General features: G+C 41.9%; 1 protein-coding gene across 1 annotated transcript; it reads right to left on the reverse strand.

The window, feature by feature from the left end:
- Positions 1-1,234: 1,234 nt before the first annotated feature.
- ERGIC1 (endoplasmic reticulum-golgi intermediate compartment 1) lies at positions 1,235-118,145 on the reverse strand. Its single transcript, XM_070739402.1, has 10 exons — positions 117,966-118,145; positions 88,689-88,750; positions 73,565-73,637; positions 33,810-33,904; positions 27,315-27,439; positions 21,396-21,500; positions 16,768-16,828; positions 13,772-13,872; positions 11,605-11,727; positions 1,235-3,621 (listed from the first exon to the last, which is right to left on the reverse strand). Exons 1-10 carry the CDS (start codon positions 117,983-117,985, stop codon positions 3,514-3,516), a joined length of 873 nt encoding a protein of 290 aa, XP_070595503.1. The 5' UTR covers positions 117,986-118,145; the 3' UTR covers positions 1,235-3,513.
- Positions 118,146-137,770: the final 19,625 nt, after the last annotated feature.

Below are 137,770 nucleotides of genomic sequence, written 5' to 3' on the forward strand. Positions count from 1 at the left end.
GCTCACTTCCCAGTTTAGGAGCGAGAAAAATTTGAGCTGGATCCAAGAAGCCCAGAGTGGATTAAAGGAACTGTACAAATAATGTATGATCTGAGTCCTCGGAGAGGGGTGGCATACAAATATAATAATAATAATAATAATAATAATAATAATAATAATAATAATAATAATAATAATAATAATAATAATAATAATAATAATAATAATAGCCACACACCAGACATCCTGATTGTGGAGGGAAAAAAAGTATGGATCATCGACATCGTAACCCCAGGAGAAGCAGCTAGAGAAATTAGTGAAATACGAAGATCTAAAAATCGAGCTGCAACGACTCTGGCATAAGCCAGTGAAAGTGGTGCCAGTGGTACTTGGCACGCTGGGCGCAGTGCCAAAAGATCTCAGCGGACATTTGAAAACCATCAGAATTGAAAAAATCTCCATCTGTCAATTGCAAAAGGCCGCTTTACTGGGATCAGCAAACATAATTTGCCGCAGTCCTAGGTGCTTGGGAAGCGCCTGACTGGTGATAAAATACGAAATCCAGCATAGTGATCTCGCTTGCTGTGTTGTATTGACATAATAATAATAATAATAATAATAATAATAATAATAATAATAATAATAATAATTATTATTATTATTATTATTATTATTATTAAAAAAAAGAAAAGAATGATCACTACTCCATAATACAGACTTGGCATGAGCTCTTGCCAAATTCCTAGGAAGAGCTCACTTGCATTTTCATACAGATTTTAACCAAGAACGAATTAAAACGTAGATGGTTGAGAGACTTTAATCACAATTATGAATGTTCATTGATAGTTCCCCCGACTATGCAATGGCATCAGTAGCAGGCTGCTATTGGTAGGGATGAGGATGCTGCGCGTGCACCTTAAGAACATAAGAAGAGCCAGGATGAATCAGGCCAAAGCCCATCAAGTCCAGCATTCTGTGTCACACAGTGGCCCACCAATTGTACATGGGGATCTTGAGCAGAAAGAGAAGGCAAGACCCTCCCTTTCCCCTGACCCCCAACAAATGATACTCAAGGGAATCCTGCCTGCCTCAAGGCAGCACCTTCTGTTGTCCTGCGTGCATGCACGCACATCCAAGCATGTTTTGGCTTCTGCGCATATGCAGGAAGTAAAATCTCGTGCATTTCTACAAGTCTATCCCAGTAAACTAATGGGATTTACTTCCCTCAAAAGAATCACAGAACAATAGAAAAAGGTTTTCTGGCCCAAAGCAGTTTAATCACAACATATTGATTTGACACTTTCAAACTTTAAAAGGTCACCCTTAAAAAAACCACACATTATTCTGACAGCAAATATTGACTGTTTCCAAACTGTATTATCAGTCATCTTAATGTTTCTTTTTAAAGCTACAGAAAAATTAGAGAACACATCATTTGTATCCATCTTAGGTGATATAAAATGTACAAAGCATTCCCAAATTATGAGTCATACTGTATATCAAAAGAGTTGTAGTTGTGAAAATTGGTGGGTTCTATTGAAAGCCCCTATAAATCAATGCCAACACCATATAAAAAAGTATTAACTTGCATGATATTTGCCTTATCACTTTGTACCCAGATTCACCTGCAGAATGGAATAAACAATTATTTTATACTCAGAACAGATACAAAAGAAAATGTTCACACACAAAATGTGTTTCCTTTTATACAGTGTGGTACCTAGCTCTTAAGAATCATCAAAGTAGGTGCTTGCCTTTAAAGCTGCCAGTTTGGCAAATGCTTGGAAATTAACATTTGTCCAATGTGTTGATATCCTGAAGATAAAGACAACTTACTATATTTCCAATATTTATGAAAGACACCCCTCTTTTTTAACATGATACTCTTCTACCCAATTGAAGTATTGACCAAGTACAGTGACACCTCTACCTAAGAACACCGCTACTTAAGAACTTTTCTAGATAAGAACTGGCTGTTCAAGATTTTTTTGCCTCTTCTTGAGAACCATTTTCTTCTTAAGAACCCGAGCCCAGAAAAAATTCCCAGGAAATTTGAGAGCAGTACGAAGGCCTGGCCAGTTTCCTGCCATTTCCCCTTTAATCCCGGCCATCTCAGGCTTTTCTGGACCACCAGAGGAGCCTTTAGGTGGCACTTAAGGAGGCTTTGGCAGTCCAGAGCGAATGAAACATTTTCCTTTCTCTGGTCGCTTGGAGAGGGAATAAACCTCCTTCTCCTCCCACTCAAATTCCGAGCTTTTATTTCTTTCTAATGGGTTTGCACACATTATTTGCTTTTACATTGATTCCTATGGAACAAATTGCTTCTACCTACAAACTTTTTTACTTAAGAACCTGGTCACCGAACAAATTAATTTTTTAAGTAGAGGTACCACTGTATTGTCTTCATTGCTTTTCTTTTAAATTAAAATTGTTGACCTAGACAGCTGAATGATCTGTATCGTTCAAAAAATCTCATTTACAAATGAGTTTTATTTATACTCCGAATTGTTCCTATTTCTTTAGGCCACTTTCATCAATCAAACGATCAAGTAACAATATTTTAACCTTCGAAAAGAATAAAAGAATTACTGTCATCTTTCGGCTGACAGTGCTAGAGAATCAAATCCCAGGAAGATTAAACCTTTTAAAATGGTCTCCCAGGAAGAGTTTCTCAGCTGCCGAAAAGATAATAAGATCACAGGTTCTTGGTTTCTATTCATCTGGAAAACATATAATGCAAAAAAGTCAATAGACTATTACTGTTCAGTAATAACAGTACAGCTAGTCCTCGAGTTACAATCGTATGGAGCCTGGTCATCGCAATCGTAAATTGTGAGTCATAAAACAAACAATGTGGTCATAAAGCGGCCACTCTGGTCATCAAGAGGACACCACTGGCCATTAAGTAAACCAATAGTTCACTATCAATGTGTTTTTGCCAAAAATTGAAAGTAACTTCCAGATTTTGGGCAAGTCATCATAAATGCACTCATGTGATGCCGGAAATGCGGCCATGTCACCAAGTTTAGTCAGGTGACTGCAGGGGGGGACCCCATCACTGGAACTCTGAATATGGGTCATACGTACTTCCATGGTAGGTCTGTTGTAACTTCAAGCAGTTGCTAAATGACTAGCTATAAATCAAGGCCTGCTTATACTGTATGATTGTTCAGTTCTATAATTATGAGATTAAAATTTGAGTTACATAACTAAAATCTTGCCCTGAAGTCACCTTTTGAGATTTGAAAACATAATTATACCAATGAGATCTGTCAGATCAAATTGTAAAACATAAATGACAATAAAACCCCTCCCCCTCAAAGATTGAATAAGAATGGTCCATATAAAACCACGTTCCCTTGCAAACGATGCTAATCTTCAAAGACTATGATTGGCTATTCGGGAGGTTTATTTATTTCTGCTTATGTTTCCAGCGGCTTGTAGTGTCAACTGAAATGATACGAAGAAAAATTGATAGCTGTGGGCTCTTTCTTCTACGCTCCTTCTCACAACGTTAGGCTGAAGATTGCTTCGTTACTGCATCTTTCCTAGTTGGATCTTTTTCCAGGCTTCAGAGGCTGTAAAAATGCAGGAGTCAAGAATCCCAGCCACAGTAAATGTTCCACCAATGATGGCACAAATCTGAAATGGGTAAAGAAGGAAACATTAAGTACTGTTTGCCTCACACTTCCTTCCCCACAACCCTCAGAAAGACCTCAGGCATACAGCTGCTTGGTTTTTCTTAAGTTACTTTTTAGTGAAATGTGGATGCTGTCAAAGTCCCTAGTGAAAACAATGTCCTCAAAAGGGGCTAAGTGCAACCCAGCCGTGTGGGGTCACTCACGAACGCGAATCCTAGAAAGAAAGCTTGGACACATTGTCTTTCTCTGGGTGAAGTGACATGGTGTAGAGCCATGTACCCCTTTATATTTGGGAACTTAAGGAAATGGGGGATAATTACATATACATGTCAAATGATACATCCAATAGCATAACTTCAAACGTATCTTTTGAGTTCTTCCTTTTCCCATAGATATCAAGAAACAATTTCCTAGAAAACTCTTCCTAAGAGCAGATGTTCCTCACACCTAATTTCTCTGAAGTCTTCTGCCCTATCTCACTAATCTTCCTTAATCACCCTGTCCCGCCTGTTGTATGCTTCAGGCAATGTAAATCCCCCCCCTTTGATCCTGTCCAGAGTGGTGACAACTTTGTTTATTGTTTATTTGAGCCCTTTTGTTTCCCTGTTGTAATTACCAGGAATGCAGATTAGGCAGGTTAGTGCCCTTCCTGTCCTGGGTTATAGAATTAGGGTAAGCAGAGTATTTTTATGCTAGAGGTCCAGATATGTAATTATAATACAATCCTATTCTAACATTTATGCTATACTGCAACAGTGAAACATGCTAGATGCAGTTAATGTAAGTTTAATCAATGAACTGAATAAAATTTTCGACCCACCTGAATATGTTAAGATGTAAATATTTCAAGAAATCAATAAAAAAATATGTACACACACAAAAAAATGCAACCTTTTCTTAAATACAGCATAAAACACCTTAGTGTTGTAGTTTGTTTTTCTGAATTCTTTAGATCTTAGTAAACATTCCCCTTAAAAAAAATCACCAACGTGTGCTTTTCAACCCCATGTTTACCTTTCATGTTGTTCTTCCTGATTACATTAGAACCACATTAGGTTGAGATCATGTTATTTTAGTGCCCAGTGTAATACAATATAGCATTAAGGATCTTCCCAGCTAATCGCTCCATTCATGCAGAAAACTACACTGGGGTGATATTTGCTGCCCATTCTGCTTTCTTCCACTCCTTTCCTCCCGCCATTGTGGCTGCTCCTAGTTACGGCTGTCTAGTGCTGTTCAGGTTCTTTTGAGTAGCATTCTTTAATCACTGCTTTAGGAGTACAGTATATCTAGTGGTGGGATTCAATTTTTTTTTTACTACTGGTTCTGTGGGCGTGGCTTGGTGGTAGTGGGTCATGTGACTGAGTAGGTGTGGCCAACTCGATGTCACTCATGCAAAGGCAGAGCAGCACTTTGCTGTGAATGACTTAAAATTGGCCATGCCCACTTAGTCACATGACTGATGCTGCAGAGACAGAGTGATTTCCTATGTACCTCCCCCCCCTGCCATTTGGGCTGACAAAAAAAAGCCTTCTTGCAACCCGGGCTGTAAAATGCATGTCTGGGGCGGAGGAGCAGTCCTCCTTAACAAGCTGTTGCTGCAAGGGTGGGTTTTGTTTTGGGGTGTTTTGGGTTTTTTTTCAGATGCACAATTTTTTAAGGAACAATTTCTGTGCCACCAAATCTTACTCTACCTCATTGTTGCAGTGCTGTTCGTTGCTGCTGGGGGGCTGCCCAAGTAAAGAGCCACACCAATCAGGGCAACTGTGAGGAGCAGGAGCAGAAGCCAAGGTGTTCACTGCCAACTTCGCTCTCTCTCGCTCCTGTGCATTCTTTCCCGTTCCGGTTCGGTGCTCCCAGTGTGCACAAGGAATATGAAGGGAGGCAGACACCGTGCGGATCCATTTTAAAAGTCAGAGAACTTTGCTCAAGACTTCTCGTGTATTCAGGGGCAACACTACTCCCAATGATAAGTTTGGGAGTGATCTAACAAAATGACTTCTAGCTCTTCAAGATCGACTTCAAGAGCACTCCCAACACTTTACCCTTAGATTATCTACAGTTGACCTATCCAGATTCCTAAGAGGTCAGTAAGGGGCGAGTACAAGTGCACTAGAGTGCCTTCCGTCCCCTGTCCTACTGCTCTCCTATATCTCCTATACCTTTCTTCTATTCCCATATCTCTTCTTCTATTCTTTCATTGATATGTTTTATTTCTATATCTTCTCTTCTATTCTTTCCTAGATATATTTTACTATGAGTATCTCGTCTATAACCTTCATCATGTATTTTACTATGTGTATATAGATATATACCCACTAAAACCCTCATTGTGTATTGGGCAAAATAAATAAATAAATAAAAAATAAAAGAAGCCAAGAGACAAAGTAGCGGGGCAACAGTGCATGGGCAAGTCCCTCCGGCACACAGAGATGTCGCGTGTCCTTCTACAGTCCCCTCCCGGATGACAGCCAAGACTTCAGCACCTTCTCTTTTCCCCAGAAGCGCAGGGTCTCTCCTGCCTTGGCTTCTCCTCCTTCTCTGGCATACACAGAGTGAACAGGCACACATCTCATGCCCATGCTCTGTCTCCTCACAGAAGGTCCCAACACTGTGAGATGTGTGCATTGTTCTGTGTGTATGCCCAAGAAGGAGAGGAAGCCAAGATTGAATTTTCCTGCCTCCCTTCACAACAGAGCTGCTCGAAAGGCAGCTCATACGGCTTCTCCCTTTAAGCTCCCCCCCCGCTCACCCCCCATATCGAAATACCTTAAAGAGACAGGCTGCAGCGGCTGCCTTCTGAAAAAGAGGCCTGAAGTCCCGTCACCCAACACCGCCGCCCTGTTCTTCACGCTGGCCATGCGTGACCCCATTGTCTGCCAGTGCTGCTCGTGGCCTGCTGTGCTGGAGGTACTTACCAATGCACCGTCTGCTTGGAGAAGGTCCCAGAGCCATGATGTGTGTTTGCTGTGTGTGAGAAGGAGGAAAAGACTTGGGCAAAAATTTCTGCCTCCCTTTCCAGCAGAACTGATTGGAAGGCAGCTACCACAGCCTGTCCATTTAAGTTACTTTGGAGGGGGGGGGGGAGACCATAAAGGGACAGGCCACAGGAGCTGCCTCCTGAGTAACTCCACTGTGAAGGGAGGCAGGAAAGTTCAGCCTTGGCTTTTCTTCTGGCATACACACAGAACAAACACGCACATATCTCATGTCACCGGGACCTTCTGCGAGGAGACATAGAGTTGTCAAGTCCCTCTGGCACAGCAGGCCGTTCTCCTGGTCAGGTCAATGGGTTGCAGAGGCAGAGGATGAGGGAGCAGCATGCGGCCCGAGGCTCTTGGGAAGGCCTGAGCCAGGGGCTGGTGCATCCCCTGACCTGAAGTTGGGCGCAAGAGGCAGTATGTGGGTGGAAACCCTGGGGAAGGCCTGAGCTAGGGATGGTACATCTCCTGACCTGAGGCAGAGGGTTAGTAGGCAGCATACAGACAGAGGCCCTTGGGAAGGCCTGAGCCAGGGGCTAGCGCAACCTCTGAGCCCTGATCTGAGGTGCAGGGCGAGTGGGTAGGCGGCAGATGGGTGGAAGGTGAGCAGTGTGGTCGGGCGGTAGGAAAAGCAAGTAGAATGCTTGGCTGCATAGCTAGAGGTATAACAAGCAGGAAGAGGGAGATTATGATCCCGCTATATAGAGTTCTGGTGAGACCACATTTGGAATACTGTGTTCAGTTCTGGAGACCTCACCTACAAAAAGATATTGACAAAATTGAACGGGTCCAAAGATGGGCTACAAGAATGGTGGAAGGTTTCAAGCATAAAACATATCAGGAAAGACTTAATGAACTCAATCTGTATAGTCTGGAGGACAGAATGAAAAGGGGGGACATGATCGAAACATTTAAATAGGTAAAAGGGTTAAATAAGGTTCAGGAGGGAAGTGTTTTTAATAGGAAAGTGAACACAAGAACAAGGGGACACAATCTGAAGTTAGTTGGGGGAAAGATCAAAAGCAACATGAGAAAATATTATTTTACTGAAAGAGTAGTAGATGCTTGGAACAAACTTCCAGCAGACGTGGTTGGTAAATCCACAGAAACTGAATTTAAACATGCCTGGGATAAACATATATTCATCCTAAGATAAAAATACAGTGTTCCCTCGATTTCCGCGAGGGATGCGTTCTGAGACCGCCCGCGAAAGTCGAATTTCCGCGAAGTAGAGATGCGGAAGTAAATATACCATTTTTGGCTATGGACAGTATCACAAGCCATCCCTTAACACTTTAAACTCCTAAATTACCATTTCCCTTTCCCTTAACAACCATTTAGTCACCATTATTACTGGTATTCACCATTGAATAATGATCCTGATATTTATAAACATAATTATTTATTAACAATAATTATTTTTTTTTGTTATTTATTTGCAAAAATTATTAGTTTGGTGATGACGTATGACGTTATCGGATGGAAAAAACCATGGTATAGGAAAAAACCGCGAAGTATTTTTTAATTAATATTTTTTGAAAAACCGTGGTATAGGCTATTCGCGAAGTTCGAACCCGCGAAAATCGAGGGAACACTGTACAGGAAATAGTTTAAGGGCAGACTAGATGGACTATGAGGTCTTTTTCTGCCTTCAGTCTTCTATGTTTGTATGTAAGAGCCAGGTCTGAAAATTGGCTGAGCCTTACTGTGTCTTACTGTGTCCACCCCGAGGTGGCAGCCTAGGATGGCCTGGAAGTCAACTTGGCTTGATCGGGGCTTGTTGCAAGTTCATTCATATAGGGAAATCAAGGCCATGGCGGAAGGCAGGGAGCAAAGGCAGGCGAAGGCAGGCAGCAATGGTAGGCAAGCAGGTGAGATGAGGAGTGACCAGTCAGGACACCATGACCAGGCAGGTGCAGGGATGGCCAGAAATGCTACCGGTTCACCTGAACAGGTCAGAACTGGCTGAATCCCACCACTGAGTATACCTGAACAAACTCAGTGTGCCTCACTCTGATATACATGTGTGGGATTCCTGCGATGCAAGGCAATAATCGAATGGAATTTACTTCTGGATAGATGTTATAGCAGCCTTCTTCCAACTGGATGCCCTCCAGATACGTTGGTCTCAATCCCATTAAGTGGCTTGGAATTATGCTAATTGTAGCCATCAGGACACTATGTTAAGAAGGATGTTTTATCTCTTTGGGCTACATTTGATAAATTTGATAAACATTCTCATTCTTGTACACAGGACTTGTAAAACTGAGATTAAAGAATAATTATTCAATTGTGAAGGGAAGTAGGAATAAGGTTGCAGCTAAGGTTATAAATAAACTACAACAAAGTTTATTTAGGGATCATTCAAAGGAATAATTCCACTGAAAAACGTGACTTATGACCATTTTTCACACGAGTGTTGCAACATTTCCATGGCCGTGTGATCAAAATTCACTCATGTTTATGACTCATGTTTATGAAGTTTGACGTGTCACTGTAATCTTCTAACAAGCAAAGTCAATAGGGAAGCCAGGTTCACTTAGCAACCATGTTACTAACTTAACAACTGATTTGCTTAGCAACTGTGGCAAAAAAGGTTATAAAATGGGGCAAAACTCACTTAATACATGTCTCACTTAGCAATATAAATTCTGAGCTTATTCATGATTACAACTTCATCAACAGTGTTTGTTTGTTTGTTTGTTTACTTACTTACTTACTTACTTACTTACTTACTTACTTACTTATTAGATTTGTATGCCGCCCCTCTCCGAAGACTCGGGGCGGCTAACAACAATATAAAAAGACAATGTAAACAAATATAATATTAAAAATAATCTTAAAAACCCCAATTTAAAGAACCACTCATACATACAAGCATACCATGTATAAATTCTATAAGCCTAGGGGGAAGGGAAATTTCAACAGAAGCAGTGGGGGAGGAATTGCTCTGGGTGTATTTTTTTCATTCAGATATTTGTGTCCAGTGAGCTCAGTGAGATGGAAATATGTTTCCGTTAAAAAAAGAAATATGTCAATGCATTTTTCAAAACACAACTTAAATTCTGGGAAACAAAAAAAAACACAGAAAGAAATAGAAGAAACTGCTCTCTTTACATTTTTTTCTTTTTGCAACGTAAAATGTTTTTCCCCAACTAATCCTCTAAATTCATTTACCCCGCCTTCTACCAAAATGAATGCACAGTTACTTTTTAGGGAACATAACAGCAGAATGAGTTAGGTAATTTCAACCAACACAAATCAGCTGACACAAGACGTTTTAAACCACAAGATGGTAGAGGAGAAATTCCTGATGCATCAAAGCAGGAAAGTATGACTTCACTTATCTAAACATAGGAAAATATAATTCCACTTCTATTTTTTTTTTTTTTTAAATGAAACACCCTTACACAGAGCGAATTCTCTGAACGGGTAGAAAAAACTGGATTTCTTAGTATAGCCACCATTTCATTTCAATAATTAAAGAGCTAGGACATTTATTACATGAAATTACACTACGTCATGATTATACAACAATCAATAAACATGATTAGGCCAAAAGAATATTCTGAATTGTGTGCAGACCTTAGTCACAAAAATATAAATAATGATCCAGTTCCTCTTCTGTTGAGCCAATCAATAATTTTTGCCTGGGCCAAAAGGCTATAGCCCTCTCTACAATCATGACAACTCCAATTCAACTCCAGGTCGATCATGATGCAGTAGTGGGACAGCAAAAATGATGGTGGACTGGAGAATAATTCTGCTAGGTTTGAAATGCCTGAGATACTTTGCCCTATGAGTCTCCTTTAGATTTTGTCCTAGCATAGAGGTTTTTATTTAAACATAACAGAAATGGAAGAATAGTATTTACAAGAAAAAAATCTAGTAATGATAGAAAAATGTATTTATGTATTGGACAAATGAATTTTAAAAAAAGGCTGCTATCACTAAAGCACATATGAACAGGCATTGTCCCTTCGATAAAGAACTTTAAGCCTAAAGCTAGAACATGATTGTTTGTTGACTTCATACTTGATTACCATTAAAAAACAAGCCAAGATGTGAGGAGTTCAACTGGATCCTGGTGCCAAAGAAGCAGATTCAGAAATGGAAGAATGTTAAAATAGGCAATCCTCTATTATCATATAGAACAGATCAGAAGCCTGGACAAATAACAAGGCTCATGATAAGGGATTGATAAAGAGCACTAAAATAAAAAGGCAATCGGCATTCAAAGATCCCACAAATTACAACAAAGAAAGGATTGAAAACACAAATTTAAATTTATTTTTTTGTTTTATACTGAATGATTTATCGGAATAATGTGTAATATGTGGTCCTTCAGATGCCGCCTAATTCCACAAAGTCATGATTTCCTAATGAATAAACTGCATTTCTCTCTACTACTGTATAGTAGTATAATGAGATATAATAAAGAAAAAGAACATTTCACTATAGTACATACAACCAAAATGGAGCCTGCCAATTATGGTTATATGTCATGATGGTCACAAATTGACTTGGTCACACGACCACTCAAATTTTATGACCATTTTTGTAGCCATTGTTAAGAAAACACAATATCTGTAAAACAAACTCTAAAAAGCCTCTCCCTTTTTTGATTCTGTAATATTATAGTTCTAGTGTTGTATTTTGAGAGCAAGATTACAATGTGTGATGAAAATAAAATCTTTGTATACTAGAGTTGATATTTGGGAATATTATCTGTAGCAGTACAAGTTTTAGAATGTTTTATAAAATGCTACATTAAATGCTACTACATTAAAATTAAATTTAAAAATCCACAATTTAACCTCCCTCCTCACTTAATGTCTCAGCCTTTAGGCTAAAGAATCCAATACATTCCCATTGTCCTATCTGAACAATTTTCTGTTTTCTGGATGCATCTAGGATCAGCAATGCAGCTCTTTTCTGACTTAAATCTAGCATATACGCTCAGATTATGAATAAGCAATAACAAGAGGGTAACAGTAACTTACCGTCGTAATAAATCTGTACAAAGGCTGTCGCCTTTCTGTGTACTTCACTGTAATAGGGCTCAAATCATATCGAAACCAAATGGCTGGAATAATGCGTCCTGTGTGGCTATATGCTACATATTCCTGAAAAAGGATTCATGGCAGAGAATAAATATACCTATAAATATATATATAACAGACACCTAAGAATTCTGCATACATCTACTCACTTTCCCTGAGATACTGATAGTCTTTGAGATGTTTATTGGAATCCAAGTTAACTTTAAAAAGTACATCCTTCAAAATCAAATTGGGCTTAAACTAGTAATGATTTTTTAAAGATACTGATTTCACTCCACATATGACTACATCTTGATCTAACTCAGTTACAGATAGTACATAATTAGTACCTCTTTATGCAGTAAAGTAGCAGTTACAACTTTCTGGGCTATGTGAGGGAAAATTCACATTTTGAGATCCTGTAATTTTAATTCCTGAAGTTCAAAAGGTTAGAATGGCAAAATTTCCCCAAACCGGTGAGTAACTGAAGTGTATATTAAAAAGATCTTGAGAAACAATGAAAGGAATAGGAGTAATTATTTTAAAAATCTAGAACGTAGCATTATGAAGTCAGGTCGTAGGAAATCTGTGCAAAAGTAAATTCTTTCATATGAGATTAGCAAGGTTGAAGTGAATTACAGTGAACCCTCGATCATCGCGAGGGTTCCGTTCCAGGACCCCACGCGATGATCGATTTTTAGCGAAGTAGCGGTGCGGAAATAAAAACACCATCTGCGCTTGCGCAGATGGTGTTTTTGCTTCTACTGCCGCCCGCCCTTCGCCCGCCCACCCCGTTGCTCGCGCAACGGCTTCCCTGGGTGCCCGCGCGCTTGGGAACATCCCAGCTTTGCTCCCCAGCTGGGAAGCGGATCTAGGGAGTCCCCACCGCGCGTGCGTTGCTGGGGAAAGCGCGCGCGCTTGGGAACATCCCAGCTTCGCTCCCAGCTGGGGAGCGGATCTAGGGAGTCCCCACCGCGCGCGCGTTGCTGGGGAAAGCGCGCGCGCTTGGGAACATCCCAGCTTCGCTCCCCAGCTGGGAGCGAAGCTGGGATGTTCCCAAGCGCGCGCGCTTTCCCCAGCAACGCGCGCGCGGTGGGGACTCCCTAGATCCGCTCCCCAGCTGGGAGCGAAGCTGGGATGTTCCCAAGCGCGCACGCTTTCCCCAGCAACGCGCGCGCGGTGGGGACTCCCTAGATCCGCTCCCCAGCTGGGAGCGAAGCTGGGATGTTCCCAAGCGCGCGCGCTTTCCCCAGCAACGCGCGCGCGGTGGGGACTCCCTAGATCCGCTTCCCAGCTGGGGAGCGGAGCTAGGCTGCCCCAAGCTCGCGCGCGCCGCCCGCCCGCCCACGCTGTTGCCGGCTCCGCTTCCCAGCTGGGAAGCGGAGCTAGGGTGCCCCAAGCTCTCGCTCCAGCCCACCGCCGCTGGGGTCTTACGGGGCAAGAGGGGGAAGACCCAGGGAAGCCTCTGCCCGGCGGGGAAACTCCACCATCTACGCATGCGTGGAAGGGCACGCATGCGCAGATGGTGGAGTTTACTTCCGGGTTGCAAACTAGCGAAATAGCCCTTTCGCGATCCTTGAGGACGCGAAACTCGAGGGTTCACTGTACATCCATTTTTAAACATTAGGGTTTTTTAAAGGAAGCAAATGCCCTGGATAGAGAAAATTATACATAAGGCTCTATCATAAGGATCTATCTCAAAATCCATTAATTCGGCCATGCTTCAAATATATTAGACAGTTACTCACAAAGCAGGAAGCAATGATTGGCCCATCAATTTATAGCCTATGTCAGTTTATCAAGTATTCATACATCTATCCCTTTTCCATGTTAATCTGCAAATAATATTTTCATTGCCACAGAGTTGAAAATATATATTTGAATATTCATATCTAAGTACTTCATATGATTGGATATGTTTTTGAGCTGAATTTCTCATTCCTATCAGTTTGACTGCATTGAAATTCATACAGGTTAAATGTACTTCAACTTTACTTTTTATTTTCTTTTTTTCTAGACTTCCAGAAGAGGGTGCTATATGTACTGTAAATGCACATTGAAAGAGCAACAATGACACAAGACTGGAAAATAGCATTAAATTAAGCCTTTTAGAAAGAGATGTCTTTACCTTATTGGCTACAGTATATTGGTATGAGTATCGCTGTTTGCCGCTCATGTCTTCATACACAGTAGGAACAATCTTCAGTATATAATCATGAGAAGCAAGGGCTGTGTAAACAGAATATACAGTGGTACCTCATGATACGAACCCCTCACCATACGAACAACCCAAGATACGAACCCGGGTTTCAGAAATTTTTTGCCTCTTCTTACGAACTTTTTCTGTCTTACGAACCCGCCACCGCCACCACCGAGAAGCCCCGCCGCCCGGCTGACACCTTTTGAAACAGCCGGGGGGCTTCTCAGCGTCCTCCTGAACCCGAACGCCAAACCCGAACTTCCGGGTTCGGCGTTCGGGAGGCTGCCGAGAAGCCTCCTGGCTGTTTCAAAAGGTGACAGCCGGGCGGCAGGGCTTCTCGGCGGCCACCCGAACCCAAACTTTTGCCGAACTTCCGGGTTTGGCATTGGGAGAACGCTGAGAAGCGCCCGGCTGTTTCAAAAGGTGGCAGTCGGGCGGCGGCGGTTTTTTGCAGGGTTTTTTCCCGTTGCACGGATTAATTCATTTTACATTGTTTTCTATGGGAAACAATGTTTCGTCTTACGAACTTTTCGCCTTACGAACCTCCCCCGGGAACCTATTAGGTTCGTAAGATGAGGTATTACTGTACCTCTTTTTAAGAAATCAAAAAATAGAGAGACTCTTCTGGTGTACAGATTTCAAAATACAACTCTTGAACCTGGCTTAATCTGTTCAGAATTATATTAATTTATAACTGAAAATAATACACAATTGTCCTATTTTTTCTCAATGTACAAGAATATATCTAATTCTTTTTGTTGTTGTTGTTGGATTGCCAGATACTCTACCAATCTCAGTAAAACGTGAAAAATCTAATTTGACTAAATGTTGAAAGATTATTCTGGTTTGCAATGCTCAATCATACATTAGAAAACTTTCAATACCAACTTAACTTATCCAATGAATTTGAGGGTATAATTTTACATATGTTCAGTCTTACCCACTTGAAATTCAAATAACTTTTTTTTTTAAAAACAGCATTACATTTATGTCATAGAGCAGGGGTCCCCAAACATGGCCACTTGAATACTTGTGGACTTCAATTCCCAGAATTCTCCAGCCAGCTATGCTGGCTGGAGAATTCTGGGAGTTGAAGTCCACAAGTCTTCAAGTGGCCATGTTTGAGGACCTCTGTCATAGAGCATATTACTGCCAATGAAAGGTCATCATATTTAAAGTTGAAGAAATCATCTGTTTGAAAGGAAGCTAGATAGAAACATGAGGTTTTGAAACATAATCTCACAGCAAAGATAGAAATTCTGTAGGACAGGAAATAGTCTTTTCAGTATAGCTAAATGGAATTACTATAGTTTCAAACTACAGTTACCTTAAAGTAGTCTAATTTATTACCTCCTATAAGTAAATACAGAGGGAGGAATGCCAAGCAGAAAGACGTTGGCTAGGACTAGACTTATTTCCTGATATATCATATTTTTCAGAGTATAAGATGCACCTAGATTTTAGAGGTGGAAGTATTCTGAACCAAATGGTGTAATAATATATTATTTAACAAAATACCAGTGTAGCAGAATATTTTTTACAACCACGTACACTTTTTACAAACTTCAAGCTTGACAGCTTTAAGACTTGTGGACTTCAATTCCCAGAATTCCTGCTCCAGTCATACTAGCTTAGGAATGGGAGTTGAACTCCATAAACCTTAAACTTGCCAAGTTTGAATACCCTTGCACACATAACCCCTAACCCAGGGGTCTTCAAACTCATCAGCTTTAAAACTAGTGGACTTCAACTCCCAGAATTCCTGCTCCAGTCATGCTAGTTCAGGAATGGGAGTTGAAGTCCACAAGCCTTAAACTTCCCAGCTTTAAGACTAGTGGACTTCAAATCCCAGAATTCTTCCTCCAGTCATGCTAGATGGGGTAATTAGAAAGTGTGGGGAAAGGATCTGTGAAGCCTGCAGGGAGCTCCTGGGTGTTGCGGGATGGCAAAAATGCCTCAATTTTTGTTAACAGAAAAGGGCAATTTTTCACCCATTTTTTCACAATAATGGAGGCATTTTTGTCTTTCCCACATCCCCAGGAGCTCCCTGCAGGCTTCCCAAACCCTTTTCCCACCTCATTTTTGCCAAAAAAAAAAAAAAAAGGGGGGGGGGGAATGGTCTGTTTTTTTGCAAAAATGGGGCTGATTTTCCCATTCCCCAGCACCCAAGAGGTCTCTGCAGGCGGGGCACTGGGCTACAGGACAACAAAAATGGCTGCATTCAGTGTATAAGATGCACTGACATTTCCACCCTCTTTTGGGGGTGGGTAGGAGGTGTATCTTATACTCCAAAAATATGGTACATGATTATTAAAACTTTGCATCCCTGCCCTGGCTCCTTATCTTTGTTTCTTTCCTTCCAACACATATTTACATACATGGAAGTTTTGCACGGGGAGATCTATGAAAGACTGACTACATCTTTTCTGATTAACTAATTTTATTAAAAGACTTAAGCTTTTGTGAACTGCAGCTAATCTATGAAGGTCAATTCCAATAAGTCTTCTGAAGTTGCTCTTAGAGACAAGTTTATAATATCTTCTTCGGGTATCAGACATGTCTAATAAACCACAATAATCAACAAATCTCTGGCTGCAGAAGCCATCAACAATATAGAACATCAAGAGATCAATTTTTCCCAACCTGGTACACTTCTGATGTACCTATATATAATTCCTAGCATGGCCAATGACTAAGGCCAGCTGAGAATTATGTACTGAATTCAAATGTACCTGAAGACTACCACACTAAGGAAGTGTTTGTTTATAATTGATCTCTTTTATAGCCTGGGATATCAAATCTGTTCATGCCAAATTTATTTCATTGCTTAAGACCACCAATGATACAATCGGATTAGCTTTTGTAACCTTTTCCCATTATGAATGCTAATACAAAATAAATTGAACACCACAAATTGTACATACGATTTGAACTGAGTTTGTTTGTTCCCTCCAGTGCATTGAATGCTCCATGAATGTTGGGGACCTGACGAGAGAAACACCACAAAATATGTACTTTGCACTAAATATGCGATTTTTTGTTCTCCAAAGAGTAATAAAATCATCCTTAAACAGAGATATGAAGAAAAGGAAACACAAGGGAAGAAACCTCTTCAATTTTGATACAGTTTTCTATTGATGTCATCATTAATACTTGTGAACAATTTTTTTGAATTTCCAGAGGCTTTGTAAACAAAGTATGTTAAAGCAACTGAAGCATCCCAACGTATCTTTAATACTTGGCATATACAGTGTTCCCTCGATTTTCGTGGGTTCAAACTTCGCGGAACGTCTATACCACGGTTTTTCAAAAATATTAATTAAAAAATACTTTGCGGTTTTTTCCCCTATACCACGTTTTTTCCCACCCGATGACATCATATGTCATTGCCAAACTTTTGTCTGCCTTTAAAAAACATTTTTTTAATAAACTTTAATAAATAAACATGGTGAGTAATAATCTAAATGGTTCCTAAGGGAATGGGAAATTGTAATTTAGGGGTTTAAAGTGTTAAGGGAAGGCTTGGGATACTGTTCATAGCCAAAAATAGTGTACAGTATTTACTTCCGCATCTCTACTTCGCGGAGATTCGACTTTCGCGGGTGGTCTCGGAACGCATCCCCCGCGAAAATCGAGGGAACACTGTATTACCTAATGTTATAAAGTTAAATTCTGAGCATACAAAGATAAGTCAAGTATCAAAGAATTTCATCAAACTTTAATAAGATTTTTTTAATGAAAATGTTGAAATATCAACTTTGATTAATTAAGGTTTCTAAGTCCTGTGCTTTACAAAAGCAACAACTGATACAAGGGTAACACTTATAAAAGGATGGTGCAGCTGGTTTTCTAAAGGGGCATTCAAATTATTAACACTCTAAAAGATTTGCCCTGCACCAAGTGGCACAACATCTACCGAAAGATTACGCAGAAACATGACCGCAACTGTTTTTGACAGAACTTCATTCATGGATGTGAACATCAGAACAGCTCATTGAGAAGCAACATTTTAAAAAAAAAAAACAGAGCCAATGCCAAGTGATGAGCTCAGCGAATCCATTACACTACAAAGACAAAACACGTTCATGATCTGGCCTGAAATATAAAACCAGTGAGGATATAAATTTATTTTCAAGTTTGAGGATATCGATTTTAAGGCAGTTTTTTCTTTTCAAGACTAACAATCTGAAGACATTGCAAGAACCCCAACTAGCAATCAGAATGAAAGTCCTCACAACACATGGACAGATTCAACTGCAGTTCCATTGGAAAACTGTGAGCATCTTAGATCACACTATATCAAAAAATGCTAGGGAATTTCTGGAAGATTTGTATTCAGACAAATGAATCATCAATAGACACATAGAGCTAAACCATATGTACACACCATTCAAACAATAAAACCATATGTACACACCAGCCAATAAAAATCCAAGAAAGGAATGAAAAGACTAGTACAATACTCTCTGGCAGCCAACCAGAGATTGATAACGACAAATAAAAAGAAAACAATAACCTAATCAAGAAACTAAAAGGATAAAAACCCACCGACAGGGCAAGCTCTTGTATAAAAATGGAGCAAGCCCCACACTCACTAGCAATGATGAATGTTACCTAATCAGGTAATGGAGCATCTGCAACCAAAAAACATCAATTAGGAGAGCACAAAGGACTTCATTGTTGAACTCTGGGCAACATACATTATCTTCTATTCATATTGATCTATGTTGCATCAGTGTGATTGCAACACTTGCAATACTGTGTCCAGTTCCACAATATGGAAATGATGTTGAGGAACTGGAAAACATGCAGAGAAGAACAACAAAGGTGGTAAGATGCTTAAAGGCTAGATCTGTGTTTCTCAACCTTGGCGGTTTGAAGATGTGTGGACTTCAACTCCCAGAATTCCCCAGCCAGCATTGCTGGCTGGGGAATTCTGGGAGTTGAAGTCCACACATCTTCAAACCGCCAAGGTTGAGAAACACTGGGCTAGATACTACAAAGAACAACTAAAGGGATTGGGTGGTGTGCTTAATCTAAAGAAGTGAAGGGTAGAGGAAGACATGATAGCAGTTTTCCAACACGAGGGGATGTCACCAAGATTGACTCTCTATAGCACCTGACAGTAAGATAAGAAACAAGGGATGGAAAAATTATATATAGATATCCAAATTTGAAGTACAGTAAGAAGAAACTTCCTGATTATGAGAGGCACTAAGCCAGTGTTGGTGAACCTCTTTTGGCTTGAGGCAAATAAAATACATCTTCATATGATGGCGGCTAACAAAGAACAGAACAATATAAAATGGAGAATCTGAGGAGGACGGATGTGATGCATAAATGACGTGGCAGGATTTTACATCATAATAGGAGGAGCTAATAAAACACACACACAGTTAACTATTTAATTACTGAATGACTCTGAATGTCTGTAAATGTCTCTGGGACTGTCAATACTCAGCGTGATAGTGTGCACGCGTGCGATAGTGTGTACGTGTGTACCCACACCCATAATGCAATGCCCTCTCCCCATACATGCACACAACCCTCAAACTGCCCCACACACATGCTTACAACCTACAGCACTACCCACACACACATGTGCGCAGGCCTCACTGAAGGCCCTAGACTTCTGGTAGGCCCATTGGTTCAGGGGGCTTTCCTGAAGCGTGGGGAGAGTGAAAACGGCTGAAAAGAAAGCAGAAAATCAGCTGACTAGCGCTCTGGAACTAACATAGAGCAGCGCCTCGTGTGCCCTCAGATATGGCTCCATGTGCTACCTTTAGCACTCGTGCCATAGGTTAGCCATTACTGCACTAAGCAGTGGCACAACCTTAACTCCTCTATCAAGGGTCCCCAAACTTGGCAACTTTAAGACTTGTGGACTTCAACTCCCAGATTTCTCCAGCCAACTATGCTGGCTGGAGAATTCTGGGAGTTGAAGTCCACAAGTCTTAAAGTTGCCAAGTTTGAGGACCTCTGTCCTAAACTCATAGATGTTTCATCACTGGATATTTTCAAGAAAAGATCAGACAGACATTTTGTCTGAAATAATCTGAAACAGGGGAGTAAAGTAGAAAATCTCCATGATAAAACGTATCAGGAAAAACTTAATGAACTCAATCTGTATAGTCTGGAGAACAGAAGGAAAAGGGGGGACATGATCGAAACATTTAAATATGTTAAAGGGTTAAATAAGGTCCAGGAGGGAAGTGCTTTTAATAGGAAAGTGAACACAAGAACAAGGGGACACAATCTGAAGTTAGTTGGGGGAAAGATCAAAAACAACATGAGAAAATATTATTTTACTGAAAGAGTAGTAGATCCTTAGAACAAACTTCCAGCAGACGTGGTAGATAAATCCACAGTAACTGAATTTAAACATGCCTGGGATAAACATATATCCATCCTAAGATAAAATACAGAAAATAGTATAAGGGCAGACTAGATGGACCATGAGGTCTTTTTCTGCCGTCAGTTTTCTATGTTTCTATCCCTAGCAGTTTTGCTTTATATTGCATTTTTACCATGTTTACCTCTCTTTCTGGACTTATCCTGATACTAAGATCCCCAATCCCAAACCTTTGTGTTACAGATTGTGCAATGTTTCCCTACCCGTCATTCTCTAGCTATGTTAGGAATGGAACTCCCAAAACCTCTGGAGTTGTACTCCCAACAGATCTAGAAGATGCTAGGTTGTGTGAGGCTGAGAAAGAGCACAATATACTACAGTTAGATACGCCAGTAAGTGCATACCAAATTTAAAAAAATACTAAATACTCTTTTTATCTTGTAAGACACCCATCATTCATAGAGAAGACAAAGCTTTAACAAGCTCCCAAATCTACTATTAGTTACAGCAAAGAAGACAAACTATTTAAAACTATTCTTGAAACTATGTGTGAGATCAAACACAGTATCTGTCCGAATATACTGTACACACACACACAAGAAAATATAATGCGCTACCATAATACAATTAAGCAAAGAATTCCCCAAAGTAAACAATTCCTAAGGGACAAGAAGAATAGGAATCAATAACAAAGTAAATAATTCCAAACTGGAGTTTTTGTAGCTGAAAGAATAAATCTGACTTGGTATTAGCAAAGGCTATTTTAAACAGGTTGCAAAATAACATTCAGAAAGCACCTTGTTACATAAAATTATGTTTTGCTCATGGCATGAAGTAGCTTAGTTTTCATTTCCACCCAATCTTTCTTTTTCAATTGTAAGCATAGATCACATAATTGCATCAGATATTCCAAGCAGTTGTTTCTAGCAAACAAAGGAGACATGCACAGATGAGCTCATTCTTACTGGCTGCGTTGCACAAGTTGGCAACTCCTTGCCATTTACAAACAAATGGATTTCCATCTGTGTAGTATGCATGCGTTGATAAGCACCCTTCCCATTGCTTGAAATAAATTGACCATACATAGGCTTTTTTCCTGATGCATTCACCTGTCACAATAGAAATGCCTTGCATTTTGCTAGATACAATTGTTTAACAAGGTGCACAACCTTCTTGAGAGCTGTAGCTCTGACAACTCACCTGCAGCTTGTCACCAAAGGAGAGTTTGTAGATGACATGTGTCATATCAGGATTTTGAGGCTGTGCAGTGGCACTATGTGTGGAGATATGAAAATTCCCCGGAACCTAAAAGAAAGCAAAGCTCAGTTTCTGTTGTGCATAAAACCATCAGCAACCAATGTTTGATGTATAACCTGAAAACATTTATAATCAGGGATGGGCTGCTACAGGCTCACCCAGGTTCACCCAGGTTCGGGAGAAACCACAGCTAACATTATGGCCAGCTCGGCAAACCACCAAATCCCAGCCGTCTGGCCCCACCACCCTTCCCCTCCCAGGAGTCTCCACGCAACCCGTTTTGGATGTGAGAATAAGTGCAGTGCCCACGCGGAGAGTCAGGGAGGGGGAAAAACAGGCCTTCCAGAAGGAAGTCTGGAAATGGGTAATTTCTGGCTTCTAGAATTTGGGGGAGGCAGTTTTCACCCTCCTATAGACTTTAGGAAAGTCTCCAGAGCCTAGGGAAAGCAAAACATCCCTCTGTGGTGCAGGAGACCCACTAGGCCAGTGATGGAGAGCTTTTTTCCCTCCAGTGCTGAAAGAGTGTGTGGGCATGCTATCGCGCATGCACGAGTGCCCACACCCACAATTCAATGCCTGAGAAGGGTGAAAACAGCTTCCGCTGCCCCCTGGAGGCCCTCTGGAGGCTGGAAATGGCTGTTGCCCAACTTTTGGTTGGCCCAATAGGCTTGTGTTTCACCTTCTCCAGGTTCCAAAGGCTTCCCTGGAACTGGGGGAGAGTAGAAACGCCTTCCACCATCCTCTTGGAGGCTCTCTGGAAGCCAAAAACGCCCTTCCAGAGCCTCTGTGAGGGCCAAAAATCAACTGGCCGGCACACACATGCATGTTGGAGCTGAGCTAGGGCAATGGCTCGTGTGCCAGCAGATATGGCTCCACGGGCCACCTGTGGCCCCCGTGCCACAGGTTCGCCATCACTGCACTAGGCCATGCCCACCGTGGCCATGCCCACCCAGCAACCGGACAGAGAACCAATTAGTGAAATTTTTGAAGCCCACCCTTGCTTTTGATCCCTGGAAGATGCAATATCAGCAATGACTGGAAATGTTTGAAATGCTTATGCAATTAAATTTAATAATTTAATTTAAAAGGAAAAAAATCTCAACAATACAATGGATTCTTTTCGGGTTTCGCAACTAGTCAACAAAGAAACTAGCTAATATGAAAAACATGGTAAAAAAATAATAATGCTCTATCAAGGAAAATACTTACACGGCAAAATGAGCAACACTGATGGCACACCATTTTTAGGCATATTCTAACAGGAGGGGCAAACAGGAGGCATGAGTTGGCTGTACATCTTTATTCTTCCAACAACATGCTCCAGGCTCCTTTTTCTACCACCCCGTGGAGTCACAGGTGGCCTTATAAGGCTGGATAATCTAATGCCACTCCACCCACCCCACAAAGCAGGTCTGATTTTCCATTGCTGCTAGTAAGTGAAACTGGGGCTCTCCTACTCCCATCCTGAGAGCTGAAGATCCTCGCTCTTTAACATCAGGATGCTTCTTCCCATCAGGGTGTCATTCTTCATTAGCTAAGAGGTCCTTGGAATAGAAGGTAGCATTGTACTATTTTAGGTTTAGAGCTCTTTGCCTTGTGGTGACTCATAAGCCAGAAGATAAATGTTTTGATGAGAAAAGGGAAAAAGCAACATGCAGACTTGTTATGCTCTTCAGAAAGTCAGAATCAACTCTAAAGCACTTTAAAACCCTACATTAATTTTACTCCTATCATTGATGAACCAAAAATTGAATCTATCAATATAGCATTATTTCTTCTTTCTGTCATATCCTTTACCTTAGTAAATACTACTGTGTTCCCCCAAAATAAGTACCAGGGCTTATTTTGGGGGGATGTCTTACTTACCTTAGGACCATCATAGTCAGGCTTCTCATGCCCTGACATCTGTTGCACCACTGACTGACGTCTTCTGCGGCCACTTGCAGCCACTCACAGCCAAATGCCACATCACTCAGTATGCCGGTGCCCCTCCTCAAGGCAGCAGGCTGCATGGTGTGTTGTGCCATTCTGTACGCAAACAGTGGCACTGGCGCAATGATCCATGCGGCCTCCTGCGGTAAGTGGTGACACTGGTGCAACACACCTCGCGGCATCTTGCCATGAGTGGCGGCACTGGCACAATGTACCATGCCGCCTCCTGCTGTGAATTTGATTTTTACGCATCTGCCTCGTCCCACGTCATACAACCAGAAAGTGTGCGTGGCTTAACTATACCTTATTTTGGGGGTGGCGCAGGCATGAAAATCAGGCTAGGGCTTCTTTTCAGGGCAGGTCGTATTTTTGGGAAACATGGTATATCCAATTTTCTTTCCTATATTCATTTAGAACTTGGGGCTCTACATTTAGTCAAAATAAAATTCCAGTTTAATTGATGAAAGATGTGTCCTGCAATTAATGATTATTATTATTATTATTTTTATTTATTAGACTTGTATGTCGCCCCTCTCTGAGGACCTGGATACATGACACTTTCTAAAGTATTTGTTTTAATGCAAACATGTATAAAACTTCAAGTAGTATCAAAATTCTTAGAAAAAATATTTTCTCTTTTCAGACAGAACAAAGAATATTTCTCCAATGATGTCTGGCTGCATACATATTTATGACAACAAAAAATTGCAAGCTTCTTTCTTCTAAATTATTGATTTATATGCAGAGAGGGGTGGCATACAAATCTAAATAATAATAATAATAATAATAATAATAATAATAATAATAATAATAATAATATATAAATAGGTAACAGTAACAGTTACCAACTGTGAATTGGTAATAGTTTGTTAGTCTTAAAGATAATAGCTAATTATGAAATCATATTATTATTATTATTATTATTATTATTATTATTATTATTATTATTATTGGCGTATAGAATTATTACAGTAGTCAGGAGACTACCAAGCTATTGAAGATTTGTAGTTTGGCTGCCTGTTTCCCAGATCTGTTAGATACACACGTGTGTTTCCTACAGTGTGCTACAGGAGCGCAAAGTAGCTTTGCTCTAGAAAGACAAGTTGCTCTGCAACATCATCCAAACCCCCTCCCTCCACTAGAGCTACTTTGCAAAGAGGTGCCACAATGTGGAAGGTTCAAAACAGGCAGGAATCTGATTGCCTGCACAGAACACCAACTCGTCTCCCCACTGAACCTATGGTATTTATCTATTTGCATAGAACATGCTGTCAAGCTACAAGCTAAGGTAAGTCTACAAGCTAAGGTAAGTTCTCTCCACCATGCAGAGCTAGGGATTAAACTGCTGGAGTAGAGACCATCTCCAGTTTCATTAAACCATTGAGCCACCAGTCTTTCATTATGAAATTATGTGACTGTATTACAGGACCAAAAGTTGGAAGGAACCATTTAGAACATCAGATCTAACTCTGCTTAACTCAGAAATCCAAATTAAAGCATTCCAGTCTAACTCTTGCTTGAATACACCCAGTGAAAGGAATCCCAACTTATCTAAGAAATTGGTTGTACCATCAAATTGCCCTTGGTATTAGATAGTCCTTTTCTAAATTAGTTTTTGATTAAATTTATTATAACATAAAACAAAAATAGAGACATATATAAAAAGGGAATAGGGGAAGGAAAAGAAGGGGAGGAGTAAGATGTAAATAAAAACAAGGCAGTGACTTCCAACTTTTTTCAGTGCAATAGATTACAAAATAAAATTAAAACCTCAATTTTATCACCAAGACCTAAAATCACAGTTTCATTTTTTTTTCTTTTTACAGCATGAAGTCCAGAAGCAGTTTCCAAATCTCAGTCCCACTCACCCCTAAAATTCATTTGGAGTTTGCTTTCCTGTAACTGGCATTCATGATTAATAGATCATGACTTTTTTTCCCTGTAATTTTTTTCAGATGTTTGAAATTCATCTTTTACTACTTTATTTTTCCTCAGTCTTCTCGTTTCATTTTAAACATTGGTAATTCCTCCCATTAATCTTCACCGAAACTTATTTTTTAGTTCCCAAATGAACTATATTACCCTCTTCTGATCTTGTTCAGTTTGTCTGTATCTTGCAATGCCTAGACTTTAGATTGGATGGATACTGAAAGTGGGATCCAACTAATGCCCAATAAACTGGAACTACTACTGTCGGTGATTCTGGAAAGTATATTTCAAAATGGAATACATAAATGAAAAGTGACTGTTCAAGATCAGCATGGAAATGAATGGTGTTCATTAACAAGTTATTTCAAAATAGTTAGGATGGGGTATTTTCTGGCTAAACGCTCCCTCCAACTGTTGCTTGAAACAGCAGAATGGAAAATGTACTTAACTGAAGATTGCTTCATTTTGTGGCAATGTGTTGCGATCTGCCAGCGGCCTGCAGAGCTGGCAGCAGACAGAGTCGGACAGCGGGGAGGGTGGGGAGGAATATGGGCCAGGCCGGGAGTCTGGAGAAGGCTCGGTGCCAGAGGCAGGGATCCAGCCCAAGCCATCTGGGAGGTCTGTGCTGACCCCAGAGGAGTGATGGCGAACCTTTATTCTCTCAGGTGCCGAAAGCGTGTGCGCACACACTATTGCGCCTGCACAAGTGCCCACACCTATAATTCAAAGCCTGGGGAGGGCGAAAATTGCCTCCGCTACTTCTCCCGGAGGCCAGAAACAACTCCCGGAATCCCTCTAGAAGTCAAAAATTCCCTCCCAGAGCCTCTGTGAGCCAAAAATCAGCTGGCCAGTGTGTTGGAGCTGAGCCAGGGCAATGGCTTACGTGCTGGCAGATATGGTCCCACATGCCACCTGTGGCACCCATGCCATAGGTTCGCCATCACTGCCCCAGAGCCTCCAGAGGCTGACATGAGTGAGGCAGAAGAACAGGGGGAGCCTGTTCTCAAGGCGTGCATGCGCAGAGCTGCCAGAAGGCAAGAATAGTTACAGAGGAGAAGGACTACTCAGGAGTGAGGCTTGGACATAATTGGCCTCTTCCACAGGCTATAAAAGTGGAGCAAACAGAAGTGCTCGTTGCAGGAAGCAACTCTGTTCAACTCATTTCATTTCAGTTCTGACTCTGTGTTTCTGTTTGACCTTGCAAAGCTCCTTGGTAATTGGTCTTTGGCAGTGTCTCAAGAAAGATAAAGGTTCATGTGCTAACTTACCTTTTTTCCAAAAGACTATTGTTGGACTTATTAATATTGTTTGGGACTTATTACGACTGGGAATGAACATAAATCACAGCCTTTCAAATAAAAGAGATTTTGGGGATGCCCTTTGTGCTGTTTTATTTATCAGGAAGCCAAGGTCAGAACACGACATTCCATAAAAAAGAGACATAAAATCAATTTTCTTAACAAGATTCTGATTTCCAGGAACCAAAGCTATATGAAAACTGTTGACCAGGACACTGATTCTGATATCATCAGTTAATTCTGTAATACCGTCTTACCAGAAGTGGCTTCCTCCCAGTTCAAACCAGTTCTTTAGAACCTGAAGTAACTTGGTGGCCTGGGTCGCTGGAACCGGCAGTGACCCAGGTCCACCACGCCCCCAAACTGGCTTTCTTGGTGGTGCCATCTTGGTTTTTAGCACTGCACACGCAGCACATCATTGAGCAAACAGACAGTGAAGAAAACCGGAACCCACCCCTGCTTCTTACTCTTATTACAAGTAAGAAAAGTTGCACATACCTATGCTACTAAGGGGAAAACGTAATGCCAAACCTATTTTTTCTTCATAAACGTCACATTTTATACCTCATTCCTTTACAATTAAACATCAGTGTTTCTTCCTCAGTAGTATATGACCTAAATCCCAGTTCTTGCTGCACACTTAATGCTCTAGACAAACAAGAAGTTTCTTTTCAAAACATTTCAACATTTCAGTTTTACTTGCCTTGTTGATGCTGAAATGACCCTCAAATCTGCACCCATCGCCATTATTCAGAGGAATTTTCATTGAGTTATCAATGTGGCCAACTTCATGTCTTCCCATTTCATCTTGAATATCTAATCCAATCACTACAGGTGGAAGACCAAAGTTAAAAAGTGGAAGAGAGAATGTATTATAAATTAAAACATAAAGACATAACTGTATTTCCCATTTTTATATGAAAGTGAAACTAGATGGAAAAATAATCATGTTTAATGTCCCCCCCCTAGTTTTATGAATTCATAGAATTTAGTATTCTGTTAAATAGTACAACAAGTATTCAGTGAGTCAATGCTAGAATGCAAGCACACACTCTCCTTTAGCAAACTACCGACAAGCTTCCAGTATTTAAGATGGTTCAATAGTGCTCCCCAAAAAATCTGATCAGTTAACCTGTACACAGAGAGATGAATAAATGAAATATAGCTTTTGTTTTCCTCAAAGCCTTTCTAATATATATATATTTATTGTTTGTAATCATTTTTAAAAATATTTTTGTTGTGCTTTTGGTTCTTTCATTGTATTCTTTTTAGTTTTTAACTTTGTCTTGTATATGAGATGAGCAGTTACATACATTTATCAAATAAATAAAGTATAACAATTATTATATTGTCCTGCTAGTACATTATGGGAGGAAAAGACAAGTAAAACATGGCTGTTCAGAGAACGAGTTAATAGAAAATGCTATATGTCAACTTTGCCATTGGAAAATAATCTTAATTTCAAGTTTAGGGACACCTAAGATATACACCTGGCTATCTTGACTGAAACTTCTTCTGTAGCTTGCCATATTTCAGTAGCTATTCCATCAATTCCTGTAGCCTTCTAATCTGGTTGAACTATATTAGAGGTTCTTGAAAGTAGTTATCTTCCAAGGAATCTTGGATGTTGACATCTCTACTGTATAGTGTTTTGGTATACTGTACTCCTTCCATTTTCCTTTGATCTCCTTTGAATTGGTTACATTACCAGACCAATTTGATTTGATTTGGTTACATTACCATACCAATCTTTACCATACCAATTTGAGATTGAAATCTTCTGGATAAAGAGATTTTTTTTAAAAAAAACTTTCCACCGATTTTTACCAATGTCTTTACCGATGTTGTTGTAATACATCTTCTTGTCTCTTCTAAGAGCTCTCTAGTTAAGTTCCATTCTGAGGTTTTTGTGTTTCTTGACTTTGGCTTCTCTTCGCCTCTTGGCCATTTCCATGGTTTCTTTTGACATCCAGTTTGCTTTCTTTGCTTTTGGCAGTCTCCTTTCATATTCATCTTTGACAACTTCTTTTCAGTTCATTCCATAATTCCTGCGGTTCTCTATCAATGAAGTTCAGGACTTCAACATAATTCTTAATGTTCTCTTTGAAAAATACTGAATATATGTTCAAGAACATATCATGGAAATTGACTTCTTCTTTACGTAGCTTAAGTTGGAGCTTTTACATGAGCATTTTATGATCTGTTCCATATTCAACACCTGGCTATATCCTTGATACTATAACTGAGCTCCTCCATCTTCTTTTAATAATAATATAGTCAGTGTTCCCTCTAATTTTTTTTGGGGGGGGGCGGGCGGAAAAGTATAGTGTCTGAGCGGCAGTCCCTTTGGGACTGGGCGGCATGGAAATAATAAATAAATAAACAAACAAACGTTTTGCCTCAGAGAATTTCAAAATAAAATACTGTACTGTGTGTCTATAACAGTGAGCTCATAATAGGGCAACTCTATCAATATCAAAATGCCACTTAAATAGTTGAGCTAGTTTCAAACCAGATTTTGATTTTCTTTCTCTCTTCCTTACTCCCATTCTTTTTCTTTCTCTTTTCCTTCCTCTCTTTTCTATCTGTTTCTCTCTCTTCCTCTCTTCCTCTCTCTCTCCTTCCCTCTCACTCTTTCCCTCTTGGCTTCTGGGCAGGTTTGGAAAACTCTGAGTTGATGATGTTTTTAAGTGAGCAATTGCTCACTGCTCAGCTTAGAGCAGCGTTTCCCAACCGGTGTGCCGCGGCACACTAGTGTGCCGTGAGACATGACCAGGTGTGCCGCCAAGCTCCAGCTGGGCGGGGCGCTGCCGGTACTTCCGTCCTGGGGCTCCCGCTCGCAGCTGTCCCCCGGCTCCTGCTCGATGCCGCGGTTTTCGGCACTCTCCTGCTGGGCCCCAAAGAAGGAAGGCAGGAAGAAGGAGAGCTCCATTCTTCGCGCCTTTTTCCCGCCTTCCTTCTTTGGGGCCCAGCAGGAGAGCGCCGAAAACCGCGGCATCGAGTAGGAGCCGGGGGACAGCTGCGAGCAGGAGCCCCAGGACGGAAGTACCGGCAGCGCCCCGCCCAGCTGGAGCTTCTCTGGCGTCGACGGCAAGTGTCCTTTGTGGCCCGGCGGGAGGGCACTGGTGATGGGAGGAGGGTGGCCGCAGCGGCCGCAGGCATTCGCGGGGAGATGGCGGCGGCAAGAGGGAGCTCCAGGCGGCGGCGAGAGGGAGCGCTCTCTCTCTCTCTCTCAGCTGACTGCAAGCGGGAGCCCTGACGGTGGCGGTTGGACATGCTGCTGGACGTCGTACATGCTGGCGCTGCGGGCCTGGCATATACGGTGTCCAGCAGCACGTCCAGCTGCCGCCGTCAGGGCTCCCGCTTGCAGTCAGCTGAGAGAGAGAGAGAAAGAGAGACATATACGAGAGGCAGAGAGAGAGAGAAAGAGAGACATAACAAGAGAGGCAGAGAAAGAGAGACAGAGCAAGAACGAGAGACAGCAAGAGAGGCAGAGAAAGAGAGACATAGCAAGAGAGGCAGAGAGAGAGAAAAAAAGAGAGACATAGCAAGAGAAAAAGAGAGACTTAGCAAGAGAGGCACAGAGAGAGAGAGAAAGAGAAAGAAAGAGAGACATAGCAAGAGAGACAGAGAGAGAGAAAGAGAGAGAAAGAAAGAGAGATAGCAAGAGAGGCAAAGAGAAAGAAAGAGACATATAGCAAGACAGTGAAAGAGAGAGAGAGCAAGAGAGAGAGAAAAAAGCAAGAAAGAGATAGCAAGAGAGACAGAGAGAGAGAGAGAGAAAGGGAGAGAGAAAGACATAGAGGAAGGGAAGGAGGGAGAGAGAAAGAGAGCAAAAAAGAGAGGAAGAAAGAAAGAGGGATGGAGAGAGAGAAAGAAGGGAAGGAAGGAAAAGAGAGAAAGAGGGAGAAATAGAGCGAAAGGGAGGAAGAGAGAGGGGTTTTTTGTCCAAACTTTTCTTTAGCGCCCCCCCCCCCTTCAGTGTTCCCCAGGATTTTGAAAATATGAATAATGTGCCGCGGCTCAAAAAAGGTTGGGAAACACTGGCTTAGAGGGAACTATGAATATAGTCATGCTCCATTTGTTGATGTCCACACAGTATACAGAGACATTGATTTGGCTGTTTAAAGACAGTGTTAGGTACGAAGGAATCCTTGAAGTGACAGAAATTGGTAAGTTGGTCTTCATCTTCATTTTGGTTTCCTAAGCCATACCATTCAACTACATTGTCCTATTTCCTGTTTCCAATTTTGGCATTCCAGTCTCCAATCACAAGCAGCATCTTCTGTCAATTTCAAATGGAACCTGATCACAAAGGTCATTCCTCTTCTTCTGTCTCGCTGATTGGAGCATAAACTTGAATGCAAGGATTGTCTATGAAATCTAGTTAGTATTATTCATGTCACTGATTGCATTGTAATCACGTTCTGTTCCTGCTGTACTCATTCTAACTACAGTATAAAAGCAACACTTTGTTCATTGTTTTTCATGGCCAAAGTAATAAACAGTGTGAACTTTAGTATCCAGTCTCAGTCCCTCTCAATTTATTGATGTCTAAGTCAATGTGTAGTTGTTTTAGTTCATATTTCACTGTGTTGAGATTTCCTGTGTGCATGTTTCTTATGTTCCATGTCCCTATTGTGATTCTAACTTTTAAGCTTCTTTTTCTGAACAGCAACATCAGCAACTAGTTGCAAAGACTTTACTTTAGCCATGTCATGAATGCATTTATAACATGGCCGGGGTACTCTGCAAGATTCTCAACTCTTCCTCAGTAGCATAATCAGTGCCATTATATAGCACAAAGTGTTCAATTATCCTATCCACATGGTTCTCTTACAGAAGTGGCCATTGCCTTCCCCTGGGTAGTATAAATTGATTCCTTCACCATTGTCCCTAAAATAATCAACCGCTGTGAGAGATGGTGTTCACAAAAGGGGAGCTGATATGAGGGATTTCATTGAAGCAGCAATTTCCCAGGAAGGAGGAAGCTCATTCCAGAAATGAGGAGAAGGAGAAGGCAGCACAGCCAGAAACTGGATAGGCGACAGAGGAAGAGAGTAAGGATAGCCATTCCCTAAAATCTCCTACAGTATATCCATTAGGATGAGAGCAGGAAGGGTTTAGTCTGGCAAGATTCTGTCTGTCGCATGTAAGCAAATAAGGAACTCTGTCTGAGTTGCTCTACATCGTTCTTGGGCTTATCTGCCTCCGGAAATTTCTTATATAGCTGCTGCTATACAGGTAGCTGTATAGGTACCTGCTTGCTTTATCTGAATACTTTCATGCCTCTTTCCCATTACACTAAAAAAATATGTTGTGACTCTTCTGGGATGCTCTCTGTCAGAGGAAGCAGCAAATGAACCAATGGACTGGATTCAAAAAAAGGCAATTTTAAAAAAGCACATCTCAGAACATACATCACAGTATAGCTTGTCCCTCCTATAATTTTAAATCCATTAACATCTGAAAATGATTGCCGTGTCTTACTCAGTGACTTCAAAAACAGCTGAAATTTAAAAAATAACTTATCCCCAAGAGATTTATAGGAAAAATGTGTATTACTTGTGACGATTCCCAGAAGCTGTGATACTTTAATGCCTACTATAAAAGATGCTTGCTTTCCCTTTCTATTTCCCTAAGATCCATAGTGACTAATTGCCTTCCAAAAATTTAAGATGGAAGGGGGGGGGCAGTCAACAAGCACAGCAGTTGCCGTTAGATCAATTCACTTCATAGAAACATAGAAACATAGAAGTCTGACGGCAGAAAAAGACCCCATGGTCCATCTAGTCTGCCCTTATACTATTTTCTGTATTTTATCTTAGGATGGATATATGTTTATCCCAGGCATGTTTAAATTCAGTTACTGTGGATTTATCTACCACGTCTGCTGGAAGTTTGTTCCAAGGATCTACTACTCTTTCAGTAAAATAATATTTTCTCATGTTGCTTTTGATCTTTCCCCCAACTAACCTCAGATTGTGTCCCCTTGTTCTTGTGTTCACTTTCCTATTAAAAACACTTCCCTCCTGGACCTTATTTAACCCTTTAATATATTTAAATGTTTCGATCATGTCCCCCCTTTTCCTTCTGTCCTCCAGACTATACAGATTGAGTTCATTAAGTCTTTCCTGATACGTTTTATACTTAAGACCTTCCACCATTCTTGTAGCCCGTCTTTGGACCCGTTCAATTTTGTCAATATCTTTTTGTAGGTGAGGTCTCCAGAACTGAACACAGTATTCCAAATGTGGTCTCACCAGCATTCTATATAGCGGGATCATAATCTCCCTCTTCCTGCTTGTTATACCTCTAGCTATGCAGCCAAGCATCCTACTTGCTTTCCCTACTGCCTGACTGCACTGTTCACCCATTTTGAGACTGTCAGAAATCACTACGCCTAAATCCTTTTCTTTTGAAGTATTTGCTAACACAGAACTGCCAATACAATAGTCAGATTGAGGATTCCTTTTCCCCAAGTGCATTATTTTACATTTGGAAACATTAAACTGCAGTTTCCATTGCTTTGACCATTTATCTAGTAAAGCTAAATCATTTACCATATTGCCGACGCCTCCAGGAATATCAACCCTATTGCACACTTTAGAGTCATCGGCAAATAGGCAAACCTTCCCTACCAGACCTTCCCCTATGTCACTCACAAACATATTAAAAAGAATAGGACCCAGAACAGACCCTTGTGGCACACCGCTTGTAACCTGACTCTGCTCACTGGACTTTGTGTGCTTCTCTCACAACTGAACAGAAAAATCCAGTGACGTGTGAACTGGTGGTAGAAATTCTACATAAAAAATCCGTACCCTCACATCATTTTTAAAAATAGTTACAACAGCCGTTTTGAAACTATTGTTTTTCATAAAAGGTCTTTGCCTAGTACTGAAAGCATGAGATTATATGCCAAATTAGCTCCTCATGTCCTTTTTAAGAAAAGAGTGGTCAGTAAATATTTCTCTTTCCTGTCATTTGTTACCGGGATAAGTACACTATTATCTAACTAAATATTTGGCAACACCAGAAAAGTCATTCAGAAAACAAGAATGTAATTCTACCTACAAAAGTATTTTTTCTTCCAAGAAAAGAACAAGTATTACTCATAGGAATCTGAATGTGAAATATGAAACTAACATAGTTCTGCAATCGCAACTGTAATCTTAGCTGAATAAGGAAAACTCACATTCACAGTGCAGGCTTGGCAAACTGATGTTCAAATTTACTTCTATTTTGCCCCCACTGTCTTTGTCTGGATCGTCCACATAGAGTTCATTCACACTGCAGGGGAGAAGAAAATAGGTGGTGTCATCTTTAGAAGATATTAAAACAAGCCTTTATTTGAATGAAATGTGCCAAGGACATTTGTACTGAAAGAGAAATAAACTTTACTGGAGGACTGAGCTATACAGGTTAAGAAAAATAATTACACCACTCATCAAAATACGCATGCTGTCTCTCTAGAACAGTGTTTCCCAGCCTTAGCAACTTGAACATATTTGGACTTCAACTCCCAGAATTCCCCAGCCAGCATTTGCTGGCTGGGGAATTCTGGGAGTTGAAGTCCAATTATCTTCAAGTTACCAAGGTTGGGAAACACTGCTCTAGAATACGTGCAGAATGCTGCTCTAGAATACGTGCAGAACAACTGATCTAAAATGAGGATCCAGATTGTTGGGGGCGATATGCTGACTCTGTAAACTGCTTAGTGAGGGTGGTAAAGCAATGTGAAGCGGTATATAGGTCTATGTACTATTTATGTGATTGCGCTATTAAATAATATGAAAGTTCCTAATGGCACAAATAAAGGTAGGTTATAATCAGTTAAATAGTACGTACAGTGTGTATCTTCTCAATTAAAAAATAAAATACACCCACAATGAATAGAAATCAGATTCAAGCTTAGACCTGTTAATAATTGGGCAAATTCAGGGGTGGGTTCCTCCCATTCGGACTGATTCGGCCGAACTGGTAGCGACCCACTGGTGATGTCATGATGATGTCACAGATCTGATTCGGTCCATGGGCGCTGCCATCTTCTTTTTTTTAAATTCTTCTGAGCATGTGCAGAAGCTGAGTTTTTGGCACTGTGAATGTGGTCACCATCTTGTTTTTGCCCCGCCCCCTGATTTTTTGTGCATGGGCATGAGGAGTACCCATGCAGCCCAGGAGGAAACAAACCGATAGCAAGGTAAGTTAGAACCCATCCCTTGGCAAGTTGATACTCTTTTTTGGCTCCCAATTAACAGAATTATGTTCAAAATAGCAGTTTTTACATTATATATTTCTTCTCAGGCAGGTTTCAGCTTCATTCATGTAGGCTAAATAAGTCCATTGTAAATAGATCTCCATTATTCAATTTTACAAATAGAAGATATTATTTAAAAGTTGAGATGTGGCACAATTGTTTTTTTCAAAGCAGCTTCATTTCAGTGTTTCTCAACCTCCCAAACTTTAAGACGTGTGGACTTCAACTCCTAGAATTTCTTAGCCAGCAAGCTAACTAAAATTCTTTTTATGTTCCTGAAGTTGAGAAAGACTATTCTATGCCTGATGTATGTGAATAGAATGGAGTAAAGAGATAACATGGTCCTGCCTTCCTCAAAATTATTGCGATTTCCAGTTATGTTCAGGCAGCATGGCTTTAGTATGAACCTTACTGTCTGGGAACTGTGGGGCAGGAAGTGGGAACAGTGGAGTCAACCTATTCCCTTATGTTCATGTTCTCATGCATGTTACATCATTAATGTTTGTTCTCATCATTTCAACGATTAAGTAATATGCAGATGTTTCTTAGGGAAAAAATAGGCCAAGATATGCAAGTGTTCTAGGATTAAGTAATATGCAAATATTTCCTTAGCAAAAAGTAGGCCACAGATATGCAAAGTTTCTAATTAATGAACCATATTTCTTAATTTTTTATTTTAAAATAAAAAAATACTTTAACAATAGCAATGGCTTAAGATGATATGCCCCTCACATAATCCTATAAATGACTAATAATATGGGTCGGCCAGGATGCCTCCTTTCTCCTTGCCGACCTAGAAGCCCTCCTGCTGGGCGCAGCATCCTGCCCCCCTTACTAAGGGGGATGGCGCTGGTGTTGGGATGTTGCAGTCCAAAAGGGTGGGGGAGGGAGGGGAGACAAGCTCCAGTCCCTCACTTCAACCAGGAAAAGGGTGGTGTTTGAAGGGTAGTCAGGCAGGACTTATTTCAGGATCAATCCTAAAGGAATGAGAAGCTTTGGAGTCCTCCAGAGCTCTTCATCACTCGTGGAATGGCAGAGAAAGTTTAGTGAAGTAGCAGAAATGACCATGAAACGAGGGATTCCTACCAAATTCATACCTCCCCCACCATGCGTGGGATGAGTCTGCATTGGTTGCCAATCAATTTCCGGTCACAATTCAAAGTGTTGGTTATGACCTATAAAGCCCTTCATGGCATTGGACCAGAATACCTCCGGGTCCGCCGGTTCTGCCACACAAATCCCAGCGACCAGTTAGGTCCCACAGAGTTGGCCTTCTCCGGGTCCTGTCGACAAAACAATGTTGTCTGGCGGGACCCAGGGGAAGAGCCTTCTCTGTGGCGGCCCCGGCCCTCTGGAATCAACTCCCCCCGGAGATTAGGATTGCCCCCACCCTCCTTGCCTTTCGCAAACTCCTTAACATCCACCTCTGCCGTCAGGCATGGGGAAATTGATTCCCCCGGGCCGTTTCCGTTTTATGTATGATTTGTATGGGATGTATGACTATTTTTATATTAAGGGTTTAAAATTGTTTTTTAATCATTGGATTTGTACTGTGTTTTGTTGTTGTGAGCCGCCCCAAGTCTTCGGAGAGAGGTGGAATATAAATCTAATAAATAATAATACTAATACTAATACAAATAGTAATAATAATACTACTAATAATAATATTGCAGCAGCTGAGTATGTGATCGATTGTTTCATCTGTAAAGAAACAAATGAAATAATCGATCACATACTCAGCTGCTGCAAAATGATCGCACAGACTGACTACAAGCATAGACACAATGCTGTGGCACAGATGATCCACTGGAACTTGTGCCAGAACTACCATTTACCAGTGGCAAAGAATTGGTGGGATCATAAGCCCGAAAAAGTGGTCAAAAATGAGCAAGCAAAACTACTGTGGGACTTCCGACTTCAGACTGACCGAATTCTGAATCATAACACACCAGACATCCTGATTGTGGAGAAAAAGAAAGTATGGATCATCGACATCGCAATCCCAGGAGACAGCAGAATTGAGGAAAAGCAGCTAGAGAAATTAGTGAAATACAAAGATCTAAAAATCGAGCTGCAACGACTGTGGCATAAGCCAGTGAAAGTGGTCCCAGTGGTACTTGGCATGCTGGGCGCAGTGCCAAAGGATCTCAGCGGACATTTGAAAACCATCGGAATTGACAAAATCTCCATCTGTCAATTGCAAAAGGCTGCTTTACTGGGATCAGCAAACATAATTCACCGCTACATCACGCAGTCCCAGGTGCTTGGGAAGCGCCCGACTGGTGATGAAATACGAAATCCATCATTGTGATCTCGTTTGCTGTGTTGTATTGACATAATAATAATAATAATAATAATAATAATAATAATAATAATAATAATAATAATGAGCGTTGGGTGAGGGGCACACACATGTGCAGATGTGGGTGCACATTGCATTATGAGTGTCAGCACATGCATGTGTAGTCACGCATGCACTCACATACGTTTGGCACACAACGCCACCACTGCCCTATACCATTTTAGAAACTCCACCTGTGAATTGGTTTAATGTGCTGTTTCACACAGCACATTAAACCAATTCACAGGTGGAGTTTCTGTAAGTATAGTTGCTTACACGCAATAAAAGGAAAAATCTATAGATATTGTTTGACTTGTTTAAAAAGAATAACAGGACATGCTCATGACGTATAAAGCAGAGTTGCAAATAATGTTGCTTAGCATAAAGGATAACTAAACAACCAATCATAAATTTCAGTTCTCATCCAATTCATTTTAGCCACATCTCTTTCCCAGCAACCAATTCCTGAGCTCATTCTGCAACAACTTGCTTTCCCTTCAGGTTTTTTTTCCCCACTTAACTATTTTGCAGTTTCCTTTCTTTTCAGATTTTTGGAAGAAAGTTCTATAGCATGATTTTTCAACATAATCAAGAAAATATTTTACTGGAGCAAGGGGGCAAAAAGTGAACCACATGAAAACAAGAATACAAATGGAACAGAAAAGGCTTCTAGAGTTGTTAACCTGATCCTACGTAGCTTCTGCTCCGGCAATCTCACACTACTCACAAGAGCCTACAAAATTTTTGCCAGACCCATCCTTGAATACAGCTCATCTGTCTGGAACCCATACCACATCTCGGACATCAACACCCTCGAAAATGTCCAAAGATATTTCACCAGAAGAGCCCTTCACTCCTCCACTCGAAACAGAATTCCCTATGAAAATAGACTAAGAATCCTGGGTCTAGAAAACTTAGAACTACGACACCTAAAACTCAATTTAAGTATTGCCCACACGATCATATGCTGCAACGTCCTACCGGTCAATGACTACTTCAGCTTCAACTGCAACAACGCAAGAGCACGCAACAGATTCAAACTTAATATTAACTGCTCCAAACTTGACTATAAAAAATATGACTTTAACAATCGAGTTGTCGAAGCGTGGAATTCATTACCGGACTCAATAGTGTCAACCCCTAACCCCCAACACTTCTCCCTTAGAGTATGCACGATTGACCTCTCCAGATTCCTAAGAGGTCAGTAAGGGGCATGTATAAGTGTACTAGAGTGCCTTTTGTCCCCTGTCCAATTGTCTTTCCTTTATCTCATATATCATATATATTTTCTTCCTTTCATATATCTTCTCCTCTATATTTACATATTATCTTTATATATATTACTTCATGTCTATTCTCTTCCATATGTATTGTGTATTGGACAAATGAATAAATTAAAAAATAAATAAATAAATAAATAAATAAAAAGAATGCGGGTTCTATGTTCAGAAAAACATGTTTTGTTCAGATGCTAAGTTTATATGGATAGTGTTTAGGTTTTGGATGGCACTTTCCAAATGGGGGACACGTTATAAGCTATTCCTGAAAGACAATAAAGTGTCAGGTCAGCAAGTTCAGAATAGCTGCATTTCAAGACAATGTGCCACACTCCATTTATTGCTTAGCAATCCTTCCTTAAAATTGATCCATAAGGCAGATGGTAAGCATTAATCAATCCTTTGTTGAGATGATTCATAAATATGATGCAGAAGGGAGGAACGTGTCTATTCATGGGTGATCTGGTTTCATGTCCCTTTGTTGCAGCTGCCAAAAGACAGAGCTAAGCTTTTCATAGTGTTTATCACCGGTTGATTACTTAGTTACTTGGGATTAAGTAATATAATCCTTCAGGTTCCCAGGAATGAGCTCAGCCAAGGGAAGCGCAATTCCTTATGAGAGTGCACCTATCCTTTAGCACCTTAGTGCTTCCCGAGGCATGCCAGCTTATGAGGCTGCCTGTTTCACAAGAAGGACTCTCTACACTTCTCCCCATCTCCTCCAGGATATATGAGACATACCTATCTTGTCAGTTGCAATCTGCGAAGCAAATTAAGCTATCAAAGGCAGTCTAGCTTTGCAGGTTTTATACTAACACTACCTTGCATTTTGCATTTAATTCAAAAATTTGCATTAAAACACCCTTGCTGTCCTCTTCAGGAAAAAACAAACAAGATCATATGCTGCAACGTCCTACAGGTCAATGATTACTTCAGCTTCAACCACAACAACATAAGAGCACGCAACAGATTCAAACTTAATATTAACCGCTCCAAACTTGACTGTAAAAAATATGACTTTAACAATCGAGTTGTAGAAGCGTGGAACTCATTACCAGACTCAATAGTGTCAACCCCTAACCCCCAACACTTCTCCCTTAGACTCTCCACGATTGACCTCTCCAGATTCCTAAGAGGTCAGTAAGGGGCGTACATAAGTGCACTGATGTGCCTTTCGTTCCCTGTCCAATTGTCTCTCCTTTATCTCATATATCATATATACTTTCTTCCTTTCATATATCTTCTCCTCTATTTTTACATATTATCTTTATATATATTACTTCATGTTTATTCTCTTCCATATGTATTGTGTATTGGACAAATGAATAAATAAAAAATAAATAAATAAAATTGGTTTTTGTAGAAGATACTTTTAAAAGTATGCATAATACATAATTTTATATAGGTTTTATTTATAGTTCTTTGCTTACACAGGTACTCCTGCAAGCACAAAATTTATATTGGTAAGTGAGAAATTGGTTAAGTGAATCAAAATTTGATGTTGGTAAGTGAGGAATTCATTACATGAATTTAATCACTATAGTTGTTAAATTAGTAACACAGTTGTTAAGTTAGGGCTGTCAAACTCATAACCTGCGGGCTGGATGCATCACACTCTGGCCACGCCCATGCCAAGTTTAGCAAATTATGACACATCATGTGACAACGCTGTGACGATGCGAGTTTGACACCCCTGTGTTAAGTGAATCTGGTTTCCCCATTATGTTGCTTATCGGAAGGTTGTATGACCCTTCTACTATCATAAATGTGAGTCAGTTATCAAGGATCAGAATGTAAATCACATGGCCATGGGGATGTTGCAATGGTCATAAATGTGAAAAAGTCATAAATCACTTTTCTTAGTGCCATTGTAATTTTGAACGGTCATAGAAACATAGAAGACTGACGGCAGAAAAAGACCTCATGATCCATCTAGTCTGCCCTTATACTATTTTTTTGTATTTTATCTTAGGATGGATATATGTTTATCCCAGGCATGTTTAAATTCAGTTACTGTAGATTTACCAACCACGTCTGCTGGAAGTTTGTTCCAAGGATCTACTACTCTTTCAGTAAAATAATATTTTCTCACGTTGCTTATGATCTTTCCCCCAACTATCTTCAGATTGTGTCCCTTTGTTCTTGTTTCACTTTCCTATTAAAAACACTTCCCTCCTGAACCTTATTTACCCTTTGACATATTTAAATGTTTCGATCATGTCCCCCCTTTTCCTTCTGTCCTCCAGACTATACAGATTGAGTTCAATAAGTCTTTCCTGATACGTTTTATGCTTAAGACCTTCCACCATTCTTGTAGCCTGTGTTTGGACCCGTTCAATTTTATCAACATCTTTTTGTAGGTGAGGTCTCCAGAACTGAACACAGTATTCCAAATGTGGTCTCACCAGTGCTCTATATAAGGGTATCACAATCTCCCTCTTCCTGCTTGTTATACTTCAAGCTATGCAGCCAAGCATCCTACTTGCTTTTCCATAAGATCATAAGTGATCTGTTATAAGTTGAAAACTACCTATATATACTTTTTATTGCTTTACTATTCTTTTTTTTTAGAAGAGATAATATTATGCTCGAGAGGGATCTTGAGTTCCTCCCACAGAACCTCTAAACTTACCGCTCCAGCACCTTCGCTTTCTATCTCCATCTCATTTGTTGCTGTAAGTATACCATTTGCCCCCACCCAAAAGAATTAACTGGTGGCCTTGGGAAACAATTGTTCTTTCTTTCTTTCTTTCTTTCTTTCTTTCTTTCTTTCTTTCTTTCTTTCTTTCTTTCTTTCTTTCTTTATTAGATTTGTATGCCGCCCCTCTCCAAAGACTTGGGGCGGCTAACAACAATAAAGAAAACAATGTAACAAATCTAATATTAAAAATAATCTAAAAAACCCCAATTTAAGAGACCAATCATACAAACAAGCATACCATGTATAAATTCTATAAGCTTAGGGGGAAGGGAAAAAATTTCAATTCCCCCATGCCTGACGACAGAGGTGGGTTTTAAGGAGCTTGCGAAAAGCAAGGAGGGTGGGGGCAACTCTGATATCCGGGGACAGCTGCTTCCAAAGGGTCGGGGCCGCCACAGAGAAGGCTCTTCTCTTGGGTCCCGCCAAATGACATTGTTTAGTTGACGGGACCAGGAGAAGGCCAACTCTGTGGGACCTAACCGGTCGCTGTGATTCATGAAAAAACTTCGTTCCAATTTTACCTAATTATATCATAATTTGTCACCCTTCCTCTTTCTCAAACGGCATTGACAAAGTGCCGCAATAGATGGGTTGGACTTCCATGGCTGGTATGTCAAACCCCGGGGTTTGCCTTAGTAGGGGGTTGGGGAAGGTCCTGGTGGTGAAGTTCAGTGGCTACCGCTAAGCTCCGGAAAAGTTCTGTTGGAGAGCAAATCAGCTATGTGCCTGGTGGCAATCAGCACAACACAACTGAGATGCCCAATGCTCAGCCCAGAATGCCCAACGACCAGCTGTGTCATCACACAGAGCCAGGAAAGCACTTTCCAGGCAAGGCCTGAGCTGGTGAAGAGTATGGCTTGCCTACATAACCACGCTGGAAGGCGACTGTTCCCAGCGTTGACGTTAATTCCAGATTGCATCTGTTTCATGACCAGTGCTTTTCGGAGCTCATTTATGTGCCTGATTCCAGCTTATTAAACCTAGTTATTACCCGCTGGCATTGTTACTGCTGGGGTAGATCTGGAGCTTGGACAATTTAAGAGGAAGTCAGCACTCCTTTTTTTTTTTGTTTCCCCAAGTCTTTCCCTGCTGCTTTCAGTTGGAAGGTAGGCAATCTAGAGGAGGGAATGGCTGAAGGGACAATTCCAACAGCTCAAGTGCCAGCGGGAGAGACACTGGCTGCTAAATCACAGGCTGCAGAGGTGATACCGGAGCAAGGCACAGAGCCTGGGGTGCCAGGCATGTGTCCAAAGGAGTCTGAGGGGCAAAGAAGTGCACAGTTGACAATGTAGGGACAGCCAGTCACAGATGTAGTCCACGATCAGAGGGGGAAGTAGCGGCTCTGTTTGTCTATGACTGTTGGGACTGGACCTCGGCCACCGCAACCCCTAGTTATTCTGGAATCCAGGCAAATGTTTGGCATGGAAGGCGGTTGACAGACTGTGAGGAAGGGGAGTATTCAACCGCTCCAGGTAGCCACAAGATGGAGATATGGAGGGGACAGTTTGGAAAGGGCAGCTTCCGGGATGCCCCTACCTTGCAACCATGGGACCTGCTGGGAGAGGCCACCTCACAGCCAGCACAGCTACAGGAACCAAAGCTGAGCACTGCATTTACCTGGTTCCAGTTGGCCATTCCAAAGCTATAACTGGATACTGCCCCAAACATATTGCGTGAAGCTTCAACAAGGGCCCTGGACCAGGGGCTGTTGCCTGGAAAGACAGGCTGCGGGGACAGGGCACCATCATTTTGGGTCCCAAAACAAGCAGGACCACTCCATGGTCATCAGGCCCCTTTGACGGCACCTGGAGTCCTGGCCCAATGCAAACAGACCAGGGCCCACTCGATCTGGGATGGCCGGCTGCCTATTGGCCTTACCCAATGACCATGGAACCACTTTCCCTGAGGCTGCCTTTGATGGGGATCCAGATCATCTGGCTGTTTTTAAACCAGGTGATCAGCCACATGGATTGCTACAGCCGTCCGTACCCATCACAGTGGATGATGGTTAATGCAGTGATGGTGATATTGGAGGGGAGACAGCTAACTAGGTAATGAGCATGTCGGAGAACTGGCAGACATTGGCCTTTTCCTGGAGACACTACAGGCCCGATTCGAAGACCTAACCTGAATCCACCGGGTGGAGGGGGAGCCACTGGCACTACAACAGAGGGGTTGGCCAGTAAGGACTATGTCCAGGACTTCTGTCAGGCTGTTAGTAAGGTGAGGGGGTAGCATGAGCAGCTGTTGGTCTATCATTTTAAGGCAGGCCTGGACAGGGGTCTACACCAGGCCTGTGCCTATCGGGGCCTCCCTCATCAGTTAGCTACCTGGTACCAAGTGACCTTCGGGCTTGACTTTGAGCTATGGGGGTGTCGCTCCAAGGTGGAGTTCAGTGCTGGACCATGAAGGAATGCAAAGCATCCCTTCATGGCCAGCTGGGCAGGGCCTCTCCTTGCAGGGGGTCTGTGGGATGGGACAGCCCAACTAATAGTGAACTGTTTCCAGTGTGGCCAGCTGGGTCATTGCGTGGCAAAGTGTCCAGCCTCAAAGCCACAGACTAAGGCAGAGTCCCCAAGGGTGAGCGCAGTGAAGAGGACACCTCTGAAGACCCAAGAGGTTCAGAGTGGCAAACCAAACGGGGGGGGGGGGCACTAGCACCACCAGAGGTGGCCAAGAGAACACCAGCAGAAGGCAAGTACCAGATGGCTGCCTATAACAGCAATTACGATGGGGAAGGGAATTTGATGATGAGCTCACCTGTCCGGCCCTTCCTCATTCCTCTGACCATTACCGCCCCACAGTTGGGGTGAGAGGGTAGATATAAGGTGCCGATAGATTCAGGGTGTACCCGCTGCCTGATAAGCCGAGCAGTAGCTAACAACCTCATGGTATGGATCAAGAAAATGGTTAACCCCGCTCAGTTTGAGCAGGTTGATGGGTCCCTGTTGGGGGGAATGCCAGCCATACATTTCACAGAGCCGGTGCAGCTTGACATAGCCCAGCATTGGAAAATGATTCAGTTTATGGTCATGCTTACAATGACGAAATCCATAATCCTAGGGTTAGCATGGTTAGACAACAATATGATGGGAAGGCAGATTAGGCAAACCCACTGCGCATTAAGCCATTCAAGGGGGAAAAGAATAGGTCAGGAGGGTCCACTCCAACCATCCAAAGTCCACCCCAGGCCTCTTTCCCTTGAGTCTATATGGATTTGGCAGAAGTGCTTAGCGAGGCCCAGTGTGAGGTGCTGCCCCCCAACTGCCGACCGATTGTCCCGTTGACATCCTAGCTGTGACATAACTACCAAAGCCCAAGATGTACTCAAAGGAGATAAAGGAACTTAGGAAGTACATTGATAAAAAACTACCTCCGGGGTTCATTCAGCCCACTCATTCAAGGATTGCAGCTCCTCCTGTTCAAAGAGAAGGACAGGACTATGCAATTATGTGTGAACTTCAGGGGCATTAATGGTATGTGTGTGTTGAAAACATGTACCCTCTGTCCCTGATGGAGATGTTGGCCCACTTGGCCAAGGGGAGGATATTTAACAAATTGGACCTGAGGGAGGCAAACTATCAGGTGAGGATCTGCAAGGCGGATGAATGGGAGACCGCCTTCAATGCTCCCTGGGGAGTTACTAATTCAGTGTAATGCACTGTGGGGCCTGCAGGGGGCTCCTGCAGTGTTTGGGCAGTTGATCAATGAGATGTTATAATCAGGGGGTGCTCATATACCTCGATTACATCACCAAACCATGGCAGAAAACACCCAGTTGCTCTGTGGGTCTTGGAATAGCTACTGGCTGCTAACTTATACGTGAAGTTCTCGAAATGCGAGTTCTACCAAACTCAGCTGGATTACATGGGATATTGTGTGTCCAGAACTGGAGTGGAGATTGACCTAGTCAAGGTCCAGGCTGTCTTGGGGTGGCAAGCACCAAGAACATGGCAACAGCTGTAAATTTTGTTGGGCTTCATGAATTTTTATCAGACTTTCATTCCCACATTTGCCAAGGTGGCTTTGCCTTTGACAGATCTCCTGAGGACTAAACACACAGTGTTGGAGTCCCAACCAGGCCAGCCACTGCACTGGATGATGGAGTGCCAATAAGGATTCAAAGCCCTCAAGGAATTATTTGCCAGAGAACTTGTACTAAAACACCCAAATCCTGAACAAGCTTTTGTAGTTCAAGCAGATGCCAGCGTTGTAGCAGTAGCTACTGTCCTATTACAAGCATGTTACAACCATATGCATATCCCTCCTGTAATCTCTCGGAAATGGAACATAGGTGGGCCATATGGGAGAAAGAAGCCTTTGTGGTCCTGTGGGCCCTGGTTACCTGGCATCACCTCTTGGAGGGCAGTAAATTACCGTTCGAGTCCTTCCAGATTCCATTGCAATTATCGCCCAAACAACTATGGTGGGCGCAGTACTTTCACCGCTTCTTGTTCACATTAAAGTACATTCTGGCCAGGAGGAATTTTCTAGCAGATGTATTGTCACAGATACCTCAATATGATAGCTGCCGAGAGGTTATCAGATAAGCTATCATTCCACCCTCCCCGCAGACACAATCTGCTGCGTTTAAAATGGTTTAAAATTGTTTTTAGGGGTTTTACTATCACATTGTAGGTTTTATTTTCTGATTGTGAGCAGCCTAGAGTCCCTAGGGAGTCAGGTGGTGTACAAATTCAAACTACAGTGATCCCTCTATTATCGCGAGGGTTCCGTTCCAAGACCCCTCGCGATAATCGATTTTTCGCGATGTAGGGTTGCGGAAGTAAAAACACCATCTGCGCATGCGCGCCCTTTTTTCTATGGCCGCGCATGCGTAGATGGTGGAGTTTGTGTTCCCCACCGCCCACGCAAAGGGGAAACCCGATTCGGCTCCTCGCTGCTGCTGCGCTACCGAGCAGATCAGCTGCTGGGCGGCCGAAGGAACCTTCCCTGGGTCTTCCCGGCCGCCCACGCACAGGGGAAACCCCGGCTCCTCGCTGATGCCCGCCGCTTGCCCGCCCGCCAGCAAGAGGGGGAAGACCCAGGAAAGGTTCCTTCGGCCGCCCAGCAGCTGATCTGCTCAGCGCAGCAGCAGCGAGCAGACGAAGATCGGGGTTTCCCAGCCGCCCACGCAAAGGGGAAACCCCGGCTCCTCGCTGATGCCCCCGCTCACCCGCCCGCCGCCCGCCAGCAAGAGGGGGAGAGATAGAGAAAGAGAGAGAAGGAAAGAAAGAGATGAGAGAGGGAGGAAGAGAGTGTGAGAGATGAAGAAGCAAGATAGAGAAAGAGAGAGAAAGAAAGATGAGAAAGGAAGGAAGAGAGTGACGTCATCGGGTGGAAAAATCGCGATATAGCGTTTCGCGAAGATCGAGATCGCGAAACTCGAGGGATCACTGTAACTAACTAACTAACTAACTAACTAACTAACTAACTAACTAACTAACTAACTAACTAAACTTCCTACATAGAATAAACTGGACTCTTCCTTCTGATTTCCTTTATTTTCCCCTCTTTACGTGTCCCTGAAGTTTGTATGTTTATGTAATAGAAGGGGAGGGAGGGAGTGGAGGAGAGGGAGGGAGAGGGAGGGAAATATACATGACATCATTGCAGAAATGCAATTTATATCTGGTCCCAGACATTAACAAGCAAGTACTATAAATAATATCTTTTTGTTGTCATTGTGGTTAAGCGCTGCCGCCGCCGCCTCCAACCTGTTTGTTAGTATCTCAACTTCTTAGTACTTGCTCTCGTGATTCTTTGCTCACTAACAGTTTACCATAAGGAAATAGCTTCTGAAACAATCAAGATGTATCTTTAGAAAAGGATACAGTATTGCTTAGCTATTTTGAGATTTAAGATTCACTCAACGTCTTTGTCACTTCCTCTTTGACCAGTCCCAAGAATGTTCAAAGCATACTGGCCTACTATGGAAGGAACTGAAGACCTCAAATCAATATAAAATAAAATGGAGAATAGAGACGTCAACATTCACTTGAGTCAGCCACTATAATTGGCACTATGGCACTCAGTCTTCTGTTTCCTGTTAACCCACACACAAACATGATGAGGATGAACAGTCTAACCTTACCACTTAACAATTTTGCAACACCTTTCATTATAGTATCTCAAAAGTGTTGAGCAAGCATTAATTAAGCTGAGGAAGTAGACAGCTAAACATGATTCTCAACTTAAAGCGTAGCATAATGAGGAATACAAGCCAAGATTATTCGTCAAATGTTTGCCAGTCACAGTACTAAAAAAACCAAACCAGAGACAAATAAAGTACGGTAGTTAGTCAAACAATTAATTCACACTTCCCTTATTAGAACTGTTAACATTTGTGCTAAGCCAATGCTTTTCAAATAATTTTCTAGAGATTTTTGAGATTCTTCAAAATCTTTTCAGATTTTTAACTTTGAATATTAGAGCTGGTGGAAAGTTCTCTATAAAAAAAAATTGCCCACCAGTACTTGTCTTTTTCTATAAAAGGTACAGGGGGGAAAAGAGACCTTGTCAATATAGCCATGGTCCAAACATGAGGATAAATTCCCAGAATTTATTAGTCATTGTAGAGAAAAGCTGAAGAGTTGAAATCCATATATTTGAAGACTTCCAGGTTGGAATTTCCCAGTGTATCACATATTCCAGATACACATTTCATTCGTACAGCAATAGAATGCATATGCTCATTTCATACTACCAAAATAAATTGTGGCCTCCAAAATTACACCTCCAAATGCCTTGTGTCATATAAAAGTGAATGGCAGGCATACACATTTTCTCAGTCACCAAAAAAGGGAGTTAGTGGGAAAGAGTTACAACCAATTCACCTAGGTAGGAGGAAGAGGAAGATACATGATACACCATGGCAATTCTTGTAATTGTAGGTCCTGTAATTAGCATGTGTCAGAGGGGCTATAGCCCAAGAGCCATGTTTCAGCTAAAGATCGGAACTCAGGAATACCAAGTCAAAAAACTTTCCAGTTCTCATGGGCCAGTCCAATCCGGGAATCAGAAAAGCATCCAGAGACAGCAGAATAGCAGGTGGCATAAGCACATTTGTGCAATGTGGTTGAACCTCCAAAGAGATCAGGCAGCAGGCAACATTAGCCATTTTTGGATGGCCAGAGCAGCTCTACGTCATGACATCAACCTTAAATCTAAATTCCAAAATTATCACAGAGATCAAGAAGAGAAACTTAGCTGCACTCCATAGAAAGGACACACAAGCCTGATCTCTCTTCACTCCATGGCTAGAATCATAGTGAGAGAACTAAGGTGCATCAGATTTGTTGATAGGTTAGGTCCCACATAGTGGGTCTTCTCCAGGTCCTGTCAACTAAACAATGTTGCTTGGCGGGACCCAGGGGAAGAGCCTTCTCTGTGGCGGCCCCGGCCCTCTGGAACCAACTCCCCCCAGAGATTAGAATTGCTCCCACCCTCCTTGCCTTTCGTAAGCTTCTTAAAACCCACCTCTGCCGCCAGGCATGGGGAACTGAGATACTCTTTCCCTCTAGGCCTTTACAATTTTATGCATTGTATGTTTGGTTTTACAATAAGAGTTTTTAACTGTTTTAATATTCGATTGTTATATGCTGTTTTACTACTGTTGTTAGCCACCCTGAGTCTACAGAGAGGGGCGGCATACAAATCCAATAAAAAATAAATAAATAAAAAAGATGAGCCCCAATAAGGCAAAGAAGACAAGAAACGTTTTATCATGTCAAGTGTGCCAGTTCAGGGCCCTAGAAGTGAAAATCTTGTTGGGTCTGGTCTATCCACCTGGAACATAGAAGCTCCATTTTATTCCCATTCCCCCAGTTGAATAAGGCACTTTCCAGAGCTAAATTATTTGTAGCCCTCACTTGCCAACTATGAAATAGACTAGCAATTCTATCACTAAATGACATGATCATAAAGTGAAATGTTCACATAACTGCACTCGACTGGCATTGCCAATTCTGGCTATGATCATGAAGCAGATCACTAGCGGCCATTAAGCTTGACCATGGCTTGACTTCCCTATCGACAGTGCTTGGCTGAAAGTCAGCTGTGAAGGTCGCAATTGTCAATTATGTGACCAGGGGATGTTGCAGCCATCATAGATGCATGCCAGTTGCCAAAGGCCTGAATTGTGATCATGTGACTGCAAGGATGTTACAATCCAAGGACCAGCGGTAAATATTCTTTTTCAGAATTTCAAACCTTGGCTAAACAAGCCATCAGTAATGGAAGCAAGTAAATTAGTAAACCAGCTCGTTCCAGAATAAGTGGAAAGAGAGGAGAACAATTGACCCTTATTTCCAGAAACTCATTAAATGAATTCTATTCTTTTCCATTGTCTTCCTAATCTTGCCACCCTTCACATATATGAGAGAAAGGAAAAACAAGAAGAAGGAAAGAACTGAAGATTGAAACAATCAAACATCATGAAGAAACACGTCAATAGGAAGGGGCGGGAAAACAGTTCCATAGCATCAGAGATGGACTAAAGGAGATTGGCTCAGGGTCTTCAGCTTTCAAGGTGAAATCCAAAGCAGCTGAATCCTCGCATCCTATAAAGCAGTGTTTCCCAACCTTGGCAACTTGAAAATATCTGGACTTCAATTCCCAGAATTCCCCAGCCAGCATTTGCTGGCTGGGGAATTCTGGGAGTTGAAGTCCAAATATCTTCAAGTTGCCAAGGTTGGGAAACACTGCTATAAAGGAAATAAAGAGAAGAGGGGCCTCATAGAGTTCAAATCTTTTTTCATATTATGATTTTGTGCAAACCAGTTCCAGTGTTCACATCTGTGTTCACACTTATGAGTAATTATACTTAATAAATCAGCCAGAATACTTGCTACTTTCCAGTAACTACGTACTAGTTTGCAGTTTTCTTGGCAAGGTTTTTCAAAAGTGGTTTTCACTTTTCTCCTTCGTAGGGCTGAAAAAGAGTGACTGGCCCAAGGTCACCCACCTGGCTTTGTGCTTAAGGCATGAATAGAAGTCGTGGTCTCCTGGTTTCAGCTTGGCGCCAAACTGGCTCAATATTTATTGTGTTAAGAGATTAAAACTGAGAATATTTATTATATTTATTTGAACTGTTGCACCTCCTGAAGGAATCTCAGGGATCCAAAGAGGTCCTCAAAACACACTTTAATAACTGCTGATATAATATAAAATTTATACTATAAATGCTTCTAAGGAATCACAAGGTTCTCCGCAGTTGCAAACCTTAGAATGTCATTCCAGATTTCTCACTGAGATAGTAACAAATGTGTGGATCAAAATAGTCCATGCAGGAAATCCTCTTTACTGACGAACAACCTGTATTCCATCCAAGGACGTCATAGAATAAGGCCTGATTTGTAAATCAGTTGTCCCAGAAGACCGAAGGGAGGAGTTTACACATCAAATGGAATGCAGAAGAGACAGAATGCTGAACAAGTCCAGGAAACAGCACCACTCAGAAGAAGTAGTTGCACCTGTCTTCTCTGCATTTGACCAAACTTTGGTGATACAGATAATATGACCCCCCTTCCTTGACTTTAGCAGTCAAGCAGTCAAATCAAGCATTAAGTGACAGCAATATTAACTGAAACAAGGATATACCGGTGGCCCTCAGGTTAAAACCACAAGTGAGCCCAAAGTTTATGTTGTTAAGTGGAAAATTTGAGTTTTTGCTCTTTTTTACAACTTTTCTTGCCACATTTATTAAATGAATCACTGCAATTGTTAAATTAGTTATACCGTTGTTATGTGAATCTGGTTTCCCCATTGACTTTGCTTGTCAGAAGATTGCCAAAGGTGATTAAATGACCCTGCAGCTCTCATAAATGTTAAACAGCTGTCAAGCGTCCAAATATAAATCACGTGACCTTGGGGCTATGGTCATAAGTGTGAAAAATGGCCATAAGTGATTTTTTTTCCAGTGCTGCCATGTTGCCCCCAAAATAAGTCCGGATCTTATTTTCTTTTGACTCCTAAAATAAGCCACTTTGCCTTATTTTTGGGGAAGTCTTACTTTTTTTGAGATGCAGGAGGTGGCGAGTGTGATCACGGCAGCATGAGGCTCGACATATAGCCGCAAGCAGCAGGACAGCAGCTGCGGCAATGAGATGAATCTCATGGCGGTGCTGCTGTTCACGTGGACAACGCAACAACAAGCCTTGCAGGATCCTGCTCCAAGAGGCTGTGCTGGCATGAAGAATCTCACTAAGACTCACTCCTGGCAGAGTTTGGAGGAAAGAAAGAAAGATACAGTATCTGCTGCTTCTGCTGCTTTCCTTGCCTGCAGCCAAAAGTTCGCAAAAGGCAGGAAAGTAAAATGCCAAACTCAACCCGTACCCACGCCTCATGTATGGACCGTCCCCAACAAGTGCTGGGACTGGGTTAGAAATCCCCCTTTGTGGCCTCTGCCTGCTTCCACTTCGTCTTCGGTAGGCGGTGGGTGCACAGCAGACTCAGGTGCAGCGGGCAGGCAGGCAGGTGGATGGAGCTGCGTGGTTCTCTCAAGTTGCGGGGATTTGGTCAGCATTTGCTGCACGAATCCCAGCGACCAATTAGGTCCCACAGAATTGGCCTTCTCCAGGTCCCGTCGACAAAACAATACCGTCTAGCGGGACCCAGGGGAAGAGCCTTCTCTGTGGCGGCCCCAGCCCTCTGGAATCAACTCCCCCCAGAGATTAGGACCGCCCCCACCCACCTTGCCTTTCGAAAACTCCTAAAAACCCACCTCTGCCGCCAGGCATGGAGGAATTGATATATCCTTAGCTGTCCTGACTTTATGCATGGTGTGTTTGGGTTGCATGATTGTTTTTCATAGGGGTTTTAAAAACTGCTTTAACATTGGATTTGTATATGATGTTTTACTTGTTGTGAGCCGCTCCGAGTCCTCGGAGAGGGGCGGCATACAAATCTAATAAATTATTATTATTATTATTATTATTATTATTATTAATTATTATTTGCATGGCTGAGATGCCTGCAGGATCCCTGGCTTCTGAGGCAGGTGAGGCCCAAAGGGGAGGCACTTCAAGGGAGTCCATTTCTCACATTGGCCATACAGGTGTCACCCACATAAAGGTCAGGTCTTGGGGCATCCTCCTGAGAAGGTGCCCAGCTGGAGGTGGGGAAGGGTCAGCCTCCTTACTCCGTTGCCTGCCGTCCGCTGTTTTCAGCAAGTGTGTTTGTGCGTGTGCGTGAGAGAGAGAGAGAGCGAGAGAGAAAGAGAGACAGCAGAGAGGATACCCTTTCAAACTGTGTTACCTGCAATTCTTGTTACTCCCCTCCAATATTTCTCTCTCTCTCTCTTTCTCATATTCTGTCTCACACACATACACATCTTTGCTTCTATCGTAACGCCTGCCCTTTTCTCAAGCAGCACCCCAATCCAGGGTGGGGATGGTTCCAACAGTCCACATTACTATCTGCCCCAGTGTAGCAGGAGCCTAAGCAACACCCGCGGCGCGCAAACCCTGGTCACCGCTTGTTCCATAGCCACTAGGTGAGGTGAGGAACAGAGGGGTCCTTGGCTGCAAGTTTGCCTAGCGTTGTGGGCAGGGTTAGGGCAAGCAAGAGTGCACTAGAAATATCTCCATGCACCTGGAGAGACAGAATTCCTGGCCCTTGCTCAATCAGCTAATCAGCAGGCTGCGATTAAAGGGCCCAGCAGCTTTAAGTTGACCACGGAAGAGAAGGGCTGCCTCCTGTACTGGCCACGGTCTCCCCCCCCCCTTCATTAGGGCTTATTTTGGGGATTGATGAAAATGGTGGCTCATATTTAGACCCACCCCCAAAAAATCAGTGTTGGCCTTATTTTCGGGATAGATCATTATTTTGGGGAAAACATGGTAATAGTAACTTCGATCAGTCAGTAAGCTAATGATTGTAAGTTAAGGACAGCTATTAGATATGGAGATATCAGAACATTATTCTCTGTATTTTTTCCAACATGTTATCCATTTTATTCATGATTTCAAAGGAAAACGGGACAAAACCCGTTTTTGAATCTTAGACCAGTAAACAAATACGTGGCGCATCTTTCTTACACATTAGCTTTCTTTTGTGCACAAACCACGGATAAAATTATTATCTCTCCAGATTCACACCAATATTTATTACGATAAAAAGCAAGAAAAACCCTAGATTCTATAAACTGGTATATACATTTAGAAAGTGCAAAGGGAAGTTATGGCTGCAGCAAAGAACAAAGTTCAAATGAAATATAATGTGAACTATTCTGAACATGCTATAAATTCTAGCTTGGGGATTGGCAATGTGTGGCTCTAGAGCCACATGCAGCTCTTTGAGCCATCTCCTACAGCTCCCTTCAGATGATCTCATTACTGGGTGGCCTCTCCCCCTCACTCCTCGCCTGCCCTGAGAACAGAAGGGGACTGAGATGGATGGAGCCTTGGTCCGTATTCCAGAGCGAGAGCGAAGTGCCCCTCTACTTGCCTCTTTTTCTCGGGGCAGAGAAAGTTGTGCATCTCCCCATATTCCTCCCACTGCCTCCATGGCTGTTTGCTGCTTTTGCACTTAAACTTAGCATGGAGAAAAGTCTACCAACAAAGGCCGGAAAAAGAGGCAAGTAGAGGGGCACTTCGCTCCCACTCTGGAATACGGAGCGAGTCTCCATCCACCGCCATCACCCTTCTCCTTTCAGGGCAGGCAAGGATGGAGGGGGAAAGCCAGCAGACAGGGAGCAATAGCAGGGGGACAAAAGAGCTTTATTTATCTGGGAACTTGAAATACTGTAACTCTTTAACTTTAAATCTGGTAAAAAGCACCCAAAGAAGAAGAAAGAATAACATCAACAAACCCTCCCCCAAACTTGCCGGTTTTCAGAAATGGTTTAAAAGATCTTATTATTATTCTTAATATGAGACTTGTGTGCCGCCCCTCTCCGAGGACCCGGAACAGCTCACAACATGAAATACAAACAATATGCATACAAATCTAATAGTTAAAACAGTAAGCTAAAATCCCATTATTTAAAAAACAGTCCATCTACTCAATCACATCCACACATAACATTTAACGGTCAGAGAAGAAGGGGGCATGATCTAGCTGCCCCATGCCTGGTGACATAGATGGGTCTTAAGGGTCTTGCGAAAGGCGAGGAGGGTGGGGGCACTGCGAATCTCCGTAGGGAGTTGATTCCATAGGGCTGGGGCCACCACAGAGAAGGCTCTTCCCCTAGGCCCAGCCAGACGACATTGTCTGGTCGATGGGACCCAGAGAAGGCCAACTCGGTGGGACCTTATCGGCCGCTGGGATTTGTGCGGCAGAAGGCAGTCTCGTATGTAATCTGGTCCAATGCCATGTAGGGCTTTATAGGTCATCACCAACACTTTGAATTGTGTCCGGAAACCAATCGGCAGCCAAAGAGAATTTGCACACATGCACACACACACACATACACATGAGAGAGAGGGAGAAAGAGAGCAAAAGAAAGAGAAATGAGAAATATGAGAGAGAGGTAGAGAGAAAGAGAGAAGAGAGACAGAGAGGGCTGCCTTTTCTTGCTGTAATTGGTCAGCAAGAGAGAAAGAGAAAGTCAGCTGAGAGCCATAAAACCTAAGTAGGCATGGCTGGGGGTGTGCGTTTGTGACTCGGTGGGAATGAGTGACATTGAGTTGACCATGTCCACCCAGGTTTTGTGGCTACTGGTGTTTTATTTCCTGTGACAAACTGGACCAAATGGCACTTAGAGTGTTTTAAGGTTGCAGACCCCTGTTCTAGCTGAACAAAGTAGGAAAATTTGCCCCAAAATGAATTATTTTTACAGGTATTTTTTCCTTGTCCTTCATTTTCTACAATTCTGACAATAATAATAACATATATTTTTTTAACAGGATATATGTGCCAAATATTACATTTTGAATAAGGATTACTTCAACTCTTCAATCTTCATTGAACTGAATTTTACTCAACTTTATTGAGCTGAACTCTTCAAGCATTATTGTATCAAATAATTTGCTGAATGAAAATACTTAAATATGTTCTACTATCATTTATCTCAACTTCTTCAATACAGTGGAACCCCGACATAAGAGTTGCTCTACTTAAGAGCAACTCGAGATAAGAGCTGGGAGGGGAGAGATATTTTTGTTCTACTTACAAGCCCAAATTCGAGATACAAGCGCCAAGGAGCTGTCTCCTGAAGCCAAACGCTAACTTCCGCGTTCGGCTTCAGGAGACAGCTGCGAAGCGGCGCGCGTGTTTTAAAAGGTTGCAGCCGGCCTGGGGGGCTCGGGGGGGGGGGTGCTTGCACTTTCTTTCTTGCTCTTTTTCTTTCTCTCTTTTACCTTCCCTTCCTCTATTTCTTCTTTTCTTTCTCCTTCCCACCTTCTTCCCTCCCTCCCTCCCTTCACTCATTCCTCTCTTACTCTCCCCTTTCATAAGTTTCCTTGCTTCCTTCCTCTGTTCCTGTCCCTTCCCTCTTTCCTTCCTTCCTTCCCACCCTCCGTCCATTCATTCACCCATTCCTCTCTTGATCGCTTAAAGCCGGTCCCTGGTGCAAAAAGGGTTGGGGACCTCTGTCCTACAGGATTGGGTGGCAGAGAAGTTGAACATATGTAAATTTAAAAGTTTAAGAAAGTTTACAAGTTAAGTGAAAGAAACTTCATTATTCATTTATATGTACATGTACATTTCTTCATTAAAAACATGTCTTTCTGCATAATTTAGACTAACTTTGTGAGTTTTTTGAGGGCTGGAACCAATTAAAATTATTTACATTAATTCCTATGGGGAAAAGTCGTTCGAGATAAGAGCTGCTCGACTTAAGAGCCCAGGTCCGGAACGAATTAAACTCGTATCTCGAGGTACCACTGTATAGTAAACACAATACAACTTGCTACTACATAACTTGCAGCTGTAAGATTTTCTTGATAATAATTAAAAAATGCATTATTTGGGCAATATTTCCCAACTCTGTAAAAATATCCACATCCTTGCTATATTATTTATGGCATCAGTTGGACTAATTAGTTCATTCCTCCTCGATTGGAGAATATGTGGGAAAGTTCAACATCATTTCTACAGAGTAATATTAATTAGGTCAAAAGGTGGATGATTATATCACCAGTCAAATCATTATAATAATAGCAGCCACCAGTTACAAATCTGGGTTACCTATGAAAGAGATTATTTGATTTATGATGTATCAGCAAGATGAGGTAGAGAAGGCCGTTAAAAATCACAATGAATGTTGTCTGAGGTGCATCAACCTACCACTAATCCTGCCCAGGAAATACCAAAGGCTTAACTTGTGACTTAATTTTCCAAACCACTTGAGTCATTCACTTAGTGGAATAGGGTACCTGTTTGTGACTGTCAATCTTAAAGAAATCCAAATATGGAACACTGACCTCATTTCCTTTATTTGTTCTTAGAGTCAGAGCTCTCTTCCTTGCCTTTTTTTACACATTTAAAAAAACCCGGTCCTCTGAAGGATAATGGTGCCAGCTTTCTAAAATTTTAATCGGTTTTCATATTCTTATTTCTTATTTTCAGCAAAAGGAGAACTGATTGGGTCATTTCATTTTGCAAAAAAAAGGGGGGGATTGAAAGCATAACGTTATTTTGTTTTATCCCAAAAGTACCGCAAAGAAAGGAATTACAGAAATCTTATACTTAGATTTCACTTAATCTCTCAGTCTAAATATCAATAAAATAATGTGGCTTAATAATAATAATTAATAATAATTTATTAGATTTGTACGCCACCCCTCTCCGTAGACTCAGAGCAGCTTCCTTGGGGAATATGCAATAAGTTAACCCAGTAACACCTCAACTGCCCAAGAATGGATTTCAAATGTTCTACATTCATTCAGCCTTAAAAAGATATGCTGGGAATAATAAAGAAGGAAGCTTCAAGGATCAAGCAAACTTCTTCGGCACTGTATGTCAGGGAATGTATGTCTGTCATTTGGAGAAGGTTCCATTTATATTTCTGTAAATCAGTGGTTTTCAACCTGGGGGTCGTTTCAAACGATCGTTTCACAGGAGTCACCTAAGACCATGGGAAAAGACAAACTTCCCATGGTGTTAGGAACTAAATCTTCTATTCTGGCGCCTTGGAACATATTTTTACAATCTGGCCAATCAGGCGTTTACAATGGGAGTGTCCCTTTGACCTTCCTGCCAATCAGCTTAAAGCTCTTTTGGGAGAATTGGCGTGAGACTTATGGTGGGAGGGGGCGTCTATATTAAGCTATATTAGGGGGTCGTAGTATGTGGTATGTACGCTGAGAGCATATGCACCAAGACAAATTCCTTGTGTGTCCAATCACACTTGGCCAATAAAATTCTATTCTATTCTATTCTAGTATTAGAAAGGTTGAGAACCACTGCTGTAAATGTTAACATTCTGGCTGGGGGACATTCAAACATCAAATACAGAACAGGAAATTAGATCAACCAATCAGCATTCAGGGCACGCACTCCCCCCCCTCCAACACACAGTTGGGATTCAGGAGGTAAATGTATCTGCCCATCCACAACTATCTGCAATTTACGCTTATCAACCCCTTCACATATAGGTATGCAGTGAAGCATATGTGTAGTGGTGAATCACTCTAAATGAAGCTTCAGCCCCATGTCATTTATTGGCTATGTCCTCCAACATCCAAGATCGTACTCCTGAACATTGACCAAATATATTTTCCCATTTTAAAACAAAATAACCTTACAAATGACATGTTAAGTCAGGGATCTCCAACCCCAGGTCCATGGACCAGCACTGGTCCACGGCATGCCAGAAACTGGACCGTGCAAAAAAGCGAACCCTATCAACAGGATGCAGGGAGCACATGAAACCACGCCCCCTACAGGCTGAGGAAGAAACTCTCTCCACAGAACCGGTCTCTTGTGCCCAAAAGTTTAGGGGCCATTGATCTAAGTGATACGCTTAGTACCACTTCTCTTTTAGCTTTCAGTAGCCATTAGAAAAATAATAATCAACCTAAGAAAGCCTCTGCTTACGAACTTTTCTAGATAAAAACCGGGTGTTCAAGATTTTTTGGCCTCTTCTCAAGAACCATTTTTCACTTACAAACCTGAGCCTCCAAAACTGTAACAGGAAAAGGCAGGGAGAAGCCTCTGTGGGGCCTCTCTAGGAATCTCCTGGGAGGAAACAGGGCCAGAAAAGGCGAGGAGAAGCCTCTGTGGGGCCTCTCTAGGAATCTCCTGGGAGGAAAAAGGGCCAGAAAAGGCAGGGAGAAGCCTCTGTGGGGCCTCTCTAGGAATCTCCTGGGAGGAAACAGGGCCAGAAAAGGCAGGGAGAAGCCTCTGTGGGGCCTCTCGAGGAATCTCCTGGGAGGAAACAGGGCCAGAAAAGGCGAGGAGAAGCCTCTGTGGGGCCTCTCAAGGAATCTCCTGGGAGGAAACAGGGCCAGAAAAGGCAGGAAGAATCCTCTGTGGGGCCTCTCGAGGAATCTCCTGGGAGGAAACAGGGCTGAAAAAGATGGGGAGAAGCCTCTATGGGGCCTCTCTAGGAATCTCCTGGGAGGAAACAGGACCTCCACCCTCCCTGTGGTTTCCCCAATCGCATGCATTGTTTGCTTTTACATTGATTCTTATGGGAAAAATTGCTTCTTCTTACAAACTTTTCTACTTAAGAACCTGGTCACGAAACGAATTAAGTTCGTAAGTAGAGGTACCACTGTAGTAATAAAGTACCACTTCTGGCTAAAGTGTCTCCTTGTGACAGAGAGAATCTGGGACATTGTCATACAGGACACCTAGCGCCCTTGAGCTACTGCCGTGAACTGTTATGTGTCTTGTTATGCTCCCCAGCCATCAACTTATTGGTTCGTCAGCAGAATATTGCAAAGCATTACATCCCAGGCAAAAGTAAAATCTACTTACTTTGCCTACCGGTTCAAAAGCACAAGCTTTGCGCACACTTCCGAACTGGTCAAGCATGCTTTTTCCCCCTCGCGCATGCACAAAAGGTTTTGCACATGCACAGAGGATTAAAAAAAGAAAATGGCGATGGCCGAGTGGAACCCCTTACTACTGCGACTACCACTTCTACGAACCACTTGTGGCCGCCACTACCAGTAAGCCAGAACCGGGCCAAACCAGTAGCATTTCACCCAATACGAGGGATGAGCAGTCTACCGTATTCAAAAAATACATGTTCTGCAATCAGCGGATTGACTCAATCAGACAGAAAATGTAAGGAGAAACATAATCGTTTTGAAAAAAATACTTGTCCAAATTTCCTGACATCCAACTTTTCAGACAGATGCAAAGTTAACCAAACAAGAATCTGATGATAATTTAATGGCTTATAAAGTGTCTATTTAGAGGCTTCTGATGCTCCCATTTACTTAGGGAAACCTGCATCAGAAGTGTGATGCTTCCTCAGGTGTTATTGTTAAGGAAGAAATTGCTGATTAAGAGATAAAGAACTGTTGTGTTTTCATCAGGCCTTGGACAATACACTTACAGGAAGTTTTACATCAGGAAATGCTTCCTCTAGCCTTACCAAATGTAGAGCCAGACTACGTATGATAATAATTACATAGCTCCACCCTTAACTATAAAGCAGTGTTATTTTATATTTCATTTGTAAAAAAAAAAAAGATTGTGGAATAGCTTAGTGCCAACTAAAATCATTGCTTGGAGATAGGGAGGCTTCCTCCCCCCCCTCTCCTGCCACACACACATCTGTAATTTGTGTTTTTTGTTTTTTTTAAAGTATGAAGCATGATATATTTTTCCTATCAATGCAAATAGGAATCAGGGATCCAGCATTGAGAGCAGGACTAAAATATTATCAACATAATATCTTTTTTGAAATGCCATATTATATTATATTATATTATATTATATTATATTATATTATATTTATTTATTTATTTATTTATTTATTTATATTTATTTATTTATTGATTGATTGATTGATTGATTGATTGATTGATTGATTTGATTTGATTTGATTTGATTTGTATGCTTGTTGTAAGCCGCCCTGAGTCCCTAGAAGGGCGGCCTATAAATTCGATAAATAACTAAATAATGTGGCACATTGTCCTAAATGTATTTGAGGACATCAAAATATGTGTTCCTCACCCAGAGAAAATACTAGAGCTCTCTTGAAAGAGGAGCACTGAAAAGTCTGAAGTTAAGCTCTGTCAGATACAAGATATAAGAATTACCGTATTTTAGAAAAATCTGAAAAAAAGAACAGCAATCTCCAAAATATCAAAACAAATGTAGATAAATCTGAAAGAAGAAAAAGTCTTTGAAGCTGCCTCTATTTATTTCAGCCAACCTCAAATCCCAACAGAAGCAGGATCTCTCAGTGACTTGATGCTACAGTCTATTCATTCAAATGTTTTTTAGAAGGGAAAGTCACCCATGCTTAATACCCAAGGATGTGTCATGGGTAACATGGTGAGTTAATCATGATCTAGGCCGGATGCCACTGAGTAATTCATAACCCAGGCTTGATTTGTCCCTCTTAAGTGTCACTAATTAAAGCTGATTTTTGCTTTGTAGAAAGAGAACTTGAAGGAGGAAGTTCATTTGCTACTGACTGGAGAGATTATCTCTATGGTTTTATCCTATCAAACAGTTTCAAATAATTTATTTCAATATGAACATCACAGGAAACAGCCTTTGTTTTGTTTACTTATTTATTCATTTGAGGAGTGCAGCTGAATTCAAAGCTTAAGAGGAACATTCAGTGACAAACCAATTCAAAATATTGCCATATATCCAAAGCAATTAAGATTATAGCAACAATGTGGAACCAGCTCCCCCAGAGATTCGTACTGTCCCCACCCTCCCCACCTATGGCAAGAGCTTAAAGACCCACCTGTGCGGACAGGCCTGGGCCCATTAGACATTAGCCCCCTGCTGATGAATGGAATCTATGTTTGATTGTTTGGATGAGAGTGCTTGGTTTTTAAGGAATTAGGTTTTAGATTAATTTAATTTTAAATTTGGATTTTGGATGTTTTTTTATTGTTCTTTTACATGTTGTAAGCTGTCCTGAGTCTTCAGAGAGAGGCAGCATATAAATCCAAATAATAAACAAACAAACAAACATACAAATAAAATCTTCTATGAACAATATAGAACTACCTTTGAAAAGTGTTCGGAAACTTCAGATCGTGCAGAATGCAGCTGCGAGAGCAATCATGGGCTTCCCAAGGTATGCCCATGTTACACCAACACTCCGCAGTCTGCATTGGTTGCCAATCACTTTCCAGTCACAATTCAAAATGTTGGTTATGACCTATAAAGCCCTTCATGGCACCGGACCAGAATATCTTTGGGACCACCTTCTGCCGCATGAATCCCAGCGACCAGTTAGGTCCCACAGAGTTGGCCTTCTCCGGGTCCCATCGACTAAACAATGTCATTTGGCTGTGGTGGCCCCAACTCTCTGGAACCAGCTCCCCCCGGAGATTAGAACTGCCCCCCACCCTCCTTGCCTTTCGTAAACTCCTTAAAACCCACCTCTGCCGTCAGGCATGGGGGAATTGAGACATCTCCCCCGGGCCTATACAGTTTATGTATGGTATGTTTGTGCGTATGTCTGCTTTAATAATGGGGTTTTAATGTTTTTAAATTATTAGATTTGTCATGAATTGTTTTATTGTTGTTGTGAACCGCCCCGAGTCTATGGAGAGGGGGGGCATACAAATCTAATAAATAATAATAATAATAATAATAGTACATCTCTAATTGGGTAATCAGGTAATGTGCTTACAACTATTAGGGCTTTACACATAAAGTGTATGGGGGGGGTGTCTGAATATGAACATTATTTTTAGCACTAGATCACTACAAGTAGCTGGAATGAAAAATGTACATTTATATTTTGCTGAAAATTCATTTTTGTCATAATGAAGGGATATGCATATCCTATTCCAATTTTTCCTGATCTAGCAATATTTTTCTCCTAGTTTTTGCAAAATCAAATAATTCCAAACTATTCCCTGATATTTTGCCATTATAGGCTTTCTTAATTATCCAAATTTAGCCACACCAAATTAATAATACAGCAAAATAGTTGTCTTTGCCAAAAGGACATATCTTTGAAATGTTGAAATACAACATCTTCTTAATTTATTCTCTCTCAAAAGAAAAACAAATGCTATTTTATATTTAACTTTATCCCTTGAGTTCAGAAGGCGTAATTTTATTCCCTGAGTGTCTCACTCAGTTTTAAAAATAACAGCGAATTTCCTACGTTGCTATATTTGTTAGTCTATGGTGGCAAAAAAAAAAATCTGGAGTCTGATATCACCTTTTCCAATTGCAAAGAGTGGCTACATTGATGAAGATTTATATTGAGATGAAGTGTGGAGAAAAAAAGGGAAGGTAGAATTCTAAGATTGCATGCCAATAAGGAATCTGCTGATTAGTGAACTCACTATTTCAAGAATTCTGAATTTGATCAGATAGGTGACGTACTACCCTCATTATATAGTCAAAATGGCATAATACTGTTCCTTTTTCATTAGATTTTCAATGATGCCAAGCAAAAATATTAAATACAACATTTAATAACGGCAACAAGAATAACTATAGCTCAATTCTGGAAAAATGAAGCTATGCCAAATGAACGAAACTTAATAAAAAAAATGTTGGACTGTGCCGAATCAGATAAGCTTACAATGGAGCTAAAAGAACAAGACAATTCAAAATATTATAAAATTTGGAATGATTTTTACATATGGTTGAACAAAAAAAGAACCAATATTAGTGCTGCATAACAACAAAATAGTATGAACACAAAGTACTAAAGAATTAAACATAATCTGCTCTGTAGTTTAGTTAATGACATATATGTTTTCAAATTATAAAACAAGAACAAACAATTAGAAAATACACGACAAGGATCAAACCATTGGTTAAAATACCGCATAAATTAAAACAAGGAGGTTGTCAAATGAGCCAGTCCCAGGAGGGGTGAGAAGACATGTTACATTCAAGACTTACCCCATTCGCGTCTTTTAATTTTGTGTCTGTATTGAGCTTAATGTAATGTAAGTTGCTATTGTATATTTGTTTAATTGTTTATATGTAAATAAAAATCATTTTAAAAAAATATAGTCAAAATGGCCAGGAGTGGCCAAAACAGGGCGGGATTGAAGAAACCCTTGAAGAGGGGCCTACCCAGAGTTCCGGCTCTAGATCTGAAAAATCATCCTTCCCCTGCAGTTTGCCCTCCGAAAGGAAACTTGGCTAACATTGTAAGAATCTGAGGCGTAGTCCCCGATATATAGGATAATCCCAGCTAGCCCTGACTTACCCCTATACACCTCCAAAGGTGCTGAATCCACCAGGGGTATTTGCTGTAACTCCTCTGCAATATTTTTCCAGATGGCTATTGAAAGCCAAACTTTCCAAAGGGAGGGATATCCTGTTCCTACGTTCCCTCATGTCAGAGCCCCGCCACAGTAGGGGTAAAGTTAGCCAAAGGAAGGGCACGACTACAGCATCCTGAAGCAGCAGGATTCTGCAGAGGAATGGCCGAGGGAATTTCCTCTGACCAAGACGTGGGCAGTGCCCCCTGGGAGATAGACTCCCCTTCTGCAATTGGTGCAGGTCAAGGGGTAAGAAGCAGTGGAGGATGGTCCGGGCAGTGCCCAGAAAAACGTAGCTGGCCAGGAAGCTCCTCAGCCACCAGCTTGTCGCGGGGAGGAGGAAAATTATTAAGATCTGTTAGGACCTTAACTCCGCGGAGTCGATGGATAGAAGCCTTAATCATTTATTCAAACAAGATATATTTATTTTAAAAACAGAAATAAACAAATAAAAGACTGTCTTGAGGGACAGCAAACATATACGTCTTACATCATGGAGATTTAGGAGGAGAAGGAGAAAGAAGAAGGAGGAAGTGAAGTGAGATTGGCAGGATATTGCATCATAAGAGGAGGATCCAATAAGGCACACATTAGTTAGCTCTTTCATTACTAAATGTCTCTGAGGGGCTGTCAATATACAGCATAGCTGTAGGTCGTGACAATGCTCCGCAGAAATGTGCCTCCCAGAGGGCCCCTCGGCCCTGGTGAACTCCTTCTCTAGAGTCTTCTGGCACTTGAGAGGCACCTTCTGTTCTGCTCTGGAAGGCTTTCAGAGGTCAGGAGCCTTCAGTTTCTCTATGGCCACCAGACTGGCCGACCTAGCCTTAGCTGGGGCTCCAACAGCCCTATCAGAGGCAGTAGGGAACCAAGACTCCCTGTGATGGGATGCAGATGCTGCTTCCCTGTCTATCCTGCACAGGAGTAGGAAAGAGAAGAAAAATGTTTAGGCAGCCCTGAAGTTTGGTTCTGATTAAAGTTTAGTTAGGAAAAGGATGGGCCAATAAAAATGGCAGCCAGGGCCCAATCCCGCAGACCTAAAGTAATCAAATGTCAAACAGACAGGGTGCAAACCTGCACGCACATTGGTCAGGCCACTGGGACTAGGCAGGCTTATATAAATCACTGCTACCACTACAGAGACAGGAGTATGGCCACCAGCACAGTCAGGGACCCCTGCTAGAATCAAGGAGAGTCAAAAATTGTGACAGCCAAAAAAAGTCCTGCCAGGTGAAATTCATGAATCCATGAAATTCCACACTGTACTCTCATATGCTCTTCACTTTGGTGCAAACTGGTGTGGCCATTGGTACGGAAGCTACAATGTCTGTCTGTCTGTCTGTCTGTCTGAATGACTGACTGACTAAAATGTCTCTTTATTTATCTCTTCTTCCCTCTGTGTGTGTATGTGCTTGTGTGTGAAATAGGAATTGTTTTAAGTATAAAATGTAATTAGCTTATATATGTTAAGCTTAGAACATTACAAATTAAATTACAGTAGTCCCTCGCTCTATCGCGCTTCACCTGCCGCGGCTTCACTTCATCGCGGGTTTTGAAGTCAGCTTCATTTGAATGATTTTGCCATACAAACAAGCGCTAGAATCCCCCAGCGGGACTCCCAAATGATGAGCGGGGCAGGGACTGAGCTCCGGCGGAGGCCCGTCCCCTCGTTCAATCCCCCTCACCAGTGCCGAAAGGAAAAAAAAGAAAGGAACGCGACGCGGCGGGGATTTCCAGACTGGGCTCGAGGGCGGAAGAGGAAGTGCTCGAGGGCGGAAGAGAGAGAGAGAAAAAAAGAAACAGCCGGGGCAGCTCACCAGGGACTTTACAGCCAGGGCAAGGCAAAAAACACAACATTTGGCCGAACTGCTGCAAAGAACAGAGTAAGTAGTAGTGGGGGGGGGAAGGTTAGCCGGCCGTTGCTCGCCTCCAGGCATCCGGAGCTGGTGGGAAGGAGGATAAATTCCCCATCGCGGATTTCACCTGTCGCGGCAAGGTCTGGAACGTAACTCCCGCGATAGGTGAGGGACTACTTACACTATCATTAAATACTTTAATTTTAACTTTAACATTAAATTACTTTTCCCAATTATATAATGTAATGCTCAAATTAACAGGCAAGCATGTGAGGAATTTACAAATGTTTCTCTTACTTTCATTACTGTCTGTTAAAAGAGGTCCTTTCCTTTCTTATGCATAACTCAAAACTGGGCACTGTCATTTATGATCTTGCTGTTTAACTCTTTATAGGTGGTTTGAAATCATGTGGTAGGTATCTTATTTTGCCTTATGGAACCACAGCATCTATCCAAAGAGGTTGATTTGACTCCTCATTTTCCATCTCCAACGTACATCCAAATTTACTACTCACTGATCATCAATGTAGAAAGGAAAAGGCTCTCACTAGGTTATTGCAGCATTTGTAATTAAATCCTATTATTTCATTTTCATGTAAAGTCAACCTCAAGTTTTACGTCAACATATCTACATTGCAATATGGAGGTGATTTCCCGTTGCCTTCTTCTGAGAGATTTTTCCAATCTTCCAGTCAAGTCCACAGACCAAAATGTTTCTTGGTGAACTTAATCCAAGCCCTTTATCAAGCGCAACACAATTGTGTACTGCCACCAGCAATGGACATTATTTCAGCTATGTAGCCTTAGAATCTGCCCTTGGAAGAAGTTCAGCAGTTGTATTGATTTTAAAAGGAAATGGGGAATGTTTGGGCAACCCTAAACAGCCCATTAACTATTTAAAAGCTTGTGGACGAGTTATCTTGTGATTTTTCCTTCCAGACCCTTTGCCTTTTCTCTGATAAGCTTGAGTCTCTCTCTCTCTTTTTTTCACTCTGACATTTTTTGCATTGAAGAGTACAATCATTTTAAACAAAAAATAAATACATGAACAGAAGAACACCAACCAGGCACAGGAAAAATACTTACAAATTTGCAATAGGTCAATATAAAAAGTACAGTGTAAATCTGCTTGTTCCTAAATTCTGCCAGACTCTACCAGCACAATTTAACTACTATCTCTAGAAATTAGCTAACAACAGAATCTTCAAGTCCTCAACATAGTTAGCTCAAAGCTGTGTTTGTAAATATTGTAAAGGTCAATTACTACAGAATATCAGAAACTGTTTGTGCATGTGTGCACATGGATATGCAAATGTGCATGTGTAAAAAGAGAATACAAACCATGTTTCCAGGGTTTTAAAAGTATTTATCAAATTTATATAGTCATGAGAGGGAAGAGGTCACAATTGAATCAAAGCATTAGCCACCCTCTCAAGGTGAGGTTTATCTGGCCCAATCACAATAATAACCCCCCCCCCCCCCCCCCGATTTTTTCCCAAACAGGAATCTGGAGAACGTGAACTTGTCTACTCCGAGACTCTTTGCTTCCCACTTTGTCATTCCAAGTTCTTCCACTCCCTATGAAAACCTATTAAATTCCGGGATGTTGTCTAGCTTGTTCAGCCCTATTTGTGCAAAGCAGCTGTTATCTTGCTCTGCTACACCTTCAAGAACAGCAAGGGAAGCTCCAGTGCATCAGTCCTTTCTGCATGGTGGGTTTTATAGGAATTCTTCCTTGCCCTTAGAAGTATTTGGGCTAATTGAATACTGGAAGGCTAAAATGGGAATTATCTGTTTGTTCATTGAAAGAAGGCAGTCAGGGAGGCTGCACAGGAGGCTGCAAAGGGATGTTTTGCATTCAGGATGAAGGCAGACAAGACTCAATATTTAGGGGCATGCTTTCAGAAACACACATATACAAGTAGAAACACACATACAGTGTTCCCTCGATTTTCGCGGGTTCAAACTTCGTGAATAGCCTATACCACGGTTTTTAAAAAAATATTAATTAAAAAATACTTCACGGGTTTTTTTCTCTACCACGGTTTTTCCCGACCGATGTCGTCATACGCCATCGCCAAACTAATAATCTTTGCAAATAAATAACAAAAAAATATTTATAAACATAATTAAATAATTATGTTTATAAAGATTAGGATCACTAAGTGTCTTATTCAATGGTGAGTACCAGTAATAATGGTGAGTAAATGGTTGTTAAGGGAATGGGAAATGGTAATTTAGGGGTTTAAAGTGTTAAGGGAAGGCTTGTGATACTGTCCATAGCCAAAAATGGTGTATTTACTTCTGCATCTCTGCTTCGTGGAAATTTGACTTTCGCGGGTGGTCTTGGAATGCATCCCCCGCGAAAATTGAGGGAACACTGTATACTGTAAAACACATATGCAAGTATATTCACATATAAGGGTACATTACGACTAGAATGGAGCCCAAAATTTATGTTGCTAAGTGAGAAATTTGCTAGGTGAGTTGTGCCCCATTTTACAACTGTTCTTGCCACATTTTGTCAAGTGAATCATTGCAGTTGTTAAATTAGTAACACCGTTGTTATGTGAATTTGGCTTTCCTGTTGACTTTGCTTGCCAGAAGGTCATCAAGTGGGATTGGATGACTCTGGGGCACTGCGACCGTCATAAATGTGAGCCAATTGTTAAGCATCAAAATGTATATCACATGACCATGAGGATGCTGCAACAGTCATAAGTATGAAAAATGATAATGAGTCGCTTTTTTCAGTGCTGTTGCCATTTTGAATAGTCATTGAATGAACTTTCGTAAGTTGAGACTACCTGTATTATGTGTAAGCAGCCCTTCTTTCCATGCAAAACCTTACCACAAGAAAAGAAAATTACAGTGGTACCTCATGATACGAACCCCTCGTCATACGAACTTTTCAAGATACGAACCCAGGGTTCGGAATTTTTTTGCCTCTTCTTATGAACTTTTTTCACCTTACGAACCTGCCGCCGGCCGCTGGGATGCCCCACCTCCAGACTTGAGTTCCTCCCGTTTTTTCCCATCCTGTCCTGCCCCATTCTCCCCTCTGGATCTCCATGGGTTTCCTCCATTTTTCTCCATTCTGTCCTGCCCCATTCTCCCCTCTGGATCTCCATGGGTTTCCTCCGTTTTTCTCCAGTCTTTCTTGCCCCATTCTCCCCTCTGGATCTCCATGGGTTTCCTCCATTTTTCTCCAGTCTTTCCTGCCCCATTCTCCCCTCTGGATCTCCATGGGTTTCCTCCGTTTTTCTCCAGTCTTTCCTGCCCCATTCTCCCCTCTGGATCTCCATGGGTTTCCTCCGTTTTTCTCCACTCTGTCCTGCCCCATTCTCCCCTCTGGATCTCCATGGGTTTCCTCCGTTTTTCTCCACTCTTTCCCGCCACATTCTCCCCTCTGGATCTCCATGGGTTTCCTCCGTTTTTCTCCACTCTTTCCTGCCCCATTCTCCCCTCTGGATCTCCATGGGTTTCCTCCGTTTTTCTCCAGTCTTTCCTGCCCCATTCTCCCCTCTGGATCTCCATGGGTTTCCTCCGTTTTTCTCCACTCTTTCCTGCCCCATTCTCCCCTCTGGATCTCCATGGGTTTCCTCCGTTTTTCTCCACTCTTTCCTGCCACATTCTCCCCTCTGGATCTCCATGGGTTTCCTCCGTTTTTCTGCACTCTTTCCTCCCCCTTCTCCCCTCTGGATCTCCATGGGTTTCCTCCGTTTTTCTCCAGTCTTTCCTGCCCCATTCTCCCCTCTGGATCTCCATGGGTTTCCTCCGTTTTTCTCCACTCTGTCCTGCCCCATTCTCCCCTCTGGATCTCCATGGGTTTCCTCCGTTTTTCTCCAGTCTTTCCTGCCCCATTCTCCCCTCTGGATCTCCATGGGTTTCCTCCGTTTTTCTCCACTCTGTCCTGCCCCATTCTCCCCTCTGGATCTCCATGGGTTTCCTCCGTTTTTCTCCACTCTTTCCCGCCACATTCTCCCCTCTGGATCTCCATGGGTTTCCTCCGTTTTTCTCCACTCTTTCCTGCCCCATTCTCCCCTCTGGATCTCCATGGGTTTCCTCCGTTTTTCTCCAGTCTTTCCTGCCCCATTCTCCCCTCTGGATCTCCATGGGTTTCCTCCGTTTTTCTCCAGTCTTTCCTGCCCCATTCTCCCCTCTGGATCTCCATGGGTTTCCTCCGTTTTTCTCCACTCTTTCCTGCCACATTCTCCCCTCTGGATCTCCATGGGTTTCCTCCGTTTTTCTGCACTCTTTCCTCCCCCTTCTCCCCTCTGGATCTCCATGGGTTTCCTCCGTTTTTCTCCAGTCTTTCCTGCCCCATTCTCCCCTCTGGATCTCCATGGGTTTCCTCCGTTTTTCTCCACTCTGTCCTGCCCCATTCTCCCCTCTGGATCTCCATGGGTTTCCTCCGTTTTTCTCCACTCTTTCCCGCCACATTCTCCCCTCTGGATCTCCATGGGTTTCCTCCGTTTTTCTCCACTCTTTCCTGCCCCATTCTCCCCTCTGGATCTCCATGGGTTTCCTCCGTTTTTCTCCAGTCTTTCCTGCCCCATTCTCCCCTCTGGATCTCCATGGGTTTCCTCCGTTTTTCTCCAGTCTTTCCTGCCCCATTCTCCCCTCTGGATCTCCATGGGTTTCCTCCGTTTTTCTCCAGTCTTTCCTGCCCCATTCTCCCCTCTGGATCTCCATGGGTTTCCTCCGTTTTTCTCCACTCTTTCCTGCCACATTCTCCCCTCTGGATCTCCATGGGTTTCCTCCGTTTTTCTGCACTCTTTCCTCCCCCTTCTCCCCTCTGGATCTCCATGGGTTTCCTCCGTTTTTCTCCAGTCTTTCCTGCCCCATTCTCCCCTCTGGATCTCCATGGGTTTCCTCCGTTTTTCTCCACTCTGTCCTGCCCCATTCTCCCCTCTGGATCTCCATGGGTTTCCTCCGTTTTTCTCCACTCTTTCCCGCCACATTCTCCCCTCTGGATCTCCATGGGTTTCCTCCGTTTTTCTCCACTCTTTCCTGCCCCATTCTCCCCTCTGGATCTCCATGGGTTTCCTCCGTTTTTCTCCAGTCTTTCCTGCCCCATTCTCCCCTCTGGATCTCCATGGGTTTCCTCCGTTTTTCTCCACTCTTTCCTGCCACATTCTCCCCTCTGGATCTCCATGGGTTTCCTCCGTTTTTCTGCACTTTTTCCTCCCCCTTCTCCCCTCTGGATCTCCATGGGTTTCCTCCATTTTTCTCCACTCTTTCCTGCCACATTCTCCCCTCTGGATCTCCATGGGTTTCCTCCGTTTTTCTCCACTCTTTCCTGCCACATTCTCCCCTCTGGATCTCCATGGGTTTCCTCCGTTTTTCTCCACTCTTTCCTGCCACATTCTCCCCTCTGGATCTCCATGGGTTTCCTCCGTTTTTCTCCACTCTTTCCTGCCCCATTCTCCCCTCTGGATCTCCATGGGTTTCCTCCGTTTTTCTCCAGTCTTTCCTGCCCCATTCTCCCCTCTGGATCTCCATGGGTTTCCTCCGTTTTTCTCCACTCTTTCCTGCCACATTCTCCCCTCTGGATCTCCATGGGTTTCCTCCATTTTTCTGCACTCTTTCCTCCCCCTTCTCCCCTCTGGATCTCCATGGGTTTCCTCCATTTTTCTCCACTCTTTCCTGCCACATTCTCCCCTCTGGATCTCCATGGGTTTCCTCCGTTTTTCTGCACTCTTTCCTGCCCCATTCTCCCCTCTGGATCTCCATGGGTTTCCTCCGTTTTTCTGCACTCTTTCCTGCCCCATTCTCCCCTCTGGATCTCCATGGGTTTCCTCCGTTTTTCTGCACTCTTTCCTCCCCCTTCTCCCCTCTGGATCTCCATGGGTTTCCTCCGTTTTTCTCCACTCTTTCCTGCCACATTCTCCCCTCTGGATCTCCATGGGTTTCCTCCGTTTTTCTCCACTCTTTCCTGCCACATTCTCCCCTCTGGATCTCCATGGGTTTCCTCCGTTTTTCTCCACTCTTTCCTGCCACATTCTCCCCTCTGGATCTCCATGGGTTTCCTCCGTTTTTCTGCACTCTTTCCTCCCCCTTCTCCCCTCTGGATCTCCATGGGTTTCCTCCGTTTTTCTCCACTCTTTCCTGCCACATTCTCCCCTCTGGATCTCCATGGGTTTCCTCTGTTTTTCTCCACTCTTTCCTGCCACATTCTCCCCTCTGGATCTCCATGGGTTTCCTCCGTTTTTCTCCACTCTTTCCTGCCACATTCTCCCCTCTGGATCTCCATGGGTTTCCTCCGTTTTTCTGCACTCTTTCCTCCCCCTTCTCCCCTCTGGATCTCCATGGGTTTCCTCCGTTTTTCTCCACTCTTTCCTGCCACATTCTCCCCTCTGGATCTCCATGGGTTTCCTCCGTTTTTCTCCACTCTTTCCTGCCCCATTCTCCCCTCTGGATCTCCATGGGTTTCCTCCGTTTTTCTGCACTCTTTCCTGCCCCATTCTCCCCTCTGGATCTCCATGGGTTTCCTCCGTTTTTCTGCACTCTTTCCTGCCCCATTCTCCCCTCTGGATCTCCATGGGTTTCCTCCGTTTTTCTGCACTCTTTCCTCCCCCTTCTCCCCTCTGGATCTCCATGGGTTTCCTCCGTTTTTCTCCACTCTTTCCTGCCACATTCTCCCCTCTGGATCTCCATGGGTTTCCTCCGTTTTTCTCCACTCTTTCCTGCCACATTCTCCCCTCTGGATCTCCATGGGTTTCCTCCATTTTTCTCCACTCTTTCCTGCCACATTCTCCCCTCTGGATCTCCATGGGTTTCCTCCGTTTTTCTGCACTCTTTCCTCCCCCTTCTCCCCTCTGGATCTCCATGGGTTTCCTCCGTTTTTCTCCACTCTTTCCTGCCACATTCTCCCCTCTGGATCTCCATGGGTTTCCTCTGTTTTTCTCCACTCTTTCCTGCCACATTCTCCCCTCTGGATCTCCATGGGTTTCCTCCGTTTTTCTCCACTCTTTCCTGCCACATTCTCCCCTCTGGATCTCCATGGGTTTCCTCCGTTTTTCTGCACTCTTTCCTCCCCCTTCTCCCCTCTGGATCTCCATGGGTTTCCTCCATTTTTCTCCACTCTTTCCTGCCACATTCTCCCCTCTGGATCTCCATGGGTTTCCTCCGTTTTTCTGCACTCTTTCCTGCCCCATTCTCCCCTCTGGATCTCCATGGGTTTCCTCCGTTTTTCTGCACTCTTTCCTGCCCCATTCTCCCCTCTGGATCTCCATGGGTTTCCTCCGTTTTTCTGCACTCTTTCCTCCCCCTTCTCCCCTCTGGATCTCCATGGGTTTCCTCCGTTTTTCTCCACTCTTTCCTGCCCCATTCTCCCCTCTGGATCTCCATGGGTTTCCTCCGTTTTTCTGCACTCTTTCCTCCCCCTTCTCCCCTCTGGATCTCCATGGGTTTCCTCCGTTTTTCTCCACTCTTTCCTGCCACATTCTCCCCTCTGGATCTCCATGGGTTTCCTCCGTTTTTCTCCACTCTTTCCTGCCCCATTCTCCCCTCTGGATCTCCATGGGTTTCCTCCGTTTTTCTCCACTCTTTCCTGCCCCATTCTCCCCTCTGGATCTCCATGGGTTTCCTCCGTTTTTCTCCACTCTTTCCTGCCACATTCTCCCCTCTGGATCTCCATGGGTTTCCTCCGTTTTTCTGCACTCTTTCCTGCCCCATTCTCCCCTCTGGATCTCCATGGGTTTCCTCCGTTTTTCTGCACTCTTTCCTGCCCCATTCTCCCCTCTGGATCTCCATGGGTTTCCTCCGTTTTTCTGCACTCTTTCCTGCCCAATTCTCCCCTCTGGATCTCCATGGGTTTCCTCCGTTTTTCTCTACTCTTTCCTGCCACATTCTCCCCTCTGGATCTCCATGGGTTTCCTCCGTTTTTCTGCACTCTTTCCTGCCCAATTCTCCCCTCTGGATCTCCATGGGTTTCCCTCCCCCCACTCCGTTCGCCTCAGCTTCGTCTGCCGGCAGCTTTTTTTTTAAAAGCCTTAATGTTTTGGATTTTCCTAATCGGCTTGCACGCATTATTGGCTTTTCCATTGATTCCTATGGGAAACATTGTTTCATCTTACAAACTTTTCACCTTACGAACCTCGTCCTGGAACCAATTATGTTCGTAAGATGAGGTATTACTGTATATACTTTTTGAAAATGAGAGGTACCAAGAAAAAAATGCTTTCTACTTACATTTCAGTGGCTATGAATCCAGTAAGCTCAGACAGGAATAGAAACAATATGAAGAAACAGCAGCACACAGAGACTGGAAAAGAAATGGATAAATAAAAGTTAAAATTCATTCCTCCCTCAAAAATTTGAAAGTCTGCTCCCAACCAGCTTGATTCCATAATGGCAATGTTATCACTCAGTTGCCTGGATGCTACTGGAGACTTTCCTTAAAAATATATCCTGATTCTTCTAGCCTAAATCTCAATTTGCCTTCTGAGTTTAAATATTGTTTTGCTGTATGGAAATGCTTCCACAAACTCCAATATATGGTATATAAAAAATTAAATTAAAGTTCTTTCACACCTCCTAGACTTAGAGAGCCCCAAAGGTTGATAAAAACATCTTGTTCTTCAAGTATAATTAGGTATTAAAAGCAATGAATCAGGGGTCTAAATTTGGCTGCATGGAAAACATATTGTCAGGTAATTTAGAACTATATTCTGACACCCAAATAAAAATGAATAAAAAGACTTTTTTAAAAAAACATTGTAGTATAAACATTGGTTTAAAATAGTATGTTATATAAACCATCTGAAAATGGATTATTATCCGGATAATAAAAGCCAGATGCTTAATCCATGAAATCAGCACTAAGAAATATTAACTCTAAGATGTTCTTATTTAACTATTCCTCTTTCTTCATCTTGGATATTTTTAACATAAAGCAAGATATATTCCATGTTTATTACTAATCACCCTGTATATTGTAAAGGTTGAAATAAAACAGAAAACATGATTCCTAAGTGAGAAGAGAGCTAACGCCAAGTTCAATTACTACTAGTATTCTCTGTCTACTGCAATTTATTTATGTATGTATGTATGTATGTATGTATGTATGTATGTATGTATGTATGTATTTATTTAGTCCAATACATAATGAGTGTTTTAGTGGGTATATATCTATATACACATAATAAAATACATGATGAATGTTATAGAGGAGATACTCATAGTAAAATATATCTAAGAAATAATAGAAAAGAAGATAAAGTAATAGAACATACCAATGAAAGAATAGAAGAAGAGATATAGGAATAGAAGAAAGGTATAGGAGATATAGGAGAGCAATAGGACAGGGGCCGGAAGATAGGTCAACCGTAGATAATCTAAGGGTAAAGTGTTGGGGGTTTGGGGATGACACTATGGAGTCCAGTAATGAGTTCCACGCTTCGACAACTCGGTTACTGAAGTCATATTTTTTACAGTCAAGTTTGGAGCGGTTAATATTAAATTTAAATCTGTTGTGTGCTCTTGTGCTGTTGTGGTTGAAGCTGAAGTAGTCGCCGACAGGTAGGATGTTGCAGCATATGATCTTGTGGGCAATACTTAGATCTTGTTCAAAGCGTCTTAGTTCTAAACTTTCTAGGCCCAGGATTGAAAGTCTAGTCTCATAGGGTATTCTGTTTCGAGTGGAGGAATGAAGGGCTCTTCTGGTGAAGTATCTTTGGACATTTTCAAGGGTGTTAATGTCTGAGATGCGATATGGGTTCCAAACAGATGAGCTGTATTCAAGGATGGGTCTGGCAAAAGTTTTGTAAGCTCTGGTAAGTAGTGTGAGATTGCCAGAGCAGAAGCTACGTAGGATTAGGTTTACAACTCTTGACGCCTTCTTGGCTATATTGTTTCTTATTTTCTAATTCCTAATGTCTCAAAAAAGCAGAACTTGCTTTATTTCTAACCAATATTATTATGTACAGTATTTGAAAAGGCCAAACCAAAAGTGCTTATTATTTCTTCATTTATTAAAGAAATGTATATGACCATCACCACTATGCAAATGCCAGGCACAAAAAAATGGGACATAGAAAACGCAACATAATAGAGATATAAACCATCCAAAAAAGGGAGAGAGAGAGATAACCTTTTCTGAGGGAAATAACTGCATTTTTTCAGGTAATTTTTGCCAATTTCTTTTGTTTCCTAGTGCTGCAGCTGCTCCATTACAAAATTTTCTTTGTTGCAAAAGCAATAATTTCATTTTGAATAGATATTTTCATCAAAATTATCCCAAGATGGTTCCCATTAACATAATTAAAAATAACAAAATAATAATATTGATCAGCCACATGGAGGCGAAATAATACATGAACCAGTTAGCCGTTCCAGGGGAACGAGGGACCGTTGCTTAATAACGGTCCCTTGTTCCGGCTCTGTGAACCCAATCTTGGGTACTGGTGATGAGTGTAACTCTGGCCCTGGGCTCAGGTTGCTGCTGCTCAATGCCAGGTCGGTGGTAAATAAAGCTCTCCTCATCCGGGACCTGATCCTGGATGAGGAGGCCGACCTGGCTTGTATTACTGAAACCTGGCTGGGCCCGGAGGGAGGTGTTCCCCTCTCTGAAATTTGCCCAGCCGGGTTTCAGATATGGCATCAACCTCGACCCCAGGGAAGGGGGGGAGGAGTGGCTATTGTTGCCAGGGAGAGCCTTTGCCTGCGTAGACTCATTGCTCCGGAAATTGCGGGTTGCGAGTCTCTCTTGATGAGGTTGGACTTAGGGGTTCAGGTGGGCTTATTTCTCACGTACCTGCCTCCCAGCTGCGTGTCAAAAGCCCTGCCTGTGCTACTCGAGGAAGTAGCCGGGTTGGCGGTGGAGTTCCCCGGACTTATTGTCCTGGGGGACTTCAATCTGCCGTCACTCGGCGAAACCTCTGGGTTGGCACAGGAGTTCATGGCCACCATGACAGCCATGGACCTGACTCAAGTAGTTCAGGGTCCGACTCACGAGGGAGGACACGCACCTGACATGGTATTCCTTTCTGAGCAACTGAGTAATGGTCTGAGACTAAGGGGCTTAGATGCGTTGCCTTTGTCATGGTCAGACCATTTCCTACTACGGCTTGACTTCCTGGCTCCAATCCTTCCCCGCAGGGAGGCGGAACCAATTAAGATGTTCCGCCCCAGACGCCTGATGGACCCTGAGGGCTTTCAGACGGCGCTTGGGGTTATACCAGAGGCACTTGTCCACAGTTCGGCAGAGTCTCTTGCGGAGGCCTGGAACAAGGCCGCAGCGGAGGCTCTTGACCGGATTGCGCCTTTGCGACCTCTCCGAGGCGCTAGACCCCGTAGAGCTCCATGGTTCAACGAGGAGCTCCGGGAGTTGAAACGCCAGAAGAGACGTCTAGAGAAGCGATGGAGGAAGAGTAGGTCTGAATCCGACCGAACACTTGTAAGAGCTTTTATTAAGACTTACAAAGTGGCGCTCAAGGCGGCAAGATGCGCGTACCATGCCGCCTTGATTGCATCAGCGGAATCCCGCCCGGCCGCTCTGTTTAGGGTGACCCGCTCCCTTCTTAATCAGGGGGGAGTTGGGGAGCCCTTACAGAGTAGTGCCGAGGACTTTAACACGTTTTTCGCTGATAAAGTCGCTCGGATCCGAGCCGACCTCGACTCCAATTGTAAAACAGAGTCGACTGACAACGAGTCAGTCGAGGTGACTGGGGCACGTACTTGTCCACCTGTCTGGGAAGAGTTTGATCTGGTGACACCTGATGAAGTGGACAAGGCCATTGGAGCTGTGAGTTCTGCCACCTGTTTACTGGATCCGTGTCCCTCCTGGTTGGTTTCGGCCAGCAGGGAGGTGACACGGAGCTGGGCCCAGGAGATTACCAACGCTTCCTTGGGGAGGGGAGTTTTTCCATCACTCTATAAAGAAGCGCTTGTGCGCCCCCTCCTCAAGAAGCCCTCCCTGGACCCAGCCGTACTTAACAACTATCGTCCAGTCTCCAACCTTCCCTTTATGGGGAAGGTTGTCGAGAAGGTGGTGGCACTCCAGCTCCAGCGGTCCTTGGAAGAAGCCGATTATCTAGGTCCCCGGCAGTCGGGTTTCAGGCCCGGTTACAGCACGGAAACCGCTTTGGTCGCGTTGATGGATGATCTCTGGCGGGCCCGAGACAGGGGTTTATCCTCTGTCCTGGTGCTCCTTGACCTCTCAGCGGCTTTCGATACCATCGACCATGGTATCCTTCTGCACCGGCTGGAGGGGCTGGGGGTGGGAGGCACTGTTCTTCAGTGGTTCTCCTCCTACCTCTCTGGCCGGTCGCAGTCGGTGTTAGTGGGGGGCCAGAGGTCGACTCCTAGGTTTCTCCCTTGTGGGGTGCCTCAGGGGTCGGTCCTCTCCCCCCTGCTATTCAACAGCTGGGCGAGATCATCCAAGGACATGGGGTGAGGTATCATCAATATGCGGATGATACCCAGCTTTACATCTCCACCCCATGCCCAGTCAATGAAGCGGTGGAAGTGATGTGCCGGTGCCTGGAGGCTGTTGGGGCCTGGATGGGTGTCAACAGACTCAAGCTCAACCCGGATAAGACGGAGTGGCTGTGGGTTCTGCCTCCCAAGGACAATCCCATCTGTCCGTCCATCACCCTGGGGGGGGAATTGTTGACCCCCTCAGAGAGGGTCCGCAACTTGGGCGTCCTCCTCGATCCACAGCTCACATTAGAACAACATCTTTCAGCTGTGGCGAGGGGGGCGTTTGCCCAGGTTCGCCTGGTGCACCAGTTGCGGCCCTATCTGGACCGGGACTCATTGCTCACAGTCACTCATGCCCTCATCACCTCGAGGTTCGACTACTGTAATGCTCTCTACATGGGGCTACCTTTGAAAAGTGTTCGGAAACTTCAGATCGTGCAAAATGCAGCTGCGAGAGCAGTCATGGGCCTACCTAGGTATGCCCATGTTTCACCATCACTCCGCAGTCTGCATTGGCTGCCGATCAATTTCCGGTCACAATTCAAAGTGTTGGTTATGACCTTTAAAGCCCTTCATGGCATTGGACCAGAATATCTCCGAGACCGCCTCCTGCCGCACGAATCCCAGCGACCGATTAGGTCCCACAGAGTGGGCCTTCTCCGGGTCCCGTCAACTAAACAATGTCGGTTGGCGGGCCCCAGGGGAAGAGCCTTCTCTGTGGCGGCCCCGGCCCTCTGGAACCAACTCCCCCCGGAGATTAGAACTGCCCCTACTCTTCCTGCCTTCCGTAAACTCCTTAAAACCCACCTTTGCCGTCAGGCATGGGGGAACTGAAACATCTCCCCCTGGGCACGTTTAATTTATGCATGGTATGTCTGTGTGTATGACTGTTAGTATATGGGTTTTTTTTAAATATTTAAATATTTTAAATTTGTCTGATTGCTTATGATTTGTTTTTACATGTTGTGAGCCGCCCCGAGTCTTCGGAGAGGGGCGGCATACAAATCTAAGTAATAAAATAATAAATAATAAATAATAAATAAATAAATTTATAGTAATTAACATATTCAAATAGTTAATAAAAAGTCTAGAGAAATAAAAGGGAGGGAGGGTTGCGGATTCCTAAAGAGAATATGCTACCGTGTTTCCCCGAAAATAAGACACTGTCTTATATTAATTTTTGCTCCAAAAGTTGTGCTACGTCTTATTTTCGGGGGGTGCCTTATATTTCTGAAAAAGACAAATTCACAGGCAGAAAAGCTGACACCCCCAAAGAAAGTGTACCATACGGTACACTAATTACGGTACGGTACCTGTCAGTATGGCACCCACACACACAAACAACGGCACTTATATGGTACAACAGTATACTCCCGCTAGTGCAGCTTCCGGCCACCAGAGGCACTACAGTCTACGCACTGTAGTGGAGACTGTAATGGCGGTGAGACAGCAGCAGGCTATGTCTGGTGTACTGGACGCTACCAAGCGACATTATTACGGTACCGCTATGAACAGCTTTGAATGGTACTGTATGCTTTTCCACCGTACCGTAAGTAAACTTGACTATGCTTTATTTTCGGGGGGGTGCCTTATATTAGCAAATTCTGCAAAACCTCTGACATGCCTTACTTTCGGGGTACGTCTTATTTTTGGGAAAACAGGGTACGTGAGTTCCTTTGGTGAGTGAATTCCAGATATGAGACATCATATTCAGTGGTGGACAAAGTAAGGAGAAAAGCTTGGGAGATGAACATGGTGATAGGAAAGCAGTTCTGAAAATATAAAAACCAGAGGTCCCCAAACTTGGCAATTTTAAGACTTGTGGACTTCAACTCCCAGCCAGCATAGCTGACTGGAGAATTCTAGGAGTTGGAAGTCCACAAGTCTTAAAGTTGCCAAGTATGAAGAAGACCTCTGATATAAACCAAAAGAATAGCCCTGCTGTTCATATGTATAACCAATGCATTTTTCTGTGGGCATCAAGATGACTAACGGAGGCAAGACATAAAGACAAACACTTTTTGTCTAATTCATATTTTCTATCCACTAGAATTGAGAGCCATCCTTAGATGTAAGACTTCGATAGGCGATACTGACTGATAAAGACTGATTGATACCAGCTTTTGAACTGAGTTACAACTGAAACACTGTGATTCCAAGCCAACCTTGATTAAGTTTATATGTTTTATTATTTATTTATTTTCACATTTCTGAACCACTTATCTCCCACAAAGAGGAACTGGGCGGCATACAATAAAACATCAAAATATATAAAATTAAAATGTTAGAATTAAAATTTTAAAAGGAAGCAGGAACATTAAAATTCTGTGAAGAATTATGAAAAGTTATTTAAAAATATGAAAGGAAGGTTATCACAGCACCAACCAGTCCCACAATTCCATGTTCCTTTGGGCTTTCTATTCAAGACCCCTAAATTATATTTTAACTCCTTTTCAGAAAGCCAGGAGAATAGTGACCTGCCTCACCTCCAGGGACAGAATATAGCATGGGGTGAGAATAGTGGCAGAAAAGTTTTGTCTTCCTTAACTCTTCCTAGATTTTTTTAACTGTCAGGATTTGCAACCTACTATCTGACTGACCAGGCGGGACAGGCCAATGTTGAACTATGCAGTGGAAGGAAGAGATTTCTTGCACATACATGAACTCAGCAACTATCACATTTTTTGGAGTATAAGACGCACCTAGTGAGCTCAGCAACTTGCTTCTGATATCTAATAACTGTTGAGTAAATGCGTAGTAGACACAGTTGATGCATAGCTCCGGGTCCCGTCGACCAAACAATGTCGTTTGGCGGGCCCCAGGGGAAGAGCCTTCTCTGTGGCGGCCCCGGCCCTCCTTGTCTTTCGCAGGTTACTCAAGACCCACCTATATCGCCAGGCATGGGGGAACTAAGATATCTCCCCCAGGCTTATTATATTTCAAGTTTGGTGTGTATGTGCTGTATGGTTTTTAATTGTTAGAGTTTTTATATTTTTTATTATTAGATTTGTCCCATTGTTATACTGTTTTTATTGCTGTTGTGAGCCGCCCCAAGTCTTCGGAGAGGGGCGGCATACAAATCTAATAAATTATTATTATTATTATTATTATTATTATTATTATTATTATTATTTAAAATTGTTCTCCTTTCTTGATTGGCAGAAATGTTAATTTAATTTTTTTAGACAAACGTTCCATAATGACTAAAAAGGGGATGCTGCCATACATAGAACTTTTCAACGGCGAGACCTTGTGGTGATGAAGATGGATATTGGAATGTCCTGACATTGTATCTGAAGAATGAATGAAGTCACATGTGCTTAGATGTTCCCCTCCCTCAATACTGTGGCTTGAAGCATTTCTTCCTTGCCTAGTTCATGGTGATTCAGGATGGAGTCAAGATGTGGAGAATGTTTGCTTTAATTCATCAATAAAATCAGCTCTGCCTCTTTCACTGTCTTAGACTCATTCGTACAGATTTTGCCACACCCTCATTGCTTTCCTTTGAATCTGTTTCCTTCCTTCATAGTCATAGTTGAACACTATGAACACTCAACACTGTGACTGTTTTTGAAACGCATGGAGTATTTTTAAAGAGATTTTGTTCATCTCACCATAATAACAGCTCAAGGCAGTGAACATCGTAATACTCTCTCCTCCTCCTATTTTCACCATGAAATCCAAGATGGCGGCGCCCATGGAGACACCAACAGAACTGACTCTATGATCTCATCTCCAGGGTACTAAAGAACCAGTTAAAACTGGTAGGAGCCTACCTCTGAATTGGTCTACCTACTCGTTTGGGGGGGGGAGGGAATTGGAGGCACATTCGTAATTGTTACAGCCACAGCCAAGACTCTTTAATAAACATGGGTATTACATATTCTATGAATTTCAACTTAAGTTGAAATCATACCATTTAAAAGAAGAAGAAACATGACATTTGAGTTACTTGTGTTGCAACTTAATAATCCTCAAAAGCCAATCATCCATAAATGATAGGAAATATAACGGTCAGAATATAACATTTTTTGTCGTGAATGAATGAATGAACACCTGTTCCTGGAAATAAATACCTGATGCTATATGTCACTCGTCCACAAATTATTCTATGGGAAAATATTTGGAACTAACACTCCTTTACAAAAATCCAGTTGAATAGGATCAAAGTGTGAGACTTCTTGCAGCCAGAGAATGACTGTGCCCTTATTATAGATGATTTAAAGAAATCAGGATGTTATCAAGCTTGAGGCAGAAATGAAGGAAATAAAGGAAAAATGTTTTATATTTGACAAACCATCCAAAAAAGGGAAAAGGTATGTGGAGACACTTTGCTAAGAATGTATCCATATATCTGAATAAAGGCACATATTCAGATTGGAAAGAGCATTAGATTGCACAAGCTGATTTATCAGGATCTTCTCACACCCACCACAGATTGGTAAGATTGGGATGATAGCTCTTGACCCAGCATTAAAAAAACAGATGCTCTGTAATTTCCAAAGGAAATTTAGCCAAATCCTATGTAATAATACAAGAATCTGCTTCATTCTACTAAGTCATTTTATGCCCACTGATTGTTTTTGCTATATCTGTTCTCTGTCTTTTTAATATAATTTCATTATTAAATATATAAAAATTAACATAATTTCATTGTACCAACATGTATGGAGGTTTGTTCACCCACTTATTTTTTATTAGTTTATTTTATTTACAGTATTAGATTTATGTGCCAGTTCTTTTTCCCAGAACTGTAGTCCCAATATCGTCCTTTGTTCCTGTTTTTGTTGGCATGCTATTTCATATCCTGGAAAAATCTTAAATCTATCTTTCCTTAAACAGAGATCATGTGTTTTAATAAACGTATTTTTGTAATTTAAAAAAACTAAATGCAAAGGGGTAATTTTAGCCCACCTGGAATGCTAAGGGAATGGAGTCAACTACTTTAAACAATGAAGCACAGTAGCCTAAAGCAAGGAAGAGCTGAGTTCAGCTTCTCTTTCCTGGTGTAAGGAACAGGCTTCCTTTTCCCAACCTATAAATAGACACAACTATTTTTATGAACAAGAAAATTAGCTATATAAATATTTATGCCAAATGTGTAACATGGAACTGTAACATCCAGAACTGTCAGCCAGTAATGCAGGCTGAAAATCCTAGGATCGACCTTCCTTCCTTCCTTCCTTCCTTCCTTCCTTCCTTCCTTCCCTCCCTCTTTCCTTCTTTCCTTCCTTCCTTCCTCCTTCCCTCCCTCCCTCCCCTCCCCTCCTTCTCTCCCTCTCATTCTGTCACTATCTTCCTTCCTCCTCCTTCTCCAGCTTCTGCCAGCTTCCCCATTTATTTTTTTTTATAGGAAGGAAGTCATTGGGGAAGTCAGCAGGAAGTTGCATGCCCAGCAGGCACACAAATGGCTGCTGTTGGGTAGGGAGAGTGTGAGGGGGTCTGTGGGGTGAAGGTGAAGAATAGTACTTGAGACGCATGAGAGGTGTCATAACATTTGGGAAGGGTACCCAGAGATGCAATTTGGATAGGTGGCGCAAGATGAGGCGCAGGTCAAGAATTATTATTATTATTATTATTATTATTATTATTATTATTATTTATTAGATTTGTATGCCGTCCCTTTCCGTAGACTCGGGGCCGCTCACAGCAATAATAAAAACAATGTACAACAAATCTAATATTTAAAAATATCTTTAAAACCCTTATTTAAAAAGCAAGACATACACACAAACATACCATGCATAAACTATATAGGCCTGGCACTGTTCCTTGTAAGCTCCAAAATACCCCCCGCGCGCCCTTTTCCATGGGCGTGCGCTCCCCATCCCCCTGCCAGCCCGCGGGGGGCTGCGAGAGAGGGCGGGGAGGTGCGGCAGTAGGAGGAAAGGGAGCCGTGGCCGCCCCTGTCTCCCCACGGTGCCTCCGGCGAAACGTGTCCCTGGCTTCTCAGCCCTGCTCCCCGCCTGCCCGATCCGCCTTCTTCTCCTCCACCGCCTCCTGCCCTGGGGCGCGACTTCTGCGGCGGTGGTGGCGGCATGACGAAAGCGCTGCCAGCCAGCCAGGGGGCTGCGAGAGAAGGCTTTCTCCGCGGGCTTCGGGAATGCCCGCCCCTCCCCTCTCGCAGCCCCTTCACTGGGAGCGCTTTCGTCCCAGACTTCCAGCAAGGGGGCTGCAGTAGAGGCAGGGCAGGCGTTCCCGAAGCGCTTGGAGAAAGCGCTCTTGCAGCCCCCTCGCCTTCGGTGCCTCAGTTCCAGAGCTCCGCCTCACAGCTGATCACCCTGCCACCGCCCCACGGCTACTACCACTGCTGAGAGAAAGAGAGAAAGGGGGGGGGGGAGAGAGATAGCAAGAGAGAGAAGAGAAAGAAAGCAATAGAGAGAGAGAAAGAAAACAAGAGAGAAAGAGAGAGAGAGAGATGAAAGGGGGGAGAGAGAGATAGCAAGAGAGAGAAGAGAAAGAAAGCAAAAGAGATAGAAAGAAAGAGTGAGAGAGAAAGAAAGCAATAGAGAGAGAGAAAGAGAGACAGAGACAGAGAGAGAGCAAGAGGGGGAGAGAGAAAGAGAGAGAAATGACTCTTGATTTAAAGCATATGGTAAAAAGCACCCAAATAATAACAGAGAAAAAAAACCCCAGCCGTTTGTGTGTGTGTGTGTGTGTGTTTGTGTGAACTCTTGAACCATTTCCAATAGCTCACCTCTAACTGGAAATGGTTCAAGAGTTCACCCACACCCACACACACCCACACACAAGGGGGGAGGAGACAGGGATGGAAAAAGAGAAGATAATAATAGTAATAGATTTTGGTTTTGTTTTATTATTAATTTCTTTTAATAAAAAAAGAAGGGAATTTTTTTCTTATTTATTTATCTATCTATCTACCTACCTACCTACCTACCTACCTACATATCTATCTATGCCACCCAGTCCCAAAGGGACTGTCGCTCAGACACTATACTTTTCCGCCCACACCAAAAAAAATTAGAGGGAACATTGGGCCTGGGGGAGATGTCTCAATTCCCTCATGCCTGACGGCAGTGGGTTTTAAGGAGTTTACGAAGGAGTTTAAGGAGGTGGGTTTTAAGGAGTTTACGAAAGGCAAGGAGGGTGGGGGCAATCCTAATCTCCGGGGGGAGCTGGTTCCAGAGGGTCAGGCCCGCCAGACGGCATTGTTTAGTCGACGGGACCCGGAGAAGGCCAACTCTGTGGGACCTAACTTGTCGCTGGGATTTGTGCGGCAGAAGGCGGTCCCGGAGATATTCTGGTCCGATGCCATGAAGGGCTTTATAGAATGTGAGGGTTACAGAGATGCCATGTCATGCATGACCTGTAGGGGGGGTGGCATGGGTTGGAGGAGTGTCTAGGAGTGCTTAAAAGTACACAAGACGCGCATGGGAGGGGGTGGCAGCATGGATCAGGAAGGGTGAGCCTAAGAGGTAACATATCAGTGAGAGAAGACACATGGAAGGGGAGGAGGTGTGGGTTGCACATGAGGTGCTGCACAGGTCAGAGAAGGCATGCAGGGGGCAGTGCAGATCAGGGAGGGTTTGTAGAAGTGTGCAAAAAGTTCTGTGTGAGTCAGGAAAGCATATGCACGGGGGGGGGGGGGCATAGTGTCATGGGCCAGAAAGAGTGCATGAGGGTTCCTTCCATTTCCAGCAGGCAGGTAAACGGCTGCTGCTGTAACGGAGTGAGACACTGTCTGACTGAGAAACTGTCACAGAACATTGAAAACGAAGACCACATGCCTGCAGCAGCAGCCAGTATCACTGAAGCAGCCACAACTTTCCTAATTTCATTTCCTTGGGAGTCTTGGGTTCCAGATTTTGGACATGTTATGTAAGTTATTTATTTATTTATTTATTCGATTTTTATGCCGACCTTCTCCTTAGACTCAGGGCGACTTACATCATGTTAGCAATAGCACTTTTTAACAGAGCCATCCTATTGCCCCCACAATCCGATTATCCCATTTGAAGTATCTTGGTTTAAAAACGGTTGCCCTTTGATGTACACTTTTTGGCCTGTTAAAAAGTCATGACAGTCAGTGATCTAAATGATAGCAATGAATCAACCATAATAGCTCAGGGATTCCAAGGGTATAATGCTTATCCTATATATAACAACTATCTCGCAAGATTCGTTTTTCTTACCATGTACATATATACATCCAAACTAGACAGTGTTGCTTCTCTGGGTCATATAATATTTATTTATTGATTGATTAATTGATTGATTGGACTTTTATGCCGCCCCTCTCTGAGGCCCGGTATGTGGGTATATGCATAATTTTGTATTTACTTTGTCATGTTTATGCAGTGTATATTGGAGGTGGTGACCTTTTGAGAGCTGTAAATCAATAGGAAGAAAGGAAATCCATGCAAAATATATGTATGATACTTTATTATGAAGAAAAAACATGCTAATTAACAGCATATTGCATGATTTGGATGTTAATAAGCACCCTATCAATAACAGAATACTTCAATTCATTTTCTGGACATGGTTTCTGGTGTCATCTAATCCAACTAACTATAATGGAATTTGGCGACCTTGATTCTATACCCCTGTACTCCACCCCAAAAAATAAGGGAGGAGAAGCTTAAATAAAGATTGCCCCAATGGTGCACAGAAGGGTTTGGGCACCTAAAGTAATTCCAAGTTTTACAGTAAATCATATTTTAAAACTAAATTTATTCAATTAGCTTTATTATAAAAATATCTTAAAGATCCATTATGAATATAAACCATGCACCCTCAACTTCATAAATCATACTTTTTCCATTTGTATCTAGGATCCTCTGTCTTCAAAGCTTTGCAATATTTTTGCACAATGTTGTCATGCATATATACAGTTCATCCAAAAGAGCCAGGGATTGACAGAACAGCTGTCTGGAGTGCTTTCCTGTCAATATGTCATTTAGTTTGCACCATTGGGATGTTAGCTATCATATGCCACAGCATATGTCATTGCAAACTTATCCAAACATGGGCAGTTTGGATACATAGATACATCGTATGTTTGGAACAGCTATTGCTAGGCACTTTACAGTACAATCCAAAAACAAGAATACATCCATCAGCTGATATAAACTGATTTAATGCATCTTATTTTTAGAAAGGATATTTAATAAAGTACTTAGAATCATGTAAAAGGTTATGTAAATTCTGTTCAAGCCAAGAACTGTAGACTTAGTTCATCCTTTTAATGAATAGCTCCACATCTTCAGACAAATGATGACAAAGGAATGTAGCTATAATTCATTGATGCAGGTAAGCCAAGACTTTTCTGTGAAAAGACAGTAAACAACGCCAATATAGTAGACTTACTATATTGAGTAGCCTTACTCAATGAAATACAGTACGCCTATATACAAACCAAAGGAGAATTTTTTTTAAGGATAGTATAAAACAGTTAAAATTTACATTGTTAAGGCTTCAAATATTTAATAGCAAATACATTTAATGCCAACAAATGACAACAGGTAGAACAACCAGCCTTAGAATTGGCAATGAAAAGTGGTAGATAGCTTCTGTCTTTTAGGAGCCAGGGTGGCGCAGCAGGTAGAGTGCTGTACTGCAGGCCACTGAAGCTGACTGTAGATCTGAAGGTCAGCGGTTCAAATCTCATCACCGGCTCAAGGTTGACTCAGCCTTCCATCCTTCCAAGGTGGGTAAAATGAGGACCCGGATTGTGGGGGCAATAGGCTGGCTCTGTTAAAAAGTGCTATTGCTAACATGTTGTAAGCTGCCCTGAGTCTAAAGAGAAGGGCAGCATAAAAATTGAATGAATGAATGAATGAATGAATGAATGAATGAATGAATGAATGAATGAATGAATGAATCATGAGCTGTAAAGGAACAAGCAATCAAGAAATAGTACACTATACTTTAGCGCTTGGTTGAGCAGCCTTGGAAAAGATAATTCTTTATCTCTAATATAGTATTTGTCTATTATTGCATATTTTACTGTTCCTTTATTTGACTGGCTACTTCACATTAATCTTCTTTAATTTATATATCATCTGCTTTAATTTATGTTATTATTTATTTTAATAATAAATAATAATTATAATTATTAAGTTAAGATATTAAGTTATTTTAACTTACTGCACCTGTGTATGGTTTGCTAATTTCACAGTGGCAGATAGTATTGTACAAGGTACAAAGACTTTAAAGTAAACTTAAAATAGTGTTGTTGTTTCTTTTTCCATTATTTTACTACATGCATATCTTAAACTTTACTTTCCTAAGACATTCAGTTTCTTTGCTTTTACTCATATACCTAATTCTCACCTCCATATAAGAATGTGAGCATAAGAATGCTCTTATAAATAGCCAATTTCTATTCTTTCAATCAATATTTATTCCTTGCAGCACATCCCATACTATCATGTACCTATTAATATGCAATCATAGACAAATGCAATATTAGACATAAAGAATGATCCTGATGTGTGTCTATTCTATGCAATGCCCTACAATGATGGTATTAGTACTGAATTAAAATTGCAAATAATACTTTTTAAAAAATCACCCTGAAATTATGTTACATGGCAACGAGAAAGTTAAAAATAAAGATTCAGCAAAAAAATATGCATATGTGTTTGTTTGAGAGCAGTGACTTCATTCTCATCCTACATCCAAATTGGAGGAAAAAAATATGTCAAATATTATCCTTGTGGGAGGATTCAGCAAGATCTCACTTTAAAGGCCAATATGTAATCTGGAGGCTTTCAATACTGCTTCAAGAAGATAAAGTACAGCACACTATTGCTATATCATCTCACAGTTTTAAATAAACAATCAAGAAAAATTCAAATCCTGCACTGAAACCTGCAAAGGCCAAAAAAAAAACCCCAACCCCATCCCACAGACAGACACTGGTACTTACTAATTGCTCCTGTAAATGTTGGCTGGGTAAGGTCCTTTGGCACCTTTCTGTAGATATCAAACCTGGAAAACATATGGGGAAAAAATCCATAAACATTATAAAAAGTGGTGGAACATTTCATGATTCCGATTTCACAATACTGCAAATATTTCTATTAATAGTTCCAACTTCATAATTATTTATTTTTCAACAGAGTGCTAAAATACTTTTTCATTCTCTTTTATAAGCAAACATCTGTTGTTGTTTTTAAAAAATTGTGTCTAAGGCCAGCGAGATCTGATGACAAAGTTAGGAGAAAGCGAGAATTGAGAGATATGGTTTTTTCCCCTCTGCTTCTCCACACTCATTCAATAAGCCCAAAAGCAGATCCCTTAACTGTGCTCATTAGTGAGTTAGTTCACTACTGTACAAGGTGCAAGAATAGCCACCAAGAGGTCTCTACCAGCCTCTTATTCATGTGGCCCCACTTCATCTGACCCACAGTATTTCCATTAGGAGTTCTTTCAGGCTGGACAATTTTTTTTTGTTGGTTTAATTCACTTCCTTTTCTATCTAGAGCAGGGGTGTCAAACTCAAGGCCCACGGGCCAGATACAGCCCACAGGGTGCTTAAATCTGGCCCGCAAGGCCAACCTGAAAATATCAAACGACCGGCCCGCGACCCATTTTTGGCCTCCCCTGCCTCCAGCAGCACTTTTTGGCCGGCAGAATGCTGCAGGAGAACTGGATTGGACTGGATTACAATTATGTGGCGTCAAGTAAATGCCTGATCTGGATAAAAAACAAGCAACATCCTATGTTAATACTACAGTTTAATGCCAGATTTTATCTACCGTAGGTCTACAATGAACAATCTGTAATTGACAGCCATTTCTATTTACTACCCTGGAAATTTACCTCTGCTGTTTAAAGTTCAGTTTAATGTTTCCAAATGTAAAATAATGCACTTGGGGAAAAGGAATCCTCAATCTGAGTATGGCATTGGCAGTTCTGTGCTAGCAAATACTTCCGAAGAGAAGGATTTAGGGGTAGTAATTTCTGACAGTCTCAAAATGGGTGAACAGTGCAGTCAGGCAGTAGGGAAAGTAAGTAGAATGCTTGGCTGCATAGCTAGAGGTATAACAAGCAGGAAGAGGGAGATTGTGATACCGATGTATAGAGTGCTGGTGAGACCACATTTGGAATACTGTATTCAGTTCTGGAGACCTCACCTACAAAAAGGTATTGATAAAATTGAACGGGTCCAAAGACGGGCTACAAAAATTGTGGAAGGTCTTAAGCATAAAACCTATCAGGAAAGACTTCATGAACTCAATCTGTATAGTCTGGAGGACAGAAGGGAAAGGGGGGAACATGATGGAAACATTTAAATATGTCAAAGGGTTAAATAAGGTTCAGGAGAGAAGTGTTTTTAATAGGAAAGTGAACACAAGAACAAGGGGGCACAATCTGAGGTTAGTTGGGGGAAAGTTCAGAAGCAATGTGAGAAAATATTATTTTACTGAAAGAGTAGTAGATGCTTGGAACAAACTTCCAGCAGACGTGGTTGGTAAATACACAGCAACTGAATTTAAACATGCCTGGGATAAACATATATCCATCCTAAGATAAAATACAGGAAATAGTATCAGGGCAGACTAGATGGACCGTGAGGTCTTTTTCTGCCGTCAATTTTCTATGTTTCTATGTTAGATCTTCTATTATCATGTTATTTATGCTACTGTTTATGCCTGGAAAAGCAATTTACTATTAAACAATGGGGTATAAATTTAGAAATAAAAAGTTTAGTGGAGTATGAAGAATAAATAATAACTGTTTGCAGGTAAAATCTGGTAGAAAAGATAGGGAAATGGTTAGAGCAAAGAACTGTGGAAAGAAGAGAAGGGAAAAATGCATCTTGAGTCTGTGTCAAATGTCCACCAATGGTCATACCCACCATGACACCACCACCCTCAGCCACACACCACCACCACACCGGCCCTCTGAAGTCAAACACAATCCCGATGTGGCCCTCAATGAAATCGAGTTTGACACCCCTGATCTAGAGGCTACTGAATAATTTCCACTGATGTGATAATATCACCAGAATTTCAGAAATATGATTACTGATCATTTGCGAAGACGGGGCTGGGGGACTGGCAGATAAAAAGGAACAATTTACCGTACTTCAAGAAAAGCCCACTTGCTTGCATTTCAAAACTTTTTTTTATGATCACTTCTCCAAATGGGTTGTTTTGCTGCTGATGGTGCAATCTCAGTCAATTTGCAAGTGACAGCTTAAACACCCCATAAGGCAATTAACCTAGAAACATAGAAACATAGAAGTCTGACGGCAGAAAAAGACCTCATGATCCATCTAGTCTGCCCTTATACTATTTTCTGTATTTTATCTTAGGATGGTTATATGTTTATCCAAGGCATGTTTAAATTCAGTTACTGTGGATTTACCAAACACATCTGCTGGGATTTTGTTCCAAGGATCTACTACTCTTTCAGTAAAATAATATTTTCTCACGTTGCTTTTGATCTTTCCCCCAACTAACTTCAGATTGTGTGCCCTTGTTCTTGTGTTCACTTCCCTCCTGGACCTTATTTAACCCTTTAACCTATTCATCTTAACTTTTTCCTAACTTAATTTATCTTGACTACCTCTTCATCACGCCAAAATATTGTGTTGCCTAAATTTAGCCATCAAACCCAAGCCAGCAGTCCTGCATGACAAGATATGCATATGACTAGAAAGAATTATGCTCAGCTGTCTATGCAAGGCCTATATGCAAGTGAGATGAAAAGTTACAATATGTAGGACATAATTTGATCTAACACAAAAAGATTCTGAAGATAATGCAGTGAAGAGCCACAAAGATGATTAGGGGACTAGAGGCTAAAACATATGGAGAATGGTTGCAAGAACTGGGCATGGCTAGTTTAATGAAAAGAAGGACCAGGGGAGACATGATGGCATTGTTCCAATATCTCAGGAGTTGCCACAAAGAAGATGGAGTCAACCTATTCTCCAAAGCACCTGAGGGTAGAACAAGAAGCAATGGATGGAAGCTGAACAAGGAGAGAAGCAACTTAGAACTAAGGAGAAATTTCCTGACAGTGGAACAGCTTGCCTCCAAAAGTTGTGAATGCTCCAACACTGGAAGTTTTTAAGATGTTGGATAACCATCTGTCTGAAGTAGTGTAGGGTTTCCTGCCTAAGCAGGGGGTTGGATTAGAAGACCTCCAAGGTCCCTTCCAACTCTGTTGTTGTTTAATGTGTCCTGTCTCAAGAATGTTGATGTCAAGCTGGAAAAAAAAGATCTCGCGCCTTTCAATGCTTATTAATTTCCCCAGAGAAAATATAACTTTCCACATTTGTAACATGACACATTTCTTTGCCAGGAGATGGGCGGGACACCTGGGAAAGTACTTATAGAAACAGATACATATAACTTGGAATCACGACGTGACAAATGCACATGAACAAAAGCCTTTAACATTTGATATTGTCAAAGCGATGCACTGGATTTTGTACAGCCTGAATCATCTTTCCTCTCATTGAAAATAATATTCTTCCACGAAATGGCCCATTTATGGACCTGCAGATTCCCTGGGAACATCTGGAAAGCGCTGTTTACATTCTTTCCTCACAGACCACGGTAACAGCAACATATGATAAAGAGCCTTATAGCAGCTTATGACATCATGGCCTCATAGGCAGAGGAAATAGCTGAACTTCTTGCTCACAGCCCATTAAAACCTCAACACTGGCGTCGTCTCACTAAAATGACAATAATGCCTTAGTAAACCTGGTGAGGAAGCCAAGTAGCAAAGAGGCGCTTTGGAGTGTAACTAAATAATTGGAAACAGGAAATAGCTCTAGGCTGAAAGCAGTAAAAATAACACCATACGGACACTATAAAAGGAAGCATGTTTTCTAAGCAAGAGACAATCTATTGCAAAAATTTTAAAAATAGTGCCAATATTTTTGGATTAAGAAGTGATGATTTCAAAAGAAAAATGATGTCTTCTTTGGCACGCACGTCTCTTCTTCTTGGTACTTTTCACTTTAATAATCTCATATTTTTATCTGCAAGAAAAACACACTAGATATTGGGGTGAGGAATGTCTTAATTCTAATGACAGATAGACAGAGACAGACAGGCGCACGCACACTTCATTTATCTGTTGATCAAAACTATTTATTTGAATAACATATGCTAGGAAGCATTGCTAACTAAACTAAACCTTCTATTGTTTTTCATTGGAAATCTGACACACAACCCACAGGCCATATCTGTCCTGAATTATGGTTAAATCTGGCCTGCCCTGGAAACAGCAAAGGACCGCCCCATGTTTACCTAGTCCAGGATGACCGGGTGCTGTTCTACAACCTGGGGACACCCATCCATAACAGAACATGGTCAGTCATAGATCCACAGTGCTACCCTGGAGCCAGAGAGGGGCTACTCCCACCCTGGCCCCAGGGCGTGCTCCCAGGCGCTGAGGCGGCAGGATGGCCCCTTGCTGGTTCTAAGGCGGCCAGGTGAGTCAGATCTAAGCTGACCACATTGCAGGCAGGACAGTTGCTTCCAGTTGTAGATCAGCACTATGCCCACACCAGTGCCCCCATGCCCCACTCATCAGCCGGGCATCACAGTCCACTCCTGCCACAGCCATCATACTATAAATTCTATAATTATAATTGATTCCTCTCGGCCGTCCTGTTTTATGTATGGTTTGTTTGGGATGTATAATCGTTTTTATATCAAGGGTTTTAATTGTTTTGTTTTTAATCACTGGATTTGTATTGGATATTGTTGTTGTGAGCCGCGGAAAGGGGCGGCATACAAATCTAAATAATAATAATAATAATAATAATAATAATAATAATAATAATAATAATAATAATATGCAAAATGCTACATAGGCAGTGATCTTGCCAGTCATTCACCATTTTTATTTCATCCAGCCATCCACTTATAGTATTCCATTTAAAACAGAAAATAAAAGTTACAAATAGAAGGTAAAACTAACTAAATTATCAATATAGCAATATTTATAAACATTTTATAAAACAATTTTTTAAAATTGTAATTATTCAAGGAAACTGAATCTTATTGGATAGCAAATAATACTTGTTGCTTATATCCTAAGATTTTTATTAATATTGCTTCTTCATTGCTTATTTGACCCCTATGACAATCATTAAGTGTTGTACCACATGATTCTTGACAAATATATATTTTATTTTATGTACGCTGAGAGCATATGCACCAAGACAAATTCCTTGTGTGTCCAATCACACTTGGCCAATAAAATTCTATTCTATTCTATTCTATACCTGTACATAAAATAAATTTCGGATCTATTATTAAATGCATTTCGTCTCCAATCAGCAGTATTCCATACCAAAATGAGCATATTCACTTACACCATTGGCAATTTCTAGTAAACAATTTTATATTTCCCCAAATTTTGAAGTTTCCACTAGGAATTGCAAAATATTTATTTTAGATTATTGGTATGAATATACAATATGAATTTGGCCTATTGTAATGTCTATTGCCCATGACTTATACAAAGCACTGTGTATTTGGGAAAAATGCATAAAATTACTGTGTTATGAATGATAGTTGGTACCTCTACTTAAGAACTTAATTTGTTCCATGACCAGGTTTTTAAGTAGAAAGGTTTGTAAGTAGAAGCAATTTTTCCCATAGGAATCAATGTAAAAGCAAATAATGTGTGCAAACCCATTAGGAAAGAAATAAAAGCTCGGAATTTGGGTGGGAGGAGGAGGAAGAGGAAGGAGGAAGACAGTCGCTGCCGAAGAAAGAAGGTGAAGTGGGGTGAATCAAAAAAATCCAAAACTTTAAGGCTTAAAAATAAAAAGAGGGACTCTAGGCGGTGAGGAGGAGCATGCGCCTCCCATACACCCAGCACGAGGCTGCCTCCAATACACTGCACCAGAGAGAGAAACCCAGGCGAACGAGAGGAACTTCCCGCTCCTTTGACGGAAAGGTGGTGGCAGTTGCTGCTGCTGCTATCTGCTTCCTTTTCCTTCCCATGCTGAAGGGCTCCCCTCTCCTCTTGCTTGCTCATTTTGTAGCTGGCGCCTTTCCTTCACTGTGGTGACTCCTCGGTTTGGCTGAAGCTGAGTTGATCTGGCTGGGGCAAAACGCCCCCTTTTGCCTTTCCCCACCCAGACGCTCCAGGAGGCAACCTCACGCCGGATGTATGGGAGACAGTGCGAGGAAGTCACCACAGCGAAGTGGTTTATTCCCTCTCCAAGCACCCAGAGCAAGGAAAATGCTCTGTTCGCTCTGGACTGCCAAAGCCTCCTTAAGCAACGCCGAAAGGCTCCTCTGGCAGTCTAGAAAAGCCCAAGATGGCTGGGATTAAAGGGGGAATGGCACAAAACTGTCCAGGCCTTCGTGCTGCTCTCAAATTTCCTGGGAATTTTTTCCGGGCTTGGATTCTTAAGTAGAAAATGCTTCTTGAGAAGAGGGGAAAAAATCTTGAACACCGCATTCTTATCTAGAAAAGTTCTTAAGTAGAGGCGTTCTTAGGTAGAGGTGCCACTGTATTACTAAGTGCTATACTGACAACAAATATGAACGAAACTTAGCTGTATGTAATATTATATATTGAAGAAAAACTGGATTAATCAATAAAACAAGAGCTTTCAAAATTATTTGCAGAAAATTGACACAATGAAAGAATATACTGATTTCAGCCAGATTTAAACAGTATGGGATAACTTTAGTTTACCAAGCTTGCTTATATAGGTAGTCCTCGAGTTCTCACTACAATTGAGCCCAAAATTTACGTTACTAAGTAAAACATTTATTAAGTAAGTTTTATAATTTTTCTTGCCACATTTGTTAAGTAAATCACTGAAGTTGTTAAATTAATAACACTGTTGTTAAGTGAATCTGGCTTCCGCATTGACTTTGCTTGTCAGAAGGTCACAAAGGGTGATCATATGACATAATCGTAACCCTTACATAGCCCAAATTGGAGTTACTCTTAGTAATTTCCATTATACTATACAAGTGAGAGAGGAAGCCTTATAAGCTACTTAGATGGAAAAACAGGAAAACAATCTCTTTCTTTCAGGAGGGAAGTGTTTTTAATAGGAAAGTGAACACAAGAACAAGGGAACACAATCTGAGGTTAGTTGGGGGGGAAATCAGAAGCAACATGAGAAAATATTATTTTACTGAAAGAGTAGTAGCTGCTTGGAACAAACTTCCAGCAGACGTGGTTGGTAAATACAGTACACAGTAACTGAATTTAAACATGCCTGGGATAAACATATATCCATCCTAAGATAAAATATATGAAATACATAAGGGCAGACTAGATGGACCATGAGGTCTTTTTCTGCCGCCAATCTTCTATGTTTCTATCAAAATCAGACAAATATTGATGTTAGGGGGAAAAACCCAAAGTCACATACTTCAAATAAAGCATTAATATTCATTTCAATATAGTAAATTAATGTTGGTGTCTGTTTCACATTAGTAGAAAATACATATTTTCAGTAAAAATATTTACTGAGTATTTTTAAATAAACGTTAAAAAGAGCAACACTTAAAAGTTTGGGCTAGGCCGCTAGGGCATACATTGTAGTTTTCTAATCTTTGTGAATTCCTGAAATTCATATCCCCAAAATGTTGTCAACAAATCTGTCAGCATAAGACACAACCAGGCCATCAGACTGATGTACAAGATGGTAAGAAGGACAGTTGTTAGAATTAAAAATGCTCATGGGACTGTTTGTTCGTTATCTAGACTAGGAAATCTGAACTTAGCACAGTGCCTAACTGCTTTCTCAGGGCCATTTCTCCTTCCACATATAAGTGAATCATTCTGGTGAGTCATTCAAAAGCTAAATCCTTTGCCACCTACACTATACAAGTTCCCAAATAAAATTGAGATGGGAGCATGGACAAAGGCCCAGAAGACTAATCTACGGTACAAAATGTATACAGTACTTATTTCCCAAACTAAGAGGACATTGTTCAATAGAATATATATATTTTTAGCCATAGGTACCTTTTCATCTCAGATGTTTATATATATCACAAAGCTCCTTTTGCATCAGGGAGACATTAAACATAGACAGACAGGTAGGTCTTCACAGCCTTTCGGAAGGATAGTAGGTTAGGAACAGTGCAGACATTGGGGGGGGGAGGGTAGTTGGTTCCATAACATCGGGACAGCCACAAAGAATGCTCTTCCTCGTGGGCCCATCAACTTGCATTGTTTAGTTGATGGGACCTGGAGGAGGTCAACTCCCTGTGATCTAATTTGTCTCTAGGATTTATATGGCAGGAGACAGTCTCGTAAATAGATTGGTCCTAAGCCATGTAGGGCTTTATAGGTAATAACCAATACCTTGAATTGTGACCGGAGACCAATTGGTAGCCAGTGCAGTGCATGGTGTATATCCTAGGTCAGTGTTTCCCAACCTTTTTTGAGCCGCGGTTTGACAAAAGTTTTGACAAAAAAAAATCTTCCTCCATTTCGCTCTATTTCTCCCTCACTCTTTCTCTCTCTTCCTTCCTTCCCTTCTTTCTCTTTCTCCATCCCTCTTTCTTTCTTCCTCTCTTTTGCTCTCTTTCTCTCTCCCTCCTTCCCTCCCTATATGTCTTTCTCTCTCCCTTGCTCTCTCTGCCTCTCTTGCTATCTCTCTTTCATTCTCTCTTTTTCTCTCTCTTTCTCTCTCTCTTGCTATCTCTTTCTCTCTCTCTCTGTCTCTCTTTCTCTGTCTCTGTCTCTCTCTCTCTCTCTGCCTCTCTTGCTATGTCTCTCTTGCTCTCTCTCTCTCTCTCTCTCTGCCTCTCTTGCTATGTCTCTCTTTCTCTCTCTTCCTTTCTTCTCTGCGGAGGCCGGCGAAGGTTTTTCTTATTTTAAATGTTCCGGGTGGCAGGGGGATGCGGAGCCCGCACGCACACACCCCCGACATTCCAAATCCTGCCTCAGCTGTGAGAAGAAAAAAGCGCTCGGTGAAGGGACTGCATGCAAGAGGGGCCGGGCGGGCGTTAGCAGCCCGATGAGGAGGACGAGAAGCCGCTGCAGCCACCCCCAATCCCCCCCCTTCCCTGGGTACCTTCCAAAGGCCCCTGGAAAAAGGCAGGAGGTAGCAACGAGGCGCGAGGACAAGCAGGCAGCTTGGTGGAGGGGAAGCGCTGATGGGCTCTCCTCCTTCCCCACCCCCGCGCTTCTCTCCCGCCCTGGCTTTTGCTTCGCCCGCAGATTTCCCCGCAGTTCAAAAGGAGGCAAGAGGTGGCCTGGATGAAATTGCGGGGAAATCATGGGGCGAAGCAAAAGCCAGGGCGGGAGAGAAGCGCGGGGGTGGGGAAGGAGGAGAGCCCGTCAGCGCTTCCCCTCCGCCAAGAGGTTATTGCCGCCGCCTCTGCCTCCACTCAGGGAGCCATCGTGGTTGAGCTGAGCGAGAGGAAAAGGCGCGGTGACCACGGTGGCTCCCTGAGTGGAGGCAGAAGCGGTGGCAATAACCTCTGTGCTTTCTACAGCAGCGTGGCTGAGCTGGACGGAGGGAAGCGGCAGCTCCCACTCGAGGAACCCACGGCAACGGGCGACGGCTTGGTGGGAGGCGACGGCGGGAGACACAGGCGGTGGGAGGAGAGGGAACTAGGAAGCGACTGTGAAGCCCAAGACCATCCACAGGACGACACTCAGGCAGGGGCGCCGGCAGCGCCCCGCCCAGCTGGAGCTTCTCGCGGCACACCTGGCCATGTCTCGCGGCACACTACTGTGCCGCGGCACACCGGTTGGGAAACGCTGTCCTAGGTTACCAGACTCATCAGGAGGAGTGTGGGTTTTACAGCCAACCAACGTGGTTCATTGGAGAATGTGATTTATGACATGCCCAGGGAGGAGGGGGAAGACAGGGTTATGGGGGCCCGTAAATTACCTGAGGTCAGAGCTGACTCCACCGGAGTAATTGCTGGAATGTTGTTCCTGCTAAATGACTGGATTCCTTTTGAATCTTGGCTCGTGGCTTATGAATTAATTAGGGCATCTTCACACTCTAGCTATTACAAATAACTGCCAACCCAAAACAATCCAATGACAATATCCGTTTTTAAGTTCCTAACTTTTAAAAGACATTATTACACCATCACATTAGAAAAAAAGCTATCAGGGACAATGCTAGATCAAGTTATCTTTCAATATCACAGAAGACTATGTTGCTATGATTAGTATATAAACATTAGGGCTGGACAAATATGGAAGAAATTTTAAGAACCATTACTTTAGCTGCTTCAGAGTCCTCCTGAGGTCTTCCGGATATGCAAATGTGTACACAGAGGACACTTCTATTAGGATAGATTGATGCAATGTCGAGCTTTGATGAATTGCATCTGTCTGTTTTGTTGCATCAAGAAGCAAATCCAGGAAGGGGAAAGAGAAGGTTCATTTCTCTAATTATATATACAGATGATTTAATACTAACAAATACAGTATATGTGCACAATTTCTCTCATACTCAAGGAACAGAAATGTGTTGTCACATAGGACTGTTTCAGCTAATAGTTATTTTTCTTCCCAAGTCTTTTGCTGGCAAGTGCTTGGTTCACTTTTTTTGGATTAATTAAGTGTTGATCAATTGATTGTAACAGGAACTGACCAACTAGCTTATCACTCATTCCTGACACTGTGAGCTGAGGGTCTACGAGTGATCCAAAGTCATCCAGCTAGTTTTCATGTCTAAGACAGGGCTCTAGACCTCTTGGTTTTTAGCCAGGAGCTTTAACCACTGTACCAAACTGGCTCTCTTTCAGCTTCTAGACTGAAGACATGTAATTTGTTCAGTGAGGGCGCACACTAGACAGGAATCTGGATTTACAGAAGAAATGGTGTACCCAAAACACCGTAAATAAAATGCAACTTCGAGGAATTATGATATATAGATTGTGCCTGAATGTGCATCTTAAACTAAGCAGGATTTTCGTTGGGATCATTAAGCAATCACAGAGGGCAGCCACAAAAGTCTAGGGGGGGGGGGGGGGAATTGGTATAAGCTATTTCTGACAGGCACTAAATAAAACATATACAAATCTTTTCTTTTCCCTGAAACTCAGATTGTTCCACGGGCCTAACAAATATAAGCCTTGAACATGATGCTGTTTATGGCTGGCATGGGAGACTTAAAAGAAAAAAATAATATAATGGTTAATGGCTGTGCACTATATTAAGTGCATGATGGGAGGGGGGAAATGACTTGACTTTTATGTTACTATGAAAAGATTCTTTCAGGTAAAGTATATTAAGTTTGAAAAGCATACACGACAAGCTATCCAGTCAATTCCAAAAAGTAATTAGGAGCCATCATCTAAAGAAAGTGGAAGTCATCATGAAGGGTTGTCTCAAAAATGAAATAACCAAGAGCCTTTCGAAAAGGTTTTCTAATCCTAAACTAGACCAAATGAAAAATAGAAACTTTTCTTTCTTTCTTTCCTTCCTTCCTTCACTTCTCCCTCTTTCCTTCCTTCCTTCCTTCACTTCTCCCTCCCTCCCTTCTCCCTTCCTTCCTTCCTTCCTTCCTTCCTTCCTTCCTTCCTTCCTTCCTTACTTACTTACTTACTTACTTACTTACTTACTTACTTACAAAACCATCTCTGGTTTTTATACTGACATTGTGACAATTCACAATACTGTATTTTTTTAATCCCTTTATCTATCAGGCTTTACAGTATAAAATAGCTTTTAAAAATCAGATTAGATGATACTTGCAGACTTCCTTCATTGTCGATACCTTTAAGATAACAAATTAAAGTGTGTCATTTTGCAGGAGGAAAAAACCAGGAACTTTCCATCTTCAACTTCTCAGCCATTACTTTTTGCCCAACATAAACATTAATTAATGGTCAATCTGAATAATAGTCTCTGGAAAGTATTTAATGCATGGACAAACCCACATAGACCCTTCAAAATGTTCACCCTCTTTCTCTTAGAATTCACCCCCACAGCCCTAACATTGGTAACTGTTTTATGTTTTGTTGTTAAAACATTGTGATTGAAAGCAGATTTCAAACCTAAACAAATTAAATTCACTCCTCAACCCTTCAATACCTTTGAGAATAAAGACTATTAATCATTCTGAGCATCAAGACAGGCTGAAAAGCAAATTATTTAATAACCAATGTTCCAGCCCAGTTTTTCTTTGGATCAATGCTCTGAAACAATGACCAAGGGATGTTTTAATTTTGCTTCTTTTAACAGCAATGCTTGGTCAAAGGAACTGAATTCTAAATAGCCAGGAACAGCCAGAAATAATATCAGTAAGATCACCATGTACTTTTACTGATGAGATGTCTTTAATTATCCAAGTTTAAAATAAAACAACCAGAAAACTCCTTCATGGTCTATTGTTTTTGCCTAATCTCTGTTCCCTTAAGCCCTTGTCAGAGGTTGCCTATGACAAACATATTCAACTTCCATAGTGTAAACAGACAAGCAGTAAAATCTGCTTCATCTAGCTGCCAATTACAATAGCAATCTACTAGAGCAGTGATGGAGAACCTTTTTGGCACCGAGAACTGAAAATGGAGTGTGCGTGCACACGCTTGTCTGGGCTGCAACCCGGAAGAGGAGCTGTCCAGGGCACATGCACATACCTGAAAATAAATTCTTGGTTTCTGGAGCACGCATGCGTGGCAGTTAGGTAGTTTTCCGGGTTTCTGGCTAGCGCACATGCTGACATAGGAAATCGGATGACCAGCTCTTCAGTTTCCAGCACTGCCACACATATGAAGGCCAGCTGATTGCCATGTACGCATGTGGCCCAGAAACCCAGAAGAGGAACAGGCGACGGCATACATGCCAGATGACATGGCTCCGCATACCACTTCGGGCATGCGTGCCCTAGGTTCGCCTTCATTGTACCAGGAGTGCATGAAGATGTGTGGGCACCAGTCCTCAACATCTTAAAGTAGCTGTATCTCTTGGGGGGCTTGGAAGGCTACCTTCTGCAACCGTTATGTAATCCTTGCAAAAGACAAGTTTAATTTAAAATCTGCCCCTAAAGTGGGTCCTCCAACAGGGCATTCGTTGCTGCTGTAACTCAATCTATCCCAACAATACCTTACACCAATTTTCTCTTTAATATTCAGAAAAAATTTAATGATATTTTTCCACTGTAATTCTCATTCCCACATACCTATTTCTACAGCCAATAAATCTTGCAGCCTTTGATCTGTTTGATTCCTAAGTCATATTTCACCAGTTTTTCTTAATGAAGGCCCAGCAGATGTTTCAAGTAACATTCGAAGAGCCTTTCGAAGAGCCTTCTCTGTGGCAGCCCCGACCCTCTGGAATCAGCTCCCCCCGGAGATTAGGACTGCCCCCACCCTCCTTGCCTTTCGTAAACTCCTCAAAACCAATCTCTGTCATCAAGCTTGGGGGAATTGAGACACTTTCCTCTTGCCTATGTAGTTTCTGTGCACAATATATACTGTATGTATGCTTTTATTTACTGGGGTTTCTCTTTTAGATTTTTTATATGCATAATTGCTATTTTAGATTCTAACTATTAGATTTGTCATTATGTATTGTTTTTATCACTGTTGTGAGCCGCCCCGAGTCTACGGAGAGGGGCGGCATACAAATCTAATAAATAAAATAAATAAATAAAAATAAAAGTAGTGTGTTATTATCAAATTCTGTCAAATCTCTAAGTACCACATTTTTCGGAGTATAAGATGCATCTTGGTTTGGGGGGAGGAAAATAGGGGGGGGGGAATCTGCCTTCATCTGGCTAGCGTCTTTAGTCTGGTCAGCCAGCTTCAGCACATTATTTTATCCCCTAGTTAGGGCTTTTAAAAAACCTTATTCAGAAAGAGTAACAATGAAAGAGTTTGCAAGCCAGTAAGAGTTGGGAACATCATTAGCACATTATTAGGGCTGGAAAGAAACACTGGAGTAAGTAGAGCAATGAAAAAAAAAACCTGCAAAGACTTAGGGCTTGGAAAACATTTTTTCAGGGAGTAACAATGAAAGAGTCTGCAAGATAAGCGCTTGGAAGATCATTAGCACCTAGTTAGGGCTGGGAGGGAAAAGTTACATTCAGAGTAAAAGATGCACCCAAATTTTCAGCCTCTTTTAGGGAGGGAAAAGGTGTGTCTTATACTCTGAAAAATACGGTATTTTTATTTCTGCAACTTTTCTACAGAACATCTGGAAATCCTATGTCTTCTATAGAGATACACAAGCTATAAGAGTGATATAGTTCCCTCTGAAATCTATACTGGACAAGGATGATAGAATCTTCTTGCTTTGAATTTTTCACAGGGGCTTAACCAATGACTTTATTAAAATATTTTCTGAGTTCACGTGGAAAGCAAAGCAAACTATAAAAAGGATGAAAAATAAAAAAGTATAATCAGTCTCTAGCAAAATCTGAAAATCACAGAAGTCTGCAACTTCAGTTTAACCTTGATGCTAGAGTCTGATCCTTTCGATTAGGCAGCAAGCCCAGAAGAATAAAAAATATATATCCATAAAATTGGTTCTTCCCCCGTTTTCTGTCATACAATTACATCATCCCAGAGGGAAACATGTTCAAGTAATAGGAGAGGTATTCAAAGAAACCAACCCATTTTTGGACTGAAAACTTTTGTTTCATTTCCAATGAATCAATGAATAAATATAACAAAAGTCAAGAGGCTCATTGTTCCTCCATGGTAGGAAAAAAAAGGGGGGGAGGTTGTAATCTAATAAACAACTCATCAGCATTCTATGTACCCTTAGTTGTCCTCATTTGAATATTTTTTTAGTCTTATTTAATTGAGGGCCACACTCACCCAGTTGGCCATGTCTACCTGAAGAAAGGAAGGAAGGAAGGAGGGAGGGAGGGAGGGGGATGGAGGGAGGAAGAGAGAGAGAGAGAGAAAGAAAGAAAGAAAGAAAGAAAGAAAGAAAGAAAGAAAGAGAAACTAGTATCACTTCATCAAGCCCATTCATCAAATTAAGAATTTACTGAACAGTGAAATAGTTACTAAATTTTACTGACCATACTAAGTTAGTAGTTACTAAGATTCTTGATAAATGACTTTGAAAACCTGGTATCACTGGATCACGTTCAACGATTTTGTTGAATTAACAAAAGATTTCTAAATTGGATTTTGAATAAATGTGCAATTAATTGTTACGGTTTTGAATTTTACTGTTACTATCTTCTTTAATGGGAAGATAGTAAATAGAGGTAAACCTCTATTCCATATATTGCTATTTATAAAGGGTGGGAAGATGAGTTTGTAGCAGCAAGGGGCAGTGGACTGAAAAAGTTTGGAAACCACTGAGAAAGAGTATAAATAGAAAAATAAACAGGAACAGAAAATATATATGTACAGTATACAAAGTTTTATAGTTTCTTCAGTAAAAGACTATGTTTCACTCTAATTATGTATACATAATTTATGTCTGCAATTAATTCACAAGTTGCACTTCAAATCTACTCAGAAATAGATTCATAAATTTTTCCCTCTTAAAAGACTTCTGCCTGATATGCTATGTAGCCTAGGATGATCTAAATAAAAATATTAAAACATTAGTCCCATATGGAGAACCTATGGCATGCGTGCTACAGGTGGCATGCAGAGCCATATCGGAGGGCATGCGAAGTATTGCCCTATGTCAGTTCCAGCTCAATTTCGGCCTTGGGCAAGGCCGGTTTGCCATCTGGGTGTTTCTGGGAAGCTTCCCTGAGTGCAAAAACCGCCCAATGTGCAAACCGGAAGTTTGGAAAAATGGACTTCCAATTACCCCGTTGTGCTGTTTTTTGCACTCCAGAGGGTTCAGGGAAGCTTCTGAGCAAACCAGAAGTCCATTTTTACATTTTAGGATCCTTGGCTGCATAGCTAGAGGTATAACAAGCAGGAATAGGGAGATTGTGATCCCCTTATATAGAGCGCTGGTGAGACCACATTTGGAATACTGTGTTCAGTTCTGGAGACCTCACCTACAAAAAGATATTGACAAAATTGAACGGGTCCAAAGACGGGCTACAAGAATGGTGGAAGGTCTTAAGCATAAAACGTATCAGGAAAGACTTCATGAACTCAATCTGTATAGTCTGGAGGACAGAAGGAAAAGGGGGGACATGATCGAAACATTTAAATATGTCAAAGGGTTAAATAAGGTTCAGGAGGGAAGTGTTTTTAATAGGAAAGTGAACACAAGAACAAGGGGACACAATCTGAAGTTAGTTGGGGGAAAGATCAAAAGCAACGTGAGGAAATATTATTTCACTGAAAGAGTAGTAGATCCTTGGAACAAACTTCCAGCAGACGTGGTTGGTAAATCCACAGTAACTGAATTTAAACATGCCTGGGATAAACATATACCCTTCCTAAGATAAAATACAGGAAATAGTATAAGGGCAGACTAGATGGATCATGAGGTCTTTTTCTGCCGTCAGACTTCTATGTTTCTATGTTTCTATTTTTACAAACTTTCAGTTTGGCCGTTGGGGGCTATTTTTCACATTCCAGGATTTCAGGCAGCTTCCCTGAACCCTCCAGAGTGCAAAAAACAGCACAACAGGCAAACCAGAAGTCAGTTTTTCCAATCTTCCGGTTTGCACATTTGGCTGTGTTTTTTTTTACCACCCCAGGCTTCACTGAGGCCTGTGCGCATGTGCGAGGATGGAGGGGGGGGGGTTGTGAACATATCCAGAGACATTGTGGGGTGTGTATACACATGTGTGGGTGAGAGGGAAGGAGTGTGGGTATGTGCACGCATGCTAGCACACACACACATATTCTTTTGGCACACGAATCAAAAAAATGCTCGCCATCACTGCACTAGTCTTCAGCAATAAGAAAAGTCTCAACCTATATCTCAAATTCAAGAGAAACACACAACAAAAACGTATTTCGTAACAAAACACAAATAAAGCTATTCTTCTTGGCCTACAGTGCTATTATTTATTTATTTATTTATTTATTATTTATTATTTGGATTTGTATGCCGCCCCTTTCCGAAGACTCGGGGCGGCTCACAACAAGTGAAAAACAATCCAATACAATCCAATTAATTAAAATATTATAAATTTAAGAAATCCCCTATACTAACATACACACATACAGGCATACCATATATAACTTCAACGTGCCCAGGGGGAGATGTTTAGTTCCCCCATGCCTGACGGCAAAGGTGGGTTTTGAGGAGTTTACGGAAGGCAGGAAGAGTAGGGGCAGTTCTGATCTCCGGGGGGAGTTGGTTCCAGAGGGCCGGTGCCGCCACAGAGAAGGCTCTCCCCCTGGGGCCCGCCAACCGGCATTGTTTAGTTGACGGGACCCGGAGGAGGCCCACTCTGTGGGACCGAATCGGTCGCTGGGATTCGTGCGGCAGAAGGCGGTCTCGGAGATATTCTGGTCCAGTGCCATGAAGGGCTTTAAAGGTCATAACCAACACTTTGAATTGTGACCGGAAACTGATCGGCAGCCAATGCAGACTGCGGAGTGATGGTGAAACATGGGCATACCTGGGTAAGCCCATGACTGCTCTCGCAGCTGCATTCTGCACGATCTGAAGTTTCCGAACACTTTTCAAAGGTAGCCCCATGTAGAGAGCATTACAGTAGTCGAACCTCGAGGTGATGAGGGCATGAGTGACTGTGAGTAATGAGTCCCGGTCCAGATAGGGCCGCAACTGGTGCACCAGGCGAACCTGGGCAAACGGCCCCCTCGCCACAGCTGAAAGGTGGTTCTCTAATGTGAGCTGTGGATCGAGGAGGACGCCCAAGTTGCGGACCCTCTCTGAGGGGGTCAATGATTCCCCCCCCAGGGTAATGGACGGACAGATGGGATTGTCCTTGGGAGGCAAAACCCACAGCCACTCCGTCTTATCCGGGTTGAGCTTGAGTCTGTTGACACCCATCCAGGCCCCAACAGCCTCCAGGCACCGGCACATCACTTCCACCGCTTCGTTGACTGGGCATGGGGTGGAGATGTAAAGCTGGGTATCATCGGCGTATTGATGATACCTCACCCCATGTCCTTGGATGATCTCACCCAGCGGTTTCATGTAGATGTTAAATAGCAAGGGGGAGAGGACCGACCCCTGGGGTACTCCACAAGGGAGAGACCTCGGAGTCGTCCTCTGACCCCCCACTAACACCGACTGCGACCGGCCAGAGAGGTAGGAGGAGAACCACTGAAGCACAGTGCCTCCCACCCCCAACCCCTCCAACCGGTGCAGAAGGATACCATGGTCGATGGTATCGAAAGCCGCTGAGAGATCGAGGAGCACCAGGACAGAGGATAAACCCCTGTCCCGGGCCCGCCAGAGATCATCCATCAACGCGACCAAAGCGGTTTCCGTGCTGTAACCGGGCCTGAAACCCGACTGCTGGGGACCTAGATAATCGGCTTCTTCCAAGGACCGCTGGAGCTGGAGTGCCACCACCTTCTCGACAACCTTCCCCATGAAGGGAAGGTTGGAGACTGGACGATAGTTGTTAAGTACTGCTGGGTCCAGGGAAGGCTTCTTGAGGAGGGGGCGCACAAGCGCTTCTTTATAGAGTGATGGAAAAACTCCCCTCCCCAAGGAAGCGTTGGTAATCTCCTGGGCCCAGCTCCGTGTCACCTCCCTGCTGGCCGAGACCAACCAGGAGGGACACGGATCCAGTAAACAGGTGGCAGAACTCACAGCTCCAATGGCCTTGTCCACTTCATCAGGTGTCACCAGATCAAACTCTTCCCAGACAGGTGGACAAGTACGTGCCCCAGTCACCTCGACTGACTCGTTGTCAGTCGACTCTGTTTTACAATTGGAGTCGAGGTCGGCCCGGATCTGAGCGACTTTATCAGCGAAAAACGTGTTAAACTCCTCGGCACTACTCTGCAAGGGCTCCCCAACTCCCCCCTGGTTAAGAAGGGAGCGGGTCACCCTAAACAGAGCGGCCGGGCGGGATTCCGCTGATGCAATCAAGGCAGCATGGTACGCGCATCTTGCCGCCTTGAGCGCCACTTTGTAAGTCTTAATAAAAGCTCTTACAAGTGTTCGATCAGATTCAGACCTTCTCTTCCTCCATCGCTTCTCTAGACGTCTCTTCTGGCGTTTCAACTCCCAGAGCTCCTCGTTGAACCATGGGGCTCTACGGGGTCTAGCGCCACGGAGAGGTCGCAAAGGCGCAATCCGGTCGAGAGCCTCCGCAGCAGCCGTATTCCAGGCCTCCGCAAGAGACTCCGCCGAACTGTGGATGAGTGCCTCTGGAATAACCCCAAGCGCCGTCTGGAAACCCTCTGGATCCATTAGGCGTCTGGGGCGGAACATCTTCATTGGTTCCGCCTCCCTGCGGGGAAGGATTGGATTATTTCCTGAATTGCAAAAATAAGAGCAGAGGACGAATGGACCACTGGGCTTATGCTGGAAATAAGATGTTAATATAGAATTGCTTGAAAGCAGCAAGCATCAGAGAAAGGAAGTGCCTTCAAACTGAATAACACTCAGTTATTATACTGAACATAAAAGTGTAGATAGACAGAAAATATTCACATTTATTAATTGTTCACATATGGAACTCTACCAATGGATATACACCCTATGGGGAGAGGGAGAAACTATATCTATTGATACTTCTTTCAGCTCTATACAATCTCTAAAAATCTGTTATACAATGCTTGGAAACCATCTCTATAAGAATATGGCACTAGATCTCCCTGTTCTGCCATCACAAATTACTTGCTGGACTTCAAGAACACTTTTGTTTATAAAATGACAACTTAATATTTTAACCAATAAGCTATCTCTTATATCATGTGGAATAGTGTTAACCAACTTTTCCCTTGTAATAGAAAAGGAAGGTCACCCTATGTGATCTTCAGTTTTAAGTGATTAAAAACTCAACTTACATATATTTATATTGCATCAATATTTATTTTAAATCCAATATAAGAGACTAATTTTCAATCACTGCTCATATTCCAATGTAAACTGTTTCTAAAATATTTTACTTCTGTTCCTTTTGAAAAGTAGTAATAACTATCCACCCAGTTTCATCCCATAAAATTGGCCTTACATAATCTAAGTACGTACAGTATAATAACACCCTTAGCTTTCATTCTTTCATTTTGTTTGTGACTACTGGAAATGTTGCATGTTAAGACAGATAATTATCATGTAGCAACAGCCTCATTTAGCAACTGTTCAGAGTTATGATGGTGATGAAAAAGTAATGTGGACACCTGATCCTTGCATTTTGTAACCTTTGCCAGTCTGCAAAGCAAAATAAGGTTCAAGAAAGCGCTCAGTCATTTTTTCCAATTAGCAACCACTTATCTTAACAACCACTTTTCTAATCCCAATTGTGGTTGCTAAATGAGGACTATCTCTAATTATTCAGGTGGCTAAAATAAAATGACTTGTCTTTTACTGAAAAGCTGATCAATCCAGCTATTTAAGAATCAATCTAATAATTCTGATATATTCATATGTTAGACCCAAGGTATCTGATGTATCATCACAATCCCATAATGTATTTGACAAAGCAGATTAAGGTCTATTACAACAGTTCAGGCAGTTGAGAACTGTTTAAATGGTCTACTGTAATTGCTAACTGATGTGATGCAAAGATGTCTTAAATCACAAGTTAATTAACAATGCATCCTCTATATTTTGGTCAATCTTTTTAGTATCTCTCTACCGTATGCATTCAAAACAGTTTCACAATTGGTCATAAAACAGAACAGAGGACAAAAGTCAACACAGGATTTTTAAAAAAATTAAGAGATTTTCCACCTATTAGACACCTAAAACCTAAGATTATTAAAAGACAATGTACTATTTTTCATGAAATGCAAGTGCCAATATTATATTTGTATAATATACAAACCAGTAATTTCACTCACATCCTTTCCAATAATAACTTGATTTACAGGATGTTAGCAAAACCATATCCTGGAAACAATGACATCATTTAGAAGTCCTGAAAAAAGAGTTTAACATTTGGATAATAATATTACTGCCAGGCTCCAACCTTATTTATATTTAGCAGGAGTCAAGTTACCTTGGTTCATAGGGCAGATATAAAATAAGGGGAAGAAGCAATGGCAATTTAAAATTCCTCTTGTAAAAGCATGTAAAAACATAGCACTCATTACATATCAGAATGCATAAAACAAAATATTCATGCTTTGTTTTTTTCACTTCTATAGAGTGGCACAAAGAAAACTGTATGATGTATAGTCCTGGTGTTTTTAGGTACGAGTACATCACAGTATCTGAATATCTTTACCAAGGGCTTCACAGCTACTCTATCTACCAAATGCTAACCTGCAGTCTATTTCTTAATTGCCAATTCCTTTATTGTTTTAGTCAATCTACCACTTTGATGTCTTCATTGTCTAAGATACAGGTCACAGTACCTATTGTTACTGGTTTGTTCTTATTTATATTTAATATTATTCTAGCTCGGTTCTCTCCTTGATTAGTTTCCATCCATTGCTTCTTGTTCTGCCTTCAGAAGAAGCAGCAATGAATGGAAATTAATCAAGGAGAGAACCGAGCTAGAAGCAAGGAGAAATTGGACAACCATTTGTCTGAAATAGTATGGAGTTTCCTGCTTGAGTGGAGGATTGGGTTAGAAGACTTCCAAGTTCCCTTCCAACTCTATTATTCTGTTATTCTATGCTATTATTCTGTTAATATTAGCTCATGTTTTGTATCGTGATGCCTGACCATTCAGGCTGTGCTTTCATATTCTGCAAACAAGACACTGAGATATTCTGGGATTTCCCCACCAACACCACTTGTTTTTCAAAACGTCACAAACTTTTTTCCCCAAAACAACACAATCAAAGTCCTTTCTATACACAAAATGACTTCTTTTTGATATTCTTCAATTTTATTAATTAACCAGTATGTTTCAGCAATGATGTCTTGTTCTTTGTTCTTTTCTAAAACTAGCTTGAATATCTAGTACAGTATCCCCCTTTCCATGTAGGGTTTAAATCCATACCGGATGATCCTAAACATTACTTTACTACCATATGAAATTGACAATATTTTATGATAGTTTGACACTGGTATTATTCTGACTTGATCATTATGACATTATCTGGATATGCTGGTATTGTTTGATTGGATACCTGACTCTTAAACATTTTTGCTTCTTTCAACACATATCTCCCATATCTAATATATCTTAATCTTTCTCTTTATAGAAAATCTTTCCTCCTCGTTTTTAGTAATCTTTCTCTTAAAGCAGGGGTCTCCAACCTTGGCAACTTTAAGACTTGTGGACTTAACTTTCAGGGAGTTGAAGTCCACAAGTCTTAAAGTTGCCAAGGTTGGGGACCTCTCTCTTAAAGCACTTCTTTTCATTCATAGCATTTTTCATTACTCTAATTCCATTGATACACTTAATAGTTTAATTTTCCTGCATATATTCATCATCTTGATTCTATGACTCTACTCACCTGGGTTTTAAAACCTGGTACGGTTACCAGGCCTGGAGTTAATGAGTTTATTGAGCTATGCGTGAGACTCCTAACATATCTGTATGGTTTCAGAGATTGTTTTGATAGATTTATACTAAGGCTCTCTGTATTTGTTGTTTTTGTTTCCAGATTTTGTAAACATCATAGAGTCTAACAGAGTAGACAACTATAACAGAATTAATGCATTCAATTAATCATCTTCATTAATAAACAAAGTTTATATATGGATAAATAAGAAAAAAATAATAGAAAATTTAGATATAAATGTGTAACTGTTTTGGTAAGGATAAGATTTTTATTTTTTTTGGGGTTATAGTAGTGCTAGATAAATAAAGTTTGGTTTTAGAAATATAATAGAATTAGGTTATATATTAAGAATCATTATGAGAAGAATTCTTTTTTTTAAAAAATGAAAAGTTTAACAAGTCATTTTTTTTAATATTCAATTATATACTTAATTATGTATTCTTTTTTCTGTATTGAAATTTATACTTTCGGATAAGCGGGGAATTTACATCCCTGCCTTTTTATGTTAAATGTATGTATGTCTGTTTGTCCATTTTACGAAAATTAATAAAAAGATTATAAAAAAATAATAATAATAATAATAATTTGTTGATTCATGCTCTTTACATTTATTCCTGTTACATTACAAGTTGCCATTTTCTATATGCAGTGATCATGTACACATATTGTCTCCTGAGAGGGGCAGCATACAAGTCTAATAAATTATTGTTGTTGTTGTTGCTGTATTGAACTCTCCCTACCCATCATTGCTTTGATCAACTGTGGCTTTTATACACTGCCCCCCCCCCAAATAAGATAGTGAAACTGGACTTTAAATTTACTACCCTTAATTGAAATACTGTAGTACCATGTGAAGCATTCTCTGCAGATGGTAACGATCATACTGGATGTTTTGGCAAGTATGTTACAATGACCAAAGAAAGCCTCATCGTTATCTGAAATATATTCAGGCTATCTTCTGCAATCCAGGATCTCGAAACTAGAAATCGCTATCCATATTTGGAAGTATACAAAGTGTACAGACACACTCAGACTATGCCATCAAGTGTTTTATTAATAACTGGCGGTAGACAAGATTTTATTTTTCCATTTGGGAAAAAGTAATTGCAAGCCAATAACATTATCAATGAAGAACTTAAAATCCATGTTCAGATGTTGCTAGAATTCCAGGATTTATTCTAATGATGTTTGCAATGTTGCCTTATGTCTCTATCAACAAAATAAATAAAGGGTATGTAAGAGAACTGAAGCTAAGTCTTTGTAATTAGTCCATGCTTACATTTTTGTATTACTTCTGGCATAGGTAGCCATAAACATATGTCTAGTTTATATTTACTTTAGTTAAATGTTTTTATATAAATATAAACTTAATAAATACAGTACTTCAAAGTTCCCACTTTGTTCAAATTTGTAAGCAATTTCTGATTCTGACTTGGCAGATAATATAGTTACTTGCTGTGCTATTTGGCATTATTCCCACATGCCCACATGTCCTCAATATATGTTAGTCAGTCAGTCAGTCAGTCAGTCAGTCAGTCAGTCAGTCAGTCAGTCAGTCAGTCAGTCATTCATTCATTCATTCATTCATTCATTTATTGGATTTGTATGCTTCCCCTCTCCGTAGACTCGTATCTTCTGCATCTTATGTTCTTTAAAAGCACAACAAGGTAATGATTATATCTGCACTATTAATTGTTACATAGATTTAAGGACATTCAGTTCTACTTGTGGATTCTTTGTCTTGTGGAAAATAGGACTGATTTTTTCTGGAGGAGGAACAAGAATATTAAAAATTCACTGTATTATTCCTAATTTTTTTTAAAAAATGATTTTAAAAGAAAGACAGAGATGCTAATTCTTATCATTCTAGGTTACAAAAAGGATCAGTGATACAGTATGCTCTGTAATAATTTAAGACATTGCTGCCAAATAATCCATGTGAAAAATCACATATATAAGATTACATAATAGTAGTTGTAGAACTATGTTTAAATTCTACACACCTTTTATGCCACCATTCTGTCCCCCCACACCCTCCAGCCTTTCAAACTTGCTGTTTCTGAGTTTGGTTATGTCATATTGCAAAACGTTATACTAATTAGTGATGGAAGGTTTTTAATTGTTTTTCTTCTGTTGCTGAAAACGACAATCAAGTGTGGGTGAGAATATAGATTAACCCACTTGCAGGAAATGAAGTGCGTTTAGATTAAGCAGTTACACCCTTGGAATGATTCATTTTGAGTTTGTTGGGAGTTTTCAAACAGCACATTGAAAATATTTCATATTGGGCAGTTCACGAAAATAATACTGTACTGTATAGCTAAAAATGTAATAGCCTATCCATTTGTAGGAGCTACCATAATGTTACGTAACAGCTCACTATAAAATAAAAATCTGTCAGCAATATCCGAGATGCTATTTCTGGCTTCTTCAGGTATGTTTTGAGAACATTGTCTAAAGCAGTGTTTCCCAACCTTGCTGGCTAGGGAATTCTGGGAGTTGAAGTCCAAATATCTTCAAGTTGCTAAGGTTGGGAAACACTGGTCTAAAGTTCTGAAAAATCACTTGCTGCAGTGGGCTGGCAAACTATGTATAAGGCAATTTCTTATATTCCTAATATAACATAGTAATTTTATCAATAAATTATCACAGTTAACCTTAATTTAATGGCCTAATTTGGAAGAGGGGACATCCTTTTCTTTTTTTTCATAAAGCCTGTTAAATACAAAAACATGTTATCAAATGATATGATACCATTATGCAAATTGCATATTCCAGGCAAATATTTAGTCTTATATGGCAAATAAAGTTCATTGTATTACGTACTTTCAAATTAACACAGTCTATTTAAATGGCAAAAAAGTATTGTTGCTTATCATTATCTTTTTCAATCAGGGCAAAATTTCAGAGCGCTAAAAGATATACCATTTCCTTCTCAAGCAATTCTGCATAAATATTTATACTGAAGATCGTAAGATCTATTAGGCTTTAAAGCATGTAATGTACTTTGACAGCTTCCCAAGTAAATTTTACTACTTGGATCCAAAGATTCTAATATTTTATACCATATTCCTCTGTAAAATTACAACTGCATCAACTACCACTGTCATAACCTTTCATTAATTATTTATCTTGTAGTGTGTTTCCTCACTTCATTTTATTTCAGGAGGCACAAATTATTTAAGAAAACCCTCTGATTTCCTTTTCCCACACACCCAGGGAAGAGTAACATAAGATGATATAATAATAGCTTTAGAACTATGTTTAAATTCTACACCCTTTTTATGCCACCATTCTGTGTCTACCACACCTTTGCTATTTCTGAGTTTGGTTATGTCATACCTCACAATATTACAGACCCACCTATTATTACATAATAAAAGCAAAATTCATAGAAACATAGAAACATAGAAGACTGACGGCAGAAAAAGACCTCATAGTCCATCTAGTCTGCCCTTATACTATTTCCTGTATTTTATCTTAGGATAGTTATATGTTTATCCCAGGCATGTTTAAATTCAGTTACTGTGGATTTACCAACCACGTCTGCTGGAAGTTTGTTTCAAGGATCTGCTACTCTTTCAGTAAAATAATATTTTCTCATGTTGCTTTTGATCTTTCCCCCAACTAACTTCAGATTGTGTCCCATTGTTCTTGTGTTCACTTTCCTATTAAAAACACTTCCCTCCTGAACCTTATTTAACCTTTTAACATATTTAAATGTTTTAATCATGTCCCCCCTTTTCCTTCTGTCCTCCAGACTATACGGATTGAGTTCATTAAGTCTTTCCTGATATGTTTTATGCTTAATACCTTCCACCATTCTTGTAGCCCGTCTTTGGACCCCTTCAATTTTGTCAATATCTTTTTGTAGGTGAGGTCTCCAGAACTGAACACAGTATTCCAAATGTGGTCTCACCAGCGCTCTTTATAAGGGGATCACAATCTCCCTCTTCCTGCTTGTTATACCTCTAGCTATGCAGCCAAGCATCCTACTTGCTTTTCCTACCACCCGACTACACTGCTCACCCATTTTGAGACTGTCAGAAATCACTACCCCTAAATGCTTCTCTTCTGAAGTTTTTGCTAACACAGAACTGCCAATGCAATACTCAGATTGAGGATTCCTTTTCCCCAAGTGCATTATTTTACATTTGGAAACATTAAACTGCAGTTTCCATTGCTTTGACCATTTATCTAGTAAAGCTAAATCATTTACCATATTATAGACCCCTCCAGGAATATCAACCCTATTGCACACTTTAGAGTCATCGGCAAATAGGCAAACTTTCCCTACCAAACCTTCCCCTATGTCACTCACAAACATATTAAAAAGAATAGGACCCAGAACAGACCCTTGTGGCACACCGTTGGTAACCTGTCTCTGCTCAGAATACTCGCCATTAACAATAACTCTCTAATGTCTACGCTTCAGCCAACTTGAAATCCACTGAACTATCCAGGGATTAAGGGATTAAATTTCTTTTTATAAAGCCAATTTCAGAAGTTTCCCACCCACCCCTTCAGGATGAAATGAAAATACAGTAAATGAAATGACATATAGTTCTCTGGGAAATACAGTATCATAACAGAAGGGCAACTAAGGCTTCAGGTTTGATTGTGGAACATTTTGACTCACAGAGAGAAGCAATCAGAAACTGCTCTCCAAAAAGAGACTTCTATTAGAACATCTGGGAACCTCAGTGATTCAGCGCACTTTCCTACAATAAACAGAATATTTAAGAGTTCTATCAAAATAAACAGAATATTTAAGATTTCTATCACTTACCAGGGAAGAAGTTGTTATTTACTGTAACAAGCTGTACCCTTGCATATTTCCAATAGTATTTTTAATTGATCTCTCTGAGAATATTTTATGACTATATTGTGGATCAAATATTAACAATAAAAAATAAATTGGCCACTGTAGGACAATTTTTTAAAAAGAAATGTAAGAATCAAAGCACAATAAAAAGGAGTGGTAGATAAATCCACAGCAGACGTGGTAGATAAATCCACAGTAACTGAATTTAAATATGCCTGGGATAAACATATATCCATCCTAAGATAAAATACAGGAAATAGTATAAGGGCAGACTAGATGGACCATGAGGTCTTTTTCTGCCGTCAGACTTCTACGTTTCTAGGAGTGTAGTTAAAATCATATACGTAATAATAATGGTAAGACAAACAAAATAAGGGAGGCAGGAATGTAAGACACGGAATCAGAGGAAAATGAAAAATAGCAGCAAAGGAAATGGGGCGAAGGAGTGCTGATCTAATTCTTAACTAATACACTATGTTAGCTGTTCAATTTATTTATCAGGGCTTAGAATAGCATATAAATGAATCCTGTTACATCTTGGAGGTATGAGGTTTGTTGGGTTTTTTGCTCACTCAGCTTTCCCTTTCAACTCATAACTATAGCATTCTATAAGTTGCAAGCTTATAACTGATTTACCCAATTAAAATGATTCCTGGCCAGAAATGCGTAGAAATAAGACACATTCTTCAAAATACAGGTAGTTCTCAATGTACAGCTAATAATTTATGCTGCTAAGTGAGAAGTTTGTTTAGTGAGTTTTCCCCCATTTTATGACTTTCCTTGTCAGTTGTTAAGTGAATCACTACAGCTGTTAAATTAACCCAGTTGTTAAGTGAATCACTGCGCCTGTTAAATTAATAACCCAGTTGTTAAGTGAATCACTGCCCCTGTTAAATTAATAACCCAGTTGTTAAGTGAATCACTGCACCTGTTAAATTAATAACCCAGTTGTTAAGTGAATCACTGCGCCTGTTAAATTAATAACCCAGTGGTTAAGTGAATCTGACCTTCCCATTGACTTTGCTTGTCAGAAGGTCGCAAAAGGAGAAATCATATTATGCCGGGCACTGCAATAGTCATAAACGTAAGTTGTCAAACATCCAAATGCAAATCACATGACCATGGGGGATACCACAACCATCCAAATGTGAATCACGGGGACGCCGCAATGGTCATAAATGTGGGGAAAAATGGTCCTAAGTCAGTTTTTCAGTACCCTTGTTAACTTTGAACAGTCACTAAGCGAACTGATGTAAGTCAGGGAATACCTGTACCCAAAACCTAAGAATAAAACTCAAGAGAAGAGACTCAGAAACAAATGGGCCATTTCTAATACTACTAGACCAGTGTTTCCCAACCTTGGCAACTTGAAGATATCTGGACTTCAACTCCCAGAATTCCCCAGCCAGCATTTGCTGGCTGGGGAATTTTGGGAGTTGAAGTCCAAATACAGTATCTTCTTGGGAAACACTGTTCTAGACAATGCCCAGGTTTTCCTTCAGGTTGGCAACCGGGCTGGAAACCACAGCTTTCATTGCTTTCAAGGCAGATCCACGCCTGGATCCACGTGCTGCTTACTCCCACTTCATCATCACATTTGCGGGTGGAAGGTAAACCGCAGGGCTAAAAAGGTCAGCCAGCCAGCCACCCACGCGACGTGCCTCTTTTCTTCCCACAGGCACCGCTCGAGCCTACTAACCCCGTCCATTTACTAGGCTCGCTGACATACACACATGCACACACCTCCCCCTTAACATCCTCTCCGTGCAGAGATGCACGCTTCATCCCGTGCACCGGGGCTACCTCAACACTGGGAAAGGTCACCGATCCCGAGCCTCGAAGGGGCGTGAAGGGAGGCGAGTCTCCCGAAGCTACCCGGCAGACCTTTCATTCATTGGGGGTCTCGTTCTCACGCGCCCCTTTCCGGGACTTGGATGGGGGGGGGGGTCTCCGCACTCACCTCCTGAAATCAAAGGGCATGTTGGTGGCAGGCGCAACGCAACGTCCCCGCCCCCCTTCTGGCCCAAATCTCGGCTTCAGTCGTGCCGGCTCCCAGGGCAGGAAGTGACGGGCCCAGCTCGGCCAAGCCGGAGGATGCGCTGCACAGACTCCATTGGACGGCAGACCCCGCGCACCGCGACGTTTCCGCCGCTGCGTTAAAAGAGGCCGGCGAAGGGAGCGCGGGAAAAGGGAGGGTTGGCGCTTTGTCACAAGGGACTCGGCGGAAAAACTTGCAGAGCCGCTCAAGGGGCGCTTGTAGTCTTCTCCATATGTTGGAAGGGTTTGGGGGTTGTGAAAGGACGGGGGGGGGGGTGTTTGTCGGGAAATTAAACTTGAAAAAGGAAGTTTTAAGAATATAATTTTAAAGGGGGAGTGACTTTCGAAATAAACTTTCGGAGTTGGGAAAGAATAGAGGCGACTTTTCATCAGCAGATGGTTTTTATTTAATTAATTATTTTATTTGTCAAGCATGTTTAGGATAGTAGTAGTTTGTATAAACATAACATAAGTAAAAATTAATGATGTCAGTAAGGGGCGAGTACAAGTGCACTAGAGTGCCTTCCGTCCCCTGTCCTATTGCTCTCCTATATCTCCTATACCTTTCTTCTATTCCTATATCTCTTCTATTCTTTCATTGATATGTTCTATTACTATATCTTCTTTTCTATTATTTCTTAGATATATTTTACTATGAGTATCTCCTCTATAACCTTCATCATGTATTTTACTATGTGTATATAAATATATACCCACTAAAACCCACATTGTGTATTGGACTAAATAAAATAAGTAATAGGACAGCTTATGCACGCCCCTTACACACCTCTTAGAAATGGGGAAGGGAGTAGACAATCGAAGGTTAGGGGTTTGGGGGTTATCCCTTAAGTCGATTCTCTGGGCCAGGTCTCTCCAAGCTTTCCCTGTTTATATGAGTTTGTCTATGTTCTGGCTGGTGTCATGGACAGAAGACAGAGACATTAACGTGAAAATACACTCTTAAATCAGATCTGGGCAAGATGCGGCCCAAGGACCGGATGCAGCCCGCCCGCGGATGTTGGCCCATCTTTTCTAGATAAGAACCGGGTTTTCAAGATATAATATATAATTATATATATATAATATAATATATAATTTATAATTATAATATAATTAACTCAGTTATACCCAATAATATACAGTATTGGGTAGAACTGAGTTAATTATATTAGTCCGGCCTTCTAAAACCATCCCAATTTCTCATGCAGCCCTATAGCAAAATTAATTGCCCACCCCTGTCTTAGATGATATGGCTGTAGAACCCATGTGCATGAATTTCACAAATAAGGCTGTGTTTCTCTCCCTCTCTCTGTTAATGAACATGGATATAACTTTAAACTACATTAAATCAGTAATTTTTAATAAAGGAGGATATTTGTAGTTCAGAATTGAAATGAGGGGTCCTTGGTGCTCTCTGAGCTTGTTTTCTTGCAGACATTTCATTACTGAAAGTACTGCCTACAAAATTATACAATGCTTTATCTGTGAATGACTTTTTAAATTGTAATCGCAAGAATAAGTAGTATGTGAACAACTAATTTAAACATTCTAAACTTGACTAAAAATATGATTTCTGCAGCAGACTTGTCCAAGTATGGAATGCTCTACCTCTGTGATGGTCAATCTATGGTGCGCCTGCCATAAATAGCATACAGCGCTCCCTCTGTGGGGATGTGGGCTGTTGCCCAAGTTCAGCTTCACTGTGTATGCACACATTCCTCCTACTAGCCAACTGGTGGTCTGGTCTTTGTGCATGCCCAGGGGTGGGCCATGTGCAGGGGCGCACATGCTGAGGGGTCAGTGCATGGACAGGAGCATGCATGGGTAGGGGAAGGGCACAGGCATGGGCGCTGTGCACATACTGCATTTTGGGTGTTTGGGCACACGTGCGCATTCACATGTATGCTTTGGGCACTCAGTCTGAAAAAGGTTAGCCAACACTGCTCTACTTGATCCAATTGCCTCATAGTATCAGTCATAAATTGACTTCTGTGGACCTTAATTCATACTTAGGTGGTCAGTGGAGGGGGAATGCATAAGTACACTAACATGCCTATCATATCTATCATTGTATTTTTATTTTATTCTTGCTTTAGTTTTTATTTGACAAATTCCAATATAGAATAGAATTCTTTATTGGCCAAGTGTGATTGGACACACAAGGAATTTGTCATTGGTGCGTATGCTCTCAGTGTACATAAAAGATATATTTGTTAAGAATTATGAGGCACAACACTTAATGATTGTCATAGGGTACAAATAAGCAATCGGGTAACAATATAAATCGTAAGGATACAAGCAAGAAGTTACAGTCGTAAGTGGGAGGAGATAGGTGATAGGAACAATGAGAAGACTAATAGTAATAGTAATGCAGCCTTAGTTTGACAGTGGTGAGGGAATTATTTGTATATCAGAGTGATGGCGTAAGATGGATGGATAGATAGACAGACAGACAGTTTGTGACCATTGATGATGTTATCTAATTTGTGTAATAAAACATCTGCAAGAAAACAAGCACAGAAAACAGCAGGAACCCCTCAGTCGTTTTGTTTGCTCATGCCAAATTTAGTGTGGACATTTGAAATCAGGAAAAAATAAAAACATGCTTCCTGATAGCCTCATCAGCAGAGGCAGTGATGGAAAATTAAAATGTGTTTGTGTAAAACCTATTGTAAAACTACCCACACCAACTGCTCCAGTACTAAAGTAATTACCCAACCTCCCACAAGAGCTGCTTATCAACCCTATTTAGATGCGCACAAAGACATTGTGCAACCCTGAATATCAAAAAAGGAAACAGTCATCAATTCAACATCATCCAACAAAATGAATATCCACAAACGTCATCAAAAAGTGCCTGAACACTCAACCTAATATAGCACAAGCTGGGGAAAGGCTAGTGTCATACATTAAAAAACCATCCCCAACATGCATCATTGTAGCGGACAAACCAACTAAAGCCTTCCAAAATATACACCAAAAATCCAGCAGTGCCAGAAAAAACAAGTCATTTACTGCATAAAGACTAACACCCACTATGTAGGAGAAACGAGCATCCACAAACACCAACTAGCAGTCAGAAGACATGAAAACTTAATTTGGCAAAACACGGACAAACTTAACCATAGTTTCAATTGGGAACCTCAGCATCCTAGACCAAGCCAATCTAAAAGTGTTAAATTATTCATGGAAGTCTGGCAGTCAGACAAATAGGCCATCAACACGTACTGTACATAGAAACAAATAACACCCACCTACCAATCAAAAGAGACAATCAAAAAGGAAACAAAAAGACCAAAACACATTCTCGCCAGCAGTAAGCTAATGAGCAGACTTTAACACCAAAATTAATACTAAACCAACAATCAAGTAAATAATATTCCAATTAAGGAACTACCAACATAAAAACAAACAAGGTACAGTAGTGCCTCTACTTAAGAATGTAATTCGTTGTATGACCAGGTTCTTAAGTAAAAAAGTTTGTAAGTAGAAGCAATTTTTCCCATATGAATCAATGTAAAAGCAAATAATGCATGAAAACCCATTAGGAAAGAAATAAAAGCTCAGAATTTGGGTGGGAGGAGGAGGAAGAAGAAGAGGAGGAGAACAGTTGCTGCCGAAGGAAGAAGATGAGGTGAGGGAAATCAAAAAAATCCAAAACCTTAAGGCTTTTTTTTTTTTAAGGACTCTGAGGCAGTGAGGAGGAGCATGCGCCTCATGCCCAGCGCAAGGCTTCCTCCCATACACTGCACCAGAGAGAGAAACCCAAGCAGGCGAGAAGAGGGAACCTCCCACTCCTTTGACTGAAAGATGGCAGCAGCGGCTGCTACCTGCTTCCTTTTCCTTCCCATGCTGAAGGGCTCCCCTCTCGCTCGGTCTCTTTGCAGCTGACGCCTTTCCTTCACTGTGATGACTCAGTTGGAGCTGAGTTGATCTGGCCAGGGCGAAGCACTCCCTTTTGCCTTTCCGCACCCAGACATTCCGGGAGGCAACCTTAAGCCACATGTATGGGAGGCAATGCAAGGGAATCACCACAGTGAAGTGGTTTATTCCCTCTCCAAGCGCCCAGAGAAAGGAAAATGCTCTGTTCGCTCTGGGCTGCCCAGAGCGAAGGAAGTGTTTCTTTTCTCTGGGCGCTGGCAGAGGTTTATTCCCTCTCCAAGCGCCTAGAGAAATGAAAATGCTTTGTTCGCTCTGGACTGCCAAAGCCTCCCTAAGTGCCACAGAAAGGCTCCTCTGACAGCCCAGAAAAGCCCAAGATGACTGGGATCAAAGGAGGAATGGCAGGAAACAGGCTGGGCCTTCGTGCCGCTCTCAAATTTCCTAGGAAATTTTTCTGGGTTTGGGTTCTTAAGTAGAAAATGGTTCTTAAGAAGAGGCAAAAAAATCTTGAACCCCCGGTTCTTATCTAGAAAAGTTTTTAAGTAGAGGTGTTGTTAAGTAGAGGAACCACTGTAACTGTAAACAACAGTCTAATCAAGAAATTATCAAGATTATTCACATCACTACTGAAAGGGCAAGCCACACTGATATATGAGAGCAATTTCATTTCCTTCCTGCATTGATGATGTTACCTAGTTTCCTAATGAAACATCTGCAAGAAGTCAACCAAGTTCAGAGAGCATCATAGGGCACCATGGACTGACAAACATATCTAAGACTCTTATTTTCCTCACAGCAACAACCCTATGAGGTGAGCTGGACTGAAAGAAAATGACAGGCCCAAAATCACCCAGCGATATAAAACATTTTCCTGTGGCCCAATTAGAAATATTAAGCAAACATTTAAAATGTATGCATTGTACATTATATTATTATTCTATTCTTTATTTTTCCAACTACAATCCATCAACAATAATTAAATTTACAAAAGTGTTCTGGGAATAACTTTTGTGAATTCATGTGTGCTGGAGCTGACACAGGGCAAAGCCTCGCATACCCTCAGGTGTGGCTCTGCGTGCCGCCTGTGGCTCACGTACCATAGGTTCATCATCAAGGGTGATGAAAGCTACAGGAAAGTTCAGTTCAGGAGTGAAATGCTACCGATTCAGGAGTGAAATGCTACCGGTTCGGAAGTACTGGTAACGGCGGCCACCAATGGTTTGGAGAACCGGTAGTGGCTGCAGCATGAGGCTCCGCCCAAATGTCGCCATTTTCTCTTTTTTTAACCTTATAAAGAAGGTTAATTTGTGAATAAACACATTATTTATTAGATTTAAGAGATTGGAGTTATTTTTTGTTACATTGTATTGGTTACATAGCAACCACCAGTGTACTGAATATTAGTCAGTGTACCGCATCTCCTAATTATTGGGATGTGGCAAGAAAGAAAGCAGAAGCTACAAGGGATTAACCAGTAAAAAGGGAGTAGGGATTACAATCAAAAATTAGGAAGTAAAATGTCGTTTTATGCCGGACAGGGGAAGTACACAGATTTTTGATCTTCAGCAAATCATTCAATTATTGGGGGGGGGGGGGGGGGGCATTTGTTTGTTGTTTGTTTAGAGAAAGTGTATGACAAAGTGAATAGATTTGAATTATGGAATGAACATGGAGTTGAAGACTGGTTGCTGAACCCAGTTAAAGTGGTGTAAATAAGTGAGTAAAGAATGAGCATAAATAGAATGCCTATTTATTTGTGTATTGAATTTCTATGGCTGCCATTCTCACTTGCATGTGACACTCAGTGTCACAAGATAAAAATTACCAACTTCAACCATTATATTTAAATATTTTTATTATTTTTCAAAAAAGACAAACAATGTTAAACATTTAAGGAGCTACCATTGCCCCGCTTGTCGTAGAAGTCTAACTAATACAAAAATATAAAACCCTAACTGTTGTCAGATCAATACAGAAATGTCACATGCGTACATTACATTTGTATTAAGTTTAACTCTATATTTTTTATATTAATCATGTTCATTAAATTTCTTTATCTATAAAATATCCTATACTTATTCAAAAAGATAAAATATAAAAAATGTAGGAAAAAATAACACATCTAGCTTTATCATACTATAAACTATTTCACTCTATCTTATAAATCTTCAAATAGTTATACATTCTTACTTATTTAATTTTTAATACTATTTTTAAAATTCCACCAATCATATACTTTATCCCATATTTTGTAAAATTCTGTTTCAATTTGATTATAACAGGGATGAAATGCTCCCAGTTCGCTTGTGCCTGTCAGTCATCGAAGAGCCGGTCATGAAGGGAGCATGAGACTCCGCCCACCTGCCTGGACACTGCCACTTGGGTTCTTTTACCCAAGCGCATGCAAAAAGCATTCTGCGCATGCGCAGAGGGTAAAAGAATCCAAATGGCATCTGGAAGGGTCGGCGGAGCATCGCACTCCCTTTGCAACGGGCTTTCTGACAACCGACAGGCACAAGGAACCCTGGAATATTTCACCCCTGCATTATAACCAATTGAATACTACAATTAAAACCTACAAAAAGATAACAGAATGCAATCCAAACTGATACACAGTGCAACCATTTAGGAAATGACTCAATGTTCAGCAGGAAGTAAAGCAATGATATGTCAAGTCCCTTTGATTATTTAATGTATTTCTGGTTAAATTATCTCAGAAATTATTGTGAAGAGTCGATATGTAATCATAGATAGCATGTATGTGCACGTATGTGTGTAGATGCTGACCTAGTTATTAACTGCATACTCAAATGATTTGCAGATAGACTGCAACATGAGATATATGAGGTAGACTATATCATAGATTATCAGATTCATATCCCTCACTGTATCAAAACCCAAAGTGGCTCTGCTTATTAAGGAAATGGAGTGTTACAGATTTAAACTTCTTCGAGTCTTCGGAGAGGGGCGGCATACAAATCTAAGTAATAAATAAATAATAATAAATAAATATTTTTGCCAAAAATACCCTAGAGCAATAATGTCATAATGTTGCCCTAATATTGACTAAGTACTGTATAGGAAAATGGCTGGAGAAATTTTAGGTTATGGAATTGCTAATAAAAAGGGGGAAATCTATGTAATTTCTTGTGAGGAGGGTTATCAAAGAAGCAGAAATGACACTATATTTACATCAGCTTTATTTTGCCTATGTTATATATAAGCAAGAGTTGGGAATGGTAGGAGATACATAAGTGAATTAAAAGCAGTTGGAATTGGGTATCAAAAAGTACTTTTGGTAAAACTAGGAAGAAATAAGTAAAAATGTATGGCTGCTGAAAGAATGTGAATTGAGTACAAAGGTGGACAACAACCTGTAACTCATGTTTAGGTGGTTATTTTATAGAAAAAGAGTGAATAAGAGTCAAATTGCAAAATAAGTACAGTATGTGAGGCAAGAGTTCTCAGTTACAGGGAAAAACTGAGAATATCATGAGTTGATGAGATTCTCAAAAAAACGAGGTAAGTTTAAAGAGCAAAATATATATTGTACTATGAAGCAATGTTTGAATGAAATGGAAACAAAAATAATCCAAGGATAGAATGGAATGCTACAGAATTAATGGTGTGAATTAGACCTAGGTATTCATGTATTAATTTCTTTGACTTAATACAGTATTACTCTTTGGTTTAAGGTCACTCTGTAATTTTTACTCTGCATAACAAAGTTTACGATGAAAGACAATGGCACCTTGCCTTTGTGAAATTGGTAAGTCTTTGAGTGAGGTATCAGGTAGCAGACGCTGTACAACTACAGTATTCTGTAAATAACCTTTATTAGAGTAGAAGAATATAAAACTTAAATTTGTCTGCAGATGTACTGGGCCTTCAATTCCCAGATAAAGTGGGTACGTTCAAAGGTATATTGGTTCCGAATATTAGGAATCTGGAGCATAACAGAGCAGGGAAAGCTGAATGGCTAGATATTTGATCTAAACATTATTGAAATTATAGTCATTATTGGATCAAAACCATTAAAAATAACTTGATGTTTTTTGTTTTCATTTTTAATTCTATGCACAAAGTTTTAGATGAAAGGAAAGAACTTATTACTAGTGATTTGAATAGGAAAGTTAAATACATATTTATCAAATAAATTCAGTTGCCTGATTCTCCTGACTAAAAAACTATAGAACGTGGCTAAAATTCTGCCTAGTAATGATAGAATGTCAGTACTATACTACTTCAAAATCTCCATCCCTAAATTAATACTACAGGGTTAACAAAAAATGAGAGGTCCTGTACCTTAGAATAATCTGCCTTCAGTTAGCTCTAAAATAGGATTGTAGGGATGAGATTGTTGTAAAGCAATTGTAGGGCAAAGATTAAAATGTAGAAGTTCAAAATAACTTCTATACTTTCAGCCAATTTTTGGAGCTCCAAGTTGAGTTATGATGTGAAAAACTATTTTAGGAAGTAAAATAATGATGTTTAAAGATTGTTTATGAAAGGTCATTTTCTTCAAAAAATGAAGGAATTCACAAAAAGAACATGGATCTGGCTTCCTTTTTTATCCTGTTGAGGCAAAAAGTTCTGAGATAAGACCCTCCGTCATTACATTGTTTAGTAACATGAGTTGTCTAGGAAGTATGAGATAAGAAACAGGAATTTGCCTGCATTCCATTGGGGTGCAGTTCTTTAAGCCATCACAGACTGTGCCAGAATGAGCACTAAGAAGAGTTTAAATTAGGTAAACAAAAACTAATCGGTATGCTGGAAATTAGGAAATGATAATTAGAACTGAAGTTGACAACAAGTTCTACTTGGAAAAATGATTAAGACAGGAAAGTCATTAATAGAGTAATGTTCGTTCTTTCAAGGAGTATTGCCAAATAAAGAAAATGAAGCAGTGAAATGCCTGCCTCAATAAATAATTAACTGAATTGCTCAATATTTCTAAGCCAGAAATCAAGTTTATAAATAGCTCAGTTAACCAAGCACTGAATGTTAGAACCAAACAAATCACATATTGGATTGGTTGGTACAATGTGTGAACCAGGTCACAGAGTGTTTCCTTTCTGCATCCATTTATGAACACACATGTACTAAATTTCTGAAAACCATCCATGTTTAAAAATATTGAATTTCTCTGTCATATTTTAAAATCTTAAAGTATACTGCTCAAAAAAATAAAGGAAACATATCCTAGATCTGAATGAATGAAATATTCTCATTGAATACTTTGTTCTGCACAAAGTTGAATGTGCACAACAGCATGTGAAATTGATTGTCAATCAGTGTTGCTTCCTAAGTGGACAGCTTCCTAAGTGGACAGAATCTAGGAACAAAACAATTGAATTATAGACTGATGCTTTACGTTGCAAGTGGATGGTTTCATTTTAAAATGTTCACTCATAAAAATATTCAGCATCTAATGGTTACTTAAATTTGTCCTGGCCTTAAGCAAAATGGACGACCTGGACGAGGGAATAAAAGGGGAACTAATAAAATTTGCAGATGACACCAAGCTGGCGGGGGTAGCCAACACCCTTGAGGACAGGCTCAGAGTACAAGAAGACCTAGACAGACTATCACAGTGGGCCCATACCAACAAAATGAGGTTCAACACCGACAAATGCAGAGTCCTCCACCTCGGCAAAAAGAACCCTAGACATACATACAGCCTGGGAGATACCCCACTCAGCAGTAGTGACTGCGAAAGAGATCTTGGAGTCTTGGTGGACAATCAACTAAACATGAGTCAGCAATGTGCAGCAGCAGCCAAAAAAGCCAACTCAATCCTAAGCTGCATCAACAGAGGAATACGCTCCAAGACCAGGGAAGTACTAATACCACTCTACTATGCCCTGGTCAGACCCCACCTGGAGTACTGCATCCAATTTTGGTCACCTCACTACAAAAAAGACATCGAAACTCTGGAGAAGGTGCAAAAAAGAGCAACCAAAATGATTAGGGGACTCGAAACCAAGACTTACGAAGAGAGATTGAGAGAACTGGGCATGGACAGCCTAGAAAAAAGAAGGTCTAGAGGGGACATGATAGCAGTTTACAGATACTTGAGGGGTTGCCACGGTGAGGAGGGGGTCTCTTTATTCCCCAGGGCACCAGAGGGCCGGACGAGGAACAATGGTTGGAAGCTGACCAAGGAGAGATTCAACCTGGAAATAAGGAAGAACTTCCTGACGGTTAGAGCGATCAGCCAATGGAACTGCCTGCCAGGGGAGGTGGTGAACTCCCCAACTCTGGACACCTTCAAGAGGAGATTGGACTTCCATTTGGCTGGGGTGCTGTAGGGTTTCCTGCTCAGGCAGGGGGTTGGACTCGATGACCTAACGGTCCCTTTCAACTCTATTAATAAAATAAAAATGAAATTTAAAAAAAAATGCAGACATTCTTTTTTAAGGCATCTGCAGTGTATATAACGATACATCACTGACTTAAAGGTCATAAAATGATATTTTCTTTTTGATATCTGCTTGAGTTGTGCTTTCACATATGGTTGTATGACCATGAATACAACTGATCATAATTTTGCCTTAAATCAGAGTGGAGTGGCTGGAGTGTGCCCTCGTACAGCATTACCTTCGTCTGTCATGATTTGTAAAAGGCTTGGAGAAGACAAGAAAATAATCTGTGAAAACAAAAGGCCAAAAGATCTGAGAAAGTTTTAGAAGAATGAAGAGGTCACATGAATAAGTCGTAAAAAGAGGTAGAGAGAAAGTACTCTAGGTAAAGTGTGCCCTTTATCTTTAGCTCCAACCACATTCAATGAGAGGAAAGGCTGACAGGAAGTAAAAATAAGAGATCCTCAGGAGAAATGAATGGAAGGAGAGATGATGTCCAAAAAAAAAGGCATTTGTCAGCCTGTTTCGTAAAGGGCATCTTAGCCCAACTGGTTAGCAATTTGGAAAAAGAGCTTCAACTCATTCAAAGAGACAGTGATATAATGTACTATAAATGATACAGAGAATGAAAACCAATGAATTGAGAATTAATCAATAAGATGAAAACATTATAATGGTTGATTCACAATTGGGAAATATCCCCATTTTTGAAGGAGTTAACCATTGTCAGAAACAGCTAATACCTAGTTTGAGAATGTACCTAAGTTCATTTCCAAAGAGTAGATTTAAAAAATCAAGATAGTTGCAACTGTGCAAATCAAAATCTGATAACTTATGCTTGTTGTGTCACATGAACATGTGAAGAGACATGTCAGAATAATGAACGTGATTGTTTGATCTCCCTCCTATGGGCGCCATTGGAAGCTCCAATCATTCCCATGTCTACGAACACCTATAACAACCATTCCTACAGAGAAACAGTCCAACTTATACTGTCCACTCACTTGCAACCCTAACCCTAACCCTAAATAAAAAAACAGAACAGAACAAACCCTAACCCTAACCCGACCTGACTTGACTTAACCCTAACCCCAACCATAACCCGACCTGACATGACTTAACCCTAACGCGAACCGGAACCAGAACTAGAACTCGACTTGACTTAACCCGAACCAGCACCAGCACCAGAACCAGAACCCGACTTGACTTCCTAACCCTAACCCAAACCCTAACCCTAACCTGAACCCGAATACGAATACGAACCCGAACCTCATCCCGAACCCGAACCCGACTTGACTTAACCCGAACCCGAACCCTAACCCTAACCCTAACCCTAACCCTAACCCTAACCCTAAATAAAAAAGCAGAACAGAACAGACCCTAACCCGACCCCGACCTGACTTGACTTAACCCTAACCCTAACCCTTACCTTTAACTAACCCTAACCCGAACCCGAAGCCGACTTCAATTAACCCTAAGCCGAAACCGAAACCGACTTGACCTGACCCTGACCCTGACCAGAACCAGACTTGACTCCCTAACCCTAACCCTATCCCTAACCCTAACCCTAACTTTTACCTTTACCTAACCCTTACCCGAACCCGAACCCGAACCGAACCCGACTTGAATTAACCCTAAGCCTAACCCGAACCCTAACCCAAACACGAACACGAACACGAGTTGACTTCCTAACCCTAACCCGAACCGGAACCTGAATACGAACCCGAACAAGATCCCGAACTCGACTTGACTTAACCCTAACCCGAACCCTAGCCCTAACCCTAACCCTAACTTTTACCTTTACCGAATCCGAACCCGAACCCGACTTGAATTAACCCTAAGCCTAACCCTAACCCGAACAAGAACACGAACACGAACACGAGTTGACTTCCTAACCCTAACCCGAACACAAACCCGAATCCTAACCCAAACCCTAACCTGAACCGGAACCCGAATACGAACCCGAACATGATCCCGAACTCGACTTGACTTAACCCTAACCCGAACACGAACACGAACACGACTTGAATTAACCCTAAGCCTAAGCCTAAAAAATAAAATAAAATAAACCCTAACCCTAACCCTAACCCTAAATAAAAAAGCAGAACAGAACACAACAAACCCTAACCCTAACCCGACCTGACTTGACTTAACCCTAACCCTAACCCTAACCCGACCTGACATGACTTAACCCTAACGCGAACCGGAACCAGAACCAGAACTCGACTTGACTTAACCCGAACCAGCACCAGAACCAGAACCAGAACCCGACTTGACTTCCTAACCCTAACCCTAACCCAAACCCTAACCGAAACCCAAACCCTCACCCTAACCGTAACCCGAACCTGAACCCGAATACGAATACGAACCCAAACCTCATCCCGAACCCGACTTGACTTAACCCTAACCCGAACCCTAACCCTAACCCTAACCGTACTTGACTTGACTTAACTTAACGATAACCCTAACCCTAACCCTAAATAAAAAACAGAACAGAACAAACCCTAACCCTAACCCGACCTGACTTGACTTAACCCTAACCCTAACCCTAACCCTTACCTTTAACTAACCCTAACCCGAAGCCGAAGCCGAAGCCGAAGCCGACTTGAATTAACCCTAAGCCGAAGCCGAAGCCGAAGCCGAAACCGAAACCGACTTGACCTGACCGTGACCAGAACAAGAACCAGAACCAGAACCAGACTTGACTCCCTAACCCTAACCCTAGGCCTAACCCTAACCCTAACTCTAACTTTTACCTTAACCTAACCCTAAGCTTAACCCTAAGCCTAAGCCTAACCTAAACCCGAACCCTAACACGAACACGAACACAAGTTGACTCCCTAACCCTAACCCGAACACAAACCCGAACCCGAACCTGAACCCGAATACGAACCCGAACATGATCCCGAACCCGAACCCGAACTCGACTTGACTTAACCCTAACCTGAACACGAACATGAACACGAACACGACTTGAATTAACCCTAAGCCTAAGCCTAAGCCTAAAAAATAAAATAAAATAAAATAAAATAAACCCTAACCCTAACCCTAACCCTAACCCTAAATAAAAAAGCAGAACAGAACAGAACAAACCCTAACCCTAACCCGACCTGACTTGACTTAACCCTAACCCCAACCCCAACCCTAACCCGACCTGACATGACTTAACCCTAACGCGAACTCGAACCGGAACCAGAACCAGAACTCGACTTGACTTAACCCGAACCAGCACCAGAACCAGAACCAGAACCAGACTTGACTCCCTAACCCTAACCCTAACTCTAACTTTTACCTTAACCTAACCCTAAGCTTAACCCTAAGCCTAACCCGAACACGAACCCTAACACGAACACGAACATGAACACAAGTTGACTTCCTAACCCTAACCCTAACCCGAACACAAACCCGAACCCTAACCCAAACCCGAACCCGAACCGGAACCCGAATACGAACCCGAACATGATCCCGAACTCGAACCCGAACTCGACTTGACTTAACCCTAACACGAACACGAACACGAACACGACTTGAATTAACCCTAAGCCTAAGCCTAAGCATAAAAAATAAAATAAAATAAAATAAAATAAACCCTAACCGTCACCCTCACCCTAACCCTAACCCTAACCCTAAATAAAAAAGCAGAACAGAACAAACCCTAACCCGACCTGACTTGACTTAACCCTAACCCGAACCGGAACCTGAATACGAACCCGAACAAGATCCCGAACCCGAACTCGACTTGACTTAACCCTAACCCGAACCCTAGCCCTAACCCTAACTTTTACCTTTACCGAATCCGAACCCGAACCCGACTTGAATTAACCCTAAGCCTAACCCGAACCCTAACCCTAACCCGAACAAGAACACGAACACGAGTTGACTTCCTAACCCTAACCCGAACACAAACCCGAACCCTAACCCAAACCCTAACCTGAACCGGAACCCGAATACGAACCCGAACATGATCCCGAACCCGAACTCGACTTGACTTAACCCGAACACGAACACGAACACGAACACGACTTGAATTAACCCTAAGCCTAAGCCTAAGCCTAAAAAATAAAATAAAATAAAATAAACCCTAACCCTAACCCTAACCCTAAATAAAAAAGCAGAACAGAACAGAACAGAACAAACCCTAACCCGACCTGACTTGACTTAACCCTAACCCTAACCCCAACCCTAACCCTAACCCGACCTGACATGACTTAACCCTAACGCGAACCGGAACCAGAACCAGAACTCGACTTGACTTAACCCGAACCAGCACCAGCACCAGAACCAGAACCCGACTTGACTTCCTAACCCTAACCCAAACCCTAACCGAAACCCAAACCCTAACCCGAAACCCTAACCGTAACCCGAACCTGAACCCGAATACGAATACGAACCCAAACCTCATCCCGAACCCGAACCCGACTTGACTTAACCCTAACCCTAACCCTAACCCTAACCGTACTTGACTTGACTTAACTTAACGATAACCCTAACCCTAATCCTAACCCTAAATAAAAAACAGAACAGAACAGAACAAACCCTAACCCTAACCCGACCTGACTTGACTTAACCCTAACCCTAACCCTAACCCTTACCTTTAACTAACCCTAACCCTTACCCTAACCCGAAGCCGAAGCCGAAGCCGACTTGAATTAACCCTAAGCCGAAACCGAAACCGAAACCGACTTGACCTGACCCTGACCAGAACCACAACCAGAACCAGACTTGACTCCCTAACCCTAACCCTAGGCCTAACCCTAACCCTAACTCTAACTTTTACCTTAACCTAACCCTAAGCTTAACCCTAAGCCTAACCCAAACCCTAACACGAACACGAACACAAGTTGACTCCCTAACCCTAACCCGAACACAAACCCGAACCCTAACCCGAACCCGAATACGAACCCGAACATGATCCCGAACCCGAACCCGAACCCGAACTCGACGTGACTTAACCCTAACCTGAACACGAACATGAACACAAACACGACTTGAATTAACCATAAGCCTAAGCCTAAGCCTAAAAAATAAAATAAAATAAACCCTAACCCTAACCCTAACCCTAAATAAAAAAGCAGAACAGAACAGAACAAACCCTAACCCGACCTGACTTGACTTAACCCTAACCCCAACCCTAACCCGACCTGACATGACTTAACCCTAACGCGAACCGGAACCAGAACCAGAACTCGACTTGACTTAACCCGAACCAGCACCAGAACCAGAACCAGACTTGACTCCCTAACCTAACCCTAAGCTTAACCCTAAGCCTAACCCGAACACGAACACGAACACAAGTTGACTTCCTAACCCTAACCCTAACCCGAACACAAACCCGAACCCTAACCCGAACACGAACACGAATACGAACCCGAACATGATCCCGATCCCGAACCCGAACTCGACTTGACTTAACCCTAACACAAACACGAACACGAACACGAACACGACTTGAATTAACCCTAAGCCTAAGCCTAAGCCTAAAAAATAAAATAAAATAAAATAAAATAAACCCTAACCGTCACCCTCACCCTAACCCTAACCCTAACCCTAACCCTAACCCTAAATAAAAAAGCAGAACAGAACAAACCCTAACCCTAACCCGACCTGACTTGACTTAACCCTAACCCCAACCCTAACCCTAACCCGACCTGACATGACTTAACCCTAACGCGAACCGGAACCAGAACCAGAACCAGAACCAGAGCTCGAATTGACTTAACCCGAACCAAACCAGCACCAGAACCAGAACCCGACTTGACTTCCTAACCCTAACCCAAACCGAAACCCTAACCCTCACCCTAACCGTAACCTGAACCCGAATACGAACACGAACCCAAACCTCATCCCGAACACGAACCCGAACACGACTTGACTTAACCCTAACCCGAACCCTAACCCGAACCCGAACCCTAACCCTAACCCTAACCCTAACCCTAAATAAAAAAACAGAACAGAACAGAACAAACCCTAACCCTAACCCGACCTGACTTGACTTAACCCTAACCCCAACCCTAACCCGACCTGACATGACTTAACCCTAACGCGAACGCGAACCGGAACCAGAACCAGAACCAGAACTCAACTTGACTTAACCCGAACCAGCACCAGCACCAGAACCAGAACCAGAAACCGACTTGACTTCCTAACCCTAACCTGAACCCAAACCCTAACCGAAAACGAAACCCTAACCCTAACCCAAACCGAAACCAAACCCAAACCCTAACCCTCACCCTAACCGTAACCCGAACCTGAACCCGAATACGAATACGAACCCAAACCTCATCCCGAACCCGAACCCGACTTGACTTAACCCTAACCCGAACCCGAACCCGAACCCGACTTGACTTAACCCTAACCCGAACCCTAACCCTAACCCTAACCGTACTTGACTTGACTTAACTTAACGATAACCCTAACCCTAACCCTAACCCTAAATAAAAAACAGAACAGAACAAACCCTAACCCGACCTGACTTGACTTAACCCTAACCCTTACCTTTAACTAACCCTAACCCTTACCCGAAGCCGAAGCCGAAGCCGAAGCCGACTTGAATTAACCCTAAGCCGAAGCCGAAGCCGAAACCGAAACCGACTTGACCTGACCCTGACCAGAACCAGAACCAGAACCAGAACCAGACTTGACTCCCTAACCCTAACCCTAGGCCTAACCCTAACCCTAACTCTAACTTTTACCTTAACCTAACCCTAAGCTTAAGCCTAAGCCTAACCCGAACCCTAACACGAACACGAACACAAGTTGACTCCCTAACCCGAACACAAACCCGAACCCGAACCCGAATACGAACCCGAACATGATCCCGAACCCGAACCCGAACTCGACTTGACTTAACCCTAACCCGAACACGAACACGAACACGAACACGACTTGAATTAACCCTAAGCCTAAGCCTAAGCCTAAAAAATAAAATAAAATAAAATAAAATAAAATAAAACCTAACCCTAACCCTAACCCTAACCCTAAATAAAAAAGCAGAACAGAACAGAACAAACCCTAACCCTAACCCGACCTGACTTGACTTAACCCTAACCCCAACCCTAACCCGACCTGACATGACTTAACCCTAACGCGAACGCGAACCGGAACCAGAACCAGAACTCGACTTGACTTAACCCGAACCAGCACCAGAACCAGAACCAGACTTGACTCCCTAACCCTAACCCTAACTCTAACTTTTACCTTAACCTAACCCTAAGCTTAACCCTAAGCCTAACCCGAACACGAACACGAACACAAGTTGACTTCCTAACCCTAACCCTAACCCGAACACAAACCCGAACCCTAACGCAAACCCGAACCGGAACCTGAACACGAACCCGAACATGATCCCGAACCCGAACCCGAACTCGACTTGACTTAACCCTAACACGAACACGAACACGACTTGAATTAACCCTAAGCCTAAGCCTAAGACTAAAAAATAAAATAAAATAAAATAAAATAAAATAAACCCTAACCGTCACCCTCACCCTAACCCTAACCCTAAATAAAAAAGCAGAACAGAACAAACCCTAACCCGACCTGACTTGACTTAACCCTAACCCCAACCCCAACCCTAACCCTAACCCGACCTGACATGACTTAACCCTAACGCGAACCGGAACCAGAACCAGAACCAGAGCTCGAATTGACTTAACCCGAACCAGCACCAGAACCAGCACCAGAACCAGAACCCGACTTGACTTCCTAACCCTAACCCAAACCCTAACCCTCACCCTAACCGTAACCCGAACCTGAACACGAATACGAACACGAACCCAAACCTCATCCCGAACCCGAACCCGAACCCGACTTGACTTAACCCTAACCCGAACCCTAACCCTAACCCTAACCCTAAATAAAAAAACAGAACAGAACAGAACAAACCCTAAACCTAACCCGACCTGACTTGACTTAACCCTAACCCTAACCCCAACCCCAACCCTAACCCTAACCCGACCTGACATGACTTAACCCTAACGCGAACGCGAGCCGGAGCCGGAGCCGGAGCCGGAGCCTGACTTGACTTCCTAACCCTAACCCTAACCCAAACCCTAACCCGAACCCTAACCCTAACCCGAACCCTAACCCAAACCCAAACCCTAACGCAAACCGAAACCCAAACCCTAACCCTAACCCTAACCTGAACCCGAATACGAATACGAACCCGAACCTCATCCCGAACCCGAACCCGACTTGACTTAACCCTAACCCTAACCCTTACCCTAACCCTAACCCTAACCCTAACCCTAACCCTAAATAAAAAAACAGAACAGAACAAACCCCAACCCTAACCCTAACCCGACCTGACATGACTTAACCTTAACGCGAACGCGAACGCGAACGCGAGCCGGAGCCGGAACCGGAACCGGAACCTGACTTGACTTCCTAACCCTAACCCTAACCCTAACCCTAACCCTAACCCTAAATAAAAAAACAGAACAGAACAAACCCCAACCCTAACCCTAACCCTAACCCGACCTGACATGACTTAACCCTAACCCCAACCCCAACCCTAAGCATAAGCCTAAGCCTAACCCTAACCCTAACCCGAACCAGCACCAGAACCAGAACCAGACTTGACTCCCTAACCTAACCCTAAGCTTAACCCTAAGCCTAACCCGAACATGAACACGAACACAAGTTGACTTCCTAACCCTAACCCTAACCCGAACACAAACCCGAACCCTAACCCGAACACGAACACGAATACGAACCCGAACATGATCCCGATCCCGAACCCGAACTCGACTTGACTTAACCCTAACACAAACACGAACACGAACACGAACACGACTTGAATTAACCCTAAGCCTAAGCCTAAGCCTAAAAAATAAAATAAAATAAAATAAAATAAACCCTAACCGTCACCCTCACCCTAACCCTAACCCTAACCCTAACCCTAAATAAAAAAGCAGAACAGAACAAACCCTAACCCTAACCCGACCTGACTTGACTTAACCCTAACCCCAACCCTAACCCTAACCCGACCTGACATGACTTAACCCTAACGCGAACCGGAACCAGAACCAGAACCAGAACCAGAGCTCGAATTGACTTAACCCGAACCAAACCAGCACCAGAACCAGAACCCGACTTGACTTCCTAACCCTAACCCAAACCGAAACCCTAACCCTCACCCTAACCGTAACCTGAACCCGAATACGAACACGAACCCAAACCTCATCCCGAACACGAACCCGAACACGACTTGACTTAACCCTAACCCGAACCCTAACCCGAACCCGAACCCTAACCCTAACCCTAACCCTAAATAAAAAAACAGAACAGAACAGAACAAACCCTAACCCTAACCCGACCTGACTTGACTTAACCCTAACCCCAACCCTAACCCGACCTGACATGACTTAACCCTAACGCGAACGCGAACCGGAACCAGAACCAGAACCAGAACTCAACTTGACTTAACCCGAACCAGCACCAGCACCAGAACCAGAACCAGAAACCGACTTGACTTCCTAAC

This window comes from Erythrolamprus reginae, chromosome 2 (assembly GCF_031021105.1).
Source record: "Erythrolamprus reginae isolate rEryReg1 chromosome 2, rEryReg1.hap1, whole genome shotgun sequence".
Taxonomy (NCBI): domain Eukaryota; kingdom Metazoa; phylum Chordata; class Lepidosauria; order Squamata; family Dipsadidae; genus Erythrolamprus; species Erythrolamprus reginae.

What these genes read in the sequence shown, in the direction of transcription:
- ERGIC1 (XM_070739402.1), bottom strand. Translation starts at nt 117,985, where the DNA reads ATGCCCTTTGATTTCAGGAG. An exon ending in ATGCCCTTTGATTTCAGGAG is followed by an intron (nt 88,751 to 117,965) that starts GTGAGTGCGGAG and finishes TATGTTTTCCAG; the next exon opens with GTTTGATATCTACAGAAAGG. An exon ending in GTCATTTCAGCATCAACAAG is followed by an intron (nt 21,501 to 27,314) that starts GCAAGTAAAACT and finishes GCTTTCTTTTAG; the next exon opens with GTTCCGGGGAATTTTCATAT.